At 47.8% G+C, this 137,454-nt stretch overlaps 7 protein-coding genes across 9 annotated transcripts; 5 read left to right on the top strand and 2 right to left on the bottom strand.

Moving 5' to 3' along the window:
- Positions 1-14,447: 14,447 nt before the first annotated feature.
- BBC3 (BCL2 binding component 3) lies at positions 14,448-20,037 on the bottom strand. 2 transcript variants are annotated; one of them, XM_074306939.1, is made up of 4 exons: positions 19,735-20,037; positions 19,167-19,191; positions 16,919-17,127; positions 14,448-15,532 (listed from the first exon to the last, which is right to left on the bottom strand). In XM_074306939.1, the coding sequence occupies exons 1-3, from the start codon at positions 19,949-19,951 to the stop codon at positions 16,944-16,946; spliced, it is 426 nt and encodes a 141-aa protein (XP_074163040.1). In that variant the 5' UTR covers positions 19,952-20,037; the 3' UTR covers positions 14,448-15,532; positions 16,919-16,943. The 2 variants fall into 2 exon arrangements, with proteins under 2 accessions (XP_074163040.1, XP_074163041.1); XM_074306940.1 differs by lacking the exon at positions 19,167-19,191 and adding an exon at positions 18,575-18,885 and having other exon boundaries at positions 19,735-19,944.
- Positions 20,038-38,800: 18,763 nt separating this feature from the next.
- CCDC9 (coiled-coil domain containing 9) lies at positions 38,801-55,280 on the top strand. Its single transcript, XM_074306938.1, has 12 exons — positions 38,801-38,913; positions 39,191-39,255; positions 39,952-40,056; positions 40,153-40,254; positions 40,338-40,616; positions 41,512-41,595; positions 41,681-41,851; positions 42,131-42,306; positions 53,755-53,801; positions 53,923-54,055; positions 54,232-54,319; positions 54,440-55,280. The coding sequence occupies exons 2-12, from the start codon at positions 39,253-39,255 to the stop codon at positions 54,869-54,871; spliced, it is 1,620 nt and encodes a 539-aa protein (XP_074163039.1). The 5' UTR covers positions 38,801-38,913; positions 39,191-39,252; the 3' UTR covers positions 54,872-55,280.
- A 482-nt stretch (positions 55,281-55,762) lies between these two features.
- INAFM1 (InaF motif containing 1) lies at positions 55,763-56,971 on the top strand. The gene has a single exon (XM_074297649.1). It carries the CDS (start codon positions 55,831-55,833, stop codon positions 56,260-56,262), a length of 432 nt encoding a protein of 143 aa, XP_074153750.1. The 5' UTR covers positions 55,763-55,830; the 3' UTR covers positions 56,263-56,971.
- A 2,513-nt stretch (positions 56,972-59,484) lies between these two features.
- C5AR1 (complement C5a receptor 1) lies at positions 59,485-86,157 on the top strand. The gene is made up of 2 exons (XM_074306934.1): positions 59,485-59,578; positions 83,712-86,157. The coding sequence occupies exons 1-2, from the start codon at positions 59,569-59,571 to the stop codon at positions 84,779-84,781; spliced, it is 1,080 nt and encodes a 359-aa protein (XP_074163035.1). The 5' UTR covers positions 59,485-59,568; the 3' UTR covers positions 84,782-86,157.
- C5AR2 (complement C5a receptor 2) lies at positions 59,499-95,010 on the top strand. 2 transcript variants are annotated; one of them, XM_074306936.1, is made up of 2 exons: positions 59,499-59,578; positions 91,741-95,010. In XM_074306936.1, exon 2 carries the CDS (start codon positions 91,762-91,764, stop codon positions 92,794-92,796), a length of 1,035 nt encoding a protein of 344 aa, XP_074163037.1. In that variant the 5' UTR covers positions 59,499-59,578; positions 91,741-91,761; the 3' UTR covers positions 92,797-95,010. The 2 variants fall into 2 exon arrangements, with proteins under 2 accessions (XP_074163037.1, XP_074163036.1); XM_074306935.1 differs by lacking the exon at positions 59,499-59,578 and adding an exon at positions 88,848-88,958.
- An 8,894-nt stretch (positions 95,011-103,904) lies between these two features.
- On the top strand, positions 103,905-115,693 carry DHX34 (DExH-box helicase 34). The gene is given in 18 exon segments (XM_074306932.1): positions 103,905-103,966; positions 105,640-106,193; positions 106,195-106,521; positions 107,339-107,650; positions 107,903-108,160; positions 108,712-108,814; positions 109,194-109,411; positions 110,868-111,042; positions 111,471-111,664; positions 111,805-111,906; positions 112,504-112,749; positions 112,882-113,055; positions 113,438-113,549; positions 113,793-113,899; positions 114,231-114,509; positions 114,729-114,905; positions 115,183-115,321; positions 115,473-115,693. Coding segments are annotated over 17 exon segments (3,432 nt in total). The 5' UTR covers positions 103,905-103,966; positions 105,640-105,818; the 3' UTR covers positions 115,607-115,693.
- A 10,552-nt stretch (positions 115,694-126,245) lies between these two features.
- Positions 126,246-128,623, bottom strand: SELENOW (selenoprotein W). The gene is made up of 6 exons (XM_074306933.1): positions 128,137-128,623; positions 127,761-127,785; positions 127,595-127,648; positions 127,175-127,249; positions 126,900-126,992; positions 126,246-126,729 (listed from the first exon to the last, which is right to left on the bottom strand). Exons 1-5 carry the CDS (start codon positions 128,163-128,165, stop codon positions 126,918-126,920), a joined length of 258 nt encoding a protein of 85 aa, XP_074163034.1. The 5' UTR covers positions 128,166-128,623; the 3' UTR covers positions 126,246-126,729; positions 126,900-126,917.
- Positions 128,624-137,454: the final 8,831 nt, after the last annotated feature.

Below are 137,454 nucleotides of genomic sequence, written 5' to 3'. Positions count from 1 at the left end.
CCCGGGGAAATAACTAGTGCATCGTGGGCCGTGCCTTGTAGCATCCCCCACCTGGTCGTGTCAGTAGACGGGCCGTGGGAGATTGGAGCACGGTCCCTGCCTCAGAACCACCCGGGGGGCTGCCCTGTGTGCCCAGGGTCACCCCAGCTGTGGCTGCCCCTCCAAGCCCTGCCAGGACGGTAACATTGTCACCCCTGGTCACAGGCAGGCAGGAGCTGTCGGTGCAGGGAGCGATGTGGGAGCCCCCTGGCAGAAAGGACCCCTCTGAAAGGACCACCACAGCCCCTTCCTCCCCCCAGCCCGAGAGGTGGTGGAAGCTCCGGAGGTCACCCCCAGGCTTCCAGTCTGATTTTATCAAGTGCTCGCGCTCGAGGGGAACGCCAGGGAATAAAAGCGGGTCCTGGCGGTGCTGGCCGTGGTCCCCTCCCCACCTGGGAGCGCTTTTCTGTGCCCTGGCCAACCTTCCCGACTCCTAGGGCTGTCCCTGTCCCTGGGCCCAGAGCCTTCACCCACATAATGCCCGGGTCCCGAGGGGTTGCCGGAGGTCGTTCCACAGACTGAGGCTGGCAGGGACGCCCAAGTCCAAAGCACTGGCAGGCCGGGCCCTCGGCTGGGAAGCTCATGGGAGCGTTCCAAAGATGTCTCAAAGGGGGCGGCTGCTGGGAAAATGAGGAGCTTCCTTCTTTCTCTGCCGTTTGTTCCGGAGTTGGAGTTCCAACCAGGGAGGCCGAGGGCTGGGGGGAGAGCACCAAGTCAGCCCCCCCGTCTGCCCCCCAACTCCAGATCCCTTCCTGCCTCAGAACGGTCTTCCCGGATCCGAGGTAAGGCCCCTGGAGGCCTGGGCAGCCCCGCACAGCCCGGCCCAGACCGGTGGAGGTGTTTCTTGAAGGTCTACCAATGCTGGACTCCCTCACCAGCTGCCAGGGCTTTTCCGTCTGCCCCACCCTCCCTCCTCTCCTTATCTTGCACTTTTTGACAAGCCCTCCAGTGCCTCTGCAGAAGTCCCATTCGGGGTCCCGGCTCCTCCACCGGCAGGCAGCTTTTCCCCACTGTCCCCTGCACTTTCCACAGCTCTGCCTTCCAGCCACGGCCCCCACCACAGCCCTGCCCGCATCCTCCCCCGGGCCTGCTCCCCCCCTCGGTCACCTGGAGCAGGCGGCGGCCTCCGCCTCGTCCGGGCCAGTTGGCGCCATCGGGCAGCAAGAGCACCTCAGCCAGGCGCCCGAGATGGGCAGGGGCCGGGCAGTCAAGAAGGGAGCCAGCCTCGGGGGAGCCCAGAGAGGAAGGCCCGGGTGGGGGCTCACTGCCCAAGGACCTGGGTGGGACGCGAAGTCCCAGAGCGGGGAGGGGTCCTTAGAACAGACCCCCTGCGCGGGCGGGCGGCTGCTGGACCTAGAGACTCCTTGGCAGAAGGATGTCTCAGAGATGGAGCGTTACAAAGGCTTACCAAGGAAAGCATTTCCATAAGGTACAGTTATAAAAAGTTTGTAAAGTTCCTTCAGGAGGAATTAGGCTTTATGGCTATTTTTTGGCCAGAAAGTTGGGGTGAGGAGACTTGCCCAGGGTCTTGACTCCAGGGCCGGTGCTCTATCCACCGCACATCTAACCTCCGGAATTGTGGGTTTGAAGTAAAGGTCACCTGGGAGTGGGTGCTAGCTACCAGGGGGATGAGGGATTATTACTAATACAACTTCCTGACACAAGTTAATATATGATCTTAGAGCAAGCCTAACATAATAGTAAATCAATCCAAAGTAATACTACCGTCAATACATAGTAAGTTAACTGGTTGTCTCATAACTCTTTATTCTTTTTTTTAATAGCTTTTTATCTTTCAAATACACACAGAGATAGCTTTCAACATATGCCCTTGCAAACCCTGTGTTCCAAATTTTTCTCCCTCTCTCCCCTCTCCCCTTCCCCTAAACAGAATAATCCAATACAGGTTAAGCATGTGCAGTTCTTGTAAACGTATGTCCACATTTATCATGGCGCACAAGAAAAATCAGAACAAAAAGGGAAAAAATTAAAAAGCAAACAACAAAGGCGAAAATGCTTTGCAGAATTAATTCTTTTATTTATTTGTTTGTTTTTCCTGAGGCTGGGGTTAAGTGACTTGCCCAGGGTCACACGGCCGGGAAAGTGTTCAGTGTCTGAGACCGGATTTGAACTCGGGTCCTCCTGACTCCAGGGCTGGGGCTCCGTCCACTGTAACTCTTATTCTTAAAACATTAACTAACATAACTAAGTCAAACCTCCGTTTTTGCGGTTCCCATGAAATCACAATGATGAGTCAGCACTGCCTGAGTGGGGTATTGTCTGATTTCTCCATCCAGCCCTCACCTCTCTGATCTCCCTGTCTCCCTCTCCCCCTTGGAGATTCAAGTTGTTATCCCAGAGATGTCTTAGATGTACCCATTCTCTTTCCCCCAAAGCTGCCTTTCCCTTCTGGGTGTCTCTTCCTCGTGGACGGGCCCTAAGCTCCCCTGCACGCCAGGCTGCCCTCCGGCCTGCTCACTGCCCCCGCGCCCAGTCTGTGGCCAAGTCCTGCGATCGGCCTCCGCAGCATCCTCTGCCCGCTGCTCCCGCCCTCCCTGCCTTCCGCTCGGTGGTCCGAAAGCTCCGTCTCCCTTCAAGCTCTCCGCTACAAAGTGATGGCGCCTGCAGGACCAGAATGGAGGTCCTCTCCCATCTTCCCTCTGCTTGGCCGTGACCGGCACCCCCTGCTGACCTCCTGGGGGATGGGTCCTGACTGGGCCTTCTCCCTGCCCGGTCTCTTCCCCGTCAGCCACTGCTAGAGTGCTCCCCCTTCCGCCCCTGGCCTCCTGGCTGCCCTGGTTAAGTGCCAGAGGCCTCCCTGGTCCCGCTTCATGTCGGCATCTTCCTTGTGAGGTAACACGTCTTGTCCACATCCTTTCTGTTTTGTTTTTGCCTCATCTTTCGGAGCAGGTAGAGTGGCGTGGCCGGGCCGTCTAGCCAGGGTCGAAGGGGCCATTCGGACTCAGAGCCTCCTGGTGCACTCCCGGCCTGGCTGGCCCCGCTTGTATACGTCCTGTATGTGTGCTGGGCTCGCAGGCCTGAGCTTCTGGGTGGGAACAGTCCTGGGGGGAGGGGTTGCTTTTCTCCCAAGTCCACTACTGGACGTCAGCAAGTCAAAGGAAGGAGGCTCACGGGCGAAGCTCTGGCCACGTCCCTGCGCAGGGAGCTGGGATTCCCTCGTTCCAGGGAGTGGGCTGGGGGGCGTCGAGCCCCCCGTGGATGGGAGGCTCATCAGCCTCTGACAAGCGGGAGGCCCCAGGAAGGACTCGGCAGCGGGGGAAGGCCCCTGGAGTTTGGCGGCCACGGCCGGGACGGCTGCTCTGGCTTCTGAGGAAAACCTCCCCGAGGCTGGACGGCTGGACAGAGAGTGGGACACGGGGTCGGGCCCAGCATGGCGGCCGTGTAAGTGAGGAGGATGGGCGGAGGGGGGTGTCGTCCCAACAGAAGGGAGAGGAGCGGAAAGGGAGCCGAGGATGACTCCGGTTTGTGGATCTGGACCAGGGAGAGGACGGTGGTTCCCTGCACACAGAGGACCTGGAGCAGGGTCCGGTTTCAGGCAGCTGGCTGACACAGGAGGTCAGGTGCCGGGTCTGCCAGCGCGCAAAGACCCGAGTTCAAATCCAGCCTCAGGCCCTTACTGGCTGTATGAGGTCAGGCAAGTCGCCTCCCCGTCGGCCTCGGTTTCCCCGTCATCGCCTTTGCCAGGAGAGCCCCAGCGGGGTCACGGAGAAACGTGCACAAGTTTTGGCAATGTCAGTTTTATGTGGCCAGAATTTGGATGGGGCCGCCTTGCAGGCGGCTGGAGACGGGATGGGTTGGTTCTGGAGCTTGGGGAACAACCGGCCCAGAGATGGAGGCGACAGAAGGGGCCTTTCCCTGCCCCGATGGCTCCTGGGACGGCGCAAGCCGCGTCAGCTCCAGAGACCCGGCTGGGATCTGCTCGGAATTAGGAAGCAAGCAGGGCGTTGGGCATTCATCAGCAAGCATTTATTAAGCACTTACTGGGTTCCCAGCACTGGGCAAAACCAGAATACAGAGAAAGGCCCAAGGAGCCCCTGCCCCAAAGGAGGGAACGAATGACTTTGCACAAGGTCTGCACAGTACAGAGGAGATGACCTCAGAGGGCTGGGGGACCCGAACAGAAAGCTGGCGAAGGAGGCCAGGGAGTGGTGGGCGCGTGCAGGGCACAGACACAGGAATTGCAAGGGGACCGAAGTCCCTGTGCAGAGTCATGGAGACACGCTTGCTAAGGGTGGGGAAAGACTAGGTCATCTGAGCTTTAAATGTCTTTTTTCCGAGTTTGATCCCGGGTATAACGTGGGGCCGCCACAAGGCCGGCACTATTTGTGTTTCTATAGGAGCCCCTCTGCTGAGTGGAGGTGGAAAGGGGCAGTCACAAGGCATCAGGACCGTCTGCAGCCCGAGGCCGGCAACTCACCAGGGATCTCACGGCGAGGGAGTGTCTCGGGTCCAACTGGACCTCTGGCCTCCCGACTCCAGGCCCATCCACCTGCTCCAGGACGGGCAACAGTCTGGTGACACGAATGAACGTGAAGTGTCAAGGACGTCATCAAAGGGGCGGGCCTGAGTGGGTGAGAGAGAGTGTCCTGGTGGGCAAGAAGGAAGTTCAGAACGGGGGTAGAATTAGGGGGAAAGAGAGCGAACCCCGTTTTGGATCTTTTGAGTCCGAGATGCCTGAGACATCCATCCATGGAGAAACGTCCCAGAGGCGCTCGGGAGAGACCGAGGCTGGATTTGTGGAGGCCGACGGAGAAAAAGGAGTGTCCCCGGAGTGTGGGGGAGACCCCCAGGCACGCCATGGCTCCCCAGCCATCCGAAGGAACGGGTCTCAGTAGCTAGGAGGAGTTACCCAGAAAACCCAGACAGGAGCCAGGAGGTGATTCAGTGACCCCGCGAGATGCTTCAGGTCAGGAAGGACAAGGATGGAGAAAGGACTGTGAGATTTGGCACTTAAGAGCTCATTGATCGTTTTGGAGGCCGCAGTCTGAGCCGAACAGCGAGGGCAGAAGAAAAGAGGCTTTAGTGAGAGGAGAGGGAATGGAGGCGGTAAATGGAGACAGCCTTTGTTCAGGGAGTTTAACGGAGAAAAGTCTCTAGAAGGAAGGCTTTACACAGAATTGTTTCGCCCCCCAACCACCCAGCACAACCAGGGAGGTCCCATAATTCCCACCGTTTTGCAGTTGGTTAAATGGAGGTTAAGTGGCTGATGCACAACTCATACACACGAGGCCACATTTGAACTCGGGCCTCCCTGACTCCAGTCTCCGTGCACCGTACATCCTAGTATTATAGGACAAGATCGGAGGGGAGGAGTGACGCAAATGAGGGACTGTGAAGGGTGAGTGTTTGAGGGAGCAGACATGGAGAGTGGGAGGATCCGGGGGCCCCCGGCAGTGAAGTCAGTCCTGGGTACCCTCCCTCAGAAGGGAGGAGGGGCGCCCCTTTACCCAAAGTGGGGGTGAAGGAGGAGGGGAGCTCAGAGCAAACATTCTTCCTTTTTTAGGTCAAGTATGAGGTAAGGTCCTCAGCTACGAAGCGGGGGATGGAGGCTACCAAAGGCTTCATGAGAACAGATGCCATGGGGAGCGGGATAGACTGAGGAAGGCCTGAATTTGAATCCTACCATACATAGTGCCCTTCCTAGTTCTGCGATCCATGTCAAACTGCTCTCAGCCTGGATCTTCAAGACTTTAAGTTGCAGAAAAGGCCCAGATCTGTATCGGTAAAGGTACTTTCCTCACCTGGAACTCCTTCTACCCGTGAAATCTCAGGGCCTCAATAGGTTTTACCTATTTTTTCCTTCCTGGAGTTAAGTGGCTTATCCAGGGTCACACTAATAAGCTAGCAAGTATCAGGTCTCTGGGACTGCATTTGAACTCAGGTCCTCCTGACTTCAGAGCGAGTGCTCCCCCTGAGTTCTATCAGTCTTGATGTTCAAATTATAAGGGAAATCAGAGAGAAGGGGATGTTAGATGGAAGGAAGGCTCGTGGTTTTGACGTACATCCAACGGCAACATTTCCTAGGACATTCTCTGAAGAGCTTGACCAAACCCAATCCAAAAATATGTTCTGATAAGGCAGCCCGGTGGCAACCTGGAGTCGGAAAAGGCCCGAGTTCAAAGGTGACCTCAGACACCTAACACTTACTAGCTGTATGACTCCCCTGGGCAATTACTTCACTCTATTTGACTCAGTTTCTTCATCTGTAAAATGAGTTGGAGAAGGCAGTGGCAAACCCCTCCAGTATCTTTGCCTAGAACACCCTAAATGGGGACACAGAACATCAGCCATGACTGCACTTAGAGGTGAGAGTAGGTAGGGATGCGGAAAATCTGTATCAGGATAAGGAATGAGAGAAACCTAGTAATTGTGGACTCTACAGAAGGCTCAAGCTCTTACGTCATACATGGGTTTGTTTTTCCTCCTTCAAGAAAAGAACCAGAACCTTCTTCTTATACTTGGTAGCAACTCCAACTAGCATTGCAAAAATAAAGCTGATATATTTTATTAATAACTTGTAAGTGAATTATACCTGCATTAATTGTCTGTACTAAACAATTAGAACACTGACTTGTTGGGGCCAAAATTAAAACTAAGAAAACCTAGAAAGAGATTGAAACTAAGATTCCAACCTGACCTATGTAAATAAGATAGCGGTGCTCCAAAATGAGACGTGAACAGAAGAAAGCCTATCGATGCTGATTTCAACAATTATTATGAAAATTTAACCTATGGAAATCGGTTGTCATAATCAGGAGACCAAAAGAACCTAAAAAGCATCTCTTTTTCAGACTTGCTTAATGAACACATGTAGCAACCCAGGGCAAACCAAAATATAGTATAAACTCATTCATAATATCTTACGGAGAAGGATGATGGAAGATTAGAAAGCTTCTCAATAATGAAAACTGGGGAATAAAACTGGTTTAAAAAAAAAAAACTCGGCGAGAGACCCAACAAAACATAATCATTTCAAGGGTATTTGAGAATGAAACTGAAAGGCAGACATTTAAAAAAAAGATGGAATATATATAGTTTTACCATATTTAACCTATATTGGATTATTTGCCATCTAGGGAAGGGGACGGGGCAGGGGGTAAGAGGGACGAAAATTGGAACACAAGGTTTTTGCAAGGGTCAGTGTTCAAACATTATCCTTACATATGTTTTGAAAAGAAAAAGCTTTAATAAAAAGTAAATGAAGAAAAAAAAAGATGGAAAAATTCTGCAGATAGATTTATAGAGGGGCAGATAGATGGTGTAGAAGGCTGAACTCTAGATCTGGAATCAAGAAGATAAAATAAATGAAGGAAAAAAAAGATGGAAAAGATCTGCAGATAGATTTATAGAGGGGCGGATAGATGGTGTAGATGGGCTGAACTCTACCTTTGGAATCAAGAAGATCTGCCTTCTGGTACTAAGTCTGTGGCCATCGGCAAGTCAACTTCTCTTGAATTTGTGTACTGGTCTTGTAAATGAGGACAGTCGTAGTTATCTACCTTACTGGATTGTTGGGTCAATCAAATGAGATTATATATAAAATTATATATTATGTCAGGTTTGTTTTGCAAACCTTGAAAGGCTATTTTGTTATTGTATCAAACCCTTTTTGCCATCAAACATGGTCGGGACACCACACTTGGACTCCAATATCACAGTCCTCAGATATTCTTTCATAGGAGATAGAAATCATACTAAAGAGAACAATTAAAGGAGAAGAAGCTGCTGAACTAGACCAAGTATACGTGAAGTCCTTGGTGGAGTCACCCAAGACATCAAACATTTATTACGTGACTTTAGCTAAAACTTGAAGGAATCTAGGAAACAGAGAGGAAGGAGAGAGTCGCAAGCATGGATCAACCATTAAAAACGCCTAAAGACAAGAGATGGAGTACCTGGTGGGAGGAACAGCAAGGAAGCAAGTGGGATAAGAAGAAAGGAAATGAAGGAAGGGGCCAGATTAGGGGGGCTTAGAAGGTCAGTGCAGTGATGGCAGTGCGGAGAGAAGGAGGTATGGAAAACAGCTGTTGCAAAGGTAGAACTGACAGAACTCGTCAACTGATTGGATATGGGGTGTGAGGCAAAGCCAGATATCAAGGTAGCAACTATCATAGCTCTGGGGAAAGTTCATCTGCCTTCTATTATAACCAGGAGGTACGGAAGAGGGAAGGGTTGGTGGGGGGAATAAAAGATGTTTATAAGTCGACTTATCAGCAGTTGGATGTATGAAACTGGGGGTCCCGAGAGAGGTTAGGGCTGGGATTCATCCACATATGACCACTGAATCTGTGATGGTCAGGTGTTGAGGGAGCCATATCTGAAGGTTTCTGAAAAAGAGTAAGATACCAAAGGCAAGCCAAAAATTGTAGACCTAATTAATACTTACCTTTGAGGGAACGTCAGCCTATGTCTGTTTTCTCCTTTTTATAAATATGACAATATCAATTCATTTTTAGGATAAGATTAGGAACAGACTAGGAGTAAGAAAGGAACAGACAGATTTTCAGAAAGAGGTACTCCACTGTACACGGCAACAACAAGATTATGTGATGATCAAGTCTGATGGACGTGACTCAAACACTGAGGTGATTCAGGCCAGTTGTGATAGACTGTGATGGAGAAAGGACTGTGGGGAATTGAATGTGGATCACAACACAGCATTTTCACTTTTTTTGTTGTTGTTCGCTTGCTTTTTTTTTTTTTCTTTCTCATTTGTTTTCCCTTTTTGATCTGATTTTTCTTGTGCAATACAATAAATGTGGAAATATGTTTAGAAGAATTACACATGTTTAACCTGTATTGGATCATTTGCTGTCTAGGGGAGGGGGTGGGAGGAAGGAAGAGAATAAAATTTGGAACACAAGGTTTTGCAGGGTGAATGTTAAAAAACTATTTTTGCATCTATCTTAAAACTAAAAAGTTGTTATTTAAAAATGGTGATTTTTTTTGGGGGGGGAAGTAGATAGAGTACCAGTCCTGCAGTCAGGAGAACCTGAGTTCCAGTTCAGCTTCAGACACTTAACACTTCTTAGCTGTGTGACCCTGGGCAAGTCACTTAACCCCAATTGCCTTAAAAAAATGGTTTAAAAAAAGAAAAAGAAAGGGGTGTTCCACTGTAGTCTACAATTAAGATCAGGAGAAGGAGAATCTTTTGATTTTACATCAATTATACATTTCCCAATATATCTTTCCCCTAACTTCTTCTTCCTCATTACAGAGTGGGGGAGAGGGGGAGACAGTTCAACAAAACTAAACCCTATCCATCATGTCCAATTAGATCGATGATCCTATGACAGATACGCAGTGTTCTCCATTCACAATTCCCACCTCAACAAAGAAAGGGGAGACAGAGTCTCACATTTCTTCTTCAGGACCAAGTTTCACCATTATAATTAAGCAACTTATTTTTTTGTATATTTAAAGTTTTTTGTTCTTCCCATCTTTGTAGTTCTCATCATTATAGAGGTTCTGTTGGTTCTGTTTATTTGACATTGTGCATCCCTGAAAGAACCACAAAGACAAATAACTTTGTCCTACCCTATAATAATATCAGATAAGACATAAGAGAGGGAGGAAGAGGGATGCTCACCAGAAGAGTCTGCCATTGCCACAGAGGAGCTAACAGTGCAGAGTTCAAATTGAAAGGAAATTTCCTCTCAGTGATGAAGTCAACCAGATGCTCCCGTTTACGATTCATATTGGATCCCGATCCATAGATAGTTAAGTAACTTTCCACATAGGGGAAAAACCAAATAAACAAGTGGAGGAAGAGCGCCTATTGTCCAGATCGTGATCAACAAGAGCTTGTTTATCTTGATAAATACTACAAATGAATAATGAGTTGGGCCCACCATTGAATAAAGCACCGAAGAATTTTCTAATTCTTTTAATGATCCCCAAGTTCTCCCTGAAATAGAGACCTACTTTTTAATAATAATATTCTGCCTGTGTTGTTTGTATGAGTGTAAGTCATGGAAAACTACAGTCGCTAAAACATTAAAAATGAGAATTACTCAGGGCAGCAGATGTGAGCACGAAGGAGTATCTCCTGGAGGGCAGCAGAGGAGGAGCTGGTGGGTGTGAGCTGGCTGCAAGTAACTCATTCTCAACAACACCTTGTGAAGGAGAAATGGAGTAAGGGGAGTCATCAGAGACTAAACAGAAGAAGGAGCAGTCACCCAATGAGAGTGAAGGCCCGAGGCTCCATTGGTACCCACTCTGTACAGGCGGATCTCCCATGGTGAAGGACGTGGACAAGAAGGACACAGAATGGGCAGCCTAGAGACACTCTAATCTGTGACACCGGAAAGAATACCAACATCCACACAATCACAGATCCACCTGAGATACGGAATATCATTTAATAATTGGTGACTTCGATGCAAATGAAGCATGGGGGGAAACGCAGGAAAAAACGTCATTCACGGGTAAGAAATGAGAGAGACCAAAGGCTTGTCAGTTCTACCAAAGCTTCTATCTAGATATAATGAATACTTTCTTCAGGAAGAGAGGACGTGCTGACTGTGGTGAGCATCGCAAAAAATGAAGTTAATTATATCCTAACAAACAGGAGATGACTTATTACAGATATAAAAGTGATTGATGGAGCTGGAGATATTGAGCCTGGAGAAGAGAGCCTGCAGTGGGAGGGGGGTAGGTATGATGACTGTTTTCTAGTACTTGAAGGGCCATCTTATGGGGGAGGGGGGTTCGACTTATTCTGTTTAAATCAGTCAACAAGCATTTATTAATCACTTACTGTGTGCTAAGTGCTGAGGATACAAAAAATAGGTTACAAAAACCTCCCTGTTCTTGAGGAGCTCACAGTCTTCTGGGGGAAGAAATATTTAGCCCAGAGGGGAAATATAGAATGAGAGGAAATGTGGGAGAAAAAAGCCAATTTAGGCCAAGAATCAGGAGAAATTTCCTAACCAAATTCCCCAAATGGAAGGAGGCTGTGTATTAGAGGTGTCATTCTTCCCCTTATGGGAGGAGCTCTTCAAGCAGAACCTTGAGGACCCTTTGTCAGGTGTGTGAAAGTGGGGGAGGATCTGCTACTAAGGGCCCTTCTACTTTCCAAATTCTGTGATTCACTTCTGAATCGACAGTTGGTTTATATTTGGATCGTTGCCTTCTTGGAGAAAGTTTGTGGTCAATACTGAATGAGAAAGAAGAATAAAAATCAGAAGCTGAGTACATCTGAAGCACCTTATTAAACCTATTTAAATTTGCTGCTCACACGGAAAACTGGGAAATGGGTAAAAGAACAGACATCAGCACTGACTAGTACCATTTCCTCCATTAGAGTAACCAACATCATAAATCAATTGCATCCTCAAGGAACCCCCAAAGCACCTGGGAACTGCCTTAGTCAGCAAATCCTTGATCTTGCCAAGCAAAGACACAAGACAGCCAATAGGAAGAGGAATTTAGATTATGAGCTCATTTGTAGAATCTTATAAAGGGGGATGGTGAAAGATGGTGAGCAATGCTGCCTCATAAAACAGTGAGAAATAGAGGAATAATATATAGACAGTCTGAGGAAGGCATGTAAGGAGGATAAAACTAGGGGGGCAGCCAGATGGTGCAATGGATAAAGCAGCAGCCATGAAGTCAGGAGGACCTGAGTTCAAATCTGACCTCAGACACTTAACACTTCCTAGCTGTGTGACCCTGGGCAAGTCATTTAACCCCAATTGCCTCAGGGGAAAAAATGAAAAAATAAAACTAGGACAACAAATACTAAAAAATGGAAAAGATCTCTCAAAGTTTTGATCTTTATTACAAACTTTCCTCATTCAATTCCAGAAGCTGAGAATCTACTATCATAGCCCCTAATATGTGCATAAAACTAAAAAATTATTAAAAATGAAAAAATTATTGCCGTTGGCACTAAGGAAAATGGGAAGAGCAGCTGGAGTCATTAACAAACATTTATTAAGCACCTACTATGCACCAGGCATGATTCTGAACAGTACACGGGGAATAAAAAAAAAGGCAAAAACAGGTTCTTTCTCCTCAAGGAATTTACCATCCATGGGAGAGAAATAAACATACAAAATACAGGGTAAATTGGAGGTAATCACATCGGGAAGGCACCTGTATTAGGGGGCCCAGCAAAAGCTTTTTACAAAAGGTGGAAGGGAAGCTATATAATTTTGAGGGCATTGAGGGACAGGTTCTCAAGATAAGTGATAGCAACTCTTGAAAGAAGCATGGATCACATTTTATTGAATAAAATGGTGGTAAAGAAAATATCAATAAATATCAACTTGTTCCTACTTTCCCATCTCTCCGAAGGGGATATCTACACACTCATGGAAGGCAGCCTTGCTTTCACAAACAATATTTTGCAGTGGACCAACTACGTGTTTACAATTGCTTAGATTTCTAAAAGATATCGAGAATATTGTCTTGTTAGTTGCTGGTTACGGAGGAAAAGACAGAATTTTCAAAAACTCCTGATCTGAAGAATCAAATGTACTCTCTAAGGGCTTTTCTCATAACAAGAGGTCTCTTATAACAATGTTAAAATAATCAGTAATATAGAATTTGCTCTGGGGATAGAAAGACCCCTGCCTTTAGCGAGCTTCCAGTCTGGGGAAGACATCATCCAAGCAACTCCCCACAGATGTGAGCCAGGGACGCTCCAGGACGACCATTTTAAGGAGAATGAGGCGCAATTCTTGGGAAAATGTTAAAACCGAAATAGTTTTGTTTGAGAAATCTCTTCTTATTGCCAATCGGGGCCTAACATATGGAGACAGCTGACCCCAAGCGCTTGCCCCTTTCATGAAGGACATCCAAATGGGAGGGCGATTCTCGATTGGTGGCAAAGCCTCCAGATGTCACGGCTGCGTGGACTGCTGTGCTAGCGGAGTATCGGGCTCTTGAAGAATACAGAGCTGTCTTTAATGAGGTTTTAACTTCACCTAGGAAAAACCAAGAGGAGGAAGGACACTTGTCCGGACTCCGACGTGCAGTGGACACCTAGCTTGGGAATGGACAATGAGCCGCCAGGCCCTGGATGGCGAGCAAGCAGACTAATTGCATTTGGGAAATTGCATAACGCTTTTAATCATCTTCCTGAAATAACGGCCCATCTCTTTTAACTGCAATATTCGAGAGGTGCCACACAGCTGAGTCATAAAATACTAGTGTCTGAAGAATTAGGGCTGGAGTTTTCCCAGAGGGCCAGGGAGAGGCTCAATGGGGGGCTTGAGTAGACCACCACACAGCGCCAAGGAGGAGTTGCTTGGGAAGACTAGGTAAAGAGTATTGTGGAAGAAATAAGCCGGGTGACCTAAAGGCTCGAGGGGACAAGAGAGCAGGAGGAAGGGCCGGAGCATGCTGGGGATGCCCTCGTGGACGGCTGGATGAGAAGGCCCCTCTCAAAGGAGCTTCCCTTCTACCCAGCGCTCCAGGATAGTGACTACAGTGGGTGCCTGCTCTTTGCTGAACTCAATTCCATCTGGGCCGTGGTTTTCCTCCCTGAGTTGTGTCTGCTCTATTTCTATTGCCATTCTCCCTTTGGGCCTTAAGGGCCCCCAAGAAGATACCACCCTGATCACTCTTAAAGCTTCCCTGTCTTTTTAACCCCGCCCCTGAGAGCAGGAACTCAGTCCCCCCCCCCAACTTGAGTGAATGATCACTCGCCCTCCACTGTAAAGGGAAGTCCCACCAGGTATGGACTGAGCCCGGAGTCCCATCACAGAATTCAGAATTAATCTCCCTTCCTCCCCCAAGTTAAATGTCCCTCTTCCTTCATCTGACCACCACTAGGCCTTCTTCTTCTTTATCCCCAAATGGTTTTTTTTCCCCTTTCCCTTTTCCATTGAGATAAAAAGAGTCCAGTCCAGGGATTCATCTTTTCTAAATGGACCCCTTGGGCAGTCTGCTGGAGGCCTTCTCAAAATAACATTTTAAAGGTAAAAATAAAAAGCAAGGGAAGCACGTTAAGTTGAAATAAAGATCACATTTGTCCTATTCGAGTTCACAGCCAGACCCGAGGCTCCCATGTCTGGGTGCAGGAGACGGGCAGCCCAAGACCATGGGTTGAGAGCTGAAAAGGATTTCAGATCATCCATTTCCCTTATGGGGAATCACAGATTGCCCCCATTTTACAGATGAGGAGGACAGCAGGGATTGCTCAGAGGTGTATCAGGTCTCGGTTTGGGCCCACTGAGAACAAGCCAGGGACAAGATGAGGAGGTCCCCCATCCTGCCATCCCTATCTGTGCTCAGGCTGAAATGGGGGGCCCACCCCTTCCTGAGATGACAGGAAGCGATTACCCAGACTCCTCTGCACCCTCCTGCCTCCCCACCTGACTTTCGGTCCAGTGCTTTTTTAGAGGGGGTGGGAGGAAGAAAGTAAAGAGGGCAAACTGTTCCTGCTCAATCTGTTTTATTGAAAAGGAAACATACAAAAATCATGTACAAAAAATTAACCAAACATGTACAGAAAATTCATTCCAGTATCTACAGCACACAGCATCATGTACAGAATATTTACAAGCTAGGTCCCTCCTCCCTCCCTCCCTTTGCCCACCCCCTACCCCAAAGCCTCCTTGTTTGGAGGGTCCCTGCCCTGCCCCCTGGGGGAATGTCAGCCCAAGCCTTCTGTCCAAGGGGCTCCCTCCCTCAGCCTTCCGAGGCAAAGGGAAGGCAGGTGAACCCCATCTTTTCTCTCAGTTCCACAGTGGGGCTGACTCGGAGGGGCTAGAGAGAGGGTTATCCCCCTTTGTTTCCTTCTTAGCCCTAAGAAAATGAAAACTGAGGCAGGCTGGCCTGCCGGCTCAGGAAAGACAGACTGGCTCCACAGGATACAGACTAGCGGCTCTTTCCGTCTGGGAAGCTAGTGGTTAGTTTTTTGGCTCATTCCATCAAGGCAGGGAACAAAGCACCAAAGGCCTGGAGAGAAGGCCGGAGAGGGGGCCCGGCTCAAGCGGGCAGAGCCCCGGCCCTTCCTGAGATGGCAGGGGGCAGCTGTGGCACATGCCATTCCCCTTGGACGCCCTGCCCCCTCCTCTCCCGAGGCCCCCCCTTCCTCCCACCAGGCCCCCTCCTCCCCGAGACTGGGGCCTCAGAAGTTTGGCCCCTCCTTGGTCAGTGTCAGAACCGCCCCCCGCCCCCCCAAACTGTCCTCCCAAGCAATCCAGGCAGGGGCTTTTTCCAGTGCTGGACCCAGAGTCATTCGCCCCCCCAGGGCCCCCCAAAGGGGGCATCTGTGCCCATCTCTGATATGCTACATTTTGCCAAGAGTCCACAGGAAGGGGGGGTTGGGAGGTCCTGCCCTGCAGACCTCCTCCAGCCGCACCCCCCAACACATGGTGTCCTGCCGGGTGAGCGCCGGAGCTTAGTTGGGCTCGATTTCGGGGATCCGGTTCCCTCGGTGGGGGGTCAAGAGCCCTGAGATGAGATTGTAGAGAAACCTCCAGGGTGAGAAATGACGTCTCCGATCCTCCTCTCGTCTCTGTGGGCAAGAAGGGGAGGGAGGGACTGTTAGAGCAGGCAGGCTGCTTCCAGGCGGAGAAAGTGGGGTCACCCCTGGAGACCCGCCTTGTAGGTAGGGCTGCCTCCTTCCTCCTGGGACCCACGGCCAGGACTAGGGGAATTCCACAAAGGATGGAGCCTCCCAAAATTCTGTGCTCAAAGATACCCCAGGAAGACCAGGGCCTTTGGAGGCACCTGGTCTGTGCTGAGCTGCTAGGGATGCGGAGGCCGCCTGAGTCAGGAAGGCCTGAATCCACCTGCAGCCCCAGCCGTGTGGCCCTGGCCAAGTCACCCAACCCTGCCTGCCTGCGTAACATGGGCTCCATGACCCCGGCTTCCTGGTCCGCAGAGTGGGAAAAAGCAGCACCTGCCTCAGGATTTGGCTGGGAGGAGCTCCAGCCCAGGGCCTGGCATCCAGCAGGTGCTCATCCCGAGCCCATCACGGCCCCAGAGAAAGGGGGCCGGTGAAGGTCTCCTCCGAGGGGAGCGGGGCAGGAGAGCACCCCTACCTGGAGCCCTCCCCACCCGCTGCGCTCCCGGGCCTCTCGGGGCCCAGCCCCCAAAGCTCCTCCCCACAGCGGGAGGGCAGAGGTGCCCAGCCCCTGGGGGGGCTTCCCCGGCCCCTCCCCTCGGGCTCAGCAGGGGGGAGGCGGCCTTGTTTGTTCTGGGCAGGCGCTGAGCCAGCATCAGCGGCGGGAAGTGAGGAGAAAGAAGGGGGAGGGAGGGCTGGTGGAGGAGGAGGAGGAGGAGGGAGCTGGGGAGAGGGAGGCAGGCATTTGCCAATGCTGACTCACTCGCTATAAATAGCCCAAGATATATGAGCCGCGGGAGCCGCCGGCCCCTTCAGTCCCAGCCGAAGCCGGCCACGGGAGGAAGTCGGGGCCGGGGCCCCTCCCCTCCCCCACGGCCGGGGCTCCGGCCCTGCTCAGTCCGAGGGGGCAGAGCCCGGCGCCCGGAGCCACGCCCCCGCCGCCCCCGCCCCCCTTAATCCGGGAGGCTAGCTTAGGGGATCTCGGCCAGTGGTGCCACCTTCCCTCCCTGCCTCGCCCCTCCCTCCTGTCCCGAGTTCAACCCCGGCCGGGAGGGGGCCCGGCAGCAGCTGCTGCACATCTGGCGGCGGGGCAGCTGAGCGGGGAAGCGCTTCTCCGGGCTCCCCCTCCCCAGTCACCCTCGGCCTCTCCCCAGGTGTGCGCCCGGGAGTGCAGAGCGCGCAATCCGGGAGGGCTTCCTGGCAGCCGGCCGGGGCTGGGCTGGGGTCCGGCCCGGAAAGGGTCTCTCTGGCTCTCCCCGGCTTTGGGGCGCCCCTTGTTTGAACCCAGTGCCTCGCGCTAGGAGGGCCCACCTGCTGTCCCAGCCACTCACTCACCCGCTGCTCGTACAGAGCATTGAGGTCATCGGCCATCCTCCGGAGCAGAGCGCCAATCTCCCGGTCTTGCTGCTCTCCTCGGTCCCCGTGTTCTGGGCCTAACACCCCCGGGGGGCCACCAGACATCGGGGACGCCACCTGAGGCTCTACCTCCTGGCCTCCCTCCTCCTCTGCCTCGGCAGACCTCTCCCCCAAGGAGGGCTGGGAGCCTTCAGGGGGCAAAGAAGACAGGCAGGGGTCACGGCCTGGAGCCAGACCACCGCCCAGCAAATCCATTCCCAGGCCCAGCCGCTCTCATTGGGCAGGGGCACCTCCCATGGCCCGGTTCTCAAGTGGGGGCGATGAGGCTGGCTTCCCACCCCACCCCCACCCCCACCTCCATCCCCTATTTTGTTTTCTCCAAGATACAAGGTTGAGCAAACTCATTTATTCAACAAGTATTTGGGGGCCAGGAACAAGAACTTCTAGAACTCCTGGGGAAAATCTCCCCCCTTTCCTGGGTGATAGTAGAGCTCAGACCCTCAGAGACAGAAGGGCCTCAGGGCAGAAGCAGAGCCAGGGGGTGAGGCTGGAGTCGGGGGTTCTTGCCTTGGGTGCTGGGAACTTTTCTGAGAACTGGATTTCCATATAACTGGTTTTCTCTCTAAGCCTCCCTATTTTTATACATTTAAAGACAGTCAGAGGTCTCCGGAGCCGGAGAAAGACCCAAGGCTCCTGGTTTACAGTCTCGGTGCTAGTTCCGAGTTCTGTGATCCTAGACTTCTGGGGGTCCCTCGGCCTGGATGGGCCGGCCTGAACAGATACACAAGTCCCTCGGAGAGGGGGCCGGGAGCCCTTCCCGAGGGCGCATGCTCCGTGTGGTGGAGCAGGAGTACCGGGGACTCTGGGCAAAGGCCCCACTCCTAACCCTAATTCCCGAGCCCACTGCCCACCCCTGCCCCGCCGGGATGCAGAAGGGGGAGGAGACAGGAAACCACAACAATTCTCCCTCCCTCCCTCCGAGCAGAGCAGGGAGAGGCGGCAGGCAGCACAGGGTTAACTTCTCTGCAGGCAGGGGACCTTTAACCCTTTCGGGCGAGCTCCCCACCACCAGCCTCTCCTTCCCCCCGGGGAATTTCCAAACCTGCCGGCCCTGCCTCCTAGCCCTACCAGGAAGGGGGAGGGGCACGGCTCCGGAGCTCGGAGCCAGCGCGCCCCAGTCCTGCCAGGACCTGGAGAGAGGACTACTTGCTGGAACCACCAGGAGCACTGGGCGCCCTTCGGGGGTCTGGACCACGCCCTTTCCGGGGACCCGGCCTCCCCTCTCTCCCTCGTGGGTGTCCCCCCCCCTCGCTGTCTCAGTTCCTGTCACTCAATGCTCTTTGTAGCTTTAGGCTCCTGCCCTTCCCTCTTCTCCCTTCCTACCCCCCGGCTCTGCGGACTCCAACCTCTGCCCCCAGTGACTCCGGGGGCTTCCCCTAGGAAAGGGCGAGTCCCAAAGTCCTGCTGCCTGGAACCTCGCAAGGAGAGGATGAGGAAGGAAAGTGGGAGGACGAGAAGGGAGACAAAGTGGAAGAGCCAGACCCCCTCCCCACCCCGCCCCCCGGGCAGATGGAAAGAGAGAGAGGGGAGGGAGGGGAGGGGGGGGAAAGTGCCCGGACTCCCGCGAGCACTCACCGCTCTGGCCCTGGCTGCTGGGGGCTGGGCTCCTGGCCGCCCGTGCCCAGCGGGGGCCCCCATACGGACGGGGCTGGCGAGTGCAGAAGTAGGCGAGGGGCAGGAGGGAAGGGGGGCGCCAGCGCCGGGCCGGGGGCTGGGCACATGGAGTCGCCGGAGGGGCTCAGGCCGGCCTCGCAGAGGCTGCACGAGACCGCGGGGGGCATGAGCCGCCCCAGGGGGAAGGTTCGCGGGCCCTCCCGGGGCAGACCCTCCACTGGCTCAGGGGAGCTGCCGTCCTGCTGTGCTCTGGCCATTCCACACCGGGGAGCCTGTGGAGACAGGTGGGAGGAGCCGCTCAGCCTCGCGCCAGCCCGCTCCGGCCCTGGGACGCGTCTCGGGCCCCCGCGCACATGTCAGTTTCCTGCGGCTGAAATGCCCGGCCGGGCGCTCGGGCCCCGCCTCCCCGCGCCAGCCTCTCCCCCTGCGCCCCGGCCCCGGCCCCGCGCTGACACCTACCCAGCGGCCACCACACACTCTCAGCAAGCTCGGAGACAGCGGCACACTCACGAAACTGCACAAGCAATCACAGAGACAAGCTGCACACACTCACCAATGCGGAGGCAGAGAACGAGACCCTAAAAAAACAACACGCCCAGTCGCACGCGCCACCCACAGCCATGCTCCCGGCCGCCCCGACAACTGCCGCGATCGCCGAGGACGCGGACGCGGCGGCAGCTGCGGGACGGAGGCGCCCCCTCCCCCCAGCCCCGGCTCCCGGGGAGCCGGGCTCGCTCCGGACCCAGCGCATGCACGCCCCTGCACCGCCCCGCGGCCGGGACCAGCCCCCGGCCGCCCCCGCCCCCCCTCCGGGAAGGGGCGGGGGAGGGGCAGGCCCGCTCGGGCCGCCAGGGGGCGCCTTGGGGCCGCACACCCATTGTTTGTAAACAAACCCGCAGCCCGCGCGGCCGCGGTAGCAGCCGCAACACCAGCAGCGGCAGCGGCCGCACCTGCGGCAGCCCGCGCCCCCCCCCGGGGTGGGGGCGGAGGGGGGTGGGAGCCCGAGCTGCGGGGGGGGGGTCGGGGGGGCTGCCCCCTCCCTTGCCGCCTCCTCCAGGGAGCCCCTCCGCCTCCCCGTGCCACCCAGGACCCCCCCCCGTTCAGCACCCTTCCTCACTCACCCCGGGGGCATGAACGCGCCGTCGGGGGCGGGGGAGGGTCGTCGGGGCTGTCAGGCGGGGGCCGGGCCGGGCCAGGGGCGCCTGGCTCCGCGCTGCCTGCTCTCCACCGCCGCCTCTGTTGCTGCTGTCGCCGCTGCCGCCGCCGCCACCGCCGCCGCCGCCGCTCGCCGCTGCTCCCGCTCCCGCTCCTGCTGTGGCTCCCGCGGGCCGCACGCATGTGTCTTACGCCGCCGGCTCCCAGGCTGGTTCTGCCGCGGCCGCCGCCGCCGCCGCCTCGCGCTGCAGCCGCGCGCCCCGGCTCCCGCGTGACGTCACCGGCCGCCCCGCCCCGCCCCGCCCCCCAGCTCCCGCCCTCCTGCGGCCGTCTGCGCCCAGGCAAGTCGAGACTTGCCAGCGCGGGGCTGCAGGCGCGGTCGGGGCTGCTGGGGCTGCGGCGCCTGCTGCGGCTCCCACCTCCCCGCCCCGCCCCGCCCCGCCCCCGGGCCGCGCGAGGGGCTTCCCCGAGCGGGGGCGGGGCCGCTACGCGCGGACCCGCGGAGGCTCGCGGTCACAGAAACCCGCGGACACGCAGCCACGGGCTCGCAGATGCACGCGTCCCACAAACACCCAGAAACACGCGTGGACACGCGCGCAGAGTCTAACACGAACACGCAAATGTCGAGGATCGTGAGTGCGGGGCTGGGGCAGTTCTTTCCCACACCCTGTCATAAGGCATGTTTGTGTCGGACTGTGTGCCTTTACAAAGTGCAAGCCGGCCCTTTAGTGACCTCGCGATCGTCCCGTGCGTGGGCTCAGTCAGTCCCAGAATGGCCGTGGGTTATCTCTCACGCTTCTGTCTCTGTCTCTCCCTCCCTCTGTCTCTCCCTCGGTCTCTTTCTCCTCTCTCTGTCTCCTCCCTGTCTCTGTCTCTCCTCTGTCTCTGTCTCTCCTCTGTCTCTGTCTCTCCTCTGTCTCTGTCTCTCCTCCCTCTCTCTGTCTCTCTCTCTGTCTCTTTCTCCTCCCTGTCTCTCTCTTCTCTTTCTCCATCTCCTTCCCTTTATTTCCCCGTCTCTTCTCCCTTCCCCCTCCCACTATATTCTCTCCGAAGTCTTCATATTGGCTCCCTTTCCCGCTACACCCTCCTCTCTCCTCCCTTCTGTATCCTCCGCCTTCCCCCTCCCCTTTGTAGCCTTCATCCTCCTCTGTTCTTCCCTCGCATCCTCCTCCTCCTGCATCCTCCCCTGTATCCCCACGGTCCATCACTCCTGCCCTCCCACATCGATCTCCTTCACGGAGTCCTGCCTTGCGGCTACAGCTCTTTTGAACTTGGCATTCTAGCTCTTGTGTCTGCATTCGCATCCTGGGGCTTAGCCCCCCATCATTTCTGCCTCTCCCGATCTCCAGCTTCCTTAGAGGCTCAAGTCTGATGCCGGCCACCTCCTCCATCTTCCCCCATTCTGTGTGTGTGTGTGTGTGTGTGTGTGTGTGTGTGTGTGTGTGTGTGTGTACGTACTTTCCAGTTCCCCAAGTCACCTTGCACTGGTTTATCCGGGTACACCTTGTAATCTCGCCAGTGCAACAGTTCTCAGACTTTTGGTCTTCTCCTCTTAAAAATAATTGAGGCTCAGCTCCCAAAGAACTTTTGAGCATGGGGGTTATACCTACCATTTATTCCTTTGGAAATGAAAAGATTATTACAAAAACTCGTTTTGACCTCTCAGCCTCCCCCCTGAAAATGTCTCAAGGACTTGGGGGTCCCTGGACCACGTTTTAAGACTTTTCCCTAGTAGAATGCAAGCTCTTTGAGGGGACAGCCTGTTGGGGGAGAGCCTTAGATGCATGTTTATTAAATACCTACTATGTGCAAAGCACTGCCCTAGGGGATGGGGATATGAGGCTTCTAATGCAGTGCTTTGGACATAGTAGGTATTTAATAAACAGTGATTTAACTGAAATAGAGATCACCTAGACTAAGGGCCTCATGTTCTAGATGACAGAGCCTGAGACTAAGAGCCAGAAGGAAGGTTCTCCCCACAGACACACAGGAGCAGACAGGGCTCTAGGACATTTCCGTTTGGAGCTAGGAGGGATCTGGGCAGTCCCTTTCATTTTTACAGACCAGGAAACTGAGGCCTAGGGAAATGAAGTGACTTATGTAGGGGCACACAGGCATTAAACAGTAGAGGCAACTTTTGAATCTGGGGACTCAAATGAGAGAGAGAGGAGATAGAGACAGACAGAGAATAGAATAAAAGAGACAGAGAAAGAAAGATGGGAGATGGAAAGAAACAAACAGAAAAAAAGGCAGAGAGAGAGAAAGAGGCAGAAGACAGACAGCTAGTTCTCCCCAGAAAGCAAGAGGAGGGGAGTAGAGAACTGGGTTTGATGGGAAGCTCCAGCACAGACTCGCTGGATAGCTCCGCGTTGGTTATCCGCCCTCCCCAAGCCCCCCCCCCCACTCCCCAGTACACTGTTTCCCTCTAGTGCCAGGTAACTCACTCTCTCAGACTCCGAGACTCAGAGAAGGTGCCTGCCCTGCATTGGCAGAACTGGCTCCTCACCGGGAGCTTCTTCCAACCAATGAAATCACGGGTCTGGTCCAAAAAAAAATGTGTTCCCTGAGAGCCCCAGAAACAGAGAAACAGGCAGAAAAGTACTGTTCTCCCAGAGACACCGAGACAAAGCGTCGCAAGACAAAGGCTCCGGGAGGAAAGGCACAGCTGAGGCAGGAGAAATGCCCCCAAGTCTGGCCCGGCCCCCCCAAAGCCTGCCAACTGACAGGAGAGCAGTCCCAAAAGCGATGGGGCCAGAGGCCAGAGGGGCTCCGGGGCGAGCTGCGGGCCGCCCAGCCGGGCCTCACACCCCCATTCCCCCTCCCCACTTCATTGCATCAACTCCCCGAGAGCAGGGGCACGGGGGTCACGAGAGAGAGAGTGATCTCCCCCCTCCCTGTGCCCCCCCCCACTTCTCCATGCCTCAGAAAGGCCAAAGTGTTCAAGGAGGAGAGGGAAGGAGACCTCTCCCCACGCCACCCCCCAATTTGAGAAACTGGCGAGAGAGGAAAGAGTTAATCTGCTTCCCGGGGCCCCAGATACTTGGGTCCTTGGCCCTGGGGGTGGGTCGGGGAGGAGAGCTCAGCCTGAGATGTGCGGGGGAGAAGACACCAGAGAAGTGTCCCTGCCCCCTCCCCGCGCTAAGTGCTTAGAGATCTCCCTCCCCCCAAAGTCCACTCTAGGGCCTGAGGCACCTGGTCCCCCCTCCCCTTTGCTAGGTGCTTCAGGAACTCCACCATCCGGCTACGAGAAGAAAGAACCAATGAGAAGCAGCTGCACTCGTGTCTCTGGGCGGCTGGGGTCGGCTCTGCCCGCCTGGCATTGGGCCCTGGGTGGGCAGTGTTGGGGAGGGAAGGGGGGGGGCCCTGGCGCCTGGTTGGGCCGGCTTGTTGCTGGGTAACCAGGCGCTGAGTCCCCCCCACCCCCACCCTCCCTGCTCCTTGCTCACTGGCTGGGCCGTGCCAGGAAGGGGGGGGGGAGGCAAACGGGCAGCTGAGGCCACAGCAACAGCCCGGGCCCACCCAGCCAACCCCGCTCCCTCCTGCCCAGCTTGCGGAAGCCTCTCCGCTCTGCCTGCCACCCAATAAGGCCCCGCTGGACCCCGGCTCCTCGGCCCTCCCCCTGCCTGCCCCGCCCCGCCAGCTCCATCCCCGCGAAACCTGGCCCCGGAGCTCGGTGCCCCAAGCACCCGAACGCCGGGACCGGGGGACGCAGGCGTCGGAGCCCCCAGCAATGAGCCCCCGGGCATATTCCATCCCCCCCCCCCGCCCTCGGACCTCCCTCGGGCTCGGCTTCCAAGCGATTCTCCCCCCAGAGCCAGGGAGTCAGCTTTCAGTTTGGAAGGGAAAGGACCCCCCAACTCCTATGGTCCGAGCCCTTGGGTACAGATGGGAAGAGGGACGGGGGCCCAGAGAGGGGGAGAGTATGCTCGGAGTCACACAGCAGAGACGGGGTTCTTCTGGATGGAAACCCAGGACTTTTCCCATCCCCAGGATCCGGACCCCTCTCTGTACCCTAGGAGGGGTTGGGGGTGCGTAAGAAGCTGTGTGTCCTCGGGCAGGTGTCTTGAGGTCTCTGGACTAGGATTAAAAACAGAGATGGGGGTCGCAGGGGTGATGGGACAGATACTCTTCCCCGGCGCCTAGGCAACGGAGCCAGGAAAGGACCCAGGCGTTCTCCTCCGGCTCCCAATTCTCTCCCACCCACCCCCAGTGGCCAATAGCAGGAGCTGGGGGCGGAGCCAGGAAGTGGGGGAATTAGTCAGACTCAGGAACTAGGCGATGACATCAGGCTGGGGGAGAGCTGGGGTGGGGGGAGCGCGGGGAAGGGGCGATGACGCAACAGCCGCGGTGACTAATGGCCAGCGGGGCGGGCAAGTTTGCCCGGTAACAGAGGCTCCCGGACCCCCGCCCCATCCTCGGAGCCCTAGCTCGGGCCTCACCCCCTCCCCTCTCCGCAAACACGGACACCCCTCCTCCCCCTCCCCGCTCCGTGCCACCCAGCTGAGCCCAGGCTGCCTGCCTGAACTTTCCCTCCCCAGCGCCCCCCCCCCCGTCAGCCGGGGGAGGGGCGCGCCACTCCTCCCCCATAGATACTCTGGTTCCTAAGGGGAGGCTGTGTTTGCCCATGTGACTCCGTGTGTGAGTGTGCGTTAGTGCTGGGTGGGCGGCTGGCGGAGTGAGGGACGTGGCTGCGTAGAGATGGGGAGAGCTGTCAGCGTGGGGGGAGGGGGAGGGTGCTCAGGGGTTGTGGGTGATTGTGTCCTGGAACGTGAGCGTGATGGCATGTGGCGGGCGCCGCGGCGATGGCGGTGTGTCCGGACGGCTGGGGCTGCCGGGCCGCGGGAGCACCCGCTCTCCTAGTGGGGAGCTGGGGGCCTTCAGGCTCCCAGCAGCACCTGAGCCCAGAGCCACTTGAACCCAGAAAGGGGAAACAAGATGGGAGGGGGGGTGAGTGGGGGTGACGTCTAATGACTGGAAGCCCAAGTATCCCAGTGAGACCCTCTAATGACAGGAAGCCCCGAGTATCCCAGTGAGACACCCTGAAACACCTTTGAGGAGTGCCTCGATTCCCCTCTCCTGCACCTTCCCCACCCTCCCTCCATTCATCCATCCATCCATCCTTCTACTCTTCTATCTCTCCCTCCCTGTCTCTCTCCATCAATCCCTGTACCCTCCATCTCTTCCTCTCTCCCTCCCTCTTCCCCCCCTCCATCTTTCTGTCCATCCACCACTCTACCCATCCATTTATCTGTCCTTCCTTCCAGCCTTTCATCCATTCATTCATCCCTGAACCCATCCTGCACCCTACCCACTCTCCCACATTCCTCCATCCCTCCCTCCTTCCCTTCATCCCTCCATATACTCATCCTTATTGTCTTCCCTTCCCTCCAGCCACCATCCATCCATTTCTCCATCTGTCCATCTCTCCATCCATTCATCCATCCATCCATCCATCCATCCATCCATCCACCCTCCCTCCCAGTCTCTACACAGGGCTGCTTTCTCTCTGTCTTCACATTCCTCTTTATATACAGGATGTCCCAAAAGTCTTAAAGCAGTTTAATCATTAAAAAAAAGAAAGAAAGAAAGCTTGCAGCTGCACTTGGACTTTCGGGACACCCTGTATTTAGCATCCAGGTCTCTGCCTCTTCTTCCTTCCTCGGGGTTGGGGAGGCAGATACCATCTCTGACTCTTCATCACCCATTCAAATTCTACAGCCAGGTTCAGATGAGCTCTAGCTGTGGCAGGAAGGATGGAGGAAAGACATTCTTTCAGACTCAGCTCGGCTCATACCTTTGGCAAGGGGCATTTCCCTGTCTCCCTTATGTTTAATGACATCAGTTGGTACACAGCAGGTGCTTAATAAATGCTCGTTGTTGGACTCTAAGACCCACAGGAACGGGATCCTTCCACTGGGAAGGAGGCACAGGGCAGGAAAGGAGCATGGGGTGGGAATGGATGGGCACACCACTTGTGTAATTGAGATAGCACTATCAAGCTGTGGCAGGCCCCCAAAACTTCCTGTGGAGGATCTCTTAACTGCTCACCAAGAGCTTCTTCCCACCCCTCCCTCTTAGCCCTGCGGGGGTGGGGACACAGGGAGCCTGGCCCCGACCTACCCACCCCCTGGGGCTGAGCTCAGAAATGTAGAGATTTCATCATCTTCCTCCCTCCCTCCCCCCCCCCCAGCTCCCCATTCAGACCTCAGCCAAGCCCTTCTGTCTCTCCGCTTGGCCCCTGCTGCCTCCTAGTGGCCTTGAGGGGAAGCTTCAGCTTCGGCCTTCCTGCCAGCTGAGGGAAAGATAGACCCTCAATTAATGGGGAAAGAAGCAACTTTATTCAGAAAACATTTGGGGCACTTTCTGTCCTCCCAATCGGAAGTGCTCATCCATCTCCCCCTCAAATATCTTTGAGGGTCTCTTGATTCCCCACTTTTGTCCTCTGCTCCTCCCTCTCTCCCTCCCTCCCTCCATCCAGCAGGTTCTGGGACCTACTTTGGTCCAGGCCGTTTCCCTACAACACACTCACTCTGTATGGCAGCCAGTCTGGAGCAACAGCCCCAAACTCTGCATTCGATCTTCTGGTTCAGGCCATTTACAGGTGGGATGCCCCAATCTTTGAACAGTTTCCTCCTGTACCATCTCTTAGGGGCTTCCTCTTTCTTCCTTCAAGGGCAAGATCTAGGATCCTATGATTTATTGATTGAAAAGAATATAAGTACTCTCAAGAACAGCCATCTGAGTTGGGAAAAGACCTCCCCCATCCCAGGACATTGGAAGAGTGAGCTCCCCCTGGAAAGCTGAATATGATTGTTGGGAGACTTCCTGGGAAGGCTGACCTCTGAGAGTGAGGAGAAAATTAATATGGACAGTCGAGAGCCCACCTTCTCCTTCCCCCAGTGCCCTCGGATTCCAGACTGAGAAATGAAGACGCCAGCTTTGTCCAGAATGAGAGCCCCTTCCTAATGGCAAAGCATTCTTCAGATCTGCCCTAACTGGCCAGCACGAGATGGTAGTGGAATACTTAGCATCCAGCGATGGAAACTCTATGGAAGGACTAACGAGCTCAAATGGATCCACTGACACTTTAACATGGATCATAATTAATCCTTTGCACCAGCATCTATATTCATCTGCCAAAAAAAAAAAATTAATCCATGCTCGGGCAAGGCTACGGTGAATTATTTAATGGGATGTTTGAGGGCAAGATGCAGTTTGTAGCTTTCCAAAACAAAGTTAGAGTTAATTTCTTCCAGCAATGACTCCCTCCAGCCATTCTTTTTTTTAAAATTTCAGCAAAAATCATAAATATCTTTTATTTTTCTTCTTTTTTCTTTTTTATTAATTTATAATTATAACTTTTTTTGACAGTACATATGCAGGGGTAATTTTTTTTTTTTTTTTACAACATTATCCCTTGTACTCCCTTCTGTTCCGAATTTTCCCCTCCTTCCCTCCAGCCCCTCCCCTAGATGGCAGGCAGTCCCATACATGTTATATGTGTTATAGTATATCCTAGCTACAATATATGTGTGCACAACCGAATTTTTTTTTTGTTGCACAGGAAGAATTGGATTCAGAAGGCAAAAATAACCTGGAAAGAAAAACAAAAATGCAAACAGTTTATACTCATTTGCCAGTGTTCCTTTTCTGGGTGTGGCTAATTCTGTCCATCATTGATCAATTGGAATTGGATTAGCTCTTCTCTATGTCGAAGATATCCACTTCCATCTTAGTACATCCTCATACAGTATTGTTTTTGAAGTGTATAATGATCTCCTGGTTCTGTTCATTTCACTCAGCATCAGTTCATGCAAGTCTCTCCAGGCCTCTCTGTATTCCTCCTGTTGGTCATTTCTTACAGAACAATAACATTCCATAACATTTATATACCATAATCTACCAACCATTCTCCAATTGATGGACATCCATTCATTTTCCAGTTTCTAGCCACTACAAAAAGGGCTGCCACAAACATTCTTGAACATATAAGTCCCTTTCCCTTCTTTAGTATTTCTTTGGGATATAAACCCAATAGTAGCAATAGTAGCTGGATCAAAGGGAATGCACAGTTTGATAATTTCTCCCCTCCCCCCCAGCCATTCTTAATCCACAGACTGAATCACCTGAGAACCCAGGACATCAGGATTGAGGTCCCTTAAAGCATAGGAAAAGATTGTCAGAGCTGGGAAGCATCTTGGGGCATTAGGAGGGTTTGTTTTCCCCTAAAGGACTGTACGCTTTCTGATGACAAAGGATTAATATATTCTTTATTTTATCCTTAGAACTTAACAGGACTTGGTACACAATAGATGTCTAATAAATACTTGTTTAATGAATGAATGAACCTAAAAGTGCCTGGTACTTAAAGGTGCCTAATAAAAGTTTGTGAATGAATTAATTAATTTAAGTGTCTGGTACTTAAAGGTTGTCCAATAAAAGCTTGTTGAATCAATGAATGAACCCAGAATGTGAGAGCTGAAGAGACCTGAGAAAACTATAATTACTAACTTTTGGAAAAGCTTCCTTATTAGTCACCCTGATTCCTTTCTCTCCCCTCTCCAATGTAGATTACAAATAAGCACTTTCAACAATGTGTATAATGCAAGTTCCAACATATCAGTTCATTTTGCCAAATAGATATTTTTTGGGCCTTTTTTATTGTTTCTTATAAAGGATGGCCCTCTGGAAGAAGAGAGAGGAAGAAGATACATTGGGAAATCTAGGCAATAGAAAAATAAAAAATATTAATTTAACATGAACATTTTCTTTTTTTTATTATTAATTTTATAATTATAAAAATTTTTTTGACAATATATATGCATGAGTAATTTTTTTTATAACATTATCCCTTGTATTCATTTTTCCAAATTTTCCCCTCCCTCCCTCTACTCCTTCCCCAGGTGACAGGCAATCCCATACATTTTACATGTGTTACAATATAACCTAGATACAATATATGTGTGTAAATCCAATTTTCTTGTTGCACGTTAAGTATTAGATTCTGAAGGTATAAGTAACCTGGGTAGATAGACAGTAGTGCTAACAATTTATATTCAATTCCCAGTGTTCCTTCTCTGGGTGTAGTTGTTTCTGTCCATCATTGATCAACTGGAAGTGAGTTGGATCTTCTTTATAACATGAACATTTTCAAAAATTTTCCTAAAGCACAGCTCTGAAAATGTGCGTAACGCCCCAGCTCAGAAATGGTCCATGCCTCTCTATTGCTCCTAAGACAAGATTCAAACATCTCCGGAACGTTTTCAGTGTCGTTTCCCAACTCTTTTTTATCCAGACAGATAGATTCCTCCTTGTTCCTGAGTTCAGCATTACTTCTCTTTGACCTCTGTTTCATGCATAGGAAAGTGCATCCTCCTTATCTGCAGTCTGTTACAGCTCTTCCATTTCCTCAAGAATCAGTTCCCTGTGCCAACTCCAAAGCAAAGGCTTCCCTCCTCCCTTCTTTTGTCAGGGCTCTCTCTCCACAAATTACCTTACATGTATTTAACTGGCCCAGTCAGCCTAGAGTCAGAGAAATCTGAGTTCAAATCCAGCCTCATATGCTTCCTAGCTAAATCATTTTACTTTGACATGCCTTGGTTTCCTCATCTGTAAAATGGGGATACTAATAATAGCATCTACCTCCCCAGGATGTCGTGAGTTTCAAAGGGATTACCAAGTATTTATTACTATGTGACTGGTACATAGTAGGTGCTTGATACATGTAGCTATTTATTATTGCTATTCATATTTTGTTGCTGTCATTTTTACAGTCATGTCCGACTCCATATGACCCCATTTGGGGTTTTCTTGGCAAAGATACTAGTTTGCCATTTCCTTCTCCAGCTCATATTATTATTACTGTTATTATTATTGCTATTGTTATTAATATCATTGTTATTAACTGGGGTAACTGGGGTAATTCTCTCTCTCCCACTCAAGAGAATATAAGCTATCTCATGGCTGGATTGGGATGTTTTTCTGCCTCTAGTGTCCTAATTAGTACAGCATCTGTAAGATTAGATAGGAACTGGATTTACGGTTCAATGGCTATGGAGACTACTACCAGTCAGTCAGTCAACAAGCATTTATTATGTACTTATTATATGCCAGACTCTGGGCTAAGTGCTGAGAATATGAAGAAAGGCAAAAACATAGTCACATTATAATACATAATAAACAGCAAGGTAACAACTCTGTATGTGTGTGTGTGTATTTGTGTGTGTGTGTTTCTGTGTGTGTGTGTGTTTCTGTGTGTGTGTGTGTATTTGTGTGTGTGTTTCTCTGTGTGTGTGTATTTGTGTTTCTGTGTATGTGTGTGTGTGTGTGTGTGTGTGTGTGTGTGTGTGTGTGTGTGTGTGTGTGTTTGCTCAGATTGGACATGAGGGCTGAGTGAATGAGGAATCAAGATTGCTACTGAAGTCCAGACCTGGTTTATTGAAAGGATGCTGATTGATACTCTTAACAATAATCAGTAAGCAGAGAGGAATTGGGGGAAAGATAATGAGTTCCATCTTGGGCTTGATTGAATTGGACTAAAGCATCTTTTCTGATGTTTTCATCTTAAATCAGGGTTCTTCCCTTTTGTTGTATCTTAGTGCCCTTTGACATCTGGTAAAAACTTCTCAGAATTAGGAGAGGAAGTCTTTTTTGTTGATTATATTTCTTTAAAAATATTATAATTGAGGGAAATGCCAAATTTTGGTCTTGAAGATTCTGAAATATCATGACTAATATGAAAATAGGTTTAAAATGATTGTTCATGTACAATCTATATCAGATTGCTTACGGTCTTGGGGAGGGGAGAGGGGAGAGAGGGAGTGAAAGAAAATTTGGAATTCAAAATCTTACAAAAATCAATGTTGTATTTAACATGTATTGGTCAACCTGCCATCTGGGGGAGGAGGTTGGGGGGAAGGAGGGGAAAATTTGGGACAAAAGGTTTTGCAATTGTCAGTGCTGAAAAATTACCCATGTCTATATCTGGTAAATAAAAAGCTATAATAAAAAAAAATCAATGTTGAAAGCTATCTTTACATGTAATTGAAAAAAGAAAATACTGTTTAAAAAAGAAGTACCGGAAAATAAAGACATAATTCTTTCCCAATCTGAGTTCACAGATTAACTCTCCTCAAATTTCAAATTAAGGGTCTTCTAAGACTCAGAGGATTGCCTAAAACACAGAGAGATTCCCAAGGTCACAGTATACGGTTACCTAATTTATTGATGTTACTCCCTATATGGAGGGACTTGGACTTTGAGACATTATACATAGCCTCCATGTCTCCTGCAAAAAGGGAAAAAAAAAGTTTTAAAATAACTTAAAAAATAAAATGAATAAATAAAAGGTCTCTTGCACATTGACGTGACTTACTGCTCAGATAGGGGGCCTTGGACTTGTCTCTCAGTATGCCTCCTGCAGCTAGTCGCTTGGGGGTTTTCGTGCTCAGCTCAGTCAGGAAGGCCAAAGTTCAAATAAAGATACTGTGGGAGCCCGGACAAATCACTTAACCTCTGTTTGCTGCTGTTTCCTCAAATACAAGATGGGGGTAAGAACAGCACCTACCTCTCATTATCTCAAAGGTCAAATGACATCATCGCAGGTTTTTTTTTTACTTGGCCAGCATATAGTAGGTGCTATATAAATGCTCATTCTTTCCCTCTCGACCACATTTAGGATTTTCTTGGCAAAGATACTGGAGGGGTTTGCCATTTCCTTCTCTAACGCATTTTACAGATGAGCAAACTGAGGCAGACAGGGTGAGGTGATTGGGTAAGGTCCCACAGCTCCCTGAAAGAAGCTTCCTGGCTCTGACCCAGCACTCTGTGCGTTATGGCGCCACCTAGCGGCCTTTCAGTGTCTACACACATCCTTTAAATTATATACACAGTATCCTTGAACTTAATTTTGAAACAAAGTATCATCTTTGGTGGGGGGAGGATGCGTTTATTTTCTCTCCCTCCCTCCAATGAAACCAACTAAAAAGAAAGTGATGAAATAAACCCAGCGGCCCGAGCAGATTTCCTGATTGGTCACTTCCAAGCTGCATCTTCCCCCTGTGCCTCTGGACTCCATCCGGCCCTCTTTGGATTCTACCCAATTGGTACCTCGGTGTTTGTGTCTTGGTTTCTCCCGTGGGATCCTCGAGGGTCACGAACCTTTCTTTGTGTTCTAGGGCTCAGGCCTGGCCCTTGCTAAGTGCTTCATCCTAGAAATAGCCAGCTGCATCAATTGCTGTGAAGATCTTATTATAATTTGACTTGGAAATAGCATCGATGGGGGCAGCTAAGTGGCTCAGTGGCTCGAGCCAAGCTTGAAGTCAGGAGGACCTGAGTTCAAATATGGTCTCAGACACCTAACACTTCCTGGCTGTGTGACCCTGGGCAAGTCACTTAATTGCCTCAACAAAAAACAAAAACAAAAGAACAATGTTCATCTCTCTCTCTCTCTCTCTCTCTCTCTCTCTCTCTCTCTCTCTCTCTCTCTCTCTCTCTCTCTCTCTCTCTCTCTCTCTCTCTCTCTCTTTAATTTAAATCTTCTTTTGCTTTGTGGATACAAAAGTCAAAAATTGTGTCGGTTGATGAAGCTTCAGGTTTGGAAAGCTTCTGAAATTCTAGCCCTACTTGAGAAACACCTGTTGACTTACCTCTGACTGAAGCTTTGGATCCTAATTGGATCCTCCCTCCCAAAAATTGCACCTTTACCCATTCTAAAGTCATCCAGAGTTTTTTCTTTAAGATGTCACTGTATAAGCCAGGGAAAGAACTATGGGAAATGAGTGTGGACCACAACATAGCATTTCCACTCCTGTTTTTGTCTGCTTGCATTTTTGTTTTCCTTCTCGGATTATTTTTACCTTGTTTCTGAGTCCGATTCTTCTTGTGCAGCAAAACAACTGTATGGACAGGTATACATATATTGTGTTTAACATCTACTTTAACATATTTAACATGTATTGGACTACCTGCCATCTAGGGGAGATAGTAGGAAGAAGGAGGGGAAAATTTGGAACACAAAGTTTTTCAAGGGTCAATGTCAAAAAATTATCCATGCATATGCTTTGCAAATAAAAAACTTTAATTAAAAAAAAAAAGGTTCTGGTTCTGCTAACTGGTTCATAAAGCTGGAGCTAGAAGTCTGGGGGTTTCATTGACAAAGTCAAGAAGATGACTTTCCCCCTCAGGGTATTAGCTGAGGGGTTGGGGTGGCATATTTTCTTTAATACAATTGATGTGAGTCAGAGATTCGCTAGCAAATGTTTAACAACCAGTTTTCAGAAGAAAAAGAAAGACTTTTTTTTTTGCTTTTTATTTTCAAAATATATACATAAATAATTTTCAACTTTGCAAATTGCAAAACCTTGTTCCAATTTTTTCTTGGGTCCAAATTTTTACTCTCTCCTTTTCTTCTCCTCCCTTTCCTAGACAGTAACTAATCCAATAACCGTTTTTTAAAATTTTCAAAAATTATTGTTGTTTGCTTTTCATTTTATTTTTAAGCTTTTTATTTTCAAAACATACGCATGGATAATTTTCAACATTCACCCTTCCAAAACTTTGTATTCCAAATTTTTTCCCTCCCTTTCCTTCCCCTGGATGGCAAGTAATTCAATATATGGTAAATATGTGCAATTCTTCTACACATATTTCCACATTTATTATGCTGTGCAAGAAAAATCAGATCAAAAAAAGAAAAATAATAAGAAAAAAATAAGCAAGCAAATAAAAACAACAAAAAAGGTAAAAATATTATGTTGTGATCCACATTCAGTTCCCACAGTCCACTCTCTGATGCAGATGGCTCTCTTCACCACAAGACCATTGGAACTGGCCAGAATCACTTCATTGTTGAAAAGAGCCACATCCATCACAATTGATCATAATATAATCTTTTTGTTGCCATGTACAATGTTCTGGTTCTGCTCATTTCACTCGGCATCAGTTCATGTAAGTCTCTCCAGGCCTCTCTGAAATCATCCAGCTGATCATTTTTTATATTACAATAATATCCTATAACATTCATATCCCGTAACTTACTCATCCATTCTCCAATTGATGGGCATCCCCTCGGTTTCCAGTTTCTAGCCACTACAAAAAGGGCTGCCACAAACATTTTTGCACATGTGGGTCCTTTGCCCTAAAAAAGTCACATTTTAAAGTTTGATCTGCATTAACATTTTCTCCATTACTTTCTTAAGTCTAGACAATCAGCAAAATGAAAAGTCAAATCCTGATTTGCAGATTTCTAAATCATACATGCTCTTCTGAAAATTTAATAATAGGACAGCTTGAGCCCACACCAGTGATGTTCCCCCAATTGTGAGGTTCTAGCTCCTTTTAGCTATTTTACATGAATTAATTTTTAGAAAGAGGATATTTTTTTTTCAAGGGCATACTTTCCCCTATACAAGGTGGAAATATCTTCTCTTGGAGGAAAAAAATCAAAGGCAAAGGCCAAGGCCTGAGGCCTGTTTCTTTCCTGGTCTCAAAAAGAGCAGTCTTTCAGACTATCAGTAGACGGCTTTGCTAAGGAGAGAAGGAAACTAAAACACTTGAGGCTGCCTCAAGAAAAAGACATCCTCTTAATGATGTGGATTACTGGCCAAAATCAGCAACCTAAAAAAACCAAACCCAAACCCAAGGAACTTTCCATTCCAAGGAACTACTCCAGCCTCGTTTGCCCAAGTAGACAGAGGTCATTCCAAGTGTTCTGTGAATAAGATAGATTGTTCCTTACGCAGATCTTCCCATATATATTTTTTTAAACTTCGCATTTCTCATGGGAAATATCCCATGACACAGCACATTTTTTTTTTAATTTATAAGACAAAGAAAATAAGAGATAGTAGGAAAAATATTGCTATTTGAAAATAAAACTATAATAAAAATTTCACAGTAACTAATGCCATTGTTCTTGCTTGGAGTGCTAGGTACTGTACTAAGCCCAGAGAATGATAACTTTCCATTGTTGTTGTTCAATTGTGTCCAATTATTCATGACCCAATTTGGAATTCTCTTGGCAAAGATAGTGGAGTGCTTTGTCATTTCCTCCTCAGTTCATTTACATATGAAGAAAATGAGGTAAACATGGGTGAGTGACTTGCCTACAGAGGAAGTGTCTGAGGCTAAATTTGAACTTAGATGGTTCTGACTTCAGTCTCAGTGTTGTCTATTCACTTTATCCCTTAGATTTCCCATCATCCATTTCACTCCTATAAAATTCCTCTCCCCCATGAAGAAGGGAAGTTCTATCATAGTACAGACATTACAGATCCCACAGTACACATTTAGATAATTTTAGGGACATGGACATATTTTTTGGAAATTGCTTTCTAGAATAGTCAAATTGAGTCCCATTACACTAACAGAATATTATTGAAGGAGCCCCTTCAATGTAGATCTTTCTTTTTTTATTAAAATCCTTTTTTTGTTCTTTTGATAAGGTAGAATCTCAAAGATGTTTTAATTTGCATTATTTCTCCAATCATGAATGATTTAGAATATTTTTTATATGGATGTTGATAGTTTTGGGAAGCATCTATTCAGATTTTTTGACCCCTTATCTATTGAAAATGCCTCTTATTCAAATAAATCTGAATCAGATTCCTAGGGAGCTTGGATACCAGACTTCTATCAGAGAAATCTGTTGTAAAGATTTTAACCCAATTCCTTGTTTCCCTCCTAATTTTAATTGTATTGATTTTGTTTGTATGAACACTTTTACATTTTATAGTCAAAATTGTCCCATTTTCTTTTCTGTGAACCCTCTGTCCTTAGCTTTTCCAAGACATCTTTGTATGTTCAGATATCTTGAAAGGCGATTTTTTCCTTACTCCTCAAAAAAGCCACCTCAATCCTCAAGGAGGTTCCATTCTTTTTTTTCCTTTTATATATATATATATATATATATATATATATATATATATATATATTTTTAAGTACACATTGCTTTATGAATCATGTTGGAACAGAACAATCAGAACAAAAAGGAAAAACCACAGGAGAGAAAAAAAAGTGAACATAGCATGTGCTAATTTACATTCAATCTCCACAGTTTCTTTTCTGGATGCAGATGGTGTTTTCTATCCAAAGTATACTGAGATTGCTTTGGATCACTGAACCACTCAGAAGAACCCAGTCTTTCATAGTTGAGCATCCCACATTTTTGCTGTAACTGTGTACAATGCATTCTTGGTTCTGCTTGTTTCACTTGGCGTCAGTACATGTAAATCTTTCCAGGTCTTTCTTAAATAATTTTTGTCCATCTTTTTTTTATAGAACAATAATATTCCATTACATTCTTATATCGCAACGTGTTCAGCCATTCCCCCTAACTGATAGGCAACTACTCAGTTTTCAATTCTTTGCTGCTACAAACATTTTTGCACATTTGAGGAGATTCCATTTTAATGGGGGAAGGCAGTTTAAATAGTGTGAGAAGATAGGATAAGGCACCAGAAGAAACGTAGTAGAAACATCATTTAGAAAGTCAGAAGTTGAGCCAGACTTGAAGTAAGCTTGAATATTGGGGGTCGAGAGTGGGGGTGAGCCATTCCTACCTCAGATGAAAATTCTGGGAAGAAACTCATCAATTAGAGGAAGCAACCTTAGGGATGGAAACATTGCTAATGTGAAAAGACTTCTAGGAAAGTGATGGGGAAGGTGTCTAGAAAGACAGGGGACTATTCGGAATTCAAATTGAGCCTCAGATACTTCCTAGTGACTTAACCGTGTTTGCTTGAGTTCCTCATCTGTAAACTGAGTTGGAGAAACCAACTATCTTTGCGAAGAAAGCCCCAACTGGGTACATAATTGAAATGACTCAACAACTCTAAGTCCTTTTGATGACTATTTCTGTGTAGTATGGTTTTAGATTTGGTCTTGTCAGGGTCTTCTTCCTTCCCATTTTTTCCCCCAGTAAATTTATTTATTTTTAATACACATTACTTTATGAATCATGTTGGGAGAGAAAAATCAGAACAAAAGAGAAAAACCACAGGAGAGGAAAAAAAACAACAGAAAAAAGAAGTGAATATAGCAGGTGTTGATTTGTCTCCTTTTCTGGATGCAGATGGCATTTTCTATCCAAATTCTACTGGGATTACTTTGGCTCACTGAGCCGCTGAGAAGAAACAAGTGTTTTATAGTTTATCAGCGCACATTCTTGCTGTTATTGTGTACAATATATTCTTGGTTCTGTTTATTTCACTCAGCTTCAGTTTGTGTAAATCTTTCCAGGCCTTTCTAAAATCTTATTTTTTTTTTACATGATTTTCCTTGAGATTCTTTACTTCTTGTTCCTCCCGGTGAATTTTATTGTGATTATTTTACCTCTATAAAATATTCTTATAGGGCAGATAGGTGGTGCAGTGGATGGAGTGCTAGACTTAGAATTAGGAAGATGAGTCTTCCTGAATTTAAATTTGTTCTAAATTAAATTTGTCCATTGGGGGGAGCAATCTGGAACTATGACCAAAGAGCTATAAAGCTGTGCATCCAGCATACAGCAGTGTCTCTACTGAGTCTGTATCCCAAGGAAATCATAAAGGAGGGAAAGGGACCCACATGTGCAAAAATGTTTGAAGCATCCCTTATTGTGATAGAAAAGAATCGCAAAGTGAACAGATACCCATCAACTGGGAAATGGCTGAACAAGGTATGGTGATGAAGGTAATTGAATATTATTGTTTCATAAAAAATGATGAACAAGCTGATTTTAGAAAGGTCTGGAAAGATTCACATGAACTGATGCTAAACAAAACAAGCAGAACCAGAAATACACCGTACACAGTTACAGCAAGATTGTGCAATGATCAACTATGAGAGACTTGGTTTTTCTCAGTGGTTCAGTGTGAACCAAAGCAATCCCAATAGACTTTGGACTGAAAATGCCTCTGCATCCAGAAAAAGAACTATGGGTATTGAATATAAATCAACACATGGTATTTTTTACACTTTTTTTTTCCTGTTTTCTTTTTCTCTCCCATGTTTTTTCTCCTTTGCTCTGATTTTTCTCTCCCAACATGATCCATAAAGCAATGGGTAGTAAGAATAAATAAAATTTTTTAAAAAAGGAAAAAAAAAAAAAAAAGAAAACCCCAAATGGAGTCATAGAGAGTTGTTCAGGACTGAACAACAAACACAGAATATTGTTTTGGAATATCTTTGATTGGTATGGCATCAAATAATTAACTTAATTTATGTAGTATCATTGTTTTTTAAAAATTACATTGGCTTAGCCTATCCACAAGCAATTAGTTCCTCTCCACTAAGTCTCTATTTGTCTATGTCATGTTTGATTGTTCAGTCAGATGTTCCTCGGGGAGTCTTGATAAATAGACTGGCAAATATTTAATAAATTCTGTTGTTATTTTGGATGGGATGTCAGAATTAGGAGGGTCCTTGGAACATGGAATGTCAGAACTGGGAGCAAATGTAGAATAGGGATTGTTAGACTTGGGAGGAGAACTATAGTAAGAGAGGGGGGAGCCAGAAGAGACCTAGAGCATAGAATATCAGTGCTGTGAGGTCTTTGGGATAGGTAACGTCAGAGCTGGGAGCAAATCTACAACAGGGGATGTCAGGGCTGGGAGGGGCCTAGAACAGGGGATGTCAGGGCTGGGAGGGGCCTAGAACAGGGGATGACAGGGCTGGGAGGGGCCTAGAACAGGGGATGTCAGGGCGGGGAGGGGCCTGGAACAGGGGATGTCAGAGGTGGGAGGGGCCTAGAACAGGGGACGTAAGGGCTGGGAGGGCTCTAGAATGGGGATGTCAGGGGGGGTAGGGAGGGAGGGAATGGCTCTAGAACAGGGGATGTAGCAGACATGAGAATAAAGAAGACCAGAGCTGGAAAAGATCTAGGGGAGGGCTTTCTTAACCACGTGACAGGCCCCATTATAAGTAACCTAACTCGCTGAGGTTCAAAGTTGAACGCACTTTTTAGGTTGAAGCAGCAACCCAAAGAGGGTGCGGCCCCTTTAAGGCAACTTCCCTCCATCAGAAGGCAAGACCGGAAGTGGTTCTCTTTTCCCCTCCCCTTTCTGGATCCACGTGGTTCTTAGAGGAAGTGACGCGAGGAGAATCCGGGAGCAGTAGGGAGAAGGCGACCGGAGGGCCGCCGGAAGAGCCGCGAGCTTTCCCAGCCGGTGAGCGGGGAGCGGCGGGAGTCCTGGGGCCGCACGAGGCTGTCGTAGGAGGGGGTCAAGAAGTGGGCCAGGGTGTAGGTGTGCAGGGCATGGCCCGGAGGGGGCGTGCCACAGGGGCGGGGCTTACGGAAGCGGGCCTTGCGTGGGGGCGTGGTTTGTCGGGGGCGGGGTCTGCGCGGGGGCGTGGACGCGGGCCCTCGGTGGACGCCGCAGCTTCTCCACGGCCGGGGCTTGCGGGGCTGAGTCACCGCCGACCCCGGCCTGCCTTTTCCCGCAGAGACCCTCGAGCCCACGCAGCCGCTGGGGCGGCCGGGATCCCGGGACCGCCGGGTCAGAGGCATGGTGAGCACTCCGCCGGCGGGTGGGGGGGAGCGGGGGCCGGGAGCGGGCGCCCGTCCCGGAGAGCCAGGGGACCCTCAGGGGGACCCCGAGGTCAGGCGCTCGGTGGGGGAGGGGAGACCTGGGGAGGGACCCCGAGTGCCCGCGCCTCGGGGGAGTGCAAATGTCAGCGGGGGGGGCCCTGAGGGGGAACCCCGAATTCTAGCACCCGTGAGGGAGGAGAGAGCCACAGCGGGGACCCCGAGTGCAGGCTCCCGATAAGGGAGGAGAGACCTGGGGAAGGGCCCCCAGCGACACACGGGGGGCGGGGGACCCCAGTACAGGTGTGAGGGGGATGGGACATGAGGGGGGACCCCGGTATACATGGCTGGGGGTGGGGGTGGGGAAGGGGACCAGGATTGTAGGCCCCAATGGGGGGGACATGAAAGAGACCTCCAGTGCAGGCGCCGCTGGTGGGGGGTACTGAGAGGGGCCCCAGTGTATGTGCCTGGGGGCAAGGGGGACCCCTAGTGTAGGCCCCATGGGGGGTCTGGCCTGGGGGACCCATCGGAGAGCGCTGGGACCCTGGCGGACGGTGCCCGCACAGTGCCCAGCTTTCCGGAGAGGCCCTCAGGCGGGGGTCGGGGGCCCTGGGTGCAGGATCCCCCCGGCCCGCAGAGAAGGGAGAGGGGGCCCTCCTCAGCCCCGTGCTCCTCGCAGGCCACCACGCTGGACCTGAAGTCCAAGGAAGAGAAGGACGCCGAGCTGGACAAGCGGATCGAGGCCCTGCGCAAGAAGAACGCCGCCCTGATCCGGCGTTACCAGGTGGGCGGCCGCCGGCCTTCCTTCCTCTGCCCCCGGTCCCCCGGGGGGGGTCTCCCGGCCTAGCGTCCGTCTGTCTGTCTGCCTGTCTGTCTCCAGGAGATCGAGGAGGACCGCAAGAAGGCTGAGTTAGAGGGCGTGGCCGTGACAGCACCCAGGAAGGGGCGCCCCGCCGAGAAGGAGAATGTTGCTGTGGATACGGTGAGGGGGCCCCCAATGGCGGGGGGGAAGTCCAGGAGCTCTCAGGGCCAGGCTCTGACCACTCCCTCACGTGTCCCCTGCAGGAGAGGAGCGTGGGCTCGGGCCGCCGGCCGGCCGCCCCCTCCCGGGCCCAGGGGAGCACTGGGAAGGGGGGCCGCAACGCCCCCCAGCGCGGAGGCAGGGCCGGGCCGGGCAGAGGGTCCAGGTTCTGGGAAGAAGAAGTGGTGATCTATGTGGAGCCACCGCCAGCCCGAAGCGGAGGAGGCCGGGGCCGGCGGGGCCGGGGCCGAGGAGGGGGAGCTTACCCCGGAGGGAGCAGCCTGGCGGCGGGGGACGCCCCGGTCCCCGACAGGAGGTCCAAGGTAGCGAGCTGGGACGGGGCACCCTCCCCCCCCACCAGGGTCTGTCTCCCTGGCCAAGGATACCCATTTGCCTTTGCCACTGTCGGCCGCAGCCCACTGCCCCTCGGCCAGCCCACTCTTGAGCTCTGCACCCACGCCCGGCCCCCGTCCGTCCGCTCCTCCTCGGTGCCCGGCCCCCATCCGTCTGCTCCTCCTCGGTGCCCGGCCCCCGTCCGTCCGCTCCTCCTCGGTGCCCGGCCCCCGTCCGTCCGCTCCTCCTCGGTGCCCGGCCCCCGTCCGTCCGCTCCTCCTCGGTGCCCGGCCCCCGTCCGCCGCTCCTCCTCAGTCCCCTTGCCCCTTCTCCTGTGGCTCCCAGCCCCTCCACAAAGTGAACAGGGCCCAGCCAGTCCCTTTCTCCCGCTTCCTTTGCTGAGGTTCCCACCACATTTTTCTGGCCGTTCCTTGAGAGTAGCTGCACAGGCCCGCTTTGAAGGCCTCCCTCCCTCATTGGTCTGCACCCTTGCTTGTGTCCCTGCCCGCTGTTCCGGGCCCGAGGAGGTTCCGGCCCCTGTGACCCTGTGGCCCTGTCTGGGGGGGCGCCCCCTTCCCACCTCGTCTCCTCCTGCTGCCTTTGCCGGCTGCCCTCAGGCCCCAGCTTCTAGGAGCTGCCTTCCCAGTTCCCCTTGGTCTTTGTGCCTCCCCTCTGAGACCTCGTTGCCCTGGAAAGTCTATCCTTCTGGGGCTCCTGGTGTCTGTCCTGTCAGGTCGTGAGCTCCTTGAGGGCAGGGCTGTGTTCTCAGGGCTTGGTGTCTGGGGACACCTGAGAAATGACCCCTTCCCTGTCAGTCTGCCCCCGTTCTCCTCTCCTTGTCCCTTCCTCTGGGCTGTTTTTCTTCTCTGTCTCTGGACTTTCTAGGAGTGGGAAGAGCGACGTCGCCAGAATATTGAAAAGATGAACGAAGAGATGGAAAAGATAGCTGAGTACGAGAGAAATCAGCGGGTACGTGGGGCCTGGCAGCGCTGCAGGGGGTGGGCGGCCCTGCCGGGCCTGCTGGGCCCGGCTCACCCCTGCTTACCCACCTCAGGACGGGCTGCCAGAAAAGAATCCTGTCCGGAACTTCCTGGACGATCCTCGTCGCAGTGGGCCTCTGCAGGAGGCTGAGCGGGACCGTCGAGAGGGGAGCCGGCGCCATGGGCGGAACTGGGGTGGTTCTGACTTTGAGCGAGTTCGCAGCGGCCTGGAACACGAGCGTTATGTGGGTGCTAGAAACCGAGTGGGGAGCGGGGCCTGGGAGGACCATAGGGAACAGTGGGGCCCTGGGCCAAGGGTGCCAGGGGCAAGGGGCCGGACAAGGGCCGGAGCTGGAAAGGGAACCCTGGGCTGAGTCCCTGGGTTTGGGGGAGGCTGGCAAGGGACAGGGGATCTGGGAGGATCCTGAACCTGGGGTGCTCAGCAGAGTGTGGCACCCGGGACAGAGGGGTACTGGGCTCCTTAGACACATGGCTCCAGCGATGCTGTTTGTTGGAGAGAGCAGGGTCGTCGGGCAGGACCAGGTGGGGACATGACGCTGTCCATGACGGGCCGGGAGCGGGCGGAGTACCTGCGTTGGAAGCAGGAACGTGAGCGCATCGACCAGGAGAGATTACAGCGGCATCGGAAGCCCACGGGCCAGTGGCGCAGGGAGTGGGATGCTGAGAAGACAGAGGGCATGTGGGTGCTTGTCCCTGCCCCCCCTGAGGGGGCTTCCCGTGCTCCTTCTGCCCCCTGACCTTTTCTTCCATTTTCATCTTCTGGCTCTTTTCTCATCTCCTGGTTGCTTTTTTAGTTAGCTTTTTTTAATCAATGAAAATCTTGCTTCTTGTTCCCCCTTCTTCCCAACTCTTCCCGAAGAGAAAGAAAGAAAAACAAAGCCCTTGTTATGAGCATAGTCATTTAATACAAATTCCTGAATTGGGCATTGCCAAAAACCCTGCCCCCAAACACTTGTGACTCTGCCAAGTCTGGCAGGAGGCATCCTGGGGGTCCGGGCTGGCCTTTGCACTGACCCTGCGGTCAGTGTTGTTACGATATAGACTGGCCTCTTGCTTCTCACTTTGCTGCTTCTTCATACAAGTCTTCCCAGGCTTCTCCAAAGCCATCCCCTTCATCATTTCTCACAGTACGGTAGCATCCAGGTACTGAAGCTTGTTCAGCCATTGCCCAAGGGAGGGTCACCCCCTCAGTGTCTGGTTCTTTGACAGCATGAAAAGAACAATTGTAAGTATTTTTGTACATAATGGTCCCTTTTTCTTCGGGGATTTAGACCTAGGATTGGGTGTATTACTGGGTCAAAAGACACATAGAATATACCTTTGAAGGCGTCATTTCAAATTACTTTCCAGGACGGCTGAACCTGTTCATAGCTCCAACAACAATGTATCAATGGACCAGTTATCCCACAGTCTCTCTAGCATTTGATACTTTCTCTCTCTCTCTTTTTTAATATCAACTTTGGTATAAGGTAGAACCTCAAAGTTATCTTAATTTCACTTTAATTATTAGTGATCTGGAGCATTTTTTCAGATGACTTTTGTAATGTTCTTAGTTTGATTTTCTGGAGGTCTATCTTTTCAGTAGATTAATTAAGGAAAGAATAGCCAGGTGTTAAAGTCCAAATCCTTTATTATCTCTTTCAAAGTCTTATCTCCTTTCCTGGGGCCCTGTTAGCTTTCTTGGAGGCCTTCCGGTGTCTTGGTTTCAGTGGAGAAGTGCAGGAGGTCAGGCCAGCCAAGGCAAGGCCGATGAAGATGACATTGAATCTCTCTCCTTTCCCCCTTCCTCCCCCCCAGCTTAAGCTCCCAGCTTATGTGCTCTACACTGAGTATAAACCAAGCATTATATCACTAGGAAACCATTATTTGTCTTAAGATTAAATCAATCATACTGAACTAGAGAGCTATTAATCACCATGCTATTCTAGAGAACCATTGCTCATCAATTCCACTGACTTAACATCTCCTAAGAATCCTCGTTTCAGAGTTCTGGCCCATAACAGCTACTGATAGCTTGCATTTCTTTTGAAAATTGTTGCTTTGTATTCTTTGACCTTTTGTCATTTTGGAGAATGAATTATTCTTATAAATTTGATACATATCTTAGCATTATAAGCTTTAACAGACAAACTTGCAACAACAACAACAAAATTTTCCCAGCTACCTGTTTCTTTTAATTTTAGCAGTATTGGTTATTTGTGGAAAAACTTTCAGAATTGTATTTCATCAGAATTGTTCATCTTACTTTCTGTGATTCTCTCCTTGTTTTATCGTGAATTCTTCCTCTAACCATGTATCTAACTGATATTTTTTTCCTTGCTCTTCTAATTTGTTTGTGATGTCACCTTTTATGTCTAAATTATGTATCCATTTGGAACTCGGTATATGCTAGGAGATGCTAGGTCTGTGCTTCACTTCTGCTAGGAGGCTTTCCAGGTTTCCCAGGAGTTTTTGACAATTAGTGAGTTCTTATCTTAATACTTAGGATCTGTCAGACCTACTGTGTTTTCTTCTGTGAATTGTGTGTCTCATTTATTCCACTAATTGAGCTTTTTTGTTTCTTACCCCAGGATCATATTGTTTTGGTGACTGTTGCATTGTGGTTTGCTTTGAGAGCTGGTATGGTTAGGCCTTCCTTTTTTTTCCTTCTGTCCCTTGAGATTCTTACCTTTTGTTCTTCCAGATGCACTTTATTTTTATTATTTTCTTTCCCTACAAAGGAATTTTTTGGTAGTTTAACTAATTTAGCACTGAACAAATAAGTCAGTTTAGATAGTATTGTCATTTTTACTATATTTGCTTGTCTCATTTATGAGCAATTAATGTTTTGCCAATCTCAAGTTCTAAATCTAAGTCATCTAAGTAAGATGACTTAATTTGTATAAAGATGTTTTATAATTGTATTTCCACAGTTCCTGGATGTGTCTTGTCATAGGTAGACTCCCAAAGTATTTTTGACTGTAGTTACTATAAATGGAATTTCTCTCTTACTATCTTTTGTAAATAACATGCAGAAATGCAGATTTTTGATGTGGATTTATTTAGTTTTGGATTTATCTAATTTTGCAGATGTGGTTAATTTATTATTATTATTATTATTATTATTATTATTATTTTTGCTGAGGCAATTGGGGTTAAGTGACTTGCTCAGGGTCACACAGCTAGGAAGTGTTAAGTGTCTGAGACCAGATTTGAACTCAGATCCTCCTGACTTCAAGGCTGGTGCTCTAATCACTGTACCACCTATCTGCCCCCCCCCTTTTATTAATTTTTTAATTGCCTCAACTCATCTAAGTAAATCATATCATCTATAAAAGGGGTTAATCTTGTTTCTTCTTTGTCCTTAGTTTTTCACTTTTTAAATTTTACTGTTAGAATTTCTTGCTCTATATCAAATAGTAATAGTGATAATGGATATTTTTGCTTTACCCCTGATCTTGTTTAAAGAGTCTCTAGTTTTGTTATCTCCATTGCATAATGGTTTTAGATAGACATTACTTGTATTAAGGAAAGATTCATTTGATTTTGTTGCCTTCTATTTTTAAACAGGAATGGGTGTCTAGTCAGATGCCTTTGCTGAGTCTTTTAACATAACCATGTTTTTTGTTGTTTTTGTTAATAATATGGTTACTTATATTTATAGTTTTCCCCATATTGAATCAAATCTGTCTTTATAGTATAAATCCAAACTGGTCATAGTGTATCTTTGTGATGTGTTGCTGTGTTCTTCTTGTTCTAATACATTAACAAAATTTTTTTTGTTATCAATATTCATTAGAGATATTAGTTACTGTTTTGACTTCCTGGTTTAGGTATCAAGACCATTTTTTCTATCATAGAAGGAATTTGGTAGAATCTCTTCCTATTTTTTCAATTAGCCTTTGTAATATTGGAATTAATTGTTGTATAAAGGTATGATTGAATTCATTTGTGAATCCATCTGGTTTGCCGAGATTTTTCATTGGGAACTCATTTTATGTTGCTTGATTTCTTTTTTTCTGAGATGTTTTGGTAATCTGAACATTTTAACATTTTTGTAAAAATTCACCCATTTCATTAGAAGGTGAGGGTTTTGTTTTTTTTTTTTAAGTATATTACTGGGTTTCTAATTTCCTTTCTTTCTCATGAATTCACATGAATTCATGTTTTCATTTCTGGTAATAGTAATTTTTCTTTATTTTTAAAAGTCAAATTGCTATTGCTTCATGGTTTATCTTTTATTAGTTTTATCCCTTCAAAAATAGCTCCCAGTTTTATTTAAAATAATAATTTATTGGAAGGTTTTTCTTTCAGTTTTGTTAATCTTTCTTTTTTTCAGAATTTCCATTATGGTAGTTAAGTGTGGTTTTAGTTTGTCAGTTTAAAAAATTTTTTTTAATTGTATGTCCACTTTGTTGACCTCTTCTTTCTTTTATTGATAAAAGTATTGAGATATAAATCTTTCCCTAAGGAGTGCTTTAGCTGTATCCCCAAAATTTTGGTATGTAATTTCATTATTAGCATTAACTTTAGTGAAATTATTGTTTTTGTGATATATTCTTTGACCCATTCATTCTTTTTTTTCCTTTCACAAGACATTCAGGATTAAGTGATTTGCCCAGGGTCACATAGCTAGTAAGTGTCTGAGACCTGATGTGAACTCAGGTCCTCTGTGTTACCTAACTGTTCTTGATCCATTCATTCTTTAGGATAGTTATTTAGTCTCTAATTAATTTTTAATAGTTTCTCCAGAGGCCCTTTTTTGAACATAACAATATATAACAATTAACAATACAGGTTATTTTCCATTTGCTTATGAGATAAATGCCCTAAATAGTCAATTTTTATAAAGATTCCATGCACAGCTGAGAAATCTGTAGACCCTAGTTAATAATCTCCATATATATTATTTCTACTTTTTCTAAAATTCTACTCAAGTTGTTAATGTTTTTATTTTTTGACTAGATTTATGTAGGTCTGAAAGGGGTACATTGAGGATCCCCATAGTATTACATAGTTTATTCTGTTTTTCTTGAAGCATTTATATGCTATGCCATTTAGTTTATATCTCTTTAGTATTAATATTCACTTTCTATATCTTTTAGCAAAATGTCATTTTTCTGTTTATCTATTTTATAAGATAAATAATGTATAATATTATTTTTGATGTTGCCTTGTCTGAGATCTTAAATGCTACCCCTGCATTTTTTACTTCAGCTGAAATGGGATGGAATTTGCTCTTAGTCTTCAAGTCTGTGAGACTTAAAGTATATTTAGAAAGAAAGTATGTTTCTTGGTGAACTCAGCTTCATTCTTTTTGCATTTTATGGGTAAATTTATTATCCCATTTATCTTCACAATTATGATCATTGTTTATTTCTCTCTATTCTGTTCTTTTATACTTTTCCTTTTCTTTATCTTCCTCCTACCTTTATGAAGAAGATGGTAAGAGAGATGTGTTCTGTGCTGAGTGAAACTGACCCTTCTTCCTTCTACTCTGTCTGGTCCACAACCCAGTCACAGATTCTTATCCTTTCTTTTCTTTTAAAAACCCCATGCTTTATAATTAGGGTTTGTTTTGTTTATATTTATTTGGTTTTATTGTGTGTGTGTGTGTGTGTGTGTGTGTTTTCCCTTTTTTCTCCCTTTCCTTTGTTTTTTTAAAGTCATCAGAATATCACAAACACTCCTAGATCCTTTATCTTACATGACTTCTGATAAAAAGGTTCAGAGGACTACTTTTCCATATTAGAATGCAAACATTTTATTTTCACTTAATCTATTATAATTATCTTAATTCCTCTGTTTGTTTTAACTTTGAAGCCCTTTATTGTTCTGTTTACATTTTTATTTTTCTCTTTACTCCTCTATTTTAACTTAAAAGTTTCTACATAATTTTATTTATTTATTTTTTTCATCAGACATGCTCTCTCTGCTCTTTATAGTGATGGCTATTAAATCTTGCGTGATCCTGACTGGTTGCTTTGTATGTGAATTCTATCTGGCTGCTTGTGGTATATTTTTTAAATCCAGTAGAATTTGTTCCATTTTACTGGGTAAGTTACCCTTGGTTGTAAATCTATACTTTTTGCCTTATATAACATCTTAGTTCAAATTTTCCATTTCTTTATAGTAGTGTCTGCTAAGTCTTATATAATCTTATTTGTGTTTCCTTAGTATTTGAATTCTTTCTTTTTGGCTGTTTGTAAAATTTTTATTTCGCTGGAAAGATACGAATTTTGAATGCAGTTTTCCTGTGAATTTTTATTTTGGAGTCCCTCTCCTCCCATTAAATTTTTTTTTTTTTCATTTAGCAAAATCTACTCTCTTCTTTTGAAATTGAACAACCTTCTGTTTTAAACATGTATAGTTAAGCAAAACAAATTCCCAAATTGACTATGTCAAAAAGAAAAAATTCTAATTATGCTTTACCTCTCTGTCAGAAGGTGAATAGCATTTTTCATCATGAATCTTCTGGAATCAAAATTGGCCATTATGCCAATTAGAAATCTTTCAAAGTCTTTCAGAGTTCTTTGTCTTTTAAATGTTGTTGCCCCAATATAAATTGTTGTTTTCCTTACTTTAGTCTGTATTCATTTATTCAAATCTTCCAAGGTTTCTTTGAAATTGTTCTCTTCAACATTTCTTCTAGCATAATAGTATTCAATCAAATTTATATATCATATCTTGTTTAGCTTAGCCATTTCCAAGTTGATGGAAACTTCCTCAGTTTCCATTTCTTTGCCACTGGAGCTACTATTAATATTTTTTGTATATCCTTAGAGTTTGATTTGCTTAGGATTAATCTTTTTCTTAAGCTAATCTTCCTCTTAGTCTTCCTTTTTGCCTTTTTCTTCTGTTTCCCTGTTGAATGAAATGTATTTCTATTACTAGTCGTGTATATGTATGTATCTTCTATGTGATCATATGAATGTGAGGTTCAGGTGTCACTCATTTACCCCACATCTTCCTCATTTGTAGAGACGTCTACTTGTATACCCTAATTACATATTTTTTCCTAACATTCTTCTCCTCTCTCTCCCCATTTCTCCTATTTCTTTTTCCTTCTATTTGCTGTCCTCTTTTAAGATCATTCAGCTATAACAGAACTACTCCCAGACTAATTAGACTCCTTCAGTGATCTCTAATGATAATAGGGTTCAGAGGGAACATTATCCTAATCTAGAATGTACATTTTAATTAGAATTACATTAATTAGGGGGCAGCTAGGTGGCGCAGTGGATAGAGCACCAGCCTTGAAATCAGGAGGACCAGAGTTCAAATCTGGTCTCAGACATTTAACACTTCCTAGCTGTGTGACCCTGGATAAGTCACTTAACCCCAGCCTCAAAAAAAAGAATTACATTAATTAGGATATAAATGGTTTATCTTTATTGTTCCTATTTATATTTTTAATTTTTCTTTACTCCTGTGTTTTAACTTAAAAGTTTCTCTATAGCTCTTCATCAGACATGCACTTTCTACTCTTTATAGTGATAGCTGTTAAATCTTATGTTTGCTTGGTACATTATCTGTACCCTGTAGTACTGCTTGTAATATATTTTTAAATGTAGAAAGAAGGTCTTGAATTTTGGCTGTGATGTTTCTGAGAGGTTTCATTTTGTGATTTTTTTTTTAATAAAACTTTTTATTTTTAAAACACATGCATAGTTTTCAGCATTCACCCTTGCAAAATCTTGCGTTACAAAATTTTCTCCTCTTTCCTCTATCCCCTTCCCTAGATGGCAAGTAATCCAATATATATTAAACATGCAATTCTTTTATATGTATTTCCACGATTGTCATGCTACACAAGAAAAATCAGATCAAAAAGGAAAAGAAAATGAGAAAAAAACAATACAAGCAAATAACAACAAAAAAGTGAAAATACTATGTTGTGATTCACATTCAGTCTCCACAGTTCTCTCTCTGGGTGCAGATGGCTCTCTTCATGTGATGTCTTTTAGGAAGTAACAGGTGGATTCTATTTTCTCTTTATCTTATCATTCTAAGAGATCTTAGCAGTTTTCTTTTATGAGTTCTAGAATTTTGGTGGTTAATTTTTTATTTTTTTGCAAGTCAGGTAGCCCATTGATTCTTTTATCTCTCCTTGTCTGTTTTCCACATCAATTATTTTTGTTATGAAATAAGTTAGACTTCCTTTTTCAACCTTTTGACTTGAATATTTCTTGTGTTCTCATGGAGTAGTTGGCTTCTAGGTCCATTCTTGTTTTGGGGAAGTTTGTTTTCTGGGCAAAGCTTTGTACCTTGTGTCAAGCTCTTAATTCCATTTCCAATTCATTCTTCCATAGCTGTCTTATCTCTTTGATTTATTTCCCTCTCTAGTCCTTTCATTGACAAAAACATTTAAAATCTTTTTCTAAATTCTTGCTTACTGTTGTCTAGTTGAATCTGTGTCCAACCTTTTTTTTTTTTTTTTTTAATCTTTCCTTTTAGACATTTTAGAATCTCTATCTTATGGTTTTATGTCTTGAACCTCCCAATCACCATAATAGCTCAATATGATGAGATTCCTTTCTGTTTGCTTCATTCTTCCAGCCCACTTGCTTTATCTCAGACTGTATGTTGGGGCTAGGCCCTCTGGACTTCTGGAGGGAAAATCAGAGCTGGTCCTGCTGTTGTTCTCTTAGGGGTATTGAGTGTTGTGTTATCCCAGGTTCGGAGAGATGGTTCAAGCCTAGAACCTGTTAAGCTTTCAAAGCCTGCAAAGTGTCTCCTGGTCTCAGTTCTGTATGTTCCCGGATCTGGATCTGAGTTACAGGTCTGTGAGCTTTCTGTACTCATCTTGCTGGTTCTGAGTGACAGAACTGTCAGCTTCCTTCCCTTTGGTGTGGGATTCCTCAGCTGGCTCCAAGTGGGCTGGTGACTGGAACTGAGGTCCTCCTTCTTTCCCGGGATCTGAGCACATAGCTCCTGCTTGTTCGGTATCAGTCCAGGCCCTGCAGCTGCTCCTTACCTTGGAATGCTACCCATGGTCACAGTTCCTCCCTGCAGTCTGCCCTGGATCTGTGACCGTAAGCTGAGATGGCTTCCCCGGTGGCATCTACTCCAAGTTTGGACTCCTCTGAATTATATCTGGGATCTCTTCTTGCCTCGGTGCACAACCTCTGCAGCATCTTGCCTGGCCAGTTTCCATGCCCCGGGGCTGCTGATCTCTTGGTTTCTCCATGCCTACCGGAACTGGAAAAATAACTTTCTGTGATTTTTTTCCCTTTGGATTTCTGGACAGGATTTGTCCCACTATGTCTTCTAGACCTGTTTAAAGGTATTAGGACAGGAAGGAGTTCATGGTTTTCCTTTCTGCTGCTTTGCCATTTGGGCTCCATCTCCCTCCTCTTTTTCCTCCTCAGTCTGCTGATTTTTTTAAAGTAATTTTTTATTGACACATTTTTTCTTTTTTAATACAACAATCTGGTGTTCCCTAGTGTCCCTCCTCTTCTTTCACATAATAAATAGTAGACAAAGAAGAACAAAAAAAAAAATAAAGATAAAGTGGAGAAAAGCAATCAGTCTTACTGATTGGTACTTGGGAAAGTCTGAAGATGTTTCCAAGACACTTGTGGACTTCCTCACTTCTGAAAAAGGGTGGAATGGGGAAGGAATCTTCTTTCTCTACTCTAGGGCCATGCTTGTTCTTGAAAATTTTTTGGTAAATGGTTCTTTACATTTGCAGTTTTATAATCGTTGTGTAATTGTTTTCTTCTTTTCTTTGCATCAGTTCATGGAGAACTTTACATGTTTCTTTATATTCCTCTCATTCATCATTTCTTCCAGCATACTTCTATTCCATTATATTCAAATACCACCAGTTTGTTGGTTTTTATTTTTTCCAAGCCATTCCCTCATCAATGGGCATCAACTTTGTTTCCAGTTCTTTGCTATTTCAAAAAGTACAGTTATCAATATTTTGGTATGAATGGGGATTTTTTTTTTTTTAAATTAATGACCACTTTGGGATAGAAATTTCACAGTGGAACCTCTGGATCAGAGTACAGACATTTTTAGTCTCCTAGATTTTTTTTCAAAATGATTGTATCAATTCGCAGCTTCACCAACAATGTATTAATATTCCTCTTTTTCCACATCCTCTCTGAAATTGACTATTTCTATCATTATTTGTCGTTACTGATTTTCAGGGCTTGAGGTAAAACCTCAAGAATGTTTTCATTTGTATTTTTCTTAATTATTTGGAATATCCTTTCATGTGATTTTTTAATAGTTTGTAACTCTTCTGAGAAATATTTCTTCTTATCTTTTGACCTATTATCCATTGGGAAATGGTTAATTGGGAAGATTGTGGGGGGAACTGTGTGCATATATACAAACCCTTATCAGGGAAAATATGTACAAAGTTTTTTTCTCCATTCTACTACTTCCTTTCTTGTCCTAGATATATTGTTTGTGCTTTTCAGTTTCATGTAAAACAAAGTTTCTTTTGTAATTGCCCCTGTCCTTTAGTTATACATTTCTTATACATATCTGTGGGAGAGATGTTATTTCTCTTCTAAATGTTTTTTATATTATGATCTTTTAATATTATGGTCATGTATCCATTTAGAATGGAGTGTAGAATATGGTATATTGTCCTGATCTAAGCCTAATTTCTACCAGACTGCTTTTTGGTTTTTCCAGCAGTTATTTTTTTTTTTAATCAAATGTAGAATTATTACCTGAGTACTTTGTTTTCCTGTTTATCATAACCCATTGATTTAAAAATTATTAATCTTTTCTGTCTCAATTTCATTGATTTTTAATTTTCTTCTTAAATTGTTTTTTAATTGTTTCTCATATGAAATACCTTACCTTAAATATTCTTTTTTTTCCCCCTTCAGTCTTTTAACTTTTTAAATATATCTTATTGTTTCATGAAGTATTAAAATTTTATTTGGTCTTAGTTTTCAAGGATTTTGTTCTTTGGATAAAGCTTTGAACCTCTTTTGCTCAACTGTTATTTTTCCAGTGGTTTCTTCCATAATTCTAATCTCCCCCTCCCTGCTCCAATGTTCTTATATCTTTTCCAGTTCTTTTCTTTAGGGTTCTCATTTAATTTATAAAATAATTTCAGTCCTTTCTACACTCTTGATTACTATCTTGCAGAAATTCTTGTTGAGCTTGTGCCCAACTTCCTTTTTTCTTGGAGACTTGTTTGTAGATGTTTGACATTTTCTTCTGGGTTTGTGTCTTGAGTACCCTCATAATCGCCATACCTCTTCACGGTGATATATCTTTTTTTTTTTGATTGCTTATTCTTCCAGTCTTTCTGGCTTGGGCTCCTGTGAGGGCTAGGCACTCTGAATTTCTGGAGGGATCATCTTAGCTCTGCTTATTTTGTATTCTTTAGGGTCTTGTCTCAGAGTATTGAGTTTTGTGTTATTTGGGGAGGGTTCAGCTCAGCCTGAGGACCTGCAGTCTGTCAGTGGGCTGACGGTGGTCTGTTCTAGGACAAAGTTTGAGCTCTACTACTTTTCTCAGCTCTGCAGATTCCTACCTAGATTTGCTTCTGAACTTGCCCCTGCTTAGAGTTCAGTAGACTGGCCCAGATCTAATCAGCCCTCTGCATGTTCACAGTGGCAGAATGCAGGCTCCCCTTTGGGGTGGGCTCCCACCCTCAGACTGAACTGGGGACTGGGCCTGAGACCCCACTCTTCTGGCTCAGTGATCCTAGGCTGACCCATGTGTATGAGCCTTGGTCCTCTTATCCTCATGCATATCTGTAGCTTTGGATTTCTGGCCCACCTGGTCACCATTGTCTTGGTCTGCCTTGATCTGCTGCCCTAGGCCGGAAAAATGATTGGCCATCCCCCATCTGGTCTTGGTCTAATATCTTTTATCCAGACCTTTCTGGAGTGGTTGGGGGCAAACTGGGCTGTACTTGAGCTGTTCCACCATCTTGGTGGGTCTCTAGCTCTTCTCACCTCCCTGCCTGTCCCTTGATTTTCTCACCTCGGATCCCTTTTCTCCTCACTTTCCCTCTCGTTCTCTCCTCCTCCTCTCCCTGCTTGCTTCCCTGCTGTCTTCACCTCCTTATTCCTGGCGCACTTTCTACCATCTCCCATGTTCTCTTGCTCTGTCTTGTCTTACCCCCTCCCCCCAACCTTGTCTTGCTGAATTGGACCCTCTTCCACAGGTTCAAGGATGGACCTGCCTCTGTTCCAGAAACACCCTCTCATCATGGTGAGACCTGGGATGATGTCAGAGGGATGGGTGGGGGAGACAAAAAGAGGGAGGAGCCTGTTCCAGGGTGGGGAGGAGGCAAGGTGAGGGTCCTATCTCTACCAGCTCCTTCTTCCCACAGATGAAGGCAGTAGCCGACCCCCCAAACCCCCAACCTTTGGAGACTTTTTGTCCCAGCACAAGACTGCGTCTGGCAGCCGAAGGAGAAGGAAGACCAGCCGGCCCCGGGCCAAAGGCCCACCTCGGGGCTACAGGTGGGAGTCTTTGCCCTGTTGGGGGTTTCTCCCCCTAGGAGCTGGCTAGTCCTTGGGCTGTGGCAGTGCCCAGCCAGGCAGGGGGAGGGGAGAGAAGGGGAGGCTGACAGAGACCCCATCCTTGGTGTGTGTTTCCATCTCCCTCTCCCCTCTTTCCATGACTCATCTGATTCCAGCCACCATGATGACCGGTGGGAGCCCAAGGAACAGAAGGAGCAATTGCCTGCCACGGACCAGGAGAAGACCCCAGACTCGGAGCCCCAGGTAGGGAGGAGAGCGTGCTTGGTGTCCAGATGCTGCCCGGCTGGGGGAGAGCCAGGGCTGGGGCAGGAGGAAGGAGCAGAGGAAGGAGACCCAGGCCTGCTTTGCTCTTCCACCTCCCAGACTGAGACCCCCAGTGCAGCCCCAGAGCCCCCAGCTCCAGATGCGACCCCGTCCACTGCTGATGAGGATGAGGACCAGTGGGAGGATGTGAGTGGTGAGGAGGAGGAGGAAGAAGAGGAAGAGGATGGAGACTCTGGGGAAGAGGAGGAGGAGGAGGAGGAGGAGGAAGAAGAAGAAGAAGAGGAGGAGGAGGAGGAAGAAGAAGATCAGCTGCAAGCAGATGCTGATGGCTCAGGGCAGACCCCAGGACCCCAGGGCAGCTCCACCGAAGCCCAGACGGCCCCCGAAGTCCCGACCAGCCCCTTCTCCCCCTCCAGAGGCCACCAGCCGGTATCCGACTGGGGGGAGGAGATGGAGCAGAGCTCCTCCCGAGCTGCGCTCCCCCAGCGAAGTTCTAGCCCCGGTGCCCCCCCTTCCGGTTCGGGGAAGTGACTGGCCAGAAAGGATGCATGACCTCGACGGAGAGCTCCAGCTCCCCTCCGCACTGACCTTGCTCCATTCCCGGCTTCAGTAGGAGGCTGGAAGGTTTCTCTGGGCTGATTAGGCCCTAGTCCAAGAGTGTGTGGGCGGGAGGGAGTGCTCCTGCAGATCATTCCGTCCTGTTCCCTCCCACAGCCCCCCGGGGTCAGCCTGGTCACCGGTGGGGAAGTCGAGGCAGAGTGGGGGAGGGGGGTGGCGCCCTTAGGGAGCAGGGGTGGTGGATTCATCCCTTCCTGGTGCCGGTCACGTCCCTAATGCTTGGATCCCCTGCCCCCGAGGTTCGGGGAGGGAGCACTCATCCCCTTCCTTCTTCCTGTGTCCCTCCCCTTCGAACCTTAATAAAGAAGCCGATTGTAAATAAGCTTGGGTCCTTCCTCCTTGCTTTGGGGGGCTCCGCGCCCCGATTTCTGCGCTAGGGAGCGGGAGGCTTGGGCCTCTGGCTTCTCTTTGAGTCATTCATTCACACGGCCCGTTTCTACCCGGCCAGCCTGAAGGGAAGCGCCTGGAGCCTGGGGGACAGGTTGGGGTGCTTGGTTTCAGGGACCACCGGGGGCTGTACTGAGGCAGACCCAGGCCCGAAGGCACCCGAGAGGGCGGGCTCTGTTAGGAGGCGAAGGGAGGGGGCGGGGTTAGGGCTCCGGGGGAAGGCCGGGTTTTCAGCCAGGTTTGACAGGGGGCGGGGCGAGCTAGCTTGCGGGTTTCAGTAGGGGGTGGGGTTAGAACGCTGGGCTCCGGGGGAAGGCCGGGTTTGTAAGGCGGCGGGGCGGGGGAGGGGCGGGGCTAGCGTGCCAGCTGAGGCAGGGGGCGGGGCTCGGGGGAGGGCTCCGAAGGCTGCGGGGCCGCGGCATCGGCTTCGGCATCGGCATCGGGCGCGGGAGCGTGCGGAGCAGCGGTTCGGGCTCCCCGCAGGGATGCGCGGCGGCGGCGGCTCGAGCAGCGGCGGCGGCGGCGGCGGCGGCGGGACCTCGGAGCCCGAGCCGGGGTTCGAGGCGGTGGGGAGCGAGGCCCCCGCTGGCCGCTGGCTGCGCCTGGCTCCCGTGTGCGCCTACTGCGTGTGCGTGTCTCTGGCCGCGGCCCTGCTGGCCGCCTACTATGGGCTCGTGTGGGCCCCCGCGGCGCCCACCCGCCTCGCCGCCAGCCCTGCGCCCCCGGGCGCCTGCATCCGCCCCGCGGTCCCCGGGCCCTCCTGCAGCCCCGCGGCGCCCGCCGCGCTCGCCGCCCCCGCAGCAGCGGGCCAGGCGTCCGGGCCCCGCGCCCCCCCGCAGCTGCCGCCCGGGATCCCGCGCCGGAGCCGCCGCCGCCGCCGCTGGAGCCGCCGCGGCCGCGCCACGAGCCCCGGGTAGATAGACGAAGCGGCCGCGCGCGCCCCGGGCCGGGCCGAACCGGACCCCAGCCCCGCCCGTCGCTGCCACCGCTGGACTCCTGGGCCTCGGAACCGCCGGACGCGCGCCGGGACTTCTGCCCCCGATGTCCTCCCCGCCGGGCTTCGGACGAAGGATCCTACGCGCCGCCGGTCTGGAACCTCCCTCCGTCCCTCCAGCGGATCCCCCGACCCTTTCCCAGATGTGCGCCCCACCCCCGGACTCCCCCTCCCCGATATGCGCATCCCACCCCCTCCCAGATACTCGTCTCTCCCTCCCCCACCCCCACACCCCCCGCCCAGATGGAGGCATTCGCATCCAGCTGTGCTCCTTTCTCCCCTCGCCCCCCCAAGAGGCTCTCCCTTCCAGATGTGCCCTTTCCCCCCAACCCCCACTCCAGACGTGCAGGCCCCGCGCAATGGGGGACAGGGAAGGAGGTGGGGCGGCCGCCCCCCGGCCGCTTCCGGGCCTTCGGGGCTGCAGCGGCCCCGCACCTGGGGACTCTTCGCGGCGGCACAGCGGAGTCCCCGGAGCCTAGTCGCTGACCAGCCTCGGCCTCCCTGAACGGGAAGAGGAGCTCCCCGCGGTGATCCCCGCCTCGTCCAGCCCTCCCGTCTGGGGGGGGTGTGTGTGTACGTGTGTGTATGTGAACGTGTCTCCTATTTGGAATAAACTCATCCATTCCCTGGCAGTCCTGCGTGTGAGCTAGCTCAGTATCTGCGCCGCCGGGCAGGGACCCCCCCCCCCCCGCAGGTTGTGCCCCTTTCTGGGGACGAGGTGCCATTTTCTAGTGTTTGGCCTTCGTGGTTGCGCGGGCACCCGGGGTCGCTCAGCCCCTCCCCCCTCGGGGAGCCGGGGAAAGCGAGAGGTGCCCGAGGCCCGCTTAGATCCGGGAAAGCAGGCGGGCTGCGGCGCAGTGCCCGCGGTGGGGGAGACGGCTGACGATGGCGCCAGGCCTGATGGGGGTCGGACAACGAGGCAGGACTTCCGTGTTCTGCCCGGGTGGGAGGTGGGCACGAACGAGCGCCATCCTTCCGAGGCCTCCGGGCTACGCCACGCTGCCTTCCCCGCCGGAGCGCGGGAGCACAATGCGCGCTTGGACGTCTCCAGGCCGAGAGGAAGCCCGGCCGTGCTAAACTAGCCCATCACCTGGCCAGCCCCCTTGCTGGGCCTGCGGGCCCGCCTTGTGCGGATGCAACAGCTGGAATAAGCCAGCAAGCTTTCCACAGGTGTGAGGAGAAACGCACTCCGGGCCTCCCTGGGAAGGTGCGGGTAAGGCTGGAAGCTCTGCCCCTCCCCCCAACACACACGCGCGCGCACACACAGACACAGACACACAGACACAGACACACACAGACACACAGACACACACACAGACACACACACACAGACACCCAGACACACCCAGACACACACACAGACACAGACACACACACACACGACACACACACACAGACACACACACACTGACACACACACACTGACACACACAAGACACACACACAGACACACACACAGACACACACTTACACACAACACACACACAGACACACACAGACACAGACACAGACACACAGACACACAGACACAGACACACACACACACAAGACACACACAGACACATACACACACAGACACACACACAGACACACACAAGACACACAGACACAGACACACACAGACACACAGACACAGACACAGACACACACAGACACACAGACACAGACACACACACACACAAGACACACACAGACACACACCCAGACACACACACAGACACACACACAGACACAGACACACACTGACACACACACACACAAGACACACCCAGACACACACACACAGACACACACACACAAGACACACACAGACACACACACACAGACACACACACACAGACACACAGACACAGACACACACTGACACACACAAGACACACACACAGACACATACACACACAGACACACACACAGACACATACACAAACAGACACATACACACACAGACACACACACACAGACACACACACAGACACATACACACAGACAGACACACACACACAGACACACACACACTCACACACACAGACACTCACACACACACAGACACACACACACAGACACACACACACAGACAGACACAGACACATACACACACAGACACACACACACACAGACACACACACACACACACAGAGTCTAGACTTGTATCACCACAGCACCTCGTCACACATCAGTTGTTTTCAGGGGTAGAGGAGGGGGACAGGAGGGGACCCTTGAAGCACATGGACTGTGGAGCCCTTCCCCTCATCCGATGGATCACTGATTTTGGCTTGGAGAACATTGCTCTTGCCCCTCGGCTCACCTCCGCCCCTCCCCCCACCCCCATTCCTGACGTTCGGAGGGCACGCCTCCGATGACACACTGGGCAAAAAGTGAATTCCATTTTTAAAAAATTTCTTTAAGATGAACATTTGTTGAAGATTCAATCATAAAGAAATTTCTTTTTATCCATCAAACTAAAGGAAAGCAATTTAGTGTCCTATTTCCCCCCTCGCTACACGCGGAAGAATTTTTTGACATTTGCTGAGTTCCAGATTCTCCCTTCTTCCCATCTGCCCTCTGCCCCCTCAGGAAAGCACAAGTAAAGTTATGCAAACCATTTCCATAAAAGTCATAAACAACTGGATTTTTTAAAAAAAGTTAACTAAATTTTATTTAAAATACAAACTTACAATATTGCTCATTTTAGGAAACGATATCAGCGTGCACCTGGATCTAGCTGAGTTCTAGGCAATGGAAAGTTTGTCTCTGGACAGATAAAGCTGCTCCTCCCCACGCACTTTTGTCAAATGGACCCTGGGGTTTCCAGGGCCGGAGTGGGGGCGTCTCCCTTCCAAGGCTCCTTTGACCTCTCAATCTGCCTTGGTGGGAACCCCCTCTGCTCCTTAAATCTGGTAACCAGATTCTCTTCCAGAAGTCTTAGGTGGACTCTCCCTCGGGGAAGGCGGTAAGCCCAGTGGTTTGGTCCCTTTCAGGGTCCCAGCCCATAGCCTCAGTTCAAGGGCTAGTACTTCTTCCACCAGTGCAGCCAGAGGGGGAACTCCCAGACTCCTTTGGGTACTGGACAGCCTAGTTCAGGAGAGCCCCTGGGAGGAGCTAGGCCCGTGTTTCCTCTTCTCCCCCCTCCCCGGGCTGCTCTCCCTCACTTATAAGCCAGAGCAACAGTTGGTAACTTGCTTGGTGAAAACGGAAGAACTGACTTTAGAGCCAGAAGTCCTGGATCGAGATGGAGCTAAGTGAGTTTTCCCCTGCCCCTCAGCATCCCTCCCCTTTTTTCAGCGCCCCCCTGGCCTCGGTCATTGTCTCTCGTTGTCCCTTTGTCTTTCAATCCTCCTCCTTAGCCTCCCTTCTCTGTCTCCTCTCTCTGTTCAGTAATTCCTTTCTGTCCCTTTTCCCTTTCGTCTTCTTTGTCCCTCACTTTCTCCTCTTTGTCCTTTCAGACTCCCCAACTCTCTTCCCCAGCACCCCCTTTATCCATCAGTCTCCCCATCTGTCCCCAATCTCCCCTTGAGCTGTCTCCCCTTCTCTGTTTCCCAACCTCCCCATTTATTTTCGTCTCTCTACTCTGTCCCCTGATCTCCCCTTTATCTCCCAGCCTCCTCTTCTCTGTTGTCTTAGCTTCCCTTTGTCTCTTAGTCTCCCTGTCTTTGTCCCCCAATCTCCCTTTTATGTTTTAGTCTTTCCAGTTCTGTCCCCAATCTCCCCTTTATCTCTGTTTCCCCATCTCTGTTTCCCAAAATCCCCTTGATCCATCTCTCTGTCTTTCCTTCTCTGTCCCTCAATCTCCCCTTGATCTTTCAGTCTCCCCATCTCTGCCCCCTGGCCTCCCCTAGATCTCTGTCTCCTCATTGTCCCTGGTCTCTCTCTATCCACGCCCTTCTTTGTCCCCTACCCCTTCCCTCTCGTTCTTCTCAGCTCCGACCTTCGCCTTCCTTTTCCCTTTCGGCCTGACTTTTCCATTTTAAGCCTCTATCTCCATCCTCTGGTCCCGTCTCCTCCTCATCTGTGCTCCCCCTCCTCCTGCCCTTTCTCCATCTCCCAGTATCCCTGTCTGTCCCTCAGCCTCCTCCCACCTCTGGTCTTCCTTTGCTCCTTCCTCAGACCCTTCTGTTCCTGCTTGTTGGTCCCACATGCCTGTGGCTCCCAGTCTCCCCCAGCTCTGGCCGATGACCCCATGTTCTCTCCCCTTCACCTCCATCATTCCATCTCCACTATCTTTATTTGACTTTGGTGCTTCCTTCTCTCTGTCTCTCCCTTTTAAAAAACAGTTTAATTTCTCTGGACAAGTGTAGATTTTTCAAATATGTAAACAAAAAGAAATAATAGAAATGAAGAAAAGTAGCATGGCTTAGTGGTTAGAGGACCAGCTTGGCCTGGGATGCCCAGTTGTGTGACCCTGGCTGAGTCTCTTTAGCTCTCTGTTCCTCCAGGGTTATGTCTCAAGGAGGAGTGGCTGAACTACCCTATTGGAGGAAACTTTCTCCCCCCCCCCCCCCCAGTTCCCTGAATTCACCAGTATGGACTCCACCCATGATGTAACCCAGCCCATTAACCCTCATTGGGGGAAAAAATATATATATATATTTTTCAAATAAAATAAGAAAGCAATAACCTGTGAGAGACAACCAAGCCATGGACATGGTACATGGTTGTGGAAAGGGAAAAAGGGGAGTATTGGGGGCTTGCTGAGGAGGGGAAAGAGTAGAGGGAAGGAGAGAATTATGCAAAAAACCATCATTTCATCAGCATCCTCTTCCCCCTTCCTGGCAAAGAACCCCGGACTGTCTGATTCAGGAGAAGGGCTCCCCTTTTCCCTGCCCTTCCAAAGCACCTCAAGCTGAGAGGACACGCTCAAAAGCCGATTTTACTCCTACCCAAGCCAGCCTTTTATCTAGGCTGCCGAGTTTCCTCATTAGTTTTCTGTTATTGCACTTTATTGACCATTTCCCCCCCCAAAAAAATACATATTGAATTTCTTGGCCACACCCCAGATCACCCCGGCTTCCACGTCCTTTCTTGCGTGTCCCATTTCACCACAGGTAAAATAAAATCTATATTAAAAAGAAAAAAAAAATAGAATAGAATGGACTTTGAAAAAAAAAGACTTGGGATGTCAAATGGTCAGTAACATTCAGAGTCATTTTCTTCTAAAAGCTTCTTTTCTTTCCTGTTTATTGCGTAGCTTTGATGCAGAAACTTTTTATGTAATCCAACTCAACGTGTATGTGTGTGTGTGTGTGTGTGTGCTTTTCTGGTCCTATCATTTCATCAGTGAAGGAACTTAGGATGTGGAAACTTCCTCGCCTTTTTTATATCAGCCACTGATATTCAAATAATAATCTTAAAATGTTCCTTGTGGGCATTCCCTCTAGCTGCCGTGACTTCTCCTTTACACAGCTGCTGTGTCTGATGGAAATTGAGTCAAGGCCGTGGAGTTCACCTTTGTCAGGTCTCTCTGATACAGCCCCTTCTCTCCCCTGACTCTGCCTTCACCCCCGTCCAGCTCTCACAGCCTCAAGCTGGGACTACTGCAGTGGCTGCTGGGAAGGCTGCCGGCCTCCAGGCTCCCTCCTGTCCAGTCCTTCCTGAGGCCAAACTGACCTTTCCTCCAGAGGCAGGGGCAGACACTCTCACCCTCCTCAGTAAGCTCCCTGACTAACTCTAAATTAAACTCAACTCACCTCTGGTGATTTCCTATTGCCTCCAGCAGCAGCTGTAAAGTTCTCCATTTGGAGTTCCGAGACCTTCTTGACCCACAAGTCTTACACTCCCCCCCCCCTCAACAGGAGTCTCTCCCCCCACCCATGCCATCTCATGACACTGCTCTCCTTGGGCTTCCTCAAGACACTCCATCTCAGGCCTGTAGGCATTCTCCCTGGAACGCCCACCCTCCTGGGCTCTGCTCCTGGCTTCCTTCCAGGCCCAGCCAAAATCTCCTCTCCTACAGGAAGCGGCTTCTGATCCTCTCAGTGCCCTTTCTGTGTCCACGAGTTCCCATTTCTCTTATAAATAGCTGTCTGCCTGCGTCTCTCTCATTACCTTCCCTTTCTGCTAAAAGCACAGAGCTGGCACTTAGTAGGCACTTAATAAAAACTTAGTGACTGACTATCAGTGGAAGTCTTCCTGACACCACATGACACCGCTTCTCTGTGTCCTATTTCTTTTGCTTTTAAATAGCTAAAAAATCAGTTCGCCAAATCCTATAGATCTATGTTTTCCTCCTCCTCCTCCTCCTCCTCCTCCTCCTCCTCCTCCTCCTCCTCCCTCCTCCTCCTCCTCCTCCTCCTCTTCCTCCTCCTCCCCTCCTCCTCCTCCTCCTCCTCCTCCTCCTCCTCCTCCTCCTCCTCCTCCTCCTCCTCTTCTTCTTCTTCTTCTTTTCTTCTTCTTCTTCTTCTTCTTCTTCTTCTTCTTTCTTTTCTTCTTCTTGTTCTTCTTTCTTCTTGTTCTTGTTCTTCTTCTTCTTTCTCTTCTCCTACCCATTCCCCTTTTCCTCCTCCTCCTCCTCCTTTTTCCTTCTTTTTTCTTCTCCTCCTCCTCTATCATCATCATCATCATCATCATCTCCTCCTTCTCCTTATCCTCCCCTATCCTTCTTGTCCTCCTTGTCTTCCTCCTCCTCCTCATCTTTTTCCTCCTTCATTTTCTCCTCTTTTTTGTTCTTGTTCTCTTTCTTCCTCTCCTTTTCTACTACCATCATCATCATCATCATCTCCTCCTCCTCCTCCTCCTCCTCCTCCTCCTCCTCCTCCTCCTCCTCCTCCTCCTCCTCCTCCTCCTCTTCTTCCCCTTCCTTTTAAAAATCCAGATTAGCAATCTATTTGGAATTTATTGTGTCATGTAGTGGGAGACCTTTGCTATTCCGTTATCCGATTTTTTCAACATTTAAAAAGTGAAGGATTACATTTCTCCCCTAATATTTTCAGATCTCAACTTTATCTGACACTATTATATGGTAGGAATTTGCTTCTGATTCCAGATGATCTCTTTTGCTCCTAATTCGTTTTGTTATCTGGTATCATATGGTTTCAAAAATGATCATTGTGTTCCATGTAGTACGTGCGCTCTGGACTTATTCTCCTGATCCCAACCAGTGCTGTTCAGTTGGGAGCTCAAGCACAGCTGGTTCTCCTTTTAGGGGTAACTTTGAGGAATTGTGGATTCATTTTCACTACTGATCTTAAGCCCCCATCTAGAATGTTCTCAATCTCAATCATCAGATCTCTCTCTGATACCGTCAAATCAGTTGATATCTCCTCAGTGTCAAGTAATCAGTTAATACAAATCTACTTTTCAAAAGTGATATAGACTGAGAAAGTATAGCAAGGATATAAATATGAAAACATCCTCTTGACCAGGGTGCCCTCTGCCTTCTACACATCCACTTGATCTCTAAACAATGGATTTCGGCTTAAGTTGGTGACTACTAAATGCTTTACCGAGTTCATTTCTGGGTGGGTCATGCTGAGGGACAGCTTGTTCTAGACAGGGGGGCTCCATCCCCGTGGGTCAGGGAAGACTCCACAAGTGGATTTAGCTGCTGTGACTGCTGATCCGGGCACTGCCATGGACTCTAGTTGCTGAATCCCTGAGGGTTTATCTGAACCTTATAGATCATCATCTTCTGGCTCCTAAATCAGTCGCGTCTCCTAATATGTATTCACTTAAGAAGGGAAAAGGAAAAACACAATGGAGCAAGACACATTGTTACTATGCTTTCGTAACCACATGGTGGCCAGGTAGGAGAGCCAACTCTACCAGGGGTTCTCAAACTATGGCCCGCGGGCCAGATGCGGCCCACTGAGGACAGTTATTCGGCCTGCCAGGTTATGGCAAACAGGCTGAGGGGCGGAGACAGAGTGGGAGCTTTTGTTTTTACTATAGTCTGGCCCCCAACAGTCTGAGGGACAGCGAACTGGCCCCTATTTAAAAAGTTTGAGGACCACTGCTAGGCCCTCTGTCCTCTCCCCACCTAAGGTCTACAGCAGTTAAGAGAAAGAGAATGTTAGTCTGTTAGTTTTTTCTTCGTGTGTATCACCATTTATCAAGCACTTATTATGTTCCAGGCAAAGTGCTGGGTGGGGGATACCAAGAAAGCCTCCTTGTGGTCCTTGGCTTGAAGAAACTTAAGTTCTATTCATATAACTGATTCAGCCACTTAATTAAAGGCTTTTTATTGTCCTTCAGCCAACTGACCAGTGGATTCCTTGAATTGGAAAGGGCCCTTCTATCATACATTATCATTAATGAATTTAAAGGAAGTTCATAGTTCAGGGAAGTAAATACAGTTCAAAGAACTGAGTTTAGAGGCGGAGGACTTGAGATCAAGTGCATCACTTTCACTTCCTCCCTTCTAAATGACCTCAGTGTCCCTATCTCCTTTTACTCCCAAATCTAGGATTCTGGGATCTCTCTGCAGTTGTCCCTGTCCCATCCCTGTTTAGTCCTTCCCAATCCCCGTGTGATACTCTTGTCCATTTCTTCTTCCAGTTATAATTCAAGGTTCCAGAACCAAAACTCTCGTCTCACACAGAACAAATTCAACCTCCAGAGAATATTTCAATAATCATACTCTTTGCTGCATGCCCCGAATTAGAAATCTCTCTGCTAACATTAGAGTCTGATGCTTTCCAAGGTCTCCTGGGAAAACTGTTGTTAGATCCTCTAACAAGTATTCAGATGGACTAAAACATCAAGTTAAGGGTAAATGCTTGTTCCAGAGGCAGCAAACTGGCCCAGTGGATAGAGAAGTAGTGAAGACTTAAATTCAGCCTCAGATACCCCCTATCTGTGTGACCCTCAGCATGCCATTTAACTTCTGTCTGCCTCAGTTTCCTCATAAGTAAAATGGGGATAAATAATAACACCTATCTCTCAAGGATGTTGTGAGGATTAAATAAGATACTATGTCTTAAAAAAAAAAAAGTGCTTAGCCAGTACCTAGCACATAGTAGGTGCTTAATGAATCTTATTTCTTTCATCCTTCCCTTCCTTTCTTCCCCTTTCTTTCTTTTTCTCTTCTTTCCTTTCTCAACCAAAGATTTGTCCCCACACACGTAACAATTGAGAAAATTTCCTTTCTGTCTCCAGAAGGCCTTTGCTCCAAGGCATCCATACTATCTTCCAGACTTCGAATCCCACTATGCATGACATCTTCCCAGGAAGGAAAAGTATTAAGGAAATCAGCTAAAAATAATAGTTTTTTTTTTTTCAAAAATCACATCAAATAGCTGTTTAATGGACAACGGATCTCTAAAGAGATCCTCTGCTAACAAGGATTTAGCATATCCTTGTGTAACTACTTCTGGGAAGTTCTAGAAATTATTTCATAGATTATCACTGAGCTAAATTGTTATCAAATGGAAAGGGAAATGGTCCAGAAATAAAAATTCTGATAGTGCCCTACAACAGGAAGAGATAAACATAAACAATAGTTTGTTGTTATTTAGTAGTTTTTCAATCATGTCCAACTCTCCTTGACCCCATTTGAGGTTTTCTTGGCAAAGATACTGGAGTGACTGGCTATTTCCTTCTCCAGCTCATTTTACAGATGAGGAAATTGAGGTAAGCAAGGGGAAGTAATTTGCTCAGAGTCATGTGTCTGAGGCTGGATTCGAACTTCAGACTTTCTGACTCGAAGAACAGCACTACTCACTGTGTCATCTAGCTTCCCTGATGAACATTATAGAAACTTAGTCAATATTACCTGTCTTACACATTATTTAATTTCCACTTTTCTCTTCATCTGAGACCCCAATATTTTGTTTCCATGTTCTCCTTGGGGTCTTTGATTACCAATTGATCTCTAGGTCAAAGGACATGGATGCTTTAGCTACATTTTCCCATTGGCAAATTCAAATTGCTTTTCAGAATTGTCAATCATGACAGCTCCACCAATAATGTATCAGTGTACCTGTCTTCAGGTAACTCTTCCAAAATACTCTTTGCTTCTTTTGTCACCTTTGCCAGTTTTCTTGGTATGAGGTATGGCTCTAGAGTTGTTTTCATTTGCATTACTCTTTTTATTCACAATTTGGAGCCATCTTCCTTACGGTCACCAATTGCATGTCTTCTGTCGAGAAGTTAGATTCACATCCTCCAATCACTTAATCTTTGGAGAATGATTCTTGATCTTGTATATTTGTGTGAATTCTCTTTTTCTTTTGGAGACTAGAATATTATGGTATATATTGATATCAACAATCATTTTTACTCAATTGATAGTTTCCCTTGGTAGCTAAGTGGAACAGTGGATAGAGTGTTGGATGTGAGTCAGGAAGAACTGAAGTTTAAATCTAGTCTTTGATACTTCTGTGAGGGCAGGAACTCTGAAAAGGTATGCTTAAGTCTCAGGGTGATTGATTTAATCCTACAACAAGATATGAATTCAGTGGAATTGATGAGATAATTGGTTCCCTAGTGATATAACGATTGGCTTATACTCAGTATGATGAATTGATTTAATTTTAATAGAGTATTTAAGAGTTCGGAGTCAGACCTAAGTCAGAGCAGAGACTGAGATGTGCAGACTGCTAACTGGCTGGCTGACTGAGACTGCTAGCACAGACTGGGAGACTGAAGGAGACAGACCAGCCACCACGAGGGTTTTTGGCTTTGAGTCTATGTCTGAGTCTGAGAGCTTGAGCCTCCAGCCTCCAGTCCTCTGTCTTCTCTATCTCCAAGTTTGTCTTCCCTCCCACATCTCTTAGCTCTTATATACTTTATTATAAGGACATCATCATAGGTGTCAATCTTGTAGAACTATACTAAGTACTAAGTAACTAGAGAATCATTATCTCAATCCCACTGAATTAACACCTTTTTAAGATTACTTGTGTCCAGTACACTTGGGCCTCTACACTTCTGGATGACTTTGGGTAAGTCAATCTGTCAACCTTGGTTTCCTTATTTGTAAAATGAGGATAACAAGAGTATCTATCTCATGGGGTTATTATGAGGATGAAATGAGATAATATTTGGAAAGCACTTAGTATGATGCTGTAATATAGTAGGTGCTTAATAAATGCATATTTCCTTCTCTTTCTGCTTACCCTCAATGCCCTGGTTTTGTTTGTGTGAACATTGTTCAGTTCTGTATAATTGCAATGAATCTGTTCTGTTTTTACTCTGGGGGTTCTCTCTCCTTCCCTACTTATTCCCTCAGTCTTTCTCTTTGTAGTTTTTTCTGTCCTTTATCCTTCCCCTCACTCTACTTTGACCCTTAGTTCTTCTGTCCAGCACAGCCCCTCAATCTCTGCTTTCTTTATGTTCCTGTAGTCCCTGTTCCTCTGTCTCTGTCTCTTAGCTTCATCCATTCCTTTCTCTTTCCCCTTTATTTGTCCCTCATTCTTCTCTCTATCTTACTCTCCCTACCTGTTCCCCATTCCTCCTTTCTCCATCCCTTGTCCTTCTCTCCATCCCTCAATCTCTGCCTCTTTGTATCTATCCTTCGAGCTGCTCTATTGGGGCACTCTGGCTGCCCTCGCTTTGTCCCTTTTCCCTCCCTTTCTACTTGATTCTAGCTTTCTCTGATTTCCTTTTCTGCTTCTTAATTTTTGCCCTCTCTCCCCGTCAGCAGCCTTGATTTTACCCCTTAGTTTTTCCTTTCTACTTCCCTCTATCCCAATTTACCCTTTTCTCTCTATCTTATTTTTTCCTTCTTCCATCTATCAATACCAACTCTTCTCTCTGTCTTTTAGTCCCCAGACTGTGGCTCAGGTTTCCAGAAACAGGCTCTCAGATTCAGAGAGGTCCCCCACAAAGGACTCCTCCAGTTTTGCTTGAATTCCTCTCCGGGGGAACTAGAGGTGGGGATGGGGAGGATAGGCTGCTACATTCTAAGTGTCCCGTTCCCTTTTGGCACATTTCATCATCAAGAAGTTTTTTCCTGTCTTCACTTTCCCCCATGGCTCTGTGATCTTGTCCGTGTGGATGTTTAGCCCTGAGGTACATCTGAACCATCCCTATCTGCTCACCATCCTGGTCACAGAATCTCAAAACTTTGGATTTGGAAGGAGCCTATAGCTTACTTCCCCTCCGGAATCATTCTAATTAAAGCATTATAAATTAATTAAAATTTCAATTCAATTATAACTTATAATTAATTTTGAAAGCATTAATTTAATTCATTTTTATTGGTGGTTTAAAGTATTTTAATTAGACAGCTAAATGACTTAGTGGATATAGAATGTTAGACTTAGAGTTGGGAAGTTCAAATTTGACCTCAGATACTCACTAGCCATGTGACCTAGGCAAGTCACTTTTCTTCTGCTTGCCTCAGTTTCCTCATCTGAAAAATAGGGATAATGACAGCACCTACCTCCCAGGATTGCAGAGAGGATAAAAGGAGATAAACCTTATTATGTAAAGGGCAGGATATGTGACTGCCCAGGGTTAAGTATCCTGCCCTTTACAACCATATAAAATGTTTAGCAACTTTTGTAGTATTATAAAAATGCTAGTGATGGTTATGTTTAAAATCTTTTTAATTCCTACCCACAATTACATGTAAACAAACATTTTAACATTATTATTATTTTTCTAATTTTCCATTTCAAACTTCCTCCCTTCCCTCCCTGCCATACTCCCTGATAAGCAATTTGATATAAATTATTCTTGTCACGCAAAACATTTCCACATAAGCCACGATGCTAAAGAAAACGCAAATCCCAAATCCCAAGAATAACGAGGGAAGTTAAAAAAACCTGCTTTGATCTACGTTCAGATGCCGTCAGTTCTTTCTCTGGAGATGGGTCACTAGTTACCACTGATGATCTTTTTTTAAATGAAGCTATCCCTCCTTCCCTTCCCTGAATTTTCCCTCCTGCTCAAGATGCAGTTAAGCAAAGCAAACTAACCCACTGACTGCCTGACAGTGTATGATTCATGTATATATCTCACTATTTCATCATTTGAGGAAAGACGCATGAAAGGGCTGATGTTAGGACATGTTTTTCCTTTCACAGATCTTAGAGTTGCAAGGTGTCTCAGAGGTCATCTGTAGCCCACTCCCCTCATTTAACAGATAAGGAAACTGAGGCTTGTAGGTAAAGTGACTTGACCAAAGTCCCACAGGTAATAATTGACTAATAGATCTGGGATGAAGCTGGCTCTTGGTCCCTTCTTTGCTCCTGGCTCTGCCTTTATTGTTTAAACAGAACAAGTAGAATTCCTCCTTCCACAAAACAGCCAGCCTTGAAGGCCGCTATCATTCCCTCTGCATTCCCCATCTTCCCTCCACCAGATTAAACAGTCTCAGGATTATTTTTCAAGCTCTCCTTATTGACTCTAGACTCAAGTGTCTTCATTGTCCTGATACCTCTTCTCTGCGTGTCCTTAGCATATTAATTTGGGGAACCCCAAGGTGAACCCAATACTCCAAACACAGCTGGTTAACTGGATTACATGATCAGTTCCCTTTTTCTGGATACTGCTTTTCTCTTGTTGACCCTGTCAGAACTCTGACTCATAATGAGACCAAAAATCTGCTTAGTACCCCTCTCCCACTTTTAGCACAGAAACTGCAATCTTGTCGTGTCTCTTTCCCTTGAGTTGAACTGAGAAAGCTGAGTTCCTTAGATCTAAATATAGAACTTTTTATTCATCCCTTTTATATTTTACGGTTTCTTCCTATCTTTGCTCCAAGATTTGGACTATAATTTTCACTTGATTCATCATTTCTTTAATTTCACACCCCTCCAATTTAGTCCATCCTTTGAACTTGTCATTTTAGATACTTTAGATTACTTACAATACATTATCGATCCTTCCAGATCCTGATCACCTGCCAATTTGATAATTGCTGTCAAGGACAGATTCCTGGGCTTCCCTCCAAGCTGATATTAATCTATTATTACTATTCTTTGGGTCCAGTCCCAAGCTGGCCAGTTTCAGATACTCATAAATATCCAGTCCACATTTCACATCATCCATAATGAAAGGATGTGAAAGGAAATGAAAGAAATGCAGAAGGAAAAACCAAGGACATTATTTTCCTGAAACCTCCACAAACTGTCTACTGCAGTCATGGAATCACACAATCCTATTCATGATAATTTGGAACACTTTAAAATTTAGAAGGAATATTTGAGATTATCAGAGACAGCTAGGTGGCTCAGGGGATAGAGTGCTGGTTTTGGAGTCAGGAAGAGTTAAATTGAAATCTGGCCTCAGGCACTTATATCTGTGAACCTGGATAGGTCACTTACCCTAATCTGTAAAACAGGAATAATATTGTTGTAAAAATCAAATGAGATAATATTTGTTAAAAAAACAAAACAAAACAAACCAACCAAAAACACTCAGAACAATGCCTGAGGTATAGGAAGAGCTAAAGAAATATTTATTTTACGCCTTAATCCAACTCCTGTTTTTACAGATGAGGAAACTGAAAAATAGAGAGGTCCAAGGTCACATAGATACTAAGTGCAAAGTCAGGACTTGAACTCAAGTCCCATTACTGCAACTGTACCTCTCCTTTTAACAATCATCCCACTTCATTACGTTTACTCACACTTTGTTGTTAATGTTTTGGAACTCTTTTGAAAATCATTTGACCACTTATCTATTCAGTGATAGCTGTTAGTCTTACATATTTATGTCAATTCCTTATATATCTTGGATATCAAAATTTTATCAAAGTTGATGCGAAGATTCTTTTTTACTCAGTTTTTCTTATTTTAGCTGCATTGATTTTATTTATGCAGAAATACTATAATTTTATGTAGTCAAAATTGTTTACTTTATCTTTTATGACCCCTCCACTCCTCATTTAGCTAAGAATTTTTCCTCAGTCACAATTATGAAAAGGATGCCCTTCCATTTCCCCCAATTTAAAAAACAAATGACTTGGCTGTTTACATTTAATTCAACTATCTAAATGGATCTAACTGTAGTATATGGTGTAAGATGCTAGCGTAAGCCTAATTTCTGCCCAGTTGTTTTCTAGTTTTCGTGTAAGTTTTTGATGAATAGAGAATCCTTTCGTGTTTCCAAATGTTTGAAAACTAAGATGCTGAGTTGGATAATTCCTGAGACTTGCTTCTCTGGTGTTTTCTACTTATGACCTATTTCTGATGAAACCAAGCTTTGTCATCTCTGCTTCCTCTTCTGTTTGTTCACAAGCCATGCCTTTAATCTTTCTTATAATTTTGACAGAGAATAAAGCCAAGTTTACTGGCCTATAATTTAAAAACTCCATTCCTTACTTCTTTTTTTTTTTTTTGGAAATCAAAGCAAAAGTTAAACCCTTCTCCATTCCTGTGATAATTCTTCAATTCTCTGTAATCTTCCAAATATCAGTGGTTTTCAAATATTAAATCATTATGGCTCAGCAATCACATGATGCTAATTTTTTCAGGACTCAAGGATGTAATTCCTCTGGGTCAGAGGCTTAAACTCATTAGGGGTTTCTACTTCCTTTTTTTTTTTTTTTTTTTTTAAAACAGATTCCTCACTTATTGCACTAAAACTTTTGGTACCCTCAACGACGCACATGTTTTTCTTCCTCTGTTGAAGGAAAACTACTTCTTGTTCTTTCTGTTTGTTTATCCAAAAATTTCCTGTTATGTTTCCCTCTTCTCATTCCTGGATTTCCTCATCTTATTCCAAGAAAGATTATTGTGAGACCCAAATGAGATAATTGTTAAGTAACGAGCGATACAAATTCCAGTTTTAAATTATTATTATTACTTAATCTATAGTCTGAGCATGCCTTCATTCCCTGAGCCTTCTCCTGTATTTCTATTGATAATGTTTATAAAACAATACAAGAGGGTACTGGTAAATGAAATAACCAGGCTCTTAGGAAGTGAAAGGGAGAATTCTGCACACACACTTTTAAGTTTAATCTGCATTATTTTCATACTTTCTTAAGTTTAGGCTATTAAGAAAACAATAAATCAAGCTCTGGTTTATAAGGATTAATGATTTCTGAGGTGTAAATGCTTACAATATGTAATCAATTCTGGTAAAGCTTCTTAAGCTGATTCCAATACACCCCTAATTACAAGTACATCTATTCTTATAACTCAAAACTACCCATCACCACTTTTCCTTTCCTCTTTGTTTTGATTGAACTTAGAAATACAGTACAATCTAGAATTATATTCTTAGTACCTTGCACAGTTTTTTGGAACATATAATACCTTTTATAGAATATTTTAAAGTTTCATTGGATCATCACAACAGCTGTGGCAGATAGGTGCTATTATTATCCTCATTTAACAGTTAAGGAAACTGAGGCAGCCTTAAGTGACTTACACAGTATCACACAGCTAGAAGTGTCTGAACTTGGATTTGAACTCAAGTCTCCTGAGTCTTTCTATCCCTATATATACCCTAGGCTCTTACTAAATGATTGTTGGTTGAATGGATTAATTCAATTTCCTCATGGAAACATATTAGCCCTATTTCATTAATATCTCCTCTTCTTGCTTGTTATCTATACATGGTACATACATTCATATAAGAAAAGCTGAGGCCATGAGTTTTATTGCCACCTTTCTTCTTGAATTTTATCTCTTGTGAAATTCTAAATGTTCTTACTGCTATTCTTTCTTTTTTTAATTTACTGATACATTTAAAAGTTTTAATTACATCATTTTCCTTTCAAAATATATACTTTTCCTTTCTTTCTCTTTCCCCTCGATATCCCTTGTAAGAAAGAATAAAAAAAGGAATATAAAAGCAGTCCAACCAACCCAACCACAGATTAATAGTGCCTGACAGTATATACAACAGTCCACCCTAGTGGTCCCCCACCCCTTCCAAGATGGGAGGGAAGTACATTTCTTCAAGTCTTTTCTCTTGGGCCAAACTTGGTCATTATAATCCCACACTGTTCTTTGCTGTTATAATGGTTGTTGTTGTTTCTGCTTCCATTGTGAGTTTGGGTAAATTATTATCTGGGTTCTCCTCATTTCATTTTTGTATCAATTTAAATAAACCTAACCTGGAGAAACAGCTACTAGACCCACAAGAGTGTGCCTTCATTCTATTCTGTACTCAGGTATGTGATGTGATTTAGACTGGATTCAGTTCTGGGGAAATCTGTCTTTAATGAGACAGGGGTTCTTTTTTTACATTTTTTTTGTCTCACCAAATCCCTATTTGGTGCCCTAGATATAAATTTACTTATAGTTTAGGTTGTGACTCATGTCAAGGGTCTCCCCCAAAAAGGAGGAGTAAAAAGGGGTTCCACATGAATCAAGTATATGATAGGTAAATTTTCTCTAACCACAAGAGAAATGCTAAAAAACCAGAAAAGGTTCCAAATCTGCATTAACAGAATAACTCAAAACAAGATTCAGTAATTTATTACGACCGTTATATTCCAGTACAATCACCAGAACCTAGCAGTGTTGGCAGAATAACTAAAGAGGCACTTGCCCAAATTAACTCCTGATACAGGGACCTCTTCTCTTGTCTGTGGCCATGTTCTCTGAGAACGCATCAGTTCCTGCCATTTTTGAATTCATAAGATCGTTTCCATCTTAGGATAAGTACTTGTTTGCCAAAGATCAAGAAAGAACAAACACAGAAGTAGAAAAGGAAGGGAAGGGTAAAAGTACAAGCTTCTTCTTCCTCCCTCTCCCCTGCCCACTGATCTACTGAAATCCACAAAACCAAACTCTCCTTATGGGAGAAGGATGGGCAGACAGTTGCTTGTCTAAGCAGAGATTTGGGGGGTTTCTGTGGCTTGCATTTGCTTGTGGTCAACATGATACTGGAGTGGAGAAGAGCTAGCACTTCCTTACTCTTTACTGGAAATCTCAGGGCTATATGATACCCCTTGGAGAATTGGTGAGCCATGGAAAGATTCTCATCCCTTCTCCTAACTGATGAAGTCCCAGGTTTTAGGGTAGGGGAGACTAAGGGACCACTCAGGGCCTGCCATGTCATCACAAAACACAAGGTCCTTTCAGCATTGGGTCAACATCTGGCTGGAAGCTGGTCCCGAGGCTCCCTTGAAGTTGACCAGAAAAGGAAAGTCAGCTCTTAAGTGTATTCCATGGGATAGCAGGAACTGCCAGTCCTTTTCCATGATACCCCAACCATACGCCAATCTTTGCCCTTTTTGTCTCTCAGTCCCACGATGTCTTTTGTTTTGTCCTTTAGTCTTCTCCTAACCTTGTTCCTCAGTCTTCTTCTCTTGGGCCTTTAGTCTTTCCATTTTCTTTCTTTCTTAGTCTCTTATCTTTTCTTTCCCTAGGTGTTGTCTCTTCTCTATTTCTCAAGCTCCATTTTTTTTTCCTCTTCAGTCTTTTCCCTTTCTCTCTATACTTCCAAGTTATCCCCCTCCCCATTTTTGTTTCTTGGGTTCTAAAATCTCTGTGATTGTTTCTTCTTCTCTTTGTTCCTGTCATGGCTGTTCACTAATTTCCTACTTCTTTTTTTTAAAATTTTTTTATTAATTTTTATAATTATAACTTTTTTTGACAGTACATATGCATAGGTAATGTTTTTTTTTTTTACAACATTATCCCTTGTACTCCCTTCTGTTCTGAATTTTTCCCTCCTTCCCTCCACCCTCTCCCCTAGATGGCAGGCATTCCCATACATATTAAATATCTTATAGTATATCCTAGGTACAATATCTATGTGCAGAACCGAATTTTGTTGTTGTTGTTGTTGCAAAGGAAGAATTGTATTCGGAAGGTAAAAATAATTTGGGAAGAAAAACAAAAAAAAAAATGCTCACAGTTTACACTCATTTCCCAGTGTTCCTTTTCTGGGTGTAGCTAATTCTGTCCATCATTGATCAATTGCATCTGAGTTAGATCTTCTCTATGTTGAAGATATGCACTTCCATCAGAATACATCCTCATACAGTATCATTGTCGAAGTGTATAATGATCTCCTGGTTCTGCTCGTTTCACTCAGCATCAGTTGATGTAAGTCTCTCCAAGCTTCTCTGTATTCCTCCTTGTTGGTCATTTCTTACAGAACAATAATATTCCAAAACATTCATATACTATAATTTACCCAACCATTCTCCAATTGATGGACATCCATTCATTGTCCAGTTTCTAGCCACTATGAAAAGAGCTGCCACAAACATTTTGGCACATACAGGTCCCTTTCCCTTCTTTAGTAGTTCCTTGGGGTATAAGCCCAGTAGTAGTATGGCTGGGTCAAAGGGTATGCACATTTTGATAACTTTTTGGGCATAATTCCAGATTGCTCTCCAGAATGGCTGGATTCTTTCACAACTCCACCAACAATGCATCAGTGTCCCAGTTTTCCCACATCCCCTCCAACATTCATCATTATTTGTTCCTGTCATCTTAGCCAATCTGACAGGTGTGTAATGATACCTCAGAGTTGTCTTAATTTGCATTTCTCTGATCAGTAGTGATTTGGAACACTCTTTCATATGAGTGGAAATAGTTTTAATTTCATCATCTGAAAATTGTCTGTTCATATCCTTTGACCATTTATCAATTGGAGAATGGCTTGATTTCTTATAAAGTCAATTCTCTGTATATTTTGGAGATGAGGCCTTTATCAGAACCTTTAACTGTAAAAATGTTTTCCCAATTTGTTACTTCCCTTCTAATCTTGTTTGCATTAGTTTTGTTTGTGCAGAAACTTTTTAATTTGGTGTAATCAAAATGTTCTATTTTGTGATCAATAATGGTCTCTAGTTCTCCCTTGGACACAAACTCCTTCCTCCTCCACAAGTCTGAGAGGTAAACCATCCCCTGTTCCTCCAATTTATTTATGATCTCATTCTTTATGCCTAAATCTTGGACCCATTTTGATCTTATCTTAGTATGTGGTGTTAAATGTGGGTCCATGCCTAGTTTCTGCCATTCTTCTTTTTTTTTTTTTTGCTGAGGCAATTGGGGTTAAGTGACTTGCCCAGGGTCACACAGCCAGGAAGTCTTAAGTGTCTGAGGCCATATTTGAACTCAGGTCCTCCTGACTTCAGGGCTACTACTCTAGCCACTGGTCCCTGTTTATCTTCCAAGCTCCCCCTTTCTCTGAACTCCAATATCTTCTTGTCAAATGGTTCACACATTCTGAGCTGGGAGAGGTTTTGGCTTCCATCCAATTCAAACCCCGAATCACGATCAGATTTGGATTCAGGAAGGGACCCTAGTAGATGTCTAGTGGAACACAAACCTGAAAGGAATTCCTGCTAGAACCCACCCAATAATTGGTTGTTCAACTTTAGCATAGAGACCCCCCCTTCTAGAAGAATCCCATTCCACTTGGGCCTCTCAGAACGCTTTTTCCTGACATAGAGACCAGTCTGCCCTTTGCCATTTTAACCATTGTTCCCAACTCAGTGCTCTGGGCCCAGACAAAGCAGGTCTAATCTCCCCCCACCCCGTATATAGCCCTTCAGATATTGGGAGGCAACAATCATATTCCCCGCCCTGAGCTTCCTCTTCCCCAGCTCCATCAGCCAATTCTTATGTGACATGGGCTCAAGACCCTTCGCCATGTTGAGTGTTCTCTTTGGGAGGCTCTACAGCTTACCAAACTCCTTCCCAAATGGAAAGCCCCCAAACTGATGACATCTGTCCAGTGCTGCTTACAAGGGACCATCCCCTCCCTATGCCTGGAAGCTCTTCCCCTCTTAGTGCCCCATTACATGGCTGTTTCATAGTGTGCTTATGGGCCACTTTTGTTGGGACTCACGGGAGACCTCAAAAAAGTTGGGGTGCCGCGATGTTTCTCAAAAGAATTTGCAGCTCAGACCCATCTCCAAGTTAAGGGGCAAAGTTTATTATAATTGTAATACCAACTAAAGTGGGCTAAGTTCCAAAAGAAGTTAGCAAAGAACTAGGAGAAAGAAGATACATTTATAGGACAAAGTCAGAGAGACTAGGTGCTTCGTGGCACTGATAGACTCATTTTATGGCTTAGAGGTGGAGTTGAGAAGTGGTTCAATTTTGATTTTGTGTAAGACCCATCATTCTCTGGGGGGAGCGCAAGGGGAAAACCTTCTGTTTTAGACCTGAAATGTCACTAGGTCACCAATTGTGTTCTGCGCCTGCGCCAATTTTAAGCACTTTATTATTGTTGCTCATTAGTCTCAAAAACTGTATTAGAACTGACCAACAGGCTGTTAACTGACAGCCAACAAGATTTGTAGCCATAGCATCCTGCTCTATAGAGTAAACAGGGACAAGATAACCTAGGGGAAGAGATATATCATCTCCAACTACATCACTCCCAAGGTCAGGTGACGTTGGGGGTTATTGTTACATCTTCCCTAGAAACTGCCCCACGTCACTCTGACCCCTGATGTTTTCAGAACAACTGTCATTTATCTGTACCTCCCCCCTCTTCCACTGGTGACCTGATTTCTGAATCCAGGTTTAAGACTTCACTTGTATCCCTATTCTATTTCTTATTAGATTAGATCCAGCCCAAATCCATGGAATTGGCCATGGGTTCTGATGGCCGAACAGGGTGTTTCCCTGACTTCCTCTAGCTTGACATCATCTGCCAGTTTGAGTAACATGCTATCAGTGCCTCTGTCCAAATCATAGATAAATTAAGACTAAGAGCAAAACCAAAACCAAGCAAAGCTCCATGGGGCCTAGGATGTTCTGTTAGAGATTTCTCGCCACAGGGACTTTGAGACCTTAACAGCTACTTTTGAGTGCAAAGACACTCAGCATTCTGGGTAAATCCTAAATCCCCTTGAAACCCCCCAGGGAGAGGCAATCTAAAAGCTCCCAAGGCAGCCCAGATCTTAAGCCTTAATATGTCTCTTTGAAAACTTCCCTCAGTTTCCAGTTCTGCCTTCCAAGATCTATTTAAGTGACTAAATTGGCTCAAAGATATAACTTCATCAGAGGCTAATTATTAACAAAGACAAATTCATAATTTTTTCATAAGTGATGGTCAAATAATCTCCACTGAAAGTCGTACTTGACACAACCTTGTAAATTTCCCCACTTTGGCTTGGAGAGATTCCAATTTCTCAAAATTGAGCAATTTAGAGGTCAGCAAGACTGAATAAGACTATGACTCTGCCCCAGAAGAAAGTCACAAGGAGCTAAAGATACTTCAAAGGGACTTTGCTACTTTTCTCCCAACAGTAAATTATTATTGTCCACTTTAAAGCAAAAGATAGCTCGACAAATAAGGTTTTACACATTTTTATCATATTCTTTTAAGAGCTCAATTCATAATCCAAGAGTGATAGAAAGGGAAATTACATTTAAAAAAATAACAGCTTTTTAGTTTTCAAAATACATTCAAAGATAGTTTCAATATCCACCCTTGCAAAACCTTGTGTTCCAAATTTTTCTCCTTTCCTTCCTCCTCACCTCTCCCATCTCCTAGAATGCAAGTAATTCATATATGTTACATGTGCCATTCTTCTAAACATATTTCCACATTTATCATGCTGCACAGGAAAAATCAGATCAAAAAGGGAAAAAAAAGGAGAAAGAAAACAAAATGCAAGCAAACTACAACAAAAAAATGAAAATACTATATTTTGAGCCAATTCAGTCTCCACAGTCTCTCTCTGGATGCAGATGGCTCTTTCCATCACAAATCTATTGGAAGTGGCCTGAATCACCTCACTGTTAAAAAGAGCCAAGTCTTTCGCAGTTGATCATCACATAATCTGCTGTATATAATGTTCTCATCCTACCTTCTTAGAAGTTAGCATCGGTTCATCAAAGTCTCTCCAGGCCTGAGAAATTACATTTTTAACAGCTTTTCTGAAATTTTACAATTATATGAAAAAAAAATTAGAGACATAATAATAACATACACAATATCCTGAATTTAAAACATTAAACAAAACTCATTAGCAGTTAGGTGACATCAATGGAGTAGAATGTAATTCCAAATTTCTTACGTAGAAAGTTTTTCATTGGAGCAGCTGGGTGGCGCACCAGATAGAGCACCAGTTCTGAAGTCAGGAGTTCAAAATAGGTCTCAGACACTTAATTTAACACTTTCTAGCTGTGTGACCCTGGGCAAGTCACTTAATCCCAATTGCCTCAAATTAAAAAAAAAAAAAAAAAAGAAAGAAAGAAAAGAAAGTTATTCATTGACCACTTTTGACACTGTATACTAATCACACCAAAACTCAGTATAGAATAAATCAATATGGAATAATGACCTTCAATTAAAAAGAGTAATAATTAACATTAACATATTGCTTATTATATGCCAGGCACTGTGCCAAACCCTGTACAATCAGAAGATCCTCACAACAACCCTGGGAAGTAATAGTTATTTTATACCCTTCTCAGATTAGAAGACTAAAGTAAATAGTCACATATAATTAATATTGGATTTTAATTTAGTCTTCCCTGATCCATGCATTTTTCAGCATATAGCTAAAAAGCAAATGTATTTTGCAGCAAGCTCTAATTTATTATAATTTTCCTAATAAGAGAAGACATTTCATTGTAAATGAGACCACATAATTTAGTTTCAGGACAGAATTTTCAACAACTCAAGTTTGGGGTTACAATCTTAAATGGTGATATTTAGAATCTTGACTTTCCCAAGGGCTCTCTACTATTATTCTTCACGCTTTAGAGTTCACTGTTTTTCAATTAGTTCATGTTTATTTGACTTCATAGTGGCATTTAAAAATAAATCACCCAATGAATCAAATCAATTTTATTTATTTTCTTAATATACCTCCCCTCTTCCATACTGTCAGAGGGAGAATAAAGTGAATGTCTAAAATTTTCCCTGATTTATTCCCTGTTTATTCTTTTCAGTTTTAACCCTGGGAAATCTTCACCCTTACATTCCCATCCTCCTGTTTCAGTTCTTGGGAGGTCCTAAGGTATGAGGCTCATCCTTTCAAAGAGAAGAGCATCAGCTAGCTTATCCAAATAATTATATGCTGCAAATTTTTACTTCTAAGAGTTTCCATTTGGTAAATGTTATATCTTGACAAATTACTGTCTATTTGAAATTGTCAATGGGCATTTCTCTACAAAGTTTTTCAAATCCTTTTTTATCTCAATGGGATCAAAAACTTCTTTCCAAAAACTAATTGATTTACAATGCCATAAATTTCTGCAGACTGGAAACAAAGATTTCCTTCCTTCTTATCTGTTTCTCTTGTCGACCTCTCCAACTTAGCCAGAGTTAGAAAGACACAAAAAAAGCTTCCTTTTTGAAGACTATGAAAGGTTTTTGATTTTTGAATTCTATTTTCTTTGATCAGATGGCAGGAAAAAGTTTAATTTACTAAGACATGAAACATAAATAATATGACAAAACAGATACATAGAAACAAAGTTTTTCTTCTTATCTCTCACTGAAAGTTTAATCAAATAGTTCATAAGAATATTTTTCTGCTTGATATTATTGATAATTGGGAGAGCTGTTTTGAAACTTTACACTCTTTTCTGATTTTTCCATACAAAGTAGTTTCTTTCAATTGCCAGTCTTTTCTCTTTGCTTTCTGCCTCGTCTTTTGTCTCTGTCTCTGTCTCTCTTTCTTTACCTTACCCTCCTTTTAAAATTATGCCTTATATATTGCATTCTTTAGAACAGAAGCCCCTCCAGAAGGACTTTTTAATTAATTAACTAATTAGGTTGCTTTTTATCTTTACATCCTCAACAACCTGCAGGCCTCTGGGCAATAGGTGCTTAAATGTAAGCAGATTGGCTTTCATCCATTTTTATTTAACTTCTGGTTGCCTTCCAGGGGGTCTCCATCTTTCCTAAAATATGGTAGCCAGAATTGAATAAAATTCTCCAGATACCAACTGACCAGGACAATCTAGACACAGGAATTCAGTCATCGCCCTTACTCTAGATATCCATTTTCTCAGATGTTCCTGCTCCTTGGTGGGGGGAATGTATTTAAAATATTAAAACATATGTAAAATATTTAATATAAGCAATCATATTTAAAATATTGTTTTAGTTCTAGCTTATATAGAATATATATTATATAGAATATATAGAAATGACATCGATTTTTAAATTGTTTTAATATTTTCATTTCTAAATATATCACTCCCTCTTCCTCCATGTTCTGAGCCATTCTTTGCATCAAAGAATGAAAAAGAAAGGAAAAAAAATAGTTTAGTAAAACTAAACACCAGACTCATCCACGCCTGCCTTAGTTTAAGCCTCATCATTCTGCAGTCTGGGCTATTGCAAAAGCCTCCCAACTCTCTCAGTTTCAAGTCAGACTTCACCCTGCAGCCAAATCCATTCCCCTTCAAAAAATTTGTCCTTCTACTCAGCAAACTCTAATCTTACTTAATAGTATTTTATTTTTTCCCAATTATATGTAAAGATGGTTTTTAACATTCATTTTTATAAGATCATGAGTTCCAAATTTTTCTCCTTTCCTCTCTTCCCTCCCCCTCCCCAAGACAGCAATCTCATTATACATACACCATAATCTTAAATATATTTCCACATGTTGTGAAAAAAGAATCAAAACAAAAGGAAAACACCATGAGAAAGAGGGAAAAGTGAAAATAGTCTGTTTTAATCTATATACACAGTTCTTTCTCTGGATGTGGATGGCATTTTCCTTCATGAGTCTTTTGTAATTGCCTTGAATCATTGTATTGCTGAGAAGATCCAGACCCATCCAAGTTGATCATCACATAATCTTGTTGTTAATATGTACAATGTTCTGGTTCTGTTCACTTCACTCTGCATCAGTTCATGTAAGTCTTTCCAGGTTTTCTGAAATGCATTTGCTCATCACTTTCTATAGCACAATATTATTCCATTACATTCATGTACCACAACTTGCTCACCCATTTCCCAATTGATGGGCATCCCCATAATTTCCCATTCTTTACTACCACAAAAAGCTGCTATAAATATTTTTATATAATGTGCCCTTTTCCAATTTTTTTTTAGTGAAAATAATTGTGGGGAGGAGGACTAGGCAACTGGGGCTAAGTGACTTGCCCAGGATCACACAACTACGAAGTGTTGAGTGTCTGAAGTTGGATTTGAACTCAGGTCCTCCTGACTTCAGAGCGGGTCCCCACTGCATCATCTAGCTACCCCCCTTTCCAGTTTTAAATCTTCTGTTTGGGATACAGACCCAATAGGACTCTGTTGGACTAAAGGGCTCACCTGCAGTGGAGAATCCCTGATCCTTGGATGACTTCAGCTCAAGTGCCGCCTTCTCAGAGAGGTCCTTCTTGGCCTTCCCAGCTGCTGATGCCCCTCCTTTAGCCCCACCCATCCCCCAATTTTGTGTGTGTGTTGTATGTACCTGTTTTGTTATCTCCTCCAGTAGAATATAAGCTTCTTGAGGACAGGGACCATATCACTTTTGTTTTCGTATCCCAGGGACACATACTAGATGCTTTCATAGTAATAAGAGCTAGGATTTATATGGCAATTTAAGATTTGCAAAGTGTTTTACACATAGTTGATTCAGATGGCTTGTGAAGGATGTGTTATTACTGTTACTATTTTTTTATTTGCTACCTAAAATAAAACCCATGGATTGCAAAGGAAATTAATTATATTGGAATATAAAATAATATAGAAATTACATTTATATATTTATTATTTAATAGTAGCATAAGTATTTATATATTTATTCGATAGAGATTATATATATTTACATATACGAATATATTTCTTCGTAAAAATTAATATTATTTTATTTAATATATAAATTATATTTATATAAAGTAATATATACATTATATGAAATATTTAAAAATAAGTTCACTTTAACATATTAGTTATGTATTAGTCAACCTTCCATCTAGAGGAGAGGCTGGGGGGAAAGAAGAGAAAAATTGGAACAAAAGATTTTGCAATTGTCAATGCTGAAAAATTATCCATGCATATATCTGGTAAATAAAAAGCTATCATTTAAAAAAATAAAAAAAGAAGTTCATAGATCCTAGGTTAAGAACCCTTGAAAGAACCCTCTGAAAAGAAGAGCTAAGTTTGAATTCTGTATCAGACATTCACTAGTTATATTAACATAGAGAAATGAGGGACTCTGAACCTCAGTTTTCCCATCTATAAAATGACAACATTAATATCATCAATTTTAGAACACTTTTTATGAAACTCCAATGAAAAAAAGCCTTTTTAAGGATCTATATGGGGCAGCTGGGTGGCGCCCTAGTGCACAGAGTGCCGGTCCTGGAGTCAGGAAGATTCAATTTCCTGAGTTTGAATCCAGCCTCAGACAATTCTTAGTTGTGTGACCCTGGTCAAGTCACTTCATCCTGTTTGCCTCCGTTTCCTCGGATGTAAAAAGAGACGGGGAAGGAAATGGCAAAGCAGTCTAGTGTCTTTGCCAATAAAACTCCAAGTTCCAGTCAAGTCGTGACTGGAACCAACCAAAAGGTGCTATTACTAATCAGCTAATTAAGCTGCTTATTACTAATGGTCCCATGTTCAATGTTTGCTCCCTGCTAGGCACCGTGTTTCCCATAGGTGATGGCTTTACAGACTACCCAGACTACTTAGACTATGAAAACTGGACCCAGACTAACCGTATAGATGGGGAGAGTCCATATACAGCTTCCGAAGTCATCTCCCTCCTGGTTTTTTCCGTGGTCTTCCTGGTGGGCGTGCCAGGTAACGCTGTGGTGATCTGGGTGACGGCGATGGAGGTCCACAAGACGGTGAACAGTATCTGGTTCCTGAACCTGGCCCTGGCAGACCTGCTCTGTTGCTTGGTGCTTCCCCTGTTGGCCGTCCCCATCATTCGGCATGGGGACTGGCCATTCTCTGAAGGTGCTTGCCGCTTCCTGCCCTCTGTCATCCTCCTCAACATGTACGCCAGCATCCTGCTGCTCACGGCCATCAGCATCGATCGGTGTATGTTGGTCATGAACCCCATCTGGTGCCAGAACCACCGGAGCTTGTCTGTGACCTGGTTTGCCTGCTTATTGGCATGGGCCCTGGCCTTGGTCCTGACCATCCCTTCCATGCTGTACCGCTATCTGGAGCAGGAGTTCCTTCCTCCCAGCTGGTCTTGTGGGGTGCTCTACAAGAATAAGTCAGTCGAGGTTGGCGTGGCTGTCTCCCGCTTCCTTTTCAGCTTCCTGGGCCCTCTTATCATCATCTCTCTGTGCTACATCCTCCTGCTCGCCCGACTATGGAGCCGCCACGCCACTCGCTCCCACAAGACCATCAAGGTGGTGGTGGCCGTGGTCGTGGGCTTCTTCCTCTGCTGGACCCCCTATCAGATTGTGGGCCTCATGCTGGCCTTGAACCGCAAAGGCTCCAGACTCTACTCCGGGGCAGAGCGTTTCGACAGCCTGAGCATCTCTTTGGCTTACATCAACAGCTGCATCAACCCGGTCATCTACGTGGTCGCAGGCCATGGCATCAAGGGCCGCATGATAAGCCACTCCATCTGCACCAAGCTCCGGAGTGCACTGACCGAGGACTCGGTGGGGCGAGACAGCAAATCCTTTACCCGTTCCACGATGGGGTCTACAGCAGTCCCCGAGGAGAAGTCGAGCAGCGATGCAGTCTGAGGCACAGCGAGGCCCGCTGCCTCCTCTCAATGGAGGGGTGGCTAGGCTGACCCCACGGACTTCATTTCTTCCCTTTCTACTAAACCGCTGGCCTCCTCTAATCTCCAGTTAGTTTAGTAGCTTCCAGAGGGCAGAAACCATTTTTTTGCCTTTTCTTTCTATTTATCACAGTGCTTGGCACATGGGACTAATAAATGGGACTCCCATTGCTCGCAGAGTTCTCCATGGCTGCTTTGCCTGAATGCTTTCAGCGCCCAAGGAGACCCATTGCAGAGATTCTCCAGTGTCCTCTTTCCTTCATTCTCCAGAAAATCCTCCCATATTGCATCCCTCTCTGTTCCCCTCACCCCCAACTAGGAGCTCTTGAACCTTTCCCACTTTATTCAATACATCTTTAAGAATTTAAATTGGTTGGAATTGAATGGGAGTACATATAGGTGGAGAGTACGTACAGGTGGACTTTGTCCAGCGTTCCATCAGGTTTTGGATGTCCAAGTATGGTTTATTTTTTTAATTTTAATTTTTTAAATTAATTTTTATAATTATAACATTTTCTTTGACAGTACATATGCATGGATAATTTTTTTTTTACAACATTATCCCTTCTACTCCCTTCTGTTCAAAGTTTTTCCCCTCCTTCCCTCCACCCCCTCCCCTCGATGGCAGGCATTCCCATACATATTAAATATCTTATAGTATATCTTAGGTACAATATATATGTGCAGAACCACATTTTGTTGTTGTTGTTGCAAAGGAAGGATTGTATTCGCAAGGTAAAAATAATCTGGGAAGAAAAACAAAACAAAACCAAAAAAAAACACAATGCTCACAGTTTACACTCATTTCCCAGTGTTCCTTTTCTGGGTGTAGCTGATTCTGTCTATCATTGACCAATTGGAATTGGATTAGCTCCAAGTACGGTTTAAAGATGACTACTTCCTGAACCAGGAGAACATTGTATATAGTAACAGCAACGTTACATGATGATCAACTACGATAGACTTAGCTTTTCTCGGCCATACAACGATCCAAGGAGATTCCAATACACTGTGGTGGAAAAAGACATCAAAATCCAGAAAGCAAACTATGAAGGCTGAAGACAGACTGAAGCACACTATTTTCACTTTTTTAAAGAAAATTTCTTTCTTATGGTTTTTCCCATTTGTTCTGATTCTTCTTTCACAACACGAATAATATGGAAATATGTTTAAAATAGTTGTACATGCCTATATGATATTGCTTGCCTTCTTGGGGAGGGGGGAAGGAAGGAGAGGAAAGGAGAAAAATTTGGAACTCGAAATCTTATAAAAGTGAATGTTGTCTTTGTGTATAATTAGAAATAATAAAATGCTATTAAGAGAATTTAAAAGTTCAAAGAATGTGAGCCGGTGGGTTGCGTGGTATGTCACCAGTCACCAAATTCATCTCAAGTTCGATCAAGGTTTCCCAAATTTCATTTTGTTGAATCAGTGTCTTAGGAAAATAGAAGAAGAAAAAGAAAAGAAAATTGAAATAACTGGGGTGGGGGTGAAAGAGGGGGGAGTGGGAGAGGAGAGGGGTTTTTCAAGAAAGGGAAATTAGTTGTAGTTTCAGTTCTCAAACTTCTCTCCAACATCCCCATTTTTTTGCTCCTTTCTACTCCTTCACCAAAAAGCCCTTCTAGATTAACCTATTCTTTCATGCTCCCTCCCTTAGCTGTCCTTTCTCTCTCCCCTTCATTGACATTTAGAGAAACCAATTCATCTTATGGAAAAAGTATGATTAGACAATAATATATTTGGGGGAAAAAAAAGAGGAGAGGGATGGACTTAGCAAATTTGCAAGTTCAAAATGAGTCAACTGGATAGTGGAACTGCTAGAATTCTTTTTACCACCTTCACCATTTGAGGGTTTTCCCTTATCAGACCGGAAGAACATGGAGCATAGGCCCTCTGTCTCTTGTTCTACACCTGGTTTTATTTGATTTGGATCAAGTCTGTCTGTGTGCCTGCCTCTTTTTACCTGCCTCTGGTTCTTGCCCCAGCTCCTGAGCCATGGGGATTATGGTCCTAAACCTTACTGTTCATTTTTTCCTATCTCCATTCTCCCATCTTGGTCCGAAAAGCTTCTAAAGATCAGGTGAAGAAAGCACATATGAACACTCTAGGAATCCCAAGACTTTGGGGATGGTCAGGGACCTTCAAAATAAGACATAGACTTTTAGAGGAACCTAGAACATTTGATTCACAGGATCCTAGATTCAAAGTTGGAGGGGATCTCAGGGGTGATCTACTTCAACCTTTTCATTTTAGAGGAACCTGATTACCCAAGGTAACATGGGTTGTATATGGCAGGGCTGGGTTTTAACTCAAGTCTTCAATAGCCCATTTCCCACACATTTTGCCCTGAATCCTTCCCCACCTGTTGCTTTCCCTGTAGCAAACAGCCTCTAGTCTAATGCAGTCAACTCTTATTAAGTACTGTTTTCCACAAGGCCTTATGTCAGAGCTGGAAGGAACTTTAGAATGGGGGGCTTAATCCTTTCTTACATCATGTACCACTTTGGAAGTCTGGTGAGATCGGTGTATCTCTTTTCAGAATCTTTTTTAATTCATTAATGATGAAAATGCTCAATTTCAGTCTGAGGGGAGTAAAAAGTCTGGGGAGGTCAATGGATCTCTCCTCAGAATTAAAAAAAATTAATTAATGATGAAAATGCTCAGTTCCAGTTTGAGATGAGTAAAAAATCTGGGATGATCAATGGATCTCTTTTCAAAATATTTTTTAATACATTAATGATGAAAATTCTCAATTTCAGTTTGAGGTCAGTAAAATGTCTGGGGAGGTCAATGGATCTCTCCTCAGAATCTTTTAAAATTCATTAATGATGAAATGCTCAATTTCAGGTCAATGGATCTCTCCTCAGAATCTTTTTTAATTCATTAATGATGAAAATGCTCAGTTTCAGTTTGGGATGAGTAAAAAATCTGGGATGATCAATGGATCTCTTCTCAGAATCTTTTTCTTTTTTTTTTTTAATTCATTAATGATGAAAATGCTCAATTTCAATTTGAGATAAGTAAAAATAAATGTGATTTTTCCCCCATTGAAGTTCATGAATCCCCTGAAATCTACCCAGAAGGTCCAAATTAAGAAACCCAGCCTTATATATAACATGTAATGTCAAAGCTGACCTCAGAACTAGCAGCAGAAAGGAAGTTTAAGCTTAGTGTTGGGAACTCTAAAGGGTTAGCTTTGTCCCCAGGTGGAACGGGAGCAGATAATCGATGGTATTTGGGGGGGAATTCCTTTGTGAGGCCGTCCAGCTCTAAAATTCCGTAATTCAGTGAATGTGGAGATTCAAGAGCTGGGAGGCTTTTAGCTAGCATTCCACTCCTGTTTTTGTAGGGAGGTAACCTGAGGTTTAGAGGAGAGGACACACTTTCCTAAGCTAACCAGAGCCAAAGAGGCACACAGCCAATTGTTTCTTCATTTGAAAACATTCCATGAGCTAGGATTATGGGGACTAGAGGACTCAATAACCTGGTCTCTGCCCTTGGGGAGATAAGCCCTGAATAAACTGCTCGATAAGGCTTCCATCAGGGCCCAGAAAGTCAGAGTTGGAAAGCTCTGAGGGGGAGAGGGAACTGAGTGATGGGAGGGCTTCTGCTACAAGGAAAGGCAGAAGGAAGGAGGGAAAGAGAAAGGGAGAGGGATCAAGATTCACCTTTAGGAGTGTCCCCCAGATGCAAACACAGAAACCAGAGGAGCAGCAGGGGGAGACCCTTCCCCAAAGGTGCCTCCCAACCTGGAAAGGCCAGGGGGAGCTAAGAGCCGGAGGAGAAAGACTGGGGGGCCTGGACTGAGGGATTAGAGCACGGTCTGGGACCCGGGTGGGCAGCCTTAGGAGGGAAGGGCTCAGGATCTTTCTGGTGACTTTGCCTGTTCTGGTTGCCTGCCAAGCCCTTATCCTGTTCCCCAGTGGTGAGAGGATGGGTGACTCATGGGGAAGAAGGGGGCAACCACACCCTGACTGGCACTGGTCAGCAAGTTGTCATCTTGTAGCCCTTCCCATGGGGTGGAGAGTGTGTGAATGAGTGTGTGCAGACTCAGCACCGCGGAGGGCGCCCGGGAGGGGAGCAGCCAGTCACCCTAGATTCCAAGGGCTTGGGGGACCATTCTACGCATGTGAAAGGGGGTAAGGCTGATCTGGTACAGTGGGGGAAGGGAGGGAGGGGAAATAGGGTGTTGAAATCTCCCCGGACTTCCTCTTTCTCCCCCTTTATGCCCCACCTTCTGCCCAAACCTTTCCTGTTGGCCTGCTCATGAGACAGCTCTCATTTGCGTTTGGAACCCCTTAGCCCCAAAACAACCCCAGCCCCAGCCCCCAAGTGGCACCTCAAATAGAGAACTCCCTATTCAGCTGAGGCAGCAGCTCCTCAGTTCTTCCTCAAGGGAGTCTGTCTTGATTAACAAGAAGTTTTGTCTTATCTGAAAGTGGAGAAATTAAACTCCCTGCAACTTCTTCCGTGGGATGGCCCTTCAGAGGGGTCAGCAGACATTTGCTCTGGATAAGTATCCCTGGTCCCTGCAATATAATTTCCTATGGCAATGTGAAAGGTTAGAGCTGGGGGGAAGGCGTTAGAACAGGGGATGTCAGAGCTTGGAGGGTCTCAGAACAGGGAATGTCAGGGCTGAAAAGTGCCCTGGGATAGGGGATGTCAAATGTCAGGGCTGGGAGGCCCTTAGAACAGGGGTTGTCAGAGCTGGAAGAAGAGATATTGAATTATGAAATGAGGCATTGGCCGAGATGGTCTGTGAAGTCCCTGCCAGTTTTTGTTCTATGATTCTCCTTCTATGTTTTTTGATCTTCTATCCTGTGCTTATTCATCTGGGGGTACCTCATATTGTCTTTTATTTTTTGCTGAGGAAATTGAGGTTAAGTGACTTGCCCAGGGTCACACAGCCGGGAAGTGTTAAGTGTCTGAGGTCAGATTTGAACTCACGTCCTCCTGACTTCAGGGCTGGTGCAGTGGATACTGCACCACCTGCTGCCCCTACCCCATACTGTCTTTCCTAACATGTGGTACCCAGAACTAAACACAATACTTCAGGCAGACTTGGATGGTCTTAGTGAAACTAATAGCAAGGGGCAGCTAGGGGGCGCAGTGGATAGAGCTCCAGCCCTGAATTCAGGAGGACCCGAGTTCAGATCTGGTCTCAGACACTTAACACTTCCTAGCTGTGTGACCCTGGACAAGTCACTTAACCCCAGCCTCAGGGAAAAAAAAAAAAGAAAAAGAAATTAATAGCTTCCTCTCTTTGAATACTTTATTACTATTTTTCAGAATTCTATTTTCTTTTCTTTTCAAGTTCCCATTTTGTCCCTCCTCCTCCATCCAAATCCCCATGGAGAAATCAAGAAAAAAATAACCCATTATCACAATGTATGATTGTACATGACAAATTCAAGTGCTAATCATAACTCCAAATTTATACTTCGAGTCTTCATACCTGTTTTCATTTTGAATCCATCACTTCTCCATCAGGAGATGGGCAGTGTTAGGATTCTTACAAGGTGCTAAGTCATTGGAATGGATAGAGACAATAATTATCTAACTTAGCATGGTTCAGTGTGATTGAGCTGATCCTACAAGGAGATGCTATGGGCCAGAACTTGAAACAAGGTCCTGAGTGGAATTGAGGAGAGAGTGGTTAAATCTAATTTAGCATTGATTTAATGCTACAACAAATAATGGTTTCCTAGTGATGTGATGTACAGCATATAAGCAAGAAGCTCTCAGGGCCAGACCCACAAGCCCACTCTTGGAGGCGGAGTCAGATTCATCCCATTTTCCACCTTTGTGCTGGCTGGAGGCTGAAGGACAAACCTTTGGATTCAGAGACAATTGGAGGGAGCTCTTGGAACCCAGGAGAGAGATAGGCCTCTATTAGAGCTATCCGAGCCCCAGGAAAAGAGACAAGAATTAAAAGGAACAATAAAGGATTTGGACTTTTTAACTCCTGGCTGAATTTGAGGTGATTATTAAACTGAACTGAAACGAAGGCCGCTCCCAGAAGCTCCCCAAGAAACCTGCTCACAGAGAACATTATATTTTAGAGAAGAATATTACAGGGTAGGATGTTTCATCATGAGTTCTTTCAAATTGAAACTTATTTTCAATTAAGGCAACCCAAGATTATGTTAACCGTTTTGCTTATGACACCACACTGCTTATTTTTTTCTTTTTCTTTTTTTTTTTTTTTTAAGGCTGGGGTTAAGTGACTTGCCCAGGGTCACACAGCTAGGAAGTGTTAAGTGTTAAGACCAGATTTGAACTCGTGTCCTTCTGAATTCAAGGCTGGTGCTCTATCCACTGCGCCACCTAGCTGCCCCTCACACTGCTTATTTTAATCATGGTTATGGTTCCACTAAAACTCCCCTTTCTTTTTCACACAGGGGCTATCCAGATACATCTTGGCTATCCTACCTTGGGAACTCAAGTATAGGCTTTTACAATTAGGGACAGAATCAGCGCTCTAGCCCATCTTCTATGCTCCTTAGATGGTACTTTCATGGTTACTCATGGCTCAGATCTTTTGGGATTTAGTTTTGTGCCTGAATGATCGGAGAAGTCCCTTTCTCTTCACCACTATTAAAGGAAGACCTCACACTTAATAGTCTGAGAGAACCATTCTAGTGGTTCCAGTTGGTGACTCTTTTTTTCTTTTACTCAATCTTTGATCTCTTCCTCCCTGCATCATAAATTCATTCATCTTCTATGTCTTCATCCAAGGCCAGACGGACTTCACAGAGATGATTCGGAAAGAAATATGTCACCGATATAATTAGATTAGGTGACTTTTTAGGTTCATCTAAATCTGAGATTCTATGATTCTAGTAGATTCCTAATGTAGTTCCATGCCTTATTTGCTAGAGTCTAAAGTAATCTCCATATGATTTTCGTTTCCTCTCTCAGGTTCCCTTGGGTGCTGTGCACATGACTGAAATGGAGAATGCCTCAATAAGCTATGACTATGAGGATTACAGCCTGGGTCCTCACCTGCCTGTAGACTGTGAGCCAGGTGGTTCTTGTGGCTCTTTGAATCCTCTTTGGCTCTCTCCTTTGTTTCTCTATGCTGCCGTTTTTCTAGTGGGCGTGCCAGGAAATGTGATTGTGGCTTGGGTGACGGGGGCCACAGCACGGCGGTCAGCCCCCTCCATTTGGTTCTTGCACTTGGCCATAGCTGACCTGCTCTGCTGCCTGTCCCTGCCTCTGCTGGCCGTACCGATCATCCGTCAAGGAGACTGGCCCTTTGGCGCAGCTGCCTGCCGCCTTCTGCCCTCAGCCATTCTGATCAACATGTATGCCAGCGTCTTGCTCTTGGCCGGTGCCAGCATTGGCCGATGTCTGGCTGTGCTTCGGCCTGGCAGGGCCCAGGACCGTCTGTGGCCAGCGTGGGCGGGCAGCGGAGTTGCCTGGGTGCTGGCGCTACTGCTCACTTTCCCCTCCATGTTGACTCGACGACTTCACCAGGAATACTTCCCAGAACGATTGGAGTGCGTGGTGGATTATGGTGGGTCCCGTGGGGTTGAGGGAGCTGTGGTTGGCATCCGCTTCATTGGCGGTTTTCTTGGGCCGCTGGCAATTGTGGCCAGCTGCCATGGAGTCCTGCTGATTCACCTGAGAGGGCAGCCCAAGCCCCAGACCTTGCGACTCTTGATCTTGGTTGTGATTGGCTTCTTCCTCTGTTGGGCACCTTACCACGTGGTAGGGCTGGTGATTGCGGCTGCAGCCCCTCACTCAGCGCTCCTGGCCAGTGTTCTCCAGGCTGAGCCCCTCGTTATAGGTTTAGCGATGGCCAACAGCTGTCTCAATCCCACCTTATTCCTGGTCTTAGGCCGGGCTCGGCTCCAGAGGTCCCTGTGGGCTGCCTGCCGCCTGGCTCTGGGTGAGGACACGCAGGAGGATGGCGCAAACAGGCCCAGAAGTAGCAAGTCTTCTAGCGAAGCATTCGTCTCAGAGATGGTCTAAATCGAAGAGTGTCTGTTTGAATCTTATACCGACTGCTTGCTAAGTGAGTGACCTTGGCCAAATTCCCAACACCTCTCAGTTTTCCATCTGCAAAATGAGGGTTCGCGAAAAAGTTACCGAATTGCACATGCCAGCCAGTCGAGGACAGAGGGCAAGAAGCCACGTGTACAACAACATGAATATTCCGGTGTGTTTGCCATTTCTGTCATGACCTGGAACTGGTGACAAGCGAGGCATATTTCAGTGGGGGAACAACTGACCCGTCATGCTGTAGAACCATGGTGGGACTTATTTGTTTCATAAGAAATGAGGAATATGACAGATCCAGAGAAATATGGAGTCACATATGAACACAGTGAAGTGAGCAGTCAGGAGAACTAATTCCTTAATGGCCAGAATGATTGTTTGAGGGGAGATAGCTCTAAAAGATCTCAGAATCTGAGGCGGGGACCATGAAATGAACCTTCTGGAAGGGTTTGGGGAGAAGGCAGATAGTATCAGAAATGGGGAAAAAATAATCAAAAATGCAGCGGATGCTATGTATGCATAGCGGATGCTATGGCTCACTCTCCAAACTGCAACTGGACTAGCAGGGCAGGTCCGCAGAGAGTGGCTACTACTTCTCCTTTCCTGATTCCTTGGTAGTCTTGAAGAACTGTAATTTCTAATAAAGGCTACTCATGAGCCCCCATCGGGTGTGTTCCCCTTAATATCATATAATCAGTTTTTTTCTCCTAATATCAATTAGCTTTTATGAAGGGATATTTACCGAGAAGCAAGGACTAAAGTACAACCATCCTTTTCCCTTCCCTCCATCTCAAAAGCCTTGTTTGCAGCTACATGGAGTATCGGATAGAGTGCTGGAAGACTTGAGTTCAAAGCCTCAGATATTTACCAGCTGAGTGATCCTGGGCAAGTCCCTTAACTTTAGTTTACCTCAGTTTTCTCAAGTGTAAAATGAGGATAACAAGAGTACTACTTACCTCTAGGGTTGTAGTGAGAATAAAATGAAGTAATGTTTATAAAACCAAAGTGTCTAACACATAGTGGGCATTTTACATATATATATATGTATGTATACATATACATATATAATATTTGTACATTTTTTATTCATTTTACATTTAAATAAAAAATGAGAAAAGGAAGAAACATTTCCAGGTACATGAAGAATCATTATAAAACAATGTTTCCATTTTAAGAAAACCTATATAATAAATGCGATGCATTGTTTTCAAAGCTACCCAGCTTTACTTTGTTTACTTTTAGGTTTCCTTTTATTCTCTATGATGAAGTAAACTTTATTTTCTCGGTTCTTTTCCCACTCCTAAAGAAGGCGACAATTAAATATATATACAGATATATAAATATACGTATTTATACAAAATATTTCACATACATACTCATACACATTCTAGTCATATTTCCATTTGTCATCTCTTTCTCTGGAGGTATTTATCATCTTTCTTCAGAGGTCCAGGTTTTTCTTTGTTGTTGTTGTTGTTTTTTAATCAGCCAACTCATCATTTCCTTTACCCAGCAGTATTCCTAATACAATCACATCCTTTATGAGAAACTGGCTATAAAATTTCCCTCCCAATTTTCTGCATTCCTTCCACTCTTGGCTATATTGGTTTTATTTATACAAGACATTTTAAATTTAAAATAATCAAAATTATTCATTTTACACTGCAACGATGCTCTTTCCTTATAATATAATTTAAGGTCTGATACTGCTGATTCTCCTTCTTTATTTCCCTCCCTCCCTCTTCTCCCTCCCCTTTTTCCTCCCCCCCCCTTTCTTTGAAATTCCTGACCTTTTGTTCTTCCAAATGAATTTTGTTATTATTTTTCTAATTTAGTAACATACATTTTTAATAATTTAATTGTAATAGCATTAAACAAACAGATCTGTTATTGTCATTTACTATATTGGCTTTATCTACCCATGAATAATAAATACTGCTCCAATTATTTAAATGACTTTATTTGTATAAAAGTACTTTATGTTTACATTTGTATAGTTCTCATGCCTATTATGGCAGGTATGCTCTTAGGTATTTTATATTGTCTATTTATTTTAAACGGTCTAAAACTATTGAATAATATTGATAGCCCATACTGTAGTTTCCCTATTTTCTTCTTTGATTATATTTATCTTAGCTTCAACTGCTTTTTTTTTTACATAATAAAGTCTATTCAAGCCTTTTATCCGGTCTTTATGTGTCTCTCTCATTTTTATTATATTTCCTGATAGCAAGATATTATTGAATTCAAAATTTTAATCTGTTGTTTCCATTTTATGTATAAATCCCATTCACATTCTAAGCTATAATTACTTGCTCTGTATTTTCCTCCTATTTTCCCTTACTACCCTTTTCACTCTGTTTACCCTATTCCTCCTCTAATTTGCTTTTACCCACGACCTTGACTTCTTATTCCTTAAACTACCCACCCCTGTAAGAGTTCTCATCCTCTCCCCCAGCACTATTACTTTGACATCTTATTTCTTTCACACACACACACACACACACACACACACTCACACTCACACTCACACACACACACACACACACACACACACACTCACACTCACACTCACACACATATGTTCGTTCCCTCTTTAAACCATTCCTGATGAGAATAAGGTTCCAGCAATACCCATCCTCTCTCCCTGACTTGCTTCTTCTGTATCAGTCCTTTCAGGCCTAATTTATTCTCTACACAGCTTTATTTATTTGAGTCATTCTGTTACCTCCTAAGCCACAAGTAGGGCTCCCAAATATGCTGTCCCACAAATGGCCTTGTTCTCTGTAAGTAGCTACAAACTATTGCTGTCTTTTCCTTCCTGGAACTGAAACCTGCCCTCCTGCCCACAGCCAGCAGGGTCCCGGCCCCTCTGCTCCTGCACTCCCCAAGTGTGGGCTAGCTCCTTCTCCCCCAGCCATAGCCTGGGACCTCAACCTCAGCTGTTCAGCTTTTGGTGTCCTTCCACAGTGGGAGACTCTTCAGTCTTCTTCTACCCCCACATTGTTGGTGAGGGGAAAGTTGGAGGCTGAGGCTGCCTCTGGGGTTTGTTTACAGATTTCTCAGTCAGTCAAATCTCCCCCTTTAGAGATTGAATGTCAATCAACACATGCTATATTTACTTTTTTTAATGTCTTTTTTCTGTCTCGTGGGTTTTCCCTTTTCTTCTGATTTTTCTCTTCCAACATGATTCATAAAGTAATGTACATTAGGGGCAACTAGGTAACACAATGGATAGAGCACCAGCCCTAAAGTTAGAAGGACTGGTGAAATCTGACCTCAGACACTTAATACTTCCTGGCTGTGTGACCCTGGGCAAGTCACTTAACTCCAATTGTCTCAGGGAAAAAATGTAAAAAAAGAAATGTGCATTAAAAAAATTAATATACATGGATAACCCAGAAAAAAAAAGAAAACAGTTTAAAAAGGGGGAAACACACCCTCCACTCTAGGTCCATGGACAGCTGGCAGTAATTGTTTTCCCTGATTACTTAATAGGGAATTGTTTGGCTGTCAAAAATCCCCTTTCTTTCATATAGCCCCATGATCATGCAAAACAAGAAAAGTGTATTTGAAGTCAGTTTAGATACTCATTCTCATTTCTTTCTCCAATTCTAAAATTCTGAAGCACTTTTTTTTTGGGGGGGGGAGTGGGGCAAAAATCTCCAAAGATTGGCCCAAGATGAGCTTAGGAGCTTACTCATTTAGAAGGGCTGTGGCAGCTAGTTCTAAGACAGGAAGATCACTCCCAAAACACCAAGTTTCTTTGAGAAGAAAGCAAGAGGTCTAGGATAGGGTTCCAGAGACCTCTAGGAACTAGCCCTGCCTTCCATCAATGTAAATAGGGCTAAGGCCCAGGCAAGAGATTAGTTTAGCTTTCAGGGTCCTAAAAATCTTGGCCTGATCTGGGCGTGCTAAGATTGTCTGCTTTCTCTCCCACTGAGCAAAAGGAAGGTGGGAGGTAGCCCAAATACTTAGGCAAAGTGGGCCTTCAGACAACTCTCCCTCCAGGAAGCAAGAGAGTTAAATGTTTTATAGCTTCAGTCCCAGAAGCCTCCAAGGCTGGACCGAAGACTCATGCTGCTGCTGACCACTTGCTATGATTATAGAAAGTTGCTATAAGAGGAAAAAGCAAGGACATGATTATAATATAATCAGGCAACACTGATTCTTCAAGGCCTCATTCTGAGAGCATATACACAACAGGATAAAGCATCCTCAGCTCTGACAACCAATCATGCAGTTTCCACCTCATGGCCAGACTCGGGAATAATAAGATGGGAAAAAAAGAAACAGACCTGGAAACTGAGTCAGAAGGATCCCACCTTAAGCAGAGGCTAAAGTTGTCCTCTCACCTCTCACCCAGATAAGACATCCACCTGTGAAGCATCCCTCTGATAACTTATTGCATATTTCTTTCAGATGGTGGATCACTGGCTTGATGATCTGTCAGGCAATCATATCCAGATTTGAAACTCAAAACAATATTAGTTACAGTCCCAAGAGATTTCATCTTAATAGCAAATTTCACCAATCAGAGGCTTCAGATCTATATTAAAAAAAAATCTTACAAGCCATTGTACATAACCTATCATATGTGCCAGAAAAACAATCAAAACTAGTGCAGGAATATCAGGTTAAAATTCTGCTCTAGGTTCTTCAAGAAAGTTATAGATCATATTTGTTATCCTATTCATTAAGCAAGGACACCATTATGCACTTAAATAAATATTCAATAATTTGCTGGAGACAGGTGGAGACCTTGGTAGAAATAATTACTTTCAGAGAACTTGCAGGCCTAACAAACCTCTTCAAAGTTTCTTGCATCGCTAAGCAGGGGAATCTATGATACTGCCTCAAAAAAAGACCTTGCAGCCCTAGACTTGAAAAATAAAAACATTTAGTTATTAGCATCATGTAAGTGTAAGCTATTCCTTTAACAACAAAAACAATTAATGTTAAAGTAATTTCATTTTACTGGAGGGGGGAGGGGAGAAGGGGGAGCTCCAGTGAGGGCAGTTTATTCTCATTTCTAAGAAGCAGCCACATCCAGTGGGAGGGAGGGAGGGTGAGTTAAATCTTCGCCTTTCCAAGCCCACAGATCTTTGCCATTCATATACAAGCTTCTGACACATCCAATCCTCAGAAGACCCATATTTTGGCCAAATCATCCCTCCTCCAAGGTCTCTTAATGGCCTATGATTTCATCTGTTCATCTTTTGTAACTTCCTGCTTATGTCCGGCCATGCTTTTGTTACAAAATGTACCCTTAAAGTAGACTCATCCAGGTCTGAGGGTTCCAGACCTGAGCATTTTCTCCTACTTTCTTTCAGTCTCTCTAAGAACTCAGAAGGGGATTCCTCCTTCCCTTTCATTCTGTCAAATGCCTCTTTAGGTTCTGTGGTTTGGGCATTGCACTCTTAATTCCTATAATTATTAAATCCCTTAGGTCTTGCATATGACTCTGATAAACCTCACTGTTATGGTCCCATCAGGGTCCCGATTGGGGCATTTCTGATCAGCTGGTACTACCCTTGCTGTGGGAGGATGCTTCCTCTCCCATTCCACCATGGCCACCCTTCTCACTAGAGTTCTCTCTTCTGGAGAGAGTTGAATATTTAATATAGATATTAACTCATCCAAAGTATATATGTTAAAGCCCAGAAACTGATCTCATTGTTCTGATAGGCCCATTCGGATTTACCCCTGGATTATACCCGCACAACTTACCTGACTGGCCACTTGCTGTCCGGCTTTGGAGACTTGTGCTCCCTTTGTATTTGGATCCCTTTCTTCAGTCCATACTTCACAGAATGGGAGGCTGAGGGTCTGATCTCAAGGACTGTCAGAGAGAACCCAACATGGCGCTTGCCCTGCATCAGAACCCTAGCCCTCTCTCTGGAAAGTCACAGATCCTGGACGAGCCCCCCTAAACTGTGTGGGACTGGTGCTAGGCCCCCTGACCCAAACTGACTAATCAGAGGCATCTTCAGCTATAAAGAGGACTCATTTATTCGGTCCTTGCAAGAAGAGACTCAAGCACAGCTGAGCAGACCCAAAGCCTCTCAGCTCCCATCGCCCAGCATTATGCCCAGGCTCGTGAGCTGGAAATAGTGAATCTGGTTAAATAGCAAAAGACCCAAGGCTTTTCAATGGATGGGCCAAAAAGGAAGTAACCATTATTGACCAATGGTCAGCAATGTTGTCTACTTTCTGAGTCCCATAAATTCCTGGAGTTTAGACCTAGGGTCTGACCCTACACAACACTGGGAATAGGTCTGACCTAATCCATCTCATAGACTTTTTGAGAAATCTTGGTTCCATTCACTGAGGAAGACAATTGCTTTATCCCAAAGTCTGTTTATTTCTGCTGTTCTAAGCTCCCCTCTGAGGAGATGCAATATTTTTGTGGAGGAAATTTAGAAAGTTGAAAGGTTTTTTTTTTTTTTTTTTTACTTTGCCATTTTCCCAGAATCCCACTAGCACTAAATAAATAATCACGCCATTCTTTTCTCTTTATTCTTTTATGTATGAGAAAGGACACCCCTACCTTGGGCATACCTGGAAGCAAGCCCACCATGCTTTCTTGTGAGTTTGTAATAGGGAGGAAATATTGTAGTGTTCGAAGGACTAAGCCCTCTTTTGTCAGTCCTTTTATTATTGTATTCATTGAGTTTAAATTAAATGTAAATGGTTACTAAACAAGTTTTATATCTGATGTTCAGTATTAAGTTTTCAATAAAATATCTAATTTTAAAATATTAAATCAAGGGGCTTGGTGTAGTGAGTGATCCCTTATGTCACCAGTGTCTAATCAGAATCCAAAACCTAAAACCCTTCAATTCTGATTGGGGGGCTAAACTCTCTGTTTCCTAGAAATCCAAGAGGTGGAGACGAGGAGGGAGAGAATTTCAAGGTTGGAGGAGAGCCAATGAAAACACTAGAAGTTTGAAGATGAAGTGCTGAAATCTGGAATTATGCCCAAAAAGTTATCAAAATGTGCATACCCTTTGACCCAGCAGTGGGCTTATATCCCAAAGAAATACTAAGGAAGGGAAAGGGACCTGTATGTGCCAAAATGTTTGTGGCAGCCCTTTTTGTAGTGGCTAGAAGCTGGAAGATGAATGGATGCCCATCAGTTGGAGAATGGTTGGGTAAATTATAGTATATGAAGGTTATGGAATATTCTTGTTCTGTAAGAAATGACCAGCAGGAGGAATACAGAGAGGCTTGGAGAGACTTACATCAACTGATGCTGAGTGAAATGAGCAGAACTAGGAGATCATTATACACTTCAACAACAATACTGCATGAGGATGCATTCTGATGGAAGTGGATATCTTCAACATAAAGAAGAGCTAATCCAATTCCAATTGATCAATGATGGACAGAATGAGCTACACCCAGAAAAGGAATACTGGGAAATGAGTTTTGCATTTGCATTTTTTGTTTTTATTCCTAGGTTATTTTTACCTTCTGAATCCAATTCTTCCTTTGCAACAACAACAACAAAATTTGGTTCTGCATATATATATTGTACCTAGGATATACTATAAGATATTTAATATGTATGGGAATGCCTGTCATCTAGGAGAGGGGATGGAGGGAAGGAGGGGAAAAACTCAGAACAGAAGGGAGTACAAGGGATAATGTTGTAAAAAAAAAATTACCTATGCATATGTACTGTCAAAAAAAAATGTTATAATTATAAAATTAATTAAAAAAAAAAAAAGAAGATGAAGTGCTGAATCACAGAAAGGGGAGTGAGAGAGCATGAGGTGTAAGAAGCCTGGAAAGAAGGGGACTACCTTGAGATTTCACTGATATGGGACACTCTCAGATAAGAAGTCTCCCTCTACCAATATATGTTGCAATTTATAGTCAGAGAGAATTGCCTAAACTCGAGACACTTAATTCAATCAATAAGCATATTAAATAGCCACTTAATCACATTAACTAATTGCCTAGTTAAAGATCTAGGTACTGTGGTTAGCACTGTGAAAAGGAAAACAAACCGCATACAGTTCCTGTCCCCAATGACCTTATTTTCATTTTAATGTCTCTTCAATGGAGAGCCCTTGGCCTTCCAAAAAGTTGCTGCTAATAAAAGTTTGTTGAATGACTAACTGAATGTCTCCTGCCCCAAGTTTCCTGAGATCTAGGCCTTTCTGTCATGGAGATGAGGACCCCATTGGCTTTCTTCTTCTCTCTCACACAATGGATAGTCCAACATCTGTCATAAAGCATGGATTAAAGGCCTTTTATGTGCCAGGTGGCAGCTAGGTGGCGCTGCATTGGATCAAGCATTGGGTCTGGAAGCAGGAAAATGGAAAGACCTGAGTTCAAATTCAGCCTCAGATATTTCCTAGCTGTGTAAATCACTTCATGCTTCTGGTCCTCAACTATATAATGAGGCGGAGAAGGAAATAGCAAATCTCCACAGATCTCTTCTAAGAAAACCTCAAATGGGGTCATGAAGAGTTAGATATGACTGAACAACAGGCCTTTTACATCCCTGGTGTTCCATCTAAATTATATTGCATTTATTGTCTATATATGAAGTGACTTGCACAAAGAAAGGCAAAAATACTTTCCCTGATCTCAAGGAGCTTACATTCTAATGAAGACAAGAAAGAAGGGAGGTGAAAGGAAAGATCTCCGCCAAGGTGGAGGGGGTGTGTCTGAGCAGGGCTCAGCGAAAACGGTCTGAGAGAGTCCTCGGTAGTTATGAATGTTTATTCCATCCATCCACGCACACACACAAATTCTATTCTTCAAAAACCTGAATGCATTTGTATATATAGTTGCTAAGCATTTAACATTAATGGCTGTCCCTACCTTAAAAAAATCAAACCAAAACTGCAAAGCTCAAATCTCTAAATTTTTATATTCTTCTTACAAAATATATAGCAATATGACTATGAAAAATACAGACTACTGGATTGATCTGCAACGTATGAAGTCATAAATAAGTATCTATAAAATCCTTCCTAATGTAGGGATCAGCAAAGATGCTGTTTGAGCACTGCTACGCTACAGCTTCCAATTCACAGAATTCACGCCAGTGTGCACATGCGAATTCTACCATCCAGCAGCCTTCAAGGATTCATGACTTTGCTATAAAAGTAAATTCATTGAGGTGGTAGCTTCCTAATTTCTTTCCTTCCTTCCTTCCTTTCTTCCTCCTTCCCTCCCTTCTTCCCTCCCTCCCTCCCTCTGTCCTCCCTCCTTCCCTCCCTCTCTCCCTCCCTCCCTCCTTCCTCCCTCCCTCCTTCCTTCCCTCCTTCCTTCCCTCCCTCCCTTCCTTCCTTTCTCCCTCCCTCCCTTCCTTCCTCCCTTCCTTCCTTCCTCCCTTCCTTCCTTCCTCCCTCCTTCCTCCCCTCCCTCCCTCCCTTCCTTCCTCTCTTCCCTCCTTCCTCCCTCCTTCCTTCCCTCCCTCTCTCCCTCCCTCCCTCCTCCCTTCCTCCTTCCTTCCTTCCCTCCTCCCTCCCCTCCCTCCCTCCCTCCTTCCTTCCCTCCTCCCTTCCTTCCTTCCCTCCCTCCCTCCCTTCCTTCCCTCCCTCTCTTCCTCCCTCCTTCCTTCCCTCCTCTCTTCCTCCTTCCTTCCTTCCTCCTCCCTTCCTTCCTTCCCTCCCTCCCTTCCTTTCCTCCCTCTCTCCCTATCTTCCTCCCTCCTTCCTTCCCTCCTCCCTTCCTCCCTTCCTTCCTTCCCTCCCTCCCTCCCTTCCTTCCCTCCCTCTCTCCCTCTCTTCCTCCCTCCTTCCTTCCCTCCTCTCTTCCTCCCTCCTTCCTTCCCTCCTCCCTTCCTTCCTTCCCTCCCTTCCTTTCCTCCCTCTCTCCCTCTCTTCCTCCCTCCTTCCTTCCCTCCTCCCTTCCTCCCTTCCTTCCTTCCCTCCCTCTCTCCCTCCCTCCCTCCCTTCCTTCCCTCCTCCCTCCCTTCCCTCCTCCCTCCCTCCCTCTATCCTCCCTCCTTCCCTCCCTCCCTCCTCCCTTCCTTCCCTCCCTCCTCCCTTCCTTCCCTCCCTCCCTTTCTTCCTCCCTCCCTCCTCCCTTCCTTCCCTCCCTCCTCCCTTCCTTCCCTCCCTCCCTTTCTTCCTCCCTCCCTCCTCCCTTCCTTCCCTCCCTCCTCCCTTCCTTCCCTCCCTCCCTTTCTTCCTCCCTCCCTCCTCCCTTCCTTCCCTCCCTCCTCCCTTCCTTCCCTCCCTCCCTTTCTTCCTCCCTCCCTCCCTCCCTCCTCCCTTCCTTCCCTCCCTCCCTTCCTTCCTTCCTCCCTCCCTCCCTCCCTCTGTCCTCCCTCCTTCCTCCCTCCCTCCCTCCCTCTGTCCTCCCTTCCTTCCCTCCCTCCATCCTCCCTCCTTCCCTCCCTCCATCCTCCCTCCTTCCTTCCCTCCCTCCCTCTTCCCTTCCTTCCCTCCCTTCCTTCCTTCCTCCCTCCCTCCTCCCTTCCTTCCCTCCTCCCTCCTCCCCTCCTTCCCTCCCTCCCTCCTCCCTTCCTTCCCTCCCTCCCTCCCTTCCTTCCTTCCTCCCTCCCTCCTCCCTTCCTTCCCTCCCTCCCTCCTCCCCTCCTTCCCTCCCTCCCTCCTCCCTCCCTTCCCTCCCTCCCTCCCTTCCTTCCTTCCTCCCTCCCTCCTTCCCTTCCTTCCCTCCCTCCCTCCCTCTGTCCTCCCTTCCTCCCTCCATCCCTCCCTCCTTCCTTCCTTCCGCTGAAGTAATCGGGCTAAATGACTTGCCCAGGGTCACACAGTGCTCCTAATTTTCAAAACCACATGACCTACATTTTAGATAGGTTAATAAATAACAGGTTTTATACCAGTCTCTTGTTTTGGCTTTTAAAAATAAAGCCTTGTCTGGAAGAAAGTGGACCTGGAATGGCCCCTCCCCATTTTACAGATAAGAAAACTAAGGACAGCAGATCTGTCACTTGCCCCGCGGGGCGAAGCATTTGAAATCCCGCTCTCGCTGACTCCTCCCACTCTTGCAGCTCCAGGGAGAGCCAGACTTGACCCCGCCCCTCCGCTATATGGCCCCGCCCCCCAGACACACGGCTCCTCCCCCCTCCGTGGCGTTTTGCGGCGGGCGCAGGCGCAGTAAGGCGAGCGGCACGCGTAGCCCGGAAGTGGAAACGTGAGAGCTGGTTGGAGAGGTGAGGGCCGGAGGGGGGGGCTGGCGAGTACCTAGCGGGGCGGGGGGTGCCCGGGTTCGTGGTCCCTCCGAGCTCTGCCTCCCCTTCGGGGGTTCCTAATCCCGGTCCGGAGCGGGGCCGCTTCGCTGAGGGAGGGGTGAGACGCGTTTCCGGTCTCCCTAGTCCAGCAGGGGAAACTGAGGCTCGGAGCTTGGGTGGCGTGAGGGGGCCCCTCCCTTCCCGAGCCTCGCTTTCCTTCAGACCGGGACGGGGTGGGTCACGTGTCCGCGCCAGAAGCCGAGTATTGGTCAGCGGAGGGCCCCTAGAGGGGAGACTGAGGCCCGCAGGGGGAGGCGCCTGCGCCGCGTTCCCGCGCCCCGGGTCTGGGCCTCGCCCGGTACTGGGCGGCTGTGTGCTCAAGCTCCTGGAGGGCACGCAGCAGGTGCTTAATCAGTGCTTGTTGATTGAAGCCTGGCCCTAGGGCTTAGCGTGGGACAGTAACTGTCCAGCATCTCCATTTCCAGGAGCTCTGGGAGCGGTCCTGGGGGGAGGGGGGAGTCTCAGGCCTGAGTTCAAATTCTGCCTCTGACGTTTACTGCGTGATCCCTGACTAAGGTAACCTCAGCTGGTTCCTCTGGGAAATGGGTCACCTGACAGCCCTGCTCCCAGTGTGAGCCGCCAAGGATGGCGTCTCCCCAAAGCACTCACACTTTATAGAAGCCTCTTGAACGTGTCCAGGGCCATCTCCGGAGGGGAAACGGCGGGGCGGGAAGGGTCTGTGAACCTAGCTGGCACCCCCTAGTGGCCCCAGTGGGGAACTCTCACCATTCTGCCTCTGCTTTGCACACAGTAGGCAGCTCTTAGCCCCACCACATTGTCTCTGCTTTGCACACAGTAGGCAGCTCTTAGCCCCACCACATTGTCTCTGCTTTGCACACAGTAGGCAGCTCTCTGCTCCTCCACATTGTTTCTACTTAGCACACAGTAGGCAGCTCTCTGCTCCTCCACATTGTCTCTGCTTTGCACACAGTAGGCAGCTCTTAGCCCCAGCTCTTAGCCCCACCACATTGTTTCTGTTTTGCACACAGTAGGCAGCTTTTAGCCCCACCACATTGTCTGTGCTTTGCACACAGTAGGCAGCTCTTAGCCCCACCACATTGTCTCTGCTTTGCACACAGTAGGCAGCTCTTAGCCCCACCACATTGTCTGTGCTTTGCACACAGTAGGCAGCTCTTAGCCTCACCACATTGTCTGTGCTTTGCACACAGTAGGCAGCTCTCCTTTCCTCCACACTGCCTCTCTGCTTGCACACAGTGGGTGGCTTCTGCATGTAGCTTTGCAGGGGAGCCCTTTTGCTGAGGTCAGAAGGCAGAGTTAGGGAAGAAGTGACCAGAGGTGCCCCTCGCTCCTCCCACACTTGCTATGGATGGGGCTGCCAGTGGAGAGTGACAGGCAAGTCCCGCCATGTCTGCCTCAGTTTCCTTGTCTGTTTTTTGTGGGCATGATCCCAGCCCCTGCCCCGGAGTTGGTGGGAGGATTTAAGGGGGCCACACGTTGCCAGCCTTAAAGCAAGATGTCGAAGCCGGCTGTGGAGGACCGGGGAGGCTGTGGAGGGGATTCCTTGGAGGGGACGGCTGGGCTGAGGGCCTTGGCCGGCTCTCCTGTTTCTGCAAGGTGACTCTCTGCCCCCGCAGGCCTTCACGGAGCTGGGTGACCCCGGGCAGGCCCCGACGGCTGCAGCTCCGCCCTCTGAGGAGAGACGGCCCGGGCCTGAGCCACAGAGAGGGGGTGGAGCCCCCGGGCCTCCCCGGAGTGGGGCACTGGGCTGCCGGCCTGCTCTCGTGTCCCGTAGAGAGCCGGAGGGACCGGAGCCATGGCCTCGTCCAAAAGGACCGAGGGCAGGGGCTCCCGGGAGCCCAGGGGCTCCGAATCCTGGGACTGGGGCTGCCCGGAGACCCGGAGCCAGCTGGAAGAGATCTTCTTCGGGGACCAGGACGTCATCCGCCGGGGTTCGGACGAGTGCCACAAGTTCTGGGCCTTTTTCGAACGCCTGCAGACTTTCCAGAAGCTCAAACCTGGTCCGGAGGGTGAGCGGCCAGCCGAGACCCAGCCCCCCCAGGGACCCGGACCCTCGGCCCTGGCCGACCTCCCCGCCACCTACGACCCACGCTACCGCATCAACCTGGCCTTGCTGAGTGGGGAGGGTGAGCCCGGCCTGGGGCAGCGGGGGGCCCGCAGCCGGCTGCCTCGCGACCCGCCTGGCAGAGTTCCGCCGCGCGCTCCTCCACTACCTGGACTTTGGACAGAAGCAGTCTTTCGGGAAGCTGGCCAAGCTGCAGCGGGAGCGGGCAGCGCTGCCCATGGCCCGCTACAGGCGGCACCTGCTGCGGGCGCTCAGGGAGCACCAGGTGGTGATCGTGGCTGGTGACACAGGCTGTGGCAAGTCCACCCAGGTGCCCCAGTACCTGCTGGCTGCTGGCTTCAGCCACGTGGCCTGTACCCAACCCCGGAGAATCGCATGCATCTCTCTGGCCAAGCGCGTGGGCTTCGAGAGCCTCAGCCAGTATGGCTCCCAGGTAAGCTGGCACGGGCGCCCGGTGCTGATCTTCTGTACGTACTGGGGGTCCCCAGGACCTTTGGGAGGGGGCCCCAGGTCACCGTGGTGCTGCCGTGGCAGGGATCAGTTAAGTGAAGGGCCTTGGGTTGCACCTCCTCGTTCTTGTCCCACGGGGGTGGGGTGGAGAGAGCCCGGGCCTGCAGGTGGGCAGCCCACCTCAGACACCTTCTAGCTGCCTGGGCCCGTGAGTGGCTGCCCCCCTCCAGCTGGCGGCCCCCCGCTGCGCCCCAACGCCCCTGGCTCCCTCCCAGAGGAAGTGCCCCGGCCCCCTGCATCCCAGTGCCTAACCCTCACTATCTTGGCTTGGATCCTCCCATTTGAGGATTGATCTTAACCCACCTTAATGTAGCGCAGTGCGTGGCACACAGTAGGCACTTAATAAATGCTTTGTCGATTGGTTGATTCATCTGTAAGATGAGAAACCTCCCAGGGAGGTTGTGAGGACCGGAGGCGTAGACAAATCAGTGCTTCCCACAATGCCAGCCCAGGATGAGTTAGTTGTTCCCGGCGGCGGGATGTCGTGAAGCCGGGCCTCCTCACGCCAGCAGCCACGCCACCTCCCCGCTCACGAGAAGATGCCCAGGCCTGGGGCAGGAGGGCGGCGGGCACAGACTGGTGAGGGGCCCATGGGCAGTGAGGTCCCCTGCTGTGGGCCCGGATGCCCAGGGGACTTGAGATGAGACCCAGACCGCCTCTGCTAGACACAGGCCCTGCCCTGTCTGTGGGAGCGGGGGCGCGGGCCGCGCTCCCTCCCTCACCGCGCCTCCTCTGCGCAGGTGGGCTACCAGATCCGCTTTGAGAGCTCGCGCTCGCCGGCCACCAAGATCGTGTTCCTGACGGAGGGCCTCCTGCTGCGGCAGATCCAGCGGGAGCCGACCCTGCCCCAGTACCAGGTGCTCATTGTGGACGAGGTCCACGAGCGCCACCTCCACAGTGACTTCCTTTTGGGCGTCCTGCGGAGGCTGCTGCCCGTCCGCCCAGACCTCAAGCTCGTCCTCATGTCGGCCACCATCAACATCAGCCTCTTCTCCAGCTACTTCAGCCACGCGCCGGTGCTGCAGGTGCCCGGGAGGCTGTTCCCCATCACGGTCAGTGCCCCGCTCGCCAGGGGCCCGGCCGGGGTGGAGCCTGCCCTGCTCTCTGCCTTCTCCACATGCAAAATAGGCGGGTCACCTGGTCTCTAAGGGGCTCAAATTCTGATGCTTCAGAGGGAGGGCTGAGGAAGGGCGTGCCTCAGTTTCCAAGTCTGTAAGACGGGGCCTCCTGGGGCCTGCCTCCTGTGATCTCGGGGCTCCAGGTGCTGCCGCCCGCGGGTGACCGGGCCTGCTTTCTGCCGCCAGGTCATCTACCAGCCCATCCCGAAGGAGGAGGTGCCCACCTCCAGGGCCGAGAAGCTGGACCCGCGGCCGTTCTTACGCGTGCTGCAGGCCATCGACCACAAGTACCCCCCCGACGAGCGCGGCGACCTGCTGGTGTTCCTCAGCGGCATGGCCGAGATCGGCGCGGTGCTGGAGGCCTTCCAGCCCTACGCCGCCCTCACCAAGCGCTGGGTGGTGCTCCCCCTGCACAGCGCCCTCTCCATCACGGACCAGGACAAGGTGCCAGCGGAGGGGACTGCGGGCCCGCGCCAGCCCCGCCCCTTTTCCTCTCCCCCTCAATCTGTCTCTCTCTCTCTCTCTCTCTCTCTCTGTCTCTGTCTCTCTCTCTCTCTCTCTTTCTCTCTCTGTCTCTCTCTCTCTGTCTCTCTCTGTCTCTGTCTCTCTCTCTCTCTCTCTCTCTCTCTCTCTGTCTCTTTCTCTCTCTCTCTCTCTCTCTCTGTCTCTCTCTCTCTCTCTCTGTCTCTCTCTGTCTTTCTCTGTCTCTGTCTCTGTCTCTCTGTCTCTGTCTCTCTCTCTCTCTCTGTCTCTCTCTCTCTGTCTCTCTGTCTCTCTCTCTCTCTCTCTCGTCTTTCTCCCTTTTCTCTGCCCATCTCCTCATCTCTGTGGCATTTCAGTTAGGGGAGGTGATGGGCAGGAGAGAGCTCTGGGGGGCCGAGGGTGGCAGTGCCAGCTCTGTCCTGGTGTCGGACGGCCGCCTCGTGGGGATCCCCTCCCTCTCCCTCCCCTCTCCCAGGCCCTGCTCTCACCCTCCCTGCCCTCCCCTCTCCCAGGTGTTTGATGTGGCTCCTCCCGGGGTGCGAAAGTGTATCTTGTCCACCAACATCGCGGAGACCTCCGTGACCATCGATGGTGTCCGATTCGTGCTGGATTCTGGTGAGCCCCTCCCCCACGGCAGACCTGGCAGAGGGGAGCTGTCCGTGTCCTCCACGCGCCTCAGGGGCCCCGGTACCTCCTGGAGGCTGCCTGTAGGCCGGCCCCGGGGCTGGGCCCTGCACGGCCGAGAGCCTGCGGGCACGTGGGCTGGGGCCGGGAGGCTCCTTTCTCACCGAGAGAGGAGGGATGTTCTCCTCAGAGACTCTGGAGCTTCCCTGACAGGGGCAGCGGCAGGGCCAGAGACAGGGACAGGGGCAGGGCCTTGGCCAAAGTCTACCTGTGAACTAGGAGGTCACCGGGCCCCAGAGACCAGCCACCCTGGCCCTTCCTGCGTTTGGCTGAGTCAGCTGGTGGGCCGGGGTCCTCCTGTGCCCTCCAGGTAAAGTGAAGGAGATGAGCTTCGACCCCCAGGCCAAGCTGCAGCGGCTCCAGGAGTTCTGGATCAGCCGGGCCAGTGCCGAGCAGCGCAAGGGCCGCGCCGGGCGCACGGGGCCGGGCGTGTGCTATCGCCTCTACGCCGAGTCCGACTACGACGACTTTGCCCCCTACCCCGTCCCGGAGATCCAGAGGGTGGCCCTGGATGCTCTCGTCCTGCAGGTGAGGGGGAAGAGCCCCGCGCTTCTGAGCCCAGGGTCCCGGGTTCTAATCTCTGCCCCGTCCCAACCTTGCTGTGTGACCCTAGCCAGGCCGGCTCTTCCCTTCACCTCACTCAGCCTCAGTTTTCTCATCAATAAAGTGGGAACAGGTGTGTTCCCTCTGGGGAGGAAAGCATTGGTAAAGCCCTCAGAAGCAGCAGAAGAAGAGCCCTATTTAGGGGCGTCGAGAGGGGGCGCTGCCAGTTGAGGAGGAAAGGCCTCTTGCCACGCTGGCGAAGAGAGAGCGGCTTAAGAGGACCTGAGTTCAGATCCTGCCTCAGACACCTGCGTGAGCCCGGGCAAGTCAGTTCCTCTCTGTCTGCCTCAGTTTCCCCGTGGCCTCAAAGATCCCTTCCCTCTCCAAATGTATGCTCTGTGCCCTGAGCTGGGCCTTAAAGGAAAGGAAGGTCCTAGAGGTGATGGTGAGATGGAGAGCCTGGAGGGCGGCCCGGGCAGATGCGTGGAGGGGGGAGGTGGCAGACTGTGTTGTAGCCAACGGTTAATCTGGCTAGGAGGTAGAGAGCCTGAGGGGGAGGGGAATGGTTGGTCCAGATGGAGGATGGGCTTCCTGCCCCCTCCCCCAAGTCCCGCCCCAGGTGGGCAGCCTGTAGCTGTGTCTGAATTTTAGTCGCTCTCCATCGCCCGACATAAATGCACCCGACGTGGCCCTCGGCTGCCATCGCTTCCTGCCCCGTTTGGGGTTTTCTGGGCAGAAATACTGGCACAGTTTGTCATTTTCTGCTCCAGTCGTTGTACACATGAGGAAACTGAGGCAGAGAGAAGGGACTGGCGCAGGGCCCGGACTTGAAGATGACTCCGGGCCTGGGGCTCTGCGCTCTGGTGCCCCCTAGCGGCCCACAGGCCCCATACACACATGGTGTCTCCTCTTGGGGGCGGGCTCAGCACCCAAACCCATGGGGCGCAGCGGGCAGAGGAGCTGGCAGCCGGGGTCACACCTCCTCCAGGGTGGCTGCCCTGGCCGCGGGCTCCCCAGCCCTGCCAGGCCAGCTGTGGCCTCCCCCCGGGCCCAGGAGACCGGCTTCCTGGCCTCTGCCCAAAGGGCCTTGCCAGCTCTCCCGGGAGGAGGGGCCCCCAACGCTCTGGGACTCCCCGCAGAGGCAGACGGCCAGTGGGGGCGAGACCGTCGCTCGGCAGGAGCGGGGCTGCTCTCTTGCCCCAGACCCTCCGAGGGGGGCCTGTCCCTGGGCCCGGCCCAGACCTTCACGGGCAGCTGCCACCCTGCCAGGGCCGATGCCTGGGGCCTGTGGTTGGCAGTCCCCTGGGGCCCCGCCCTTTCTCTTGGGGTCTCTGTGCTGGGACGCTCTTGTCGGGGATTTCCGCGTGGGCCTCGGGCTGGGACTGGGCAGCGTCCTCCCCTCTCTGAGCTGTGGCCGCTGAGAGTCTGTTGTATGGTCTAGATGAAGAGCATGGGGCTGGGAGACCCCCGCCACTTCCCCTTCATCGAGCCCCCGCCCGCCGCCAGCCTGGAGACGGCCATCGCCTACCTGCGGGACCAGGGCGCTCTGGATGCCTCGGAGCACCTCACGCCCATAGGGACCCTGCTTTCTCAGCTTCCCGTGGACGTGGTGATAGGTGAGACAGCTGTGCATGGGGACGGGGGAGGGGCCCGAGGGGAGGCCATGAGGCCCCGGCTCCGTGGGGGGCCCCAAACCTCCGCCTTCAGTGGTTCTGAGGGAACAGAGCCGGGTTTGGATCCAGCGTCGGAATGGCGGGCCTGCCTTCCAGCTCCGACCCCCCCAACTGTGTGACCTTGGTCCTGCGCTGCACGGACTGGGAGAAAGGCTCTTGTTAGGCGCCTGCTGTGTGCAGCACTGGGGCCCCAAAGGGTGGAAAGCACTCCTTTTCCTAAGGAGCTTGGGGGGGGGGGTCACCGTGCAAACAAGCCCCGTACGGCGAGCTGGGCCCGGGGTGAATGAGCGTCGCTGATAGAGCGGGGAGGGGGAGGCTTCCCGGGGAAGGGGCTCTTTCAGTGGGGACTTGAAGGAAGCCGCTCTGTCCAGGGAAGATCCTGATCTTCGGCTGCCTCTTGGACCTGGTGGAGCCCGTGCTGACCATGGCGGCGGCCCTGAGTGTCCAGTCCCCCTTTGTGCGCAGCGCTCAAAACAACCTGGACTGCGGGACAGCGCGGAAGCCCCTGGAGAGCGACCGCGGGGATCCTTTCACCCTGCTCAACGCCTTCAACGCCTGGGTGCAGGTGAGACGTGGGCACACGGGCGGCTCCCCCACGTCCGTGCAGCCCCAGCGGGCTTCCTCTGGGTGTGGCCGGCCGCTCTGAGAAGCCCCTTCCCTCCCAGGGCTGGCCCTGGGGCTCCCTGACCCCTGCTTCTCACCCAGGTGAAATCGGACCGCAGCGCCAACTCCAGGAAGTGGTGCCGCCGCCGGGGGCTCGAGGAGCACCGCATGTACGAGATCGCCAACCTGCGCCGGCAGTTCAAGGTCAGGGCCCAGGCTGCGCGCCCCAGACAGTCACAAGATGCAGACTGAGGAGGCTGGGGAGGGTGCAGGAAACCCTTCCTCGGCCGGCCCGGGGCCTCCTCCCAGAGAACCCTCCTTTCTGGGCTACACTTAACCCCTCTAAAATCGCTCCCGGAAGGGCCCTTCCAAGTCTAGCCCAGCCCCAAAAGGTTCTTCCATGTATAAGTGGGGGGCCTGGGCCAGAGACTCAACTCTTGAGAAGAGTGAGAGGAGGGGGGAGCCCGAGAAGGGTGGGTGGGAGGGAGGGGCCTGTCCGGGTGCAGCCAATGGACGTGGAGGTTGGGGGAGGGCAGCCTCATGTGATGACCTCTGATCACAGGTGGGGCAGCTGGGCCCTGCGTGCCCTGCGCAGACATGCCCCCATCCCCACCCTAAGTGCTTCTGGTCGGGCCTGACAGCCCCTATCCAGAGCAGTCCCTGGGCAGGGAGGAGTGGGGGGTCAGGCCCCTTCAGGGAGGAGAGAAGGCCCAGGGCTGGGAGCCGGGGGAGCTGGGCGTCCTAGCGAGATGCCCGCCCTCGGCCTCCGGCCTTAGGAGCCTCTGGCCTTTCTCGAAGCAGGGGCTGTTGCAGGACCACGGGCTGCTGGCCGAGGCCAGGGTGACGCCAGGGGACAGCTACAGCCGCCAGCAGCAGCACCGGCAGCGTCGGGAGCTGTACCAGCTGAAGCGCCAGCACGAGGAGGGCGAGGGCAGGAAGCGGAAGGTCCTGCGGCTGGAGGCCCTGGAAGGCGGCGCCTCGAGTGACGAGGATGCAGAGGCGTCCAGCTCACGGGCAGGGGATGACACCCGTCACGTGGACATCCAGGTTGGCACTTGGGTGCTGCCCCTGCCCCTCTCCTGCCGCCGGGGCTCAGGGAGCGCCTGATGGGGCCCCTGGGGTCGATGGGCCGGCCCAGAGCCATCTCTCCCTGTGACCTTCCTCCCATCCCCTTCTCAGGATGTCAAGTTCAAGCTTCGCCATGACATGGATCAGCTCCAGGCGGCCGCCAGCTCCGCCCAGGACCTGTCCCGGGACCAGCTGGTCCTGCTGAATCTCGTGCTGGGCCGAGGCCTCTACCCCCAGCTGGCCGCCCCCGACCAGTTCAACAGCTGCCGCAAGGACTCGGACCAGGTATCTGCCAGCCTGGCCCAGCCGGAGCCCCGGGGCCGCGGCCCCTCACCCTGCCCACTGCCTCGGGGACCAGGCCTGCTCTCGGTGCCTCAGCTGTTTCTCATGGGAAGGGGAGAATGTTCCCTGGTTTTGCCAGTCCCTTGTTTCCTTAAAACTGGCCTGGGTTCTGGGGGTCTCCCTTCCACGGTCATTCCTGTTTCCATGGCCGTTTAGCTCCTCCCGCTGCCCCGAGACATGGGGGGTGAGGAATATTAGCCCCATTTTATAGACCGAGGTCAGCTTAGCGCTGGGGCTCCTGCCCAGACCCAAGCAGAGCAAACAGATGTTCCGGGGGGGTCTCCCACTGCCCCGGCCAGGCTGAGCCCCTCCCGTGGCCTTTCAGTTCTTCCACACCCAGAGCAAGCAGGGGGCCGTCCTTCACCCCACCTGTGTGTTTGCCAACAACCCAGAACTGCTGCAGGGGGGCCAGGCCGAGGCCCAGGACAAGAGCCGAGGTGAGGGGGGCGGGAGGCTGGACTTCAGGCACTGGCCCTTCCTCTTCGGGACACTCTGTGGGGCACCTTCTGGTGGGGAAGCCTCAGAGGGGGCCCCTCTCTCGAAGGCGTCCGCAGAGGGTGTGGACCTGGGACTTGCTGGCACCAGGCCCAGAGCTCTGGCCGCGGCCCCAGGCTGCCCCGGAGGGCGGGTGGAGGCTTTGGGACTCACTTGTCCCTCATAAGCGCCCCGGCCCCTTTCAGATCGGAAGGACGGCATGAGCAGCGAGCACCAGCTTCTGGCCTTCGTTTCTCTGCTGGAGACCAACAAGCCGTACCTGGTGAACTGTGTGCGTCTCCCTGCCCTGCAGGTGGGTGCAGGGCCTGGGTCCCTGGGGCCTACTGGGGAGGGGCTGGGCATTCCCCAGGTGCTTAACCCTCCCTGGGGCCTGAGGGCTGGTCCCGCCTTCTTCAGAGGAGGAAGCAGTCTGAGAGGGGGCCGGGTCAGGGACGGACCTCGGGCCTGCTCCCAACTCCCATCTCTGAGCCTTGGGCCCGCCTAGCTCCTGGTCTGGGCCAGCCTGTGCTTGGACTGCAGGCTTGGAGAGTTGCCGGGGACTCCCCATGGGAAAGAGGACTGGGCGTCCCTGAGGGTGAGCATCTGCCTGCATCCCCCACTCTCCCTCCTCTCCCCCACACCAGACGCTGCTGCTTTTCAGCCGGAGCCTGGACACGAATGGCGACTGCTCCCGCCTGGTGGCCGACGGCTGGTTGCAGCTGCAGCTAGAGGGCAGCGAGAGCGCCATGGGGCTCCTGTCGGCCACTCTGCGCCTCCGTGCCCGCTGGGAAGAGGCCCTGGACCGGCAGCTGGCCCGCCAGGCCCAGCCGCGAGGCGAGGAGAGGGCAGCCGCGGCCCTCAAGGCGGAGAGGAAGGCGGCGGCGGCATTGGGCCGGGACTTACTGGGCTTCATGAGAACCAAGGTCTTCTTGTAGCAGCCCCCCTGAGCTGGGGTCTGGAGGAAATGGGGAGTTGCCCCTGTGCGTCCAAGCCCGGACTGCCAGACTGGGGCGGGGGCCCCAGGGCCAGCCCATGGCCTGGCAGGGCTGAAGGAGCCCAATCTGTTCTTTGGGGGAGTGAGAGGTGGGGCCAGGGATGGAGGGTCCTGGCCAAAGGGAGTGACCCTCGCTTATCCTCCCCAGGTGTCCTACAGCATCCACAAGCTGACCGCCTTGGAGGCTCAAAACCTCTACGTGGGTCCCCAGACTGTTGCGGCCGCCCCCCAGCTCCCGGGCCTGTTTGGGGAGGCAGCCTTGTCTCCTCACGACACCAAGGGGGGCTACACTGTCACAAGCTTCCTCACCTACAACTGCCTCTTGGTGAGTGAGTGACCCTTCCTCCGCTTCAGACATCCTCCGCATGCATTGTACAGATGGGGAAACTGAGGCCAGGGCAGGCGAGGATGTGCTCCGAGAGGCGGGCTCTGGGCATCCTCCCTTTGTGTGCAGGCCCACTGGGCCCCGTGGTCACTCTCTTTGCCCTGGCCCACTGACGACCATGAAGGTCCCCCTGGCCAGCGTGGGGGAGGTGGGGGGGCCCTCGCCCTGGTGCGCGGGGAGGGTGCCGGGCTCTGAGGTGGGTGCTGTTGTCCTGCAGAGCGACGCAGACTTATACAGTGACTGCCTGCGCACCTTCTGGTCCTGCCCGCGCTGTGGCCTCTACATGCCCTTCACCCCCATGGAGCGGATGTGCCACGAGAGCACCTGCCAGGCGGCCCCCGATGAGGCTTCCCATGGTGAGCCCGGGTGGAGGGGTCCCTGTCCTACAGAGGATGCACCCGCCTTCTGGGGGCCCTTCTTCCCCATCTCCGCCTCCCGGGCCCGTATTTGCGCTGGCTGTGGGGCCACTGGGACCCGGCTCTCAGCCTCCCTCCTCTCCCTTTCCAGGGGCCAGTGATGAGGAGGCCGACTCCAGCCGCCAGGTGTCCACTCTGCAGAGGGCCTATCACTGCGAGCACTGCCAGAAGGATTTACTGCTCACCCCCACGGAGATCCTCCGGCACCGCAGACTGCACGTGTGAGGGCCCCTCGGGGGACCCCCCCAGCTGGGCTGGCGGCTCAGGATCCCGGCCCTCGTACTCGGGGAATAAAGTTGGCCTCCGCCTCTCCTCTGTCTCTGACCCCTGCGTGCTGTGGCTGGGCTGGATTCCTGAAACGTTCCCAGGGGTCCCGTGCTCCAGGTCTAGCCCTCAAGGCCTGGAGTTGCTCTGCTGTGTTCCCCTGGCTGCCCCGTGGCCTCGGCTTCCTGGTCACCTGGCACTCTGGGACCGGGAGGATGCCGTGTCCTTTCATCTCCCTGAGCTTCCCTCGGCGGCACGTCCAGGACTTTGGAGATGTCACAAGGGGGGGAGAAACGTGGCCAGATGGTCTCTCTGCCAACGCCCAATGGACCGTCCAAAAGGGGGAGCCCTGGAGGGAGGCCGAGAGTCAGGGAGGCTCCGGGACGGCCAGGGGAGCCGCACTTGGTAGCCCTGAAAAGCCCAGCCGCTGGCCCTGTGTGCCCTGGCTCGGATGGGGCAATCGCTCCCAGAGGTCCTGGGGGCCGCTGCCTCTTCTGCAGAAGTGCCTGGATCCCAGATCTAGAGCTGCAAAGGACTCTGCAGGAGGGAGCCAAGCCACCCAGGCTGTCAGAGGTAGGATCGGAATCCAGAGCTCGGCCTCCGTAACCTCCCTGGGAAGCTGCCTCCCCTGCTTGTCCATCACACGGTTTTCTCTCCTCTCCTTCAGCTGGTGAATTGGTCTGATGGTAGAGAGCCAGCCTGTCCCGGTTGTGGCCATGCCCTCTTCCCGAGGAGGAGCCCATTGGGCAGCACCATGGATGCCATTACCTTCCAGGCCCAGAGACAGTGACTCCATCAGCCCCCACCTCCTTAGGTTATCAGAGGCGGGGGCTGCTCTGTCCGGTAGCTGCGGAGCGTTCAGGGCTGGTCCTCGTGGTCCCAGGCTAGCCTGGGCTCCCCAGCTTCCTTGTAATCCTGCATACTTTATACATCTTCACTTGCCTTCCCCAGGCCCTGAGACCACGGAACCCAGAAAGGTGGGTAACTGTTAGAGGGCCTCGTTTGCGGCTGGGCCGGCTTCCGGCCTCTGAGCTCCTGTCCTGTCGTCAGGCCCCAGGGTTCTCTGCAAAGGTTCCTTCTTCCCTAATGAGTGTCAGCGAGCCTGCTCACAGGTGGGGGCTGACTTTGAGCCAGGCAATGAGCCCCCAGGAAAGAGGAGAGAAGGCAGTGGCTCTGGGAAAGCCAGGGAGAGGGGACACAGGAAGCCGGCCTGTTCTGCCTTTTCTCTCACTTCGGATCTCGAGGATGGCTAGCGAGCACTGAGAAGGGAGCTGGGGCCTCCAAGCTTGGGGCCAGCTACGCCCAAAACGGGACTGCAGGGGCTGAGCGCGGTTTGGGGGTTTATTGGTCAAGGTTCCTAGACTGGAAGGGGAAGGCAGGATTCTGGGTATGGGTTTCCACAAACCTGAGCAGAGCATTTGACGTCTTCATGCTGTTCTTGGGAAAAGGCCCTGAGACAAGGATGACTGAGATGGGGATGTACTCGCGGCTGGGTGGTTCCCAGCTAGTTTAAGTGACTGAATCTCATGGAGAGAAAGTTCCAGTGGAAGGATCCAAGGCTCCGTTTGGCCCTGGGCCATTTTAGATTCCTCGATCAATTCCTGGGCTGTGAAAAAGCAACAAAAAACCTTGGAAAAGCAACTGGTCACTTCACAGCCGGGAGTGGAACAGAGTGGGGCCGGAACAAAGGTAAAGTACTTCTAATCATGAGAGATGGAAGAGCTTTTACCTGGACAAAGTCGATGAGAGTAAGAAGGGAAGAGGTCGACGAGGGGAAAAAAAGGTTCTCGAATCTCCAGTTAGCATCTGATCCTTAGGCAACTAATTTATTTTTAAGGATTTTGTATTTTATTTTCCAATTTCATAAAAATAGGTTTTGCCATTTGTTTTTGTAAATTTTGAGTTCCAAATGCTTGTCCTCCTCCCTCCTTGATAAGGCAGGCCATTTGGTTTAGATTATACGTGTTTGGTCGTACAAAACATGTCCACGTTAGCCATGTAGGCAACTGACACTAAGTCATGTTATAGACTGATCAGGTGGAGGACTGAAAGGCGTTCCCCAGTAATACAAGCAAGCAGTCATATGTGCTGTAAATGAGGGAAGTGTGGAGGCAGGCAGGGGGCGCTGGAGCCAACAGGCCTGCAGGCCTGGAGGAGGAGGAGGACCCGCCTTCCCGAGGTGAATCTGGCCTGGGACATTTGCTGTCCCTGTGACCCCGGGCAAGGCCCTGCACGCGGTCTACCTCAGTTTCCTCATTTGTAGAGTGGAGAAGGAAATGGCCAACCCCTCCAGTGTTTCTCCCAAGAAAACCCCAAATGGGTCCACAAAGAGTTGGACACGACCGGAAAATAATTGACCGACAAAAAAGGGAAATGAAAATCAAAACCTCCCTGAGGTTTTTTCTAACACCCAGCAAACTGGCAAAGGTGACAAAAGACAGGAAGGATCAGTTTTGGGGTGGTGGAAAGACGGGCACCCTAATGCAGTTTGGAGTTATGGATGTTCTTCCCTTTTGACCTAGAGATTATACTGCTAAACCCTTATCCCAGGAAGGTCTCTGACCACAAAAAAGGGTCCATGTATACCAAAAAATAACAATACTTTCTGTGGTAGCCCAAAAAAAAGGAAACAGTGGGGTGGCCCTCAACTGAGAAATGGTTAAACTGTGGTAAATGAGTATAATAGGTTTTAACTGTTCCGTGGAAAATGATAATTAGGATTACAAAATACATAGATTTAGATGAACAGACGCAAAGTGAAGTAAACGGATCCAGGAAGATAAAACATACTATGATTAAAATAATGTAAACAGAAGAGCAAAATAATTGAGACAATGTTTGTCACATTACGATGACCAAACTTGGCCCCAAAGAAGTCATGAGAAGGCAGCCACGGGCCCCCAGAAATTGTAAGTTAACATCAGATTTTTTTGAGATGGTGGTTGGTTTTAGTGAAATCTCCCCCTCCCCTTTAAAAAATTATTATAAGAAATGGTTTTGTGGGAGAGGTTGACGGCAGGGATACAGTGATAATTTCATTGATAATATCAGTGAAAGTTCACTTGAAAATACAACAAAAATGTATTATTGGGGATAAAGACTGACATCAGATTTGCAGATGATGCAAAGCCAAAATGCTAACTAATAGGTTGGCTAGCCACGATTCAATCACTTAGTTACTTAGCTGCGTTACCCTGGGTGAGTAATTTAACCTCAGTTTCCTCACCTGTAAAATCAGCTAGAGAATAAAATGGCAAAACATTCTTGATATCTTTGCCAAGAAAAACCCAAATGGGGTCACAGAAGGTTGGACGCCACCAAAATAATAAAAAGTTTGAATTATTGAACTGAGCTTTATGCAATAAATGTTAATAGGAGCAAATGCAAATTTTTATGCCGTGGTTCACAAAATCAACCTCCCAAGTTCAGAAAGGGAGAGACGTGGCCTTTTGGTATTTCATCTAGATGTCCCGGGGCCTTCAGTCAACAGTGGGACTTGACAGCCAAGAAAGCTAATGCCCGCTTGAGCTACATTAAAGCCAATGAGCCAGAAGGCTCTTCTCTGGCCTAGTCAGACTTTCAGAAAATCCGAAATGTTGTAATTAGCCAGTCACAACATCGCTCTGTTGCTGTTCAGTCATGTCCAGCTCTTTGGAAGCCGATTTAGAGGGGTTTGCCATCCTTCTCCAGCTCACATTACAGATGGGAAACCTGAAGTGAACAGACTTGAGTGATTTCCCTACGGTCACAGCTAGTAACTGAGTCTAAATCGGAACTCAGTAAGCTGTCTTCTTGACTCCGGGCCCAGCTCTCTGTCGGCTGTGGCCCCACCTATCCACCATTAATTAATAGGTGGACTTAATCATTCATATTTGGTGAAGACTAATTACTATGTAGAGTATCCAGAGAAGACCAACCAGGCTAGGAAGAACTTAAGTATGGCCTGTCCTATACGGATTGCTTCCTGGAACTAGGACTGTTTAGCCTGCAGGGGATATATCTTATGGGGTGGGCAGGGCCCTAGCTCCTGAGCAGACTGGTTTTGTCTGGCCCAAAGCAGAACTAGAATTGGTGAAAGCTGGAGATTCTGACTGGAAGTCCGGAAAAGCTTCCTGTAGGTGGGTGCTGCCCTCTTGCCCCAGCGCTCCTCCCTGCCAAGGCTGAATAATTACTTGTTAAATGTGTCTGTAGTGGAGGACTCCTGTTACTTGTGGGCTAGCCTCAGTGGTCCCAGGGGGCCTTTCAAGTTTGGACACTCTGGGATTCTGGCTGTTGACAACATCTCTTTGTTAGAAACCAAGAAACCACAGATTCCAGCACTAATGATGCTCAAACCGCATGTGAACCGGCCTTGTCGAGAGGGACCGGCCTATTTACACCCAGCCTGCATCTCTCCATTTTCCTTCCAGTCACACATCATCTGACTGATGACCATCAGTGACTCACAGACAGATGTCACTGGAAGGATTTTGGACAGGGACAGGATATGTGTGGGCTGCTCCCAGTGGGGAAGCTTTTTTTTTTTTTTTTTTTTTTTTTTTAAGACAGGCTTTTGTTAAGTTCCAGTCATTGTTTTGCAAGGATCTCGTTTGATCCTTATAATAGTTCTGTGCTGTTGTGATCCCCAATTTACAAGTAGAGGAAACTGAGGTACACAGTAGTTAAGCGACTTGCCCAAAATCTCAGGAGCTAGAAAGTGTCCAATGCTAGATTTAGATTCAGTCTTCCTGACTCCAGGCTCAGGGCTGCATCCACTGGGTTACCTTTAACATTTAAGAGCGGTAGCTTCTTTGCAATCCTTGGGGAAAATTGAAGAATATCACCGTTTAGATGTTGAGTTTTTATTTGATCGAATGTTAGAGTTGGAGTCAGCAAGAGATCAAATCCAGCCTCAGATACTAGTCATGTGATCCTCAGTTCAACCCATTTTGCTTTCTTCCATTCCCTCATTTTCCATCTTCCGTATCTGTCAAAGATGTTCATATCCTAAAATAAGACAGCAAATGAGCTATCCATTCAACTATCACAGCCTTACCCTGGACAAAAAGCATTTTTTCTTCCACTTGTTTTTTCATGGGTGTGGATTGTTAGGCTAGACTTGAGCCATTGACATAAGGAGACGACTGCGACCATGTCACCCTTAAAGGAAAGCATCTGAAGGACCTCAGCATTCACAGGCCATCCCTTTTCCATTTTCCATCCTCTGTAGTGGATCTAGAAATAGCAGGTGTTGAAATAGAGTGCTGGGCTGGGAGGAAAACCTCCGTTCAAATCCTACCTCAGATTCGTTAGCTCAGTGATCCTGGGCAAGGTACCTAGCTTCTCTCAGTTCCTCATTTTGCAAATGAAGATGACAGTTGTATCTAATGACAGAGTTGTTAGGAGGAACAAATGAGATCCTGTAAGATGTTTTGCAAATCTTTAAGGGCTATAAATAATACTTAATACTTACATAAGGGGACAGCTCAGTCAGCTCAGGAGATCGATCTAACAGACTTGGATTAGGAAGAACTGAATTCAGACTTGACAGATTATTAGTTGTGTGACTCTGGACAAGTCACTTAATCTTTGCCTCAATTTACTCATCTATAAAAGGGAAATCATTCTAATAGCACCTCCCTTTAAGAGTGGTTGTGAGGAGCAAATAAAATATTTGTAAAGAACTTAGTCCATAGTAGGCACTAGATAAAAGTTAGCCGTTACTTTATGTAAATGCGAGCTGCTATTATGATTGTTGGTGTCCTCCAGCCTAACAGCAGACATCTTAGGAAGATGTGAATTTAGTTTTATGCCTTGATTAATATTCATTATAATTCCATTTAATACACATCAGATATTTACCATGTGTTAGCTACTGTCTTAGCTGCTAGGGGAGAAAAGATCCTTTCCCCCAAATCACAACCATCTCCAGCAACAAAACAGCTGGTTGTAGGAGAGTGGGGACAGGAGTAGAAGGCAAAATGAAGGAAAAACTGAAGGAATAATGAATGGGATTTGGGGGGCTTTGTAGTTGTGAAGGCGGCCAAAGATTGAATTTGTCAAGAAATAATTTGGGAAGACAAGGAAAAGCAGAAGGAGAATGACATGCTGGAAGGAAGATTCACTCTGAAGAAGGAATTGGGAAGGAATGCATTCGAGTCAGCATGGATGAGGGCTAGAACAAGCCAGGAAGACCTAGATTCAAATTCTACCACAGCCACTTGGAGACTTGAATAGGGAAGAATGTCTGACAGGGGAGCAAGGAGCATCGAGCAAGGGGGACCAACTATCACATTGGAAACTCTTCCTAAAAAAGGAGGACCTCAGGAGGAAGGAGATCCTTTTGAGGCTGTTAGAGTGAACCCACAAATTTGACAAGGTAAGAGACCCTCCACTATGGGGCAGTCAATTGTCAATAAACATCCACAATGGTACTAAGGCCTGTAAAGAAAGGCAGAAACACGATCCCTCAAGGACCTCAGTCAAATGAGAAAGACCAGATGCAAGGAAACTAGACAGAGAATTGAAGGAGATCTTGGAGGGCTTCGGCAGAAGGCGGGTGTTGAGTAACGTGGCCACGGTGATTTTGTGGAGAAAGCTTCGGCCTGAGAAGACTAGAAAGATCTGCTTCTTTGTGGGGACTTGGCAGAAAATCTTCCCAAACTTGTGTGAGTGAAGCCAACACGGGATTATTGATGTAGACACAAGAGATATCCCGGAAAGGACATCGTGTGCCCGCAGAATAGTCATGGGCAAGAAAGTCTTTAACCGGCAGCCGTGATTGCTACCCCAAGACCACGAGGGATTCGGAAGAGGGAGAAGGCTGAGAAAATGAATAGCTGGGTAAGAAGATGGATGTCTGAGAATGGGATTTGGAGGTTTCCTGAATCATGGATCTAAAATGTGGGGAGAGCAGTTCCCTGGTCAGTGGGGGAGTGCACCTTGCAAAGGTTGCTAGAAGTGTTTACTTGAAGTCCTGCAAACCTAAAGCTCTAAACCCAAGCTCTAAAGAGCTTTAGGCTGAAAAGACAAGGCCTGTGTATTCCCACCAAGCTAGATACCAGTGGGAGTAACTCTACTACTATACAAGTGTAGCAGTTGAGACATTCAGAAATAGAACACAAAAACCCACGACCCTGATGTCTATTCGCTAAGGCGCAAAGCATGGTCCATAAAAGAACTAGGGGCCCTAAAATAAGGAGATACATTTGATTTTGTAGTTACCACTAATTTGGTGAGATAAAGCCTGTGGAGCAGCCCAGAGATGAAGAGGACGAACCTTGAGCTTAGTCACCAAGACCCGAGTTCAAATCCAGTCTCAGACTCACTTTGTGAATCCTGGGCAAGTCATTGAACCTCTGCTTCAGTTTCCTCGACTGTGAAATGGGCATACTAACTAGCACCTCCCTTCCAGTATTGTGAGGGTCAAATGAGATTGGCAAAGCACTTAGTGAACAGTAGGCTCTTAATTAATGCTTATTTCTTTCCTGTCACATTAGGAGCCCTAAAACAGCTGAGACTGACTAAGGACAACATTTATAATCATAATAATGCTCCCCCTATTCTGGGGGAAAGAGTAAGCTTGTAATTTTTCCAATCATTAAGCATTAAGTTCATGTTGACCTTTATCTCCCTCCATTCTCCCAACCAAAAAGAACAAAACCTTTATAATGAATATGCAAAACAACTTCCCCTCTTGGCCACTCCCCAAGTGCATGTGAGTCCTTGGCCTCTCCCCTGTTTCAGTTTGAGTCCTCTACAGTTGAGGTGGGTCATTGCGTGAGTCAGTCCTTGGGTGTTTGCAGTTTGCCTTTACGATGTTATCAAAATCATTCTCTGGTTCTGATTACTTTGGCCTTCATCACTTCACCTCCAGGCCCCAGGTATTTTCCTAGGGACAAGCTTAGAACTCTCCCTCCTTAGCACCCCCTCCTGCCCTTCTTGGCTTCCTTCCAATTTGGGCTAAGATCTCACCTCCCTCAGGAAATCTTCCCTGATCCCCTCTTAATTCTGATGTCCTCTGAATCCCTCCAGGTTCTCAATCTCCCTTCTGTCCCTCCTGCTTTCCCTCTCCCTTTCCACTTCCTCCTCCTTTCTCTTTTTCCCTTCCTCTCCCTCTCTCTGACTTTCTGTCTCTGTTTCTCTCTGTCTCTCTTCCTCTTCCTCCCTCTCCCCCTCTCTGTCTCTGGTTCTCTTCTTTTACCCAGCTGTCTGTTGCTTCCCCCCATTAGGTTGAGGGGTTCTTGGTGCCTTTTTTTGGTATCTCCAATGCTCCTGGGCCTGTAGACAGGCACTTAACAAATACTTGTACTACTTCAGTCTGTTTCACTTTCCTCAGCCGATGGGAAACAAGTATTTGTTTCCAATTCTTGGCCACAGTAGAAATTGCTGAGAAGTATTGTTGTACATGTGGGTGCTTTGATCTCTTTGGGGCACAAGCCTAACAGTAGTGTCTCTGGGTCAAGGGAGACGTGCAATGAATAATTTGGGGGCCAAGTTCTCAGTGGCTGGAGCACTTAAGGGCCCTACCTCCCCACGCGTGGGGCAACAAGGAGCTTGTTGTCCCACAGCCTCTCCAGTGTTATTGCTGCTGGTGTGAGCTTTTGGGGTGGAGTGGGACCCCAGAATTGCTTTAATTTGCATTACTCTGTTAAAGGCTGAGCATTTGGGTTTTTTAAAGAGGATAATGGATAGCTGCTTGTCTTCCCGTGGTGCACTTGGGCCCAGCCCAGAGAAGCGCTTCTGGACCCGAAGGTGTAGGAAGCAGCTTTGCTTGACAATGCTCATTTGTCACAATTGCTTTCCAGTTGGAGGAGTGGGAGAGAGAGAAAACATGTTTATTCGTGGAGAAATAAATGATTTTTAAAGGTGGAAAGAGACACACCGACCAGATGTCCCTCCCGTGGACGGCATGATAGTGGCTGGTGACAGAGACAAACCAGAGCAGCTCAGACTTTAACTTGCCTCCTCTCTCTAAGGCAGAAGATCTCTGGATTGGAAGAGTGAGGAGAGGAGAAAGAAAGGGAGAAGGAAGAGAGGAAGAGATATGAAGGAGGAAAGGAGAGAAAGGGAGGGGAAAAGAAAGGAGAAGAAAGAAGGGAGAAAGGGAGCAGAGGAAGAAAGGAGGAGGAGAGCGGAGGGAAGGAAAAAGAAAGGGAGGAGGAAAGAAAGGGGAAGGAGAGAAAAGAAAGCAAATGGAGGAAAGAAGGGAGAAGATGAGGAAGGGGGAGGGGAGGAAAAAGAAGAGAAAGGGAGGAGTGGAGTATGGGAGAAGAAGGGGAGGCAAGAAGAGAGGGGGGAGGGAAGGACAAAAAGGGAGCAGATAGCCCAGATAAGAACTTACAAAGAGAAATCTCGCAGGGAATTGTCTCCTGGCCCAGGTGAGCCATAGGCGGGAAGATGTGCCCCTGAGCTGCCCAAGAAGTAACACAGGAAGGGGGAGGAGGAGACGAGAACAGATGTCCTTTTGCTAGATGGAGAATTTTCATTTTGGGGTTTGTGAAGAGATTTCAGGCGGTCCGTGAATGTGGATGGGGAAAAATACCGCGTCGAACTCCTCGGAATCGAGCATTTTCTTGCATCATAATTGTAAGACACAAACCAAACATGAATCTGAGAGTCTGCAGGCTTAGGGAGTCTTTTTCTTGACTCCCCCCCCCCCCCAAAAGGTTAAGAGCTGGTGGATGCAGCATGTTGTCAGAGGGTGTGGTAGTTTGGGGAAGAGCCGTCCTCGTATGGAAACTCCCTCCACCACCAAATTGTTCCCTTGTTCCTCATCAGACCCAACTCTCCATGGCCCCATTTGGGGTTTTCTTGGCAAAGACACAGGATGTCCAGCTCATTTCTAGGTGAGGAAACGGGTGAAGTGTTTTGCCCAGGGTCACATGTCTAGCGAGTACCCCCGCCACATTTGAATTCAGATCTTGCTGGCTGCAGCCACTGACACCCCTCCTCCCCCCATCTAGCCCTTTGCCTGTGGTTAGGCGCCATTCTAAACTGCAGGTAGGAAGAACTTGGAGATCCAGTGCAATCCCCTACCCCGACATTGGATTCCCAGGGCCCGAGCTCCAGTCTCCTCCACAGAGCTGCCAGGATCACCCTCGGGGCAGTTCTAACCAGGTCACTTGCTCACTTCTGGATTGTCAATGGCTCCCTAGTTCTTCTAGGATAGATATTGGATCCTGCCTCCTCCAGCAGGCCCTCCATTCTAGCTGCAGCCAGCCTTTCTGGAGCTTTCTTCTTTTTACTCCCCCTTCCTGCCACGATCCAGCTCTTTCATAACCTCAATTCCTGTCTCACCTCCGTGCCTTTGCCCTGTCTGATACCAAGAGCGCCCTTCCTTACTCTCTTCTAGGCTCTATCCTCAGTTGCCCCAGGACAGCCCACAGTGACTCGTTCACAGGATCTGTCCTCTCACAAAGCCCTGGAAGGCCGGGTTCCATTTTTTTTAAATCCCCCGTACCTAGTACAGAGGCCAGCCTGTAGTAAACACATGCTGAGTTGGATCTGGCAAAGGAAGAGATTGGGGTTCAGAAAGTCAGGATGGCAACTTTCCAGCCTGGAGACCCCGGCAGCTGCCTCCCCTCTCCCAGCACAAGACCAGAGTCAGACAAGACCAAAATCTAAGTTTTTCATTTATTAATTAGCCCTTAAGGTAGAGACTGTTTCCTGGGTTTCCACAAAGCTCAAGCCCAGGTGGGAGCCTCCCTCCATCCTCAATCAGAGAAAAGGCCACTCTCCAACATACAGGGCAACTCTGGGCCCTCTCACTTTCCAGCAGAGCTGCCAAGGACCCAGGGGGCCGAGCAGCCCCTGGGCAGGAAAGAGGGAGGGCCCAGCCTAGGGGAGGCTAATGAAGGGAGACAGCATTTGGGGTACAGAAGGCCAGAATCCAAGGAACTGATAGGAGAAGCAAGACCCAGGGCAAGGAGACGGGCAAGAGGACAAATGATGTGCACACACGCAGGGCAGGATTCAGGGGCGTCGGTCTCAACCACGGCCCAACAGATGCAAGGATTTCAGGGAAGAACCAGGCATCCAGGGGACATTTCAGTCCTTCCCGTCATGAAGCATCGCTGGGCAGGGATGGGGACAAGGCCCCTGAGCTAGAGTCAGGAGAGGAGGAGGAGGAGGAGTTTAGGGCCACCTGCTGACAAGACCCATGAAAGGAACCCTGGAACTGGGGTCCCCCACCCCCACTCTGATAGAACTCAGGGCCAGGGAGAAGCAAAAATGGCAGTCCTGGGTCTGGCCTCCAACCCTGGGCACCCCTTACCTCTGCCTTCAGGCCTGGCTAGCCCAGGATAGCCTTGATCTCTGCCACAATCTGCAGGTATTTCTCAGAGGAGTCCACAAAGCCATGTCCAGCCTGGGGTGGGGGGGGAGGAGGGATATGAACCAGAGCCGGGTGCACTACCCCAACCCAGGCTCAAAGCCTCCATTGTGCAGAGGGCCCTCCCCCTGGAGCTGGAGGCAGCTGGCCCCAGGTCACCAAGGCAGTGGCCCAGGGAGGGAGCAAGGGACCGAGGACACCCAACAGGCTCCACTGACCTTCTTGGAATGGACAAGCTTCCCAGCAACTGTTACTTCAAAGAAGCCGGTGACCTCCCGGGTGCCTTCGCCATTCTGGAGGCAAGGAGGTAAGAGAGAGAGGCTGAGGCTCTCACTACCTCCCTGCACTGTACTCTGTGCAAAGTGGGTTGGGATGGGTGTGCGCCATAACTAGGACATGGCCCCAGGAGCTGCATCCCAGGACTCTGAATTTGCAGGTCACCCCACCCCCTGGGCAGAAACTCAGAATTGGGCTCTGATTTCCTCGGAGTAATGCATAGCTGGCAGCTGGGAGCAGGGGTGGGGACTTCTCTGCCCCACCCTCCTCACTCAGCAGACACCCCAGACTGCAGTCTGTGGGCCCAGGATTTTTAGCTATTTCCCTCCCAGTCAACACAGCCACCCGCGGGGGTCACTCACGATGGTCAGGAGGCCGGGGAATTCATCCTCTAGCTTCTTCTTCAGCAACAGAAACTGACATAGGAGGAGGGCAGGGGGAAGATGAGGGTTGGTTCGGCAGAGCGCCCCCACCGTCCTCCCCAACCCTCCCCATCCCCCACCCTCTGCCCACCTCCAGACCACTGACCTTGGGCTTGTAGCCTCAGGCACCACTAGCAGGTGGGCGCATCCAACAAAGAAGGGGGGGGGGAGAGAACCTCGGTTAGCACGAAAGCATTCAATGCAACAAGAAGCGCAGGGAAGAATTCCCTTCCAAGTCCACCCAAGGAAGCCCCTCTCCCCCAAAGGGTACAGCCCCTCCTGCCTCCGGGACCCTCCCCAAATCTGAGGGGATCCCCGCCCCGGTTCTGAGTCCTCTAGAACGTTCCAGAGTGGAGCTCTCTCCTGGACCGGCTCCCAAGCCCAGCGCGTGGGTGGGTGGGGGCAGGGCTTGGGGGGAGCATCCCGAGCGGTCCCCTCCATGCACCCCTCCCCCCCGCCCCGGGGATCTGCAGGCCGCTCACCAGTAAACCACATGGACTTGCACCGCCATGGCTGGAGCCCGGCTTTGTCAGGAGTCGCAGGACAGCTGCAGGGGATGGAACGTCGGCGCCGCCCGCGTTCGGAATTAGAAGGCTGCAGTCAGCAACAGTTACAAAGCGCCTGCGGGCTCCTCCATCGCGGCCGAGCGGCGGGGGGAGACGGGGAGGAGGGCCGCGGGCAGAGCTTCCGAGAGCCGGCGCAGGCCCCCTCGGACGCCTAACGCGTAATAGGAGTCCGGCCTTGAAGCAGCCAAATGGGGGGCGCCCACGCCGCGGGGACCGGACCGGAGCCAGGGGCGCCGCTCCCTCCTCGCTCCCCCTCTCGGGGGCCAAAGATGGTAAAGCCCGAGCAATGGGCTGGCTAAAGCCTTCCCCCTCCCCTGCTCGGGAGGCGCCCCCTTTCCCCTCCCCCTAGTCCTAGCCCAAGTTGGGCCGAGGAGCGTCTGCCTCGTCCCTCTGCGGCTCCGGTGGCGCGAGCGGCCCGGGGCTGAAGGCGCCCCCGCCCCCCGCGCCGAGGGCTCTGGGAAGGTGCCGAGGCCGGCAAGGGTCCTCGCGGCCTGGCAGGCCCGGGCCCGCGGGAGCCGCCACCTTCAGCACCGGGCCGCGCGCCGGGACCGGCTGAGCGCGAGGATGCGGGCAGAAATCAGCCCCGGCCTCCGGGAGCTTCCGCTCTCGGGATCGCAGGAAGGAGCCGGACTCAAAGTTTTATCTGCGTTCATGGAGGAGGAGGGAGGGTGACATTTCAGGAAATCACCGGCAGCAGAGTCAGGGATGGGGGAACCTCGAAGACCAGGGAGGAGCCCTGCTATAGGACGCGTAGCCTCCCCGGGACTTCCTAGGGAGGCCTTGCACACCAGGCAGTCCAGGCCCCGGGACCGTTGTCAGCGAGACAGGGGTCTCGGGCCTTGGAGGCCGCTTCCAGAAAGACCCACTGGGAACGCCCAGCTCTGGCCTCCTGCGGAGGCTGCTCCTGCAACCAGACCGATCCTCAGCCTCCCTCAGAGGCCGGCTCTGATAATCTGCTGGAACTCGGTCCTTAATGATTGCCATTCTCCCTGCTCTTCCCATCTGAGGGATTCTGAATTCCCTGCTATCCGGGAACCTGTTCTCAGCCTCCAGGCCTTTCTCCCACCCCACAACGGATCCCACCCTCGCGCCCCTCTTTAGGACTTTGGGAGACGCCCTATTTTCCAGGTCTGGGGCCCAGCTGTGCCTCGGCTGGAATTAATCCCTGGGCCCGGGTCCTGCTGTGAATCCCGCTTGTCCCACTGGTCCAGGTTCCCCCCAGCGCCAGGGCTCCTCCCGCTCCCTGCTCGGCCACGGCCGTGAGTGCCGGATTCGGTCATGCTCCCCAGGAGGGCCAGGGCGCCAGCGCCTCCTTGCTTGTGAGCCATTTCCCTCTCCTTGAAACGAAACGTTTTTGATTCCTCCCGCGCCTTCCTCTAGTTGGGCTCCAGCCTGTGTGGCTAACACTAATCAGTGTCAGGAGCGGGACTGCACGGGGAGCTGGGCCACTGACCGCGCCGCTGGGAGAGCACCAGCAGAGACTTATTTCTGCAGAGCCAACTCCCCGCCCCGTGAATCCTCCACCCTTGTTCCTGCCCCAATCTCCAAGCTCTCCGAGGAAAACTCCAGTGACTGGAGAAGTCTCCGTACCTCCCGCTCCTGTCTGCTGCTTGTTTCCAGTCCCCAAGGGCCGGGGGTTCCTACCTGCTCGGACCAGAAATAAGAGAGTGTTTGGCTCCGTTCCCAGCTGGGACCATGAGCTTTGTTAAATGTGTCCTGTCTGCCTTCTTGCTTTATCTAAATCCTTGTCGTTATAAATAAAATGTAAAATGTCTGTGTCGCGTTGCTGAGGTGAGCTAGATCCTGTTACCTTGAGACAGTTAAATTTCGCCAGCCAGAAAAACTTCTCTGTAGCCTGAGAGTTCAGAACACCGGGGAAAATTACTGGACTTTCCTAATTGAAGCAGTTGTCCCAGTAAGCACGACTGACCTGAGACTTTCTAAGGTTAGAAGAGAAAAGGAAAGGAGAAAAAAAAAAAATCTGCAGCATCTCTCTCCCTCGGCATTCATTCGGATTTGATTATAGTGGAATTCCAGGGAAAAGCCCAGATTATCCAGGTTGATAGAACTGCTAAAACATCTCAGCATATTTAGGAAGTTTGTCCATGTAGCATTTTTTCAGATTATAAGGGAGAACTCCTGAGACTTTTGGCAATTCAAGGAACTTACTCCCTTCTGGAATATCTTAGTAAGTTTTGGGGTTCCACTGTAGAATTTGTTTTAAGGAAAAATGAGAATTACAATTTTAAAAGTTAAAATAACTGGCCAGATTAATAGCTTCATTATTCTAGGGCAATGAAGCAGGGCAACTTTTCTGGAAGTAATCCCAGAATGAAGAAAGAAAAAAAAAAGGTAAATGATTTATACCTTATATCAGCCTCTTGTTAATCCTTCCTTGACATTTCTGACCATGAAAAGAGAAAAGATTGTTTAAACCAAAGAGATCCCCAAATGCAGGTGTTTTTTTAAAAATGTTTGTAAAATGTGGGGAGGGGCAGCTAGGTGGCGCAGTGGATAGAGTATCAGCCCTGAAGTCAGGAAGGAGGACCTGAGTTCAAATCTTCCCTCAGACACTTAACACTTCTTAGCTGTGTGACCCTGGGCAAGTCACTTAACCCCAGCCTCAGGAAAAAAAGAAAAAGAAAAATGTAGGGAAACTTAAGTTAATTCCAGTTGCAGAAATTTATTAGCTGTGTAATCTTGAACAAGTTATATTATCTCTGTTCCTGATCAATAAGAAGGAAAGTAATAATGGTACCCATTTCCCAGGGTTGTTGTGAAGGCCAAAATAATATAATGATTTTAAAGTGCATAACACAGTGACTGGCATTTGCTAAGCAGTGGATTATTATTTCTTTAACTTAATGTAATTGTTCCATACCTGATAACTCTAAAGTGGTTTTAAAATGCCAAAGGGAATAAGAATAATGATTTTAATATGTGGTATTTTGGAAGTTTTCTTTCATGTTATAGATACATGATATTATTCGTGTCATCGGTGTATTTCTCAATTTTCTTATATTGTGAAGTTTGAGAGACCCTTGTAACCGAAATGATGTTAGACAAAAGAAGTTTTTAATCCGGAGGTGGTTATACATGAATTGGGCTTCTAAAAGGGTGTGATAAAAATAGATATTTGAAAACTTCAGTATTTAATGTATATTTAATAAAATCTTTTAAATTTAATAAATATTTTAATAATAAATAATTTAAGAAAATATTTTGTTATAAAATAGATAATAAAATATAATTGCAAACTTTCTCTTGCAATGCCTGGGTATTATGAAAGTGTATAGGGAAGTTTAAAGATGTCGCTTCAACATATTGCTAAGTCGTTGCTGTATGTCTGCAGACCCAGAATATGGGTAGTTTTTCATTTCTAAGTAAAGAATAAATGAAAATGTTAACTGCTAGGGAAACATCAAGAAAGATATGTAAGCCCTGAGTTGTGGTGAGTAAAATTTTGTTATTTAAAGTAAAAATTCTGAAACTGTAATTTCTTATTGTTTTGAACTTTGATTATGGAATAATCGTCTGAATTTTCAGAAAGCCAAAAGTAGAAAATGGCCTGTACTACAGTCTGGGAACTGCTTAGGAGATCTATGCCTGGGAAAAATGGCACTTGGCATGACCTAAGTGGGATCTTCCAGATTCGATTTCTCTGTTGTGCTCTATCCTTTCTGAAAAGAAAAATCCCTACCTGGTTAATCTTAAGCCTTGCTTTTGAAACACTGTGATTATACAGGATTGGTTATCAAATAGGACTAATGCATGGACTCAGACGGAGCGAAGGGAGTTTTTCCCTGGTGATGATGTATGACGTTATAACTATATCCTTTTTTCTCTTTTTATAGCAAATGTCTGTAATCAAGAAGTTTTCTAAGTACAATACTAAGTCTATTAAGTTATAGATTAATACCAGAACAGTATGAACGTCTTACAATTTTAATCTCTATCTGTGGTCAAATTAAGGGGGAAATGATTCAACAAAGTAATAAGACAAAGATGTAATGTGAAAGTTTTCTAATTAAATGGAATAACAGGGAAACAAAGAAAAGATGGACAATTAGGAATTGATCTCTTCTAATATTATATGTGCTTTCTTGAAATGGAAATTTCTTGAAATGGAAATATTTTGAATCCTCCCTCATGGTCTGCAGTGACAATGGTTTTTGTTTTTTTTTCTCATTTTCTCTTTTGTTTTTTCTCATTTTGCATCTAAGTTTTAAATTATTATATATATATTCTTTTTTTTTTTTTTTGAGGCCTCTTCCAGATGAGGAATTTCAGATGAGGTTTATTTTTTTTTTTAATTTTTATTTTTTCTGAGGCTGGGTCATACAGCCAGGAAGTATTAAGTGTCTGAGATCAGATTTGAATTCTGGTCCTCCTGAGTTCAGGGCTGGTGCTCTATCCACTTCGCCACCTAGCTGCCCCATTATATATATTCTTAAAAAGGAAAAAAGAAAGCAGCTGAATTAGATGGTTTTCTCTAAGAACTATACATATAATATTGTATGTATATGTATACATATATAATGTGATTGGCTTCCAAATTTATCATGGAAATTCAGGCTTTGAGTATGTTTTAGTATTTAATTTTTAAAATTGAATTAAGGGAGCAGCTAGGTGGTGGAATAGATTGAGCACCAGCCCTGAAGTTAGGAGGACCTGAATTCAAATTTGATCTCAGACACTTAACACTTCCTAGCTGTGTGACCCTGGGCAAGTCACTCAATTGGCCTCAGCAAAATTAAATTAAATTAAGGATTTATTAAATTAATATAAATTAAGGATTTGTTAATTAATTTAAATTAATTAAATTAAGGATTTATTAAATAAGGATTGAGAAAGTTACACATAAGTTGTATTGATAATAGTAAAATAGTAAAAAATATCATTTTCCATTTTTAAGATATCAGATAATTTTAAAAGGCAGAAGATTTAATTTTGCAAGTGGATTCTCAAATTTTTTAGTATGCTAATTTTAAAAAATAATAGCTTTTTATTTTCAAAACACATGCAAAGAGAATTTTCAACATCTGCCCTTGCAAAACCCTGTGTGCCAAGTTTTTTCTCCTCCCTTTCCCCCATTTCCCTCCCCTCAACAGTAAGAAATCAATTATATATGAACACCTCATACATTTTTTAAATTATTGAATTATTTTATTTTTAAAATTTCCCCCCTTTCTTCTGTTTTTATTGAAGCTTTTTTATTTTCAAAACATATGCAAGAATAATTTTTCACCACTGAACCTTGCAAAACTATATTCCAATTTCCCCCTTTTCCCCTCTCCCCGTCCCCTAGAACCTCATCAATTTTTTCAAAGACTCTTATACAGGTATAGGATTTAGGAAAGGATAGAATGGTATATGAAGTGAGATTTTCTGAAGTTCAGCATTGGAGCTCCAAATTTAAATGCAGAATCATCTCGGAAGCTCTAGATTTGGAAGCAGAGAAGCAGGGCCCCTTTGAAAACTATTCTGAGAATGAGCAGCTTGAAAGGCTATCTGGGGACCAGATGATGACGTGAGATATCTGGGACTCAGAATGTGCTGCTTAAATGTACACAGAGAATGGGTTACTAGGATACGAGGAGACTCGGTGTGAATTAATATTGGGGATAGCTCTTCGATTGCTCTAGTCTTTTGTTTTAAGTGTTAATGTTTAAATTTTCTTGGTTACTTGGTTGCAAAATTAGTCCATTGTGAATCCTTGGAGTAGTTTGGTGGGTCCCTGATCTGATTAATTATGCCATTAAGCTGTATTATTTGAACCTAGCCTTGTATGTCTGGGTAACTGGTCCATCTCTTGGTGCTGCTTAGAGATCCTCAAATAATGACCAAAAACTCCCATTCGGATTGCTGGAAGGAGCGTCCCCTAAGGGTCCCTAACAGCTCCTTGTGACTGATCCCAAAGCTGCCAAATTTTTTGGGGGGGTCCACTTGGACCGTCTGAAGAAAGCCCCCGCTCCTGAGAGCAGCTGACAAGCGTCCCAGGGTCCTCCTGGGAATCATAAGTGTCCCGCTGGGGCTGCTAGCCCTCATGGTCAGGGCTCAGGCCCACTGCCCAGTCACCGGTACAAACGCTGAGATCTGGCTACTTTGGGGTTCTTTATGCGGGATGGGACGCCTGGAATTACCTGGTAATTCCCTGGATGATAAAAGTTGAGATAAAAAATCTGGATCTCCTGGAACTCTAGAACGGGTCTAAAATGATGACTTGTGATAGTGGCTATCTTCACACCCGGTATCTGATATCTTAACTCCCCCCACCTTCCCACCTGAGCGGGACTCCCGGGTCTTTGCTTGCAAGCCATTTTCCTCCCTTTGACATTAGATTTTAATTCCAGGGTCCCTAGTCTGCTCCAGCAGCCACGGGTTAGAGCGGGTTCCATCTGGTCGGCCTGACCGACTCAGTCCTCTGTGCTCTCTGGAATGTCTGTTCCATACTTAACAACTGCTTTTATCCTAAGTCTTTCTCCTTGCCCGCTTTCTCCTTCTATTTGCTCTCCCTGAAACCAGGGTTCATTTCGGTGATTCGGTTTCCCCGGATATTTTTTGGAGCCCCTTCCTGGCTCTCCCTCCACCTCTTTCACTCAGGAACCTCAGTCCTTTGGGTATCACTCAATCCATCCTTCTCGCTCATTCCAGATTCTGGGGGCCATTGTCTGGAGACTCCTGTGGTCAGTGAGCCCAGGCTATGGCTCTCCTCCCTAATTCTCTCATATGAAAGGCTTGTGCACAAGTGCTGAGGCTCCCTCAGCCTCCCAGGCCCTCAGCTCACTCATTTTTCCTCTTCTGCTTCAGCCACAGCCTGACCCGCCACCTATCCCACAAGGCTTCGGCTTCCACATTCATGAACTCTTGTTCCCATCATTATGGGAACCATGATTCTACTTCTCTTGCAACCGGGAACCTCTCCCCACTCCCAGCTCTGGGAGCTCTGGTGCTCTCCCAGTATCCTTCCAGGACAGATCCACTCTCTTCCCTTCCCCATCTGGAGCCCTCGTGGTCCGGCTCAACGGTAGCCTGGCCTTTTCTCTGGGGTCCCTGCTCCCTTATCACCACACTGATGGTTCTCTGCCCGGCCTCAGTTTCTAAGGACGCTCACTGGCCTCCAGACCTTCCCTTCCATGGGAGGGCAGGGATCACAAACCCCGTAAGTCTCAGACCATTGCACTCCCTGGCAGGAAACCCTTCTGCCAACATTGGGATCCTTTACCTCCTGGCAACAGTCTAGTCTTGGGGAGTCTCCTGGATTCCTTGAGAGTTCAAATGACTTCCATGTGTTGGGGGCAGGATTTAAACCTGGGCCAGCTCTATATCATGCTGCCTTTTTTCTGTGCAAAATATATACATAATATACACAAAATCATTTGGAGGGAGCATAAAAGACCTGTAGCTCAGTCACATCTGGCTCTCCATAACCCCATTTGGGGTTCTCTTGGCAAAGCGACTGGAGGGGTTGGCCGTTTCCTCTTCCAGCTCATTTTATAGATGAGGAAATTAAGGCAGGCAGGGGGAAGGGACTTATCCAGGTAAGCTTCCCGAGGCTGGATTTGAACTCAGGAAGATGAGTACTCCTGGCTCTAGGCCTGGGGCTCTGTGCTGGATGGTACACCCTGTAAAAGGCCTGAGTTTTCAAGTAAACTAAGGAGAAAAATAAACTAACTTGGGAGAGGCAGAGGTTAGAGAGAAGGGAAGGCAAATCAGGTATAGGGGACAGCCTGGGCAAAGGTGTAGAGAGTGGAGATGGGGGAGTCATAGGAAGATCAGACCAGTTTGGCTATCATATAGAATGTATGAAGGAACTAGACCCAGGAAGGCTTTAAAAGCCCAGAGAAAATATTGGGAAAATAGTTAAACTTACAATTACTTTCTCTTAGTGTGTCTTTGTCCCCATTTGTCTCTTTCCCCCCTCTTTCTTTTTCTTTTTTTTTCTCTCTCTATACATACACACATATATAACTAAATTATAATGTATATATCTACTTATAATACACATGTACACACATAGAATTTTTACTATTATATTTAAGGACAATCAATGAACCAATGAGAGTTTTCAAGTGTCTCCTTTGGATGACAAGAATGGATCGCCCTCTACTCTTGAAAGGGTCCGTGGGGTAATATTATATATACAAATATATTGCAGCTGCGGTGAATACGGAGACTGAGTCTGAGGTAAATCTCGGAGACCAGGCGGAGGCAGCTTTGTGATCTCCCTTCATTAATCTGGGGCCAGGCTTTCCAACTCTTTAAGCCAGTGTCCCATTAACAGCAGCTACCTCCAGGCAACGCCATGTGAATTCTAGGGCTAATGGCTATCCAGACTTTGATATTTCAGTTCCACCTTTACTAGCAATAACAAGATAGTTATCGTACCAGGGCTGTGAACAACAGAAATCAGCAATCCCGAGGTACTGTCAAAACCGAAATAGCGTATTTGTGCTGCCTTGTCCCTGTCACATGCATTCTCCCTCAAGATTATCCCAAATTTATCTCCAATATGTTTCCATTCATTGTTAGGGAGATGGAGAGCCAAGGCTTTGCATTGTTCACCTTACAGAGAGCAGGAATTAAGTAATACCTGAACCAGACTTTTTCTGTACATGGACTTATTTAATACCAGCCCTCTATGATATATATATATATATATATATATATATATATATATATATATATATATATATATATATATATATATATATATATATATAATTATAAAGAAATATAAAAGAATATATACATAATTACAAAGAAATAAATATAAAAGAATATGTATACATAATTATAAAAAACATAAAATATACATTAATTATAAAGAAACATAAAAAATATACATAATTGTAAAGAAATAAATATAAAAGAATATGTATACATAATTATAAAAAACATAAAATATACATTAATTATAAAGAAACATAAAAATATATACATAATTATAAAGAAATAAATATAAAAGAATATGTATACATAATTATAAAAAACATAAAATATACATTAATTATAAAGAAACATAAAAGAATATATACATAATTATAAAGAAATAAATATAAAAGAATATAAAGGTTCTTCAAGGTCTGTCCTGGGTCTCTCAGAGTTGCTTTGTCCTTCCCACATCCCTAGAGAGACAGGTGAGAGGCCAGTAGGAAACCTGGGTCTCAGAAGTTCTTTTTCTGCATTTGCTGAATGGTATCAGTCAAGCTCCTTCCATTTTCCAGGTCTCAG

The sequence above is a fragment of the Sminthopsis crassicaudata genome, chromosome 3 (genome assembly GCF_048593235.1).
Source record: "Sminthopsis crassicaudata isolate SCR6 chromosome 3, ASM4859323v1, whole genome shotgun sequence".
Taxonomy (NCBI): Eukaryota; Metazoa; Chordata; class Mammalia; order Dasyuromorphia; family Dasyuridae; genus Sminthopsis; species Sminthopsis crassicaudata.
This window is presented reverse-complemented; position numbering and strand designations above follow the sequence as displayed.

Coding starts and splice junctions, on each gene's coding strand:
- INAFM1 (XM_074297649.1), top strand. CDS start 55,831: ATGCGCGGCGGCGGCGGCTCGAGCAGCGGCGGCGGCGGCGGCGGCGGC.
- C5AR2 (XM_074306936.1), top strand. CDS start 91,762: ATGACTGAAATGGAGAATGCCTCAATAAGCTATGACTATGAGGATTAC.
- BBC3 (XM_074306940.1), bottom strand. CDS start 18,870: ATGGCCAGAGCACAGCAGGACGGCAGCTCCCCTGAGCCAGTGGAGGGT. Junction 17,128..18,574: donor CAGCAGCCAGGGCCAGAGCG/GTGAGTGCTCGC, acceptor TGCCCCCTGAAG/GCTCCCAGCCCTCCTTGGGG.
- CCDC9 (XM_074306938.1), top strand. Junction 40,057..40,152: donor CCCTGATCCGGCGTTACCAG/GTGGGCGGCCGC, acceptor GTCTGTCTCCAG/GAGATCGAGGAGGACCGCAA. Junction 41,596..41,680: donor AGTACGAGAGAAATCAGCGG/GTACGTGGGGCC, acceptor TACCCACCTCAG/GACGGGCTGCCAGAAAAGAA.